The sequence below is a fragment of the Onychomys torridus genome, chromosome 4, assembly GCF_903995425.1.
Source record: "Onychomys torridus chromosome 4, mOncTor1.1, whole genome shotgun sequence".
Lineage (NCBI taxonomy): Eukaryota > Metazoa > Chordata > Mammalia > Rodentia > Cricetidae > Onychomys > Onychomys torridus.
The window spans coordinates 65,037,472-65,181,650 of record NC_050446.1 but is presented as its reverse complement, the minus strand read 5'-3'; the positions used below and the strand labels follow the sequence as shown (position 1 = coordinate 65,181,650).

At 36.1% G+C, this 144,179-nt stretch overlaps 8 protein-coding genes and 2 pseudogenes across 8 annotated transcripts; all 10 read left to right on the top strand.

The window, feature by feature from the left end:
* Positions 1-5,755: 5,755 nt before the first annotated feature.
* LOC118582779 (olfactory receptor 4A16-like) lies at positions 5,756-6,806 on the top strand. The gene has a single exon (XM_036185879.1). The coding sequence runs from the start codon at positions 5,806-5,808 to the stop codon at positions 6,748-6,750; it is 945 nt and encodes a 314-aa protein (XP_036041772.1). The 5' UTR covers positions 5,756-5,805; the 3' UTR covers positions 6,751-6,806.
* Positions 6,807-16,563: 9,757 nt separating this feature from the next.
* Positions 16,564-17,481, top strand: LOC118582384 (olfactory receptor 4A15-like). The gene has a single exon (XM_036185229.1). It carries the CDS (start codon positions 16,564-16,566, stop codon positions 17,479-17,481), a length of 918 nt encoding a protein of 305 aa, XP_036041122.1.
* A 10,706-nt stretch (positions 17,482-28,187) lies between these two features.
* Positions 28,188-29,135, top strand: LOC118582412 (olfactory receptor 4A16-like). The gene has a single exon (XM_036185271.1). The coding sequence runs from the start codon at positions 28,188-28,190 to the stop codon at positions 29,133-29,135; it is 948 nt and encodes a 315-aa protein (XP_036041164.1).
* A 16,912-nt stretch (positions 29,136-46,047) lies between these two features.
* Positions 46,048-47,046, top strand: LOC118582885 (annotated as a pseudogene).
* Positions 47,047-57,983: 10,937 nt separating this feature from the next.
* Positions 57,984-58,943, top strand: LOC118582392 (olfactory receptor 4A15-like). The gene has a single exon (XM_036185242.1). The coding sequence runs from the start codon at positions 57,999-58,001 to the stop codon at positions 58,941-58,943; it is 945 nt and encodes a 314-aa protein (XP_036041135.1). The 5' UTR covers positions 57,984-57,998.
* Positions 58,944-83,649: 24,706 nt separating this feature from the next.
* On the top strand, positions 83,650-84,600 carry LOC118582596 (olfactory receptor 4C15-like). Its single transcript, XM_036185590.1, has one exon. The coding sequence runs from the start codon at positions 83,656-83,658 to the stop codon at positions 84,598-84,600; it is 945 nt and encodes a 314-aa protein (XP_036041483.1). The 5' UTR covers positions 83,650-83,655.
* An 11,741-nt stretch (positions 84,601-96,341) lies between these two features.
* Positions 96,342-97,292, top strand: LOC118582572 (olfactory receptor 4C15-like). Its single transcript, XM_036185545.1, has one exon. The coding sequence runs from the start codon at positions 96,348-96,350 to the stop codon at positions 97,290-97,292; it is 945 nt and encodes a 314-aa protein (XP_036041438.1). The 5' UTR covers positions 96,342-96,347.
* Positions 97,293-98,843: 1,551 nt separating this feature from the next.
* LOC118581821 lies at positions 98,844-99,756 on the top strand (annotated as a pseudogene).
* A 22,089-nt stretch (positions 99,757-121,845) lies between these two features.
* LOC118581089 (olfactory receptor 140-like) lies at positions 121,846-122,843 on the top strand. The gene has a single exon (XM_036182997.1). The coding sequence runs from the start codon at positions 121,880-121,882 to the stop codon at positions 122,810-122,812; it is 933 nt and encodes a 310-aa protein (XP_036038890.1). The 5' UTR covers positions 121,846-121,879; the 3' UTR covers positions 122,813-122,843.
* A 13,075-nt stretch (positions 122,844-135,918) lies between these two features.
* On the top strand, positions 135,919-136,845 carry LOC118582497 (olfactory receptor 140-like). Its single transcript, XM_036185422.1, has one exon. It carries the CDS (start codon positions 135,919-135,921, stop codon positions 136,843-136,845), a length of 927 nt encoding a protein of 308 aa, XP_036041315.1.
* Positions 136,846-144,179: the final 7,334 nt, after the last annotated feature.

The following is a 144,179-nucleotide window of genomic DNA, read 5'->3' as shown; positions in this document are numbered from 1 at the left end:
CTCAACAAGAAGGCAAGGCCTCCCATGAGTAGGCACATCCAGTAGAGGCAAGTCCAAGCCCTTCCCTCTGCCTCAAGGCTGCATGAGGTGTCCCATCATAGGTAGAGGGGTCCAAAACACCAGCTCATGTACCAGTGACAGATTCTAATCCCACTGCCAGGGGATGGGCATGGGTGGGAGGGGACAAGCAGATCAATCTATACAGCTGTCTTGCCATGCAGAGGGCTCAGTCCAGTCCCATGCAGGCTCCATAGTCATTGATCCAACTTTCATGAGTTCCTACTAGTTTGGTTTGGTTGTCTCTGCAGTATCCCCATTATGATCTTGATGCACTTTCTCATAGAATCCCTCTTTTCTCTCATGGACTGGACTCCTGGAGCTCTGCCTACTTCCTAGCTGTGGATTTCTACATCAGCCTCCATCAGTCATTGGAGAAAAGCTGTGATGACAGTTAGAATATTCTCCAATCTGATCTCTGGGGCAAGTTAGCTCAGTTCAGGCAACCCCCTCACTATTTCTAGAAGTCCAAGTTGGGGTCATCCCTGGGGATTCATGGGAACTTCCCTAGCACTCAATTTCTCTCTGTCCCCATGATGTTTCCCTCTATCATGGAATCTATTTCACTGATTTTTCACTCCATCCCTGTTCAGGTAATGGAATGGTCGAGATTTTAATTTCTTAATTACTTTCTTGACTCATTTTTATTCAGTAGTGAATTGTTCAGTTTTCATGAGTTTATAAGCTTTCTGTTATTTCTATTTTTGATATCCAGATTTAATCTGTGGTGGCCAGATAGGATACAGGGCATTATTTCAATTTTCTTTTATTTGTTGAAACTTGTTTTCTATCCCAGCATATGGTCAATTACATAGAAAATTCCATGAGGTGTTGAGAAGAAGTTATATATTTTATGGGAGATATATTATGTAAGTTTTTGTTTATGACTTCATTAAGCTCCAACATATCTCTGTTCAGCTTTTGTCTGGATGACCTGTCTATTGGCAAGAGTGTGGTGAACTTACCCACTATCACTGTGTGAGTGTCAATATGTGAAAACAGTTGCTGTAGTGTTTCTTTTTTGAGCTTTCATGCTCTTATGTTTGGTTTATTGAAGTTCAGATTTTCAATATTCTCTTGATGGGAAAGTTTTAAAACATATAATTTTTTCCTTCTAATTCAATTATTAATATTCCATGAGAATGTAGTATTGTCAAAATTATTATATATTTGGTGATCTTATTTTTTCATTAATAATATAGACAAAGTATAAAACTAAGGATGCCATCGTCATATTTTCAAACATATTTATCATTGTATTTTCTTATATTCATACCCATATTACCCATCATTTCTCTTCTTCTCACTTTTCTAATCATTTCCTTTATCCCTCTAATGAAAGCCCCTCTGTGTAAGAGCTGTGTCCAAGCACAAATTAATCTCATGTCCCACAGATCAAGGAGAAACTATGCACATTGTATTGAAAGACTGAAGAGGTTTAATCCAGCCTTCCAGAGAAATCATCAGTTTCTAAGTGAAAGGGGAGCATAAGGAAGAAAAGTAAAAGCAGGGAATAGTAGAGTCTGTTTTGCTGGTCTGGATGCCATACATGCTGCAGATCTGAATTTTGAGGGAAACTATGGAAAATTGTAGAGGAATTTCTAAGGTATTATTAAATAAAAAAATCACTGATCCAAGTATAGGGGTAACAACCTGAGAGATCAGGGAAATAGGGAAAGCCACAGCTAACCTTATCTCACCAACTCAGCAGCTTACAAATACAAGATACTTCCTGTCTACCCATGCATATATGTCTTGCCATTCTGCCATTTTATTTGCTCTCTCTGTTCAGCTACATCACTTCCTCTTCCTTCCCAGCTCTGTCTCTTCCTGTCTGTCTATACAGACCTCCAGACCACCATGGTTAACTAGTGTTGGTATTTAAGGTGTGTGCCACCACAACTGGCTGTTTCCAGTGTGGCCTTGAACTCACAGAGATCCAGACAGATCCCTGCCTGCCAAATGATAGGACTAAAGTCATCATTGTAATCCTCAAAATATTTTTGGCTTCTATTTTGATGTATTTTCTCTGTGTATTGTTGAAAATGTGTGATTTCTTTTGAGTATGTTTCTTTTTATTGATTTTTTTCCATACAATATATTCTGATCACTGTTTCTCATTCCCTAAATTTTCCCAGATCATTTCTTCCTCCTCATCCACCTACTTCCATACAATTTTTTCTCTTTATAAAGCAAACAGAGAAACAAGCTAGATTTTAAAACAAAGAAAGGAAAAAGCTACAAGAAGCACACATACACACACACCCCCACACACACAACACAAAAACACAAGATCAGAAAACATATAGACAAAAGACCAGTAGAACAACAACAACAAAAATGCAAACCAAGCCAAGAGTCTACAAAAACACCACCATTTTGTGTTGGTCACCTACTTATAGGCACAGGGCTTGCCGTAAAATGTGGTTACTAAACACAGTAAGACCCCTCTGCAGAAACGAATTTTTCCTTGCAAGTGGGGGTCAGTTGCAGATAGCTTCTTGATTAAAGGAATGGGAGTTTGTGTTTTGATGCCCACCTCAATGCACAGACCCCATTTGGCTTGAACATGTGTAGGCTCTGTCTGTGCTGCCACAGACTCTTTGAGTTCATATGTGCATCAGTCCTGTTGTTTAGGGAGAAAACCAAATAGTACTGTTTTACTAATGGAACATAGCAAGAAATGGACTCCTGAAGTCATTCTGCTATACTCATAGATCAGTGTGATGCTCAGGCATCATCAGAGAAACATTCTCCTCCTATAGCAGTTGGGAACTAATGTAGAGACCAATGTGAGAGTGAGAGATTTTGGAACAGTCAGTCCATATGTGGTATCCTCACCAATCCCTTCCTCTCAGGGCTCAGAGAGCTACCTTGAAGAAGAGTCAAGAAAACCTTAAGAACCATTGAGGATGGTTAACTTCAAGAAAATGTATTATTTCATTCTTAGGCATTTTCTTTCAGCATTATATATGTTAATATTTAATACAATTTTCTTTTTAAAAATACGTTTTTTGAATCTTTGAGAATTTTGTTCTTAGTATTTTGATCATAGTTACCCTCTTCTCTTATTCCCTTCCCAGATCCACTGTCATCCCATATTCACACAAAAGTGTGTCCTCATTCATTTATTTTCTAACCCACTGAGTGCAATTAAGGCTGCCTATATGCTCTTGGGTCTGTGGCCATCCACTGGAGCTAGTTATACCTACTGGGGACACATCCTTAAAAAACAACTCTTAATCTTCCAGCAGCTACTAATCATGTAACTTTCTATTACTTTGAGACTCTGATGAGCTATTTTGCTCCTACTAAAGTTTAGAACAGTCTGGACTGTCTTCCAATAATTAGAATAGAGACTATAACACACTGAAGTTGCATGTTCTTAGCCTTCATGCCTCAGGGATTCTTGGGCAGAGAGCACCTGGTCATCACAGTAAGACTGAGTTTTGCTAGGGTGATATTGGGTAAAGCATCTGCGACTTCTTCCTTCTTTGGGCTGTTTTAACTGAAGTCAGAACACTTGGAGCAAATTCAAATTAGGAAATCAATCATTCCTCAGCTGCTTTCTTCCCCTGAAAAATCTTTAGAGAAAATGACCTGGATCTTGGCAAGAGAGATTAACTCACTACTATTCAGAATATAAAAATTACGATGTGAACAGAAAAACCGCGATATAATGTTTACAAATCTGTGAGTTGCACATGATGAAATACATAAGTATGATAAGGAATACTTAAATCAGTTGTTTAATTTGGTTGATTTTTACACACTTGTGCAAGCATACCATCATTGTTTCTGTATGAAAATGTTTTCATAGAGGGCATGAATATGCAGCTACTTTATAGAGTAAGTATTTGAATTTTAGTCAAGCTGTTTTGAATCTGTCTATAAAAGTCTTTATATATTGTACAATATATAAATATATGTATATATTGCAATCACCCTTTTTACAGGTAAGAATGATTTCTGGATCAAAGTAAAACTCAAGATATCAATTATTGAGACAAAGGCCTAGGGATACAAAAATATTCTTATATTGAACAGACCCACGGCTTATTAGTCTCTTTGGTAATTTCTGATTTAAAAAAAGAAATGTAAGGTGTCACAACAATAAGTTAACTGGAATGCTCATTTTATGTTGTATCCAGTGTTAGAATGTAATTATTGCTTAATTTATACAAGGTCAAGTAATAAATGCTATATGTTAGTGCATATGTAACAATAGAAAATACCTCATCATCTCATTTATGGGTATTATATATGATTTTTAAGAAAAAGTAGCTTGAACTATTTGGGAGACACCCAAGCAGTGGGACTTGGACCTGTCCTTAGTGCATGAGCTGGCTGTTTGGAACCTGGAGCTTATGTGGGGACACTTTGCTCAGCCTGGAAGGAGGGGACTGTACTGTACTGAATCTACCAGGTTGAGCTGAATCCCCAGGGGAGTCTTTGACCTGGAGGAGATGGGAATGGGGGAGAGGGGCTGGGGAGAAGGTGGGATCAGGGGCGGGATTGGGGAGGACTGGGGAACCCATGGCTTGATATGTAAAATTAAAACACAAATAGCTATATGAAAAAAATAAATATATTAAAAAAAGAAAGAAATATCGTTTGGGGGGTCCATTAACAAATGTATTTTATTATGAAATGTGCTAGAATGTGAGGAAATAAATGTATACTGTATTCCAGGCACTTGACATGGACTTTTATTTTTGAAAGTTAAAATGATCCATGCAAAGTTGTTGGGACATAGTGCTGTTACCTGCTATGACCCAGATTAATAAAATTACTATTTTAAATTACAATTATATTTTATGAACTATATTAAATTATTTATTAAATGAGTTTTCAATATGAATGTTAATTCTTTAAGTAAAAATCACAGTAGACTTTTTTTGTTTTTGTTTTTTGTTTTTTGTTTCTTTTTGAGACAGGGTTTCTCTGTGTAGCTTTGGAGCCTTTCCTGGAACTCACTCTGTAGTCCAGGCTGGCCTTGAACTCACAGAGTTCTGCCTGCCTCTGACTCCTGAGTTCTGGGATCAATGGTGTGATCAAATCCATAAAATGAATAAGATGATATGTCCTCCAATTTAAGTATTCTATTATAACTTTTTGATACAGTTTAAAGTCAAGTTTCTTGAAATTTCATATGAAATTTCAAAAGAACAAAGTCATTTGAGATGTTTATGACAGAATGTCTAGATACAGTATTGCAGCTTTGAGATGGAGCAGGGCTGTATGAGAGCTACATAGATAGTATTATAAAGATATTCTCCACAAAATAATACCCAACTCCAACAATAGACTTTATGTTAGTCGATGTATTCTAGATTTATTTTCAACCAAGTGTATGGATTTCTTAAAATTAACACCCTTTTCTTGTCATCACTGACATTTATGAAAAACAATATTTTAAATAAGAAGTCTAAGTATATTAATAACTGTGGAACTTTTGTTTGGTCTTAGATACAAAGATCCACTTAAGTCTTGACAACAAACCCATTTGCTGGGGGCTCAACAAAATCACCAAAAGAGAAATAGTGTTATCAACACATCAACGGTGCATGGTGGAAAAGAAATTTGCTAGATACTTATTAAAAATCACTTGGGATTCACACCTCAAAACTGAGGATCCTGTAAACTGAGGAATGCTGTTGATGATAAAATGTTTCTTGGCCATGTTCACAATTTCATGGCAGGTGTTATCCTGAGTTATTTTCTCTGAATCTAACCTTGTAAGACTAAATGGGGCAGACCAACAATGTGACAGAATTTATCCTGCTGGGTCTCACCCGGGATCCTGCTGGGAGAAAAGCATTGTTTGTCATGTTTTTACTGATCTACATTGTGACAATGGTGGGCAACCTGCTCATTGTGGGGACAGTGATTGCCAGCCCCTCTTTGGACTCTCCAATGTACTTCTTCCTTGCCTGTCTGTCACTCATGGACGCTGTTTATTCCACTGCCTTCTCACCGAAACTGATTATGGACTTAATCTGCAACAGAAGAACAATTTCAGTTTCAGCTTGTATAGGCCAGCTCTTTGTAGAACACTTATTTGGTGGTGCTGAGGTCTTCCTCCTGGTATTCATGGCCTATGATCGCTATGTGGCCATCTGTAAACCGCTGCATTATATGACCATCATGAATCGTCGGGTTTGCATTCTCCTATTAGTGGCAGCCTGTGCTGGAGGCTTTGCCCACTCTTTTGTTCAAGTTATCTTTGTTTACAACCTTCCTTTTTGTGGCCCCAATGTCATTGATCACTTTATCTGTGACATGTACCCATTACTGGGATTAGCATGTACTGACACTTATTTAATTGGCCTCACTGTGGTTGCCAATGGTGGAGCAATTTGTATGACTGTCTTTATCCTTCTTTTAGTCTCCTATGGGATTATTCTAAACTCTCTTAAAACGTATAGTGAGGAAGGGAGGCGTAAAGCCCTGTCCACCTGCAGCTCCCACATCATGGTGGTTGTCCTCTTTTTTGTTCCCTGTATTTTCATGTATGTTAGACCTGTCTCCAACTTTCCTATTGATAAATCCCTGACTGTAGTTTATACAATTATCACCCCCATGTTGAATCCTTTAATATACACTCTGAGAAATTCAGAGATGAAAAATTGTATGGAAAAACTTTGGTATGAAAGGTTAACTACGGAAAGATTAAGAATGTTTCCTTGCTGAATACGTACTAATTCCAAAGCTACAAATAGTTAATAAATTCTACTAAATATCATGCAGTATGCTAAGGGAATTCTTTAGGTATGCTTTTCTTTATACAAAGCCAGTGAGGAGCAGAATCAATTTTCTATTGAGATTAAAATTAATCTAATGGATTTTTTACAAATTACATATGAGAGAACTAACTATTTTTAGTTTATTTTAAATAGAGCATAGAAAATAGGGGTTTATTATTTTTAAGCAGTCAATTAATCAAGATTTTGAAGTTATGATCATCTACATTTGTGAGAAATAGTGAGAACAATCTCTAGATGAATTTCTGGGGAAAAAAGAGGTTTTGTAATGTAATTATTTGTTATATGATCTGCATGGCAGATTTTAATACCTGCGGACTGTTTCAGGATTCCTTCTTTTTTCCTGGGTCAATGTTAACACATTTTCCATTTCATGTACTTCAATACATGGTGATATTGTGATTAGCTAAAGATATGAATAGTTTCATTATATGAGATTCAGTTGAAGAAAGCACTAGATTACAGTTCTTGTTGACAGAATAGTGATTATTTGAAAAAATGTTATGCCAAGTTATGAACCCATTTTTGTTTTTCTTCACTAGTTACCCATATTATATTTTTAATTTTTTCAAAACAGGTAAATATCATAATTATTTATTAAATACATCAATAAATCAAAAATGTTGTTTATTATAAACAGTGTTTTAACTTATCTTTTCTTCATTTTTAGTTTTGTTTTTCAGTTTACAGGTGTGTTGAGTCATCCATACTCTGAATATAATATAATTTTATTATTTATAGTCTTAATATCTGTTATGGAGAGAATATTTAATAGTAGATGAAGCACTGTAAATGAACAAGGCTAGATATTCATGTGCAATAATTTGATAATTAAAGATGTATCATAGAACATTTATCCTTTAAAAACTGTAAGTTTATGCATATCTGTAATACATGCAACTTATTTATAAATTTTGTGTGTTACATAGGCATTATTACTGAAACCATTGAAAGTAGTTTGTGTAAGTGACTGGTATAATTAGTTTCCTTATTCCCAGAGATAATCTCATTGCTAAGCTTTATATATATTTGTGTATGTATGTATATATTTTATACAATATTACACTATTTGCCTTTCATTTGATGAATGCAAACTTTTTATGTTACTATTTAGCATTTCATATAATTATTGAGATAAATTGTAATTATTTTAAATTAATTTTTTATAATATGTGTTGCTTTACATGGCATTTTTTTATTTTCTCATAACTTTAAACCTAATTTTAAAATTCAGAAGAATTCACTACAAGTTATTAACTATTATCTCTATGTTATACAGTACAAAGCTTAAACTTAGTCCTTTGGTCTAATTGAAATTTTACATTATTAAATCAACATTTTCTCATGTCCTCATTCTAGAAACTAGTACCCATCATTCAGTCCTTTATGTTTTTATTTTTATTTTTTAAATAATCTATAACTACTTATTTCTGTGCCTGGTTTATTTAATTTAATAATCTTCAGTTTCATTTATTGTTGCTGCAAATTAGCAGTGTTCATCATTTCACAGGTGGAATCATATCTCATAGTGAGTTTTACTAACTACTCTTTTGTTCTTTATTCATATACTGATTTATTAACACTTAGGTTGGTTTCCTCCTGACTAGGGTCAACACAGCTGCAGTGAACATGGGAAGGAAATATCTCCTAGTTATACAGGTGTTCACATACTCCTATCCCTGGAAATGTCATGAATTGCAAAGTAGTGTTTTCCAACATTGCAATTGTGTTCTCACCAACAGTACCCAAGGGTTGCTTTTTATGAACAACCGCTTTTGATATAGTAATTTCTTTATTTGCTTATTTCCTTTTCTATTTTATCTTATTTTGAAAATAATACTCAAACTGGAGATATAGCTCAGTAGTTAAGAGCACCTGTTACTTTTTATTTATTCATTCATTTATTTATTTATTATTTTTAAAGAAAATATTTTATTTTTATTTTTTAACACATACTGACAGCAAATTCCCCTCCCTCTTCTCCTCCAAGTTCCTTCCCCAACTCCCTTTGACACCCCATTGACTTTGGCTGATATCAACCAGACACAGCACATTAAGGGGCAGGAAGACTGTTTAACCTCCTAACATACCAAGGTTTGAAGAGGCAACTCAGTAAAAGGAAAAGAGTCCCCAAAGCAAATAAGTTTGTTTGTTTGTTTGTTTTATTGTTTTCACTACATCCTGACCACAGCTTCCCCTCCCTAGATTACTCCCAGTCTCCCCCACCATGACTTCTTTGTCTCCAAGATCCATATACCCTCATATCAATGCTGGGCAAGGCAATTGAGATCCAAGGGGAGAGACCTGAGGGAGATCTCCAGTTTGGGCTCCCTCTCTGCCTAATGAGTAGACCTGCAGTGGGTGACAATGGAGCAGAAGTGATCAGGGACAAGAGAAGGAGAAGGAGACAACTGGAATTAGAGGTATTTGTGGAAGGTGATGTAGAAACTTAGTGTAGCAGTCACTCCCAGGATTTTATGAGGGTGATCCACACAGAGACTTCTAGTAATGGAGGATTCGGAGCCTGAACTGGTCACCTCTGTAACCAGGTAAGGTTTCTAGGGGTGGGAATGGGATACTTGCTGTTTTTGCAGAAGACCTTGGTTCAGTTCCCAACACCTACATGGTGGCTTGCAACTATTTGTAACTCCAGTTTCAGGGTATCTGACACCCTCTTTTGACTTTGTGGGAACAGGAACACTACTAGTGCTTATATACATGCAGGCAAAATAGTCATACGCATAATGATAGTAGACAGGATTTAAGTCCCACTTCACATGATGAAAACTATAGCTTGAACCATTAATGGACTAAGAACCTATGGCTAGGACAGGTCATAGACCCTAAGGGAGAATCCACTACTATAATTCTGTTAAATGGACATAATACTTTATATCAAAATTTTCATACATGAGCACTGCATATATACAACTCCCACTCTTCCTTTTTTCCTGAAAGTCTTGTTTCTGCCCACTCCAAAATTTCTATGACATATATATTAATATATTATATATGACAGATACATATAGCTGTACTTGCCTTTCTTTGAGTTATAGACATTTTATGTTCTATAAATACACACACACACACACACACACACACACACACATATGTATAAGTGTGATAGTTTGAATGTAATTGGCCCTCATAAACTCATAAGAAGTGGCACTATTAGGAAGTGTGGCTTTGTTGGAGGAAGTGTGTCACTGAAGGGGTGAGATTTGTGTTATTCAATGCTCAAGCTATGTCCAGCGTGACAATTTACTTCCTGTCTCCTAGAGATCAAGATATGGTTTCTTCTCCACTCTCAGATCCTTCTCCAGAACTATGTGTACTTTCAATGCTGCCATTTCCTGCCATGATGATAATGGACTAAAAATCTGAAACTGTAAGCCAACCAATTAAATGTTATTCTTTATAAATTTGCTGTGGTCATGGTGTCTCTTCAAAGCAATAGAAAACCTTGATAGATTATATGTATTCTCTCTCTCTCTCTCTCTCTCTCTCTCTCTTTCTCTTTCTCTCTCTCTCTCTCTCCATATATAAAATTTAGAATTGGAAAAACATCAATCAATAACTCTAAATATGTCATATATATAAATAATTGAAAAATCGCAATAACTAACTTTGAGTGGCCCTTAACTACTATTTGAATGCATGGGAAATGTATTTGGTGTTTTTCTATAAAATGTGTTCATTAAAAATGGTCATTCTTGTTTGTATATTGATGTCATGATAATAGCAAACAGCACATTTCAAATGAGTAATAAAAACTATACACTTTGTGTTATACCTCAATGGTCCTCATGCTAGTCATATTCATCTTTTATTTAAGAAACTCAATGATGATAAATGGGAGGGAGAAGCTGGATCAAAGAAAAGTCATATCATTTATTACATGATCCATCATTTGACAATTTTCTCAGTAGAAATGTCTTTTGGACAGAAAATACTTCTCATATATATGCTGTTATTTTTCTTTCTTTTCAGAGCAGGTATGACAAATTTAATTAATGTACAAACTATGTTTTTATAGTATTATCATTATTCTTTTACAGTTTATTCACTATAGTACAGTGGTTACACATGCTGGGCATGTCATTCATTTTCTTAAAATGACATGATTTCATTTTCTTATTTAAGCTAATAAACCCCACATAGACATAACTCCATGATAGAATGCTTGCATATTGTGTGTACAGTCCCAGTTCAATTCTAAGTACTATACATACAAACTTGTCTGGAAATGGTAGCATATTCTTGCAATCCAAGCACCTGGGAAGTAGAAGCTGGGGAATCATGAGTTCAATGTAATCTACATGAGATCCAGTATTAAAAATGAAACAATTAATGAAAAAAATGCATGAGTTTGAAAGAGAGCAAAGAAGGATATATGGGCTTGATTGGATAGAGAGAATGAAGAACAGAAATGATGTAATTATCATCTCAAAAATAAAATAAAACAGGTAAAAAGAAAAAAAAGGAAAACAAAACCTAGCAACAACAACAACAAAACTCAATATACTACAAAACTCCAGTGCATTCATTCTCCACAGACATTATTAGAAGACTTGCAAACAACCCAAGTATCTGCTAAATGTTTCATGGTGTTACTAATTATCAGGGAAATGAAAATATGAGCTAAAAAGTTATATCATCTCACATCTGTTAGAAAGTTGTTGTTAAAAGGCAGAAGATCTTGAGCCTGTTATATTCCAGCATTTCAGAAACTGAAATAAGAGTATCATCAATTCAAGATCAATCAGAGTTCCATGGTAGATCCCTTATAAACATAACAAAACACCAAAATAATAAACAAATTTCATAACCCAAACACAAAGTAAAATGAATGTTGGTGATGATGTGGAGAAAAGTCCTTCTTCACTCTTCTTGGCGTTATCACCTCATGAGTTATTATGGAAATTGGTTTGGAAAAGAAAGGAAATGATGGCGATGAGCCAAGTTTAGTTTAGAGTGTTCATGTCACAACTCCCTCATCTGGACTCTGTGGACATCTACCTTCACATGTATGTAAACTCATGTCAGAAAACATATAAATATTTAAAAGCAAAATCTCTTTAAAATGAAAATGTTTATTATCAACAAATTCCACTTCTGTGCATTTAGACAAATACAATTTTAAAAGTATTTCAAATAACTGTGCAAGTCCATATTCACTGTTGTGTTATTGTTGACGATCAACAGATGAAAACACTGAAATTTCTTGCACTTGGGGAATGGATAAGAACGATGTGATATACAATGACACATTATTCAGCCTTAAGAAGGAAATATACATAGCCAATTGTTACAATATATATTGTTAAACTAAACCATATCTCATTTCAGGCAAAAAAAGTTAGATAATGCATTTTTTCAGTTGTGTGGGATATTTCTTAGACTTACAGAAGCAGAAAGTAATGTTTGTCAGAGCCTGGAGGATAAAGAATAATGTGAAAGGCTTTAGTTTTTATGATTCTATATTATAGCTATGATGGCTAATCTTGGTTGTCATCTTGACTGCATGTGGGATCAAGTAAAACCCAAGCATTTGTGAAGGATTTTCTTGATTGGATCATTGAGATGAGAAGACCCGCACTAAATTTCAGCCACATTTTCTGGTCCAGCTTTCATAAAAGGACATAGAAGAAGGAAGCTTTTGCTTTTTTGCCTACTTGCTCTTACTCTTGCTGGCAAGTTCATCTACGCTACTGCTGAGCATTACTTCAATAGCATTAGAAACTTTTTCTTTGAGATTTCACATAGACTGAAGACCAGCTGAGATATGTAACCATGTGTACTGAACTACTATCAGATTCTTGTACTTTGCACTGGGATATAGCTATTGTTGGACTAGCTGGACTACAGCCTATAAGTCACTCAAATCCCCTTTTATTATGTTAATTCAATTCATTATGTTTCTCTAGAGAACTATGACTAAAACAATAGTATATAACATTACCTACTGTTCCAAATTATAAAAATCAGGACAAATAGATTTTACTCTTTTAACCATAAAAATGCCTTAAAGTGTGGGTTGGTGGTGGTGCACACCATTAATCCCAGCACTCAGGAGGCAGAGGCAGGCGGATCTTTGTGAGTTTGAGGCCAGCCTGGTCTCCAAAGTGAGTTCCAGGAAAGGCACAAAGCTACACAGAGAAACCCTGTCTCGAAAAACAAAACCAAACAAAAAAAAAAAATTCCTTAAAGAAATAATCACCCAAAGTGATACATCTAATAATGACTTATAGTGACCACTTCACAGTGTATATATTTACCCAAACATCAGTGGTATACTTAAAATATGTGTAATTACTTACTTTTCAATTTTACACCAATAAAACTAGCAAAGAAAGTAAACAAAATTATTGATGCTTCTAAAATATGATTATATACAATATCTCTAGATGTGCTTTACCTTTCTTTGTAGAAATTTTTATCCATAGAGTATATTCAAGTGGAGACATACAGATTAGTTTGCTAGATTTGCAAACAATTGTTTAAAATTTAGTCATATTTTTGCTATTAGTTTATAGCTTTGAGTTTTTACAGATTTTTTTTTTGTCTGAGTGAAATTCTTTGAAATATGTATCAATGTTTGTTGTAGATTAGTGACTGCGGGATCCATTGTAAGGACTATTCTCCGAGGTATCTCAAAGACAGAACAATCTCCCACTTGTTTTATCTTTCTCAGTCTCTGTACTCAAACCCAGTCTACCAACTGACCTCTAAGACTGTATAGACTTGAACTTTATTCCCCTTAAGGGAAATTGCTGCATTTGAAGTAAGCCTTTGGTAACTGGTTGGAAATTACTATTTTTGTGTTTTTGCTGTAGGATCAATTGTCAACTGGGAAAGTGTAGGTCAAACTATATACTCACCGTAATTTTTATATATGAGATTTTGTACATACTTTTTTGGGCCCAGATTGGACTTTATTATTTGATAATTTGTCCTCAAGTTGTTCATTCATGATATTTTCCTCAATGGTTATGTTTCTGTAAATCTATAGTGATTGTCCTTGAGAGTATCTCTGGAGATGCATAGCCTACCTTCAAAATTACAAATAAGGTCCCAATGAATCTAATTAGAGGAAAACCAGCATTGGAAATACGATGATAGGGCATTTTGTTATTCTGTGCTGTATAAAATATCCACAGACTTTGTTTTTCCCTTAGAATGTTTGTCTATATCAGTATTCATGTAGCTGAGTTTCCAGAATTTGAAATGATAAACCCAAATAAGAATGATGGAATACAAATTAATACTATTTCCATCTTCAGGCAGCCTGAGTTCAACTATACCTACATGCTAGTATACTTGAGAATCCAATGTTTTAAACGGTATTTCATTGTTTTACTTTTTGTGTAATACAAATATTATAATGATTTTTATTAAGTATCATTGGTCTCCAACAAAATTCACCTATGTAGCCTCAGTGTGCATATTTAAAATTTATTTATCATTTCAAGATATTTTTTCCACAGAATTGTTTCAGATTTCTGTGTTGCAAATCAAGACTAAAAATTTTATAATTACAGAATATTCTAAATATTCAGTTGAACCATCCCAACAAGCTTAAAAAGTAGTGATTCATATTTTTTCCCTGAAAGACTGATGAGCCAGAATTCTTGCAAGTATGAAGAGAATTGTTCAGGTGGAAACATTTCAAAATCCAGATTAGAGCTTGTGTTGTTTTGCTCTCTCTTAAGAGGTGGAATCAGTGTGGGAAGTTGTCATCATTCGGGACCAGTAATCAGGAACCACACTCCTGAATTTGGGCTAAATGAATATGCCCTTACATAGGTAACTAAGAATATGTATTTATTTATAAGGGTCTTTTAAAATTTTGTCAGTGAGATTTTGATAATCATTCCCATTAAGGGTTCATTGTGACCATTAATATGTATGTGAATTCATATGAAACTATAATGCTTCTGGATGCCTTAAATTAAAAAAATATAACAATATATTTTCCTGATTACTGTTTTTAACAACTAATTTCCAGTGTAACAACTTGAGGGATCTTCCACTCACAGGCAGTTGATAGTGTCAACTCAGCTCTTCTCCTAGCATTGTTTAATATGTTAAGTGTTAGAGGATAATGTAGCACTTCAGTAGTTTAATAAAGGGATTTAAAAACGTAGCATGATCCTTAAGCCTGCCGCTACTTCATTTGATATAAATAGCAGGACAGGTAAGAGGAAGAACAAAGTAAGCCACCAGGCTTAGTGAAGTGAGGAGTAGACAAAGATCATAGAATAGAGATAGGTGCTTCCTTGAAAGTAATGATTGGACAAGAGGACAGATTTTTTTAATGGATGAATATAAATGTTTCAAGAGAATAATGCAATATAAGGGAAAAATTGATGATACAAGAAATGGAGGAGAAATACATGAGAGTGTCCTTGAGAGTGTCAAAGAGGTGGGCAGTGAGATGACTCAGCTGGTGTCAGTGCCTGCCATAGAACCTGTTGACTTGAGTTTCATTCTCCTCCAGGACCCAGGTGGTGGAAAAAGAGAACAAACTCCTGCCAATTGTTTTCTGACCTACTTGTGTTGCCATGGCATGTGCGAATGTGTGGTATGATAGCTTGGTATATGAAATCCATTCTGCCCCCTCCTCTCTCTCGTTCGCTTGATATTTCCTCCTGTCATTTCATCCTTTAACATAAGGCTCCTTATTTCCTCCTGCATCAATAACATAAATATAAGTAATATTTGCAACGAAACATATTCTTTCATAATTTATAATAAATGTGTATCATATCCTTTTATGTATAATTTTATGCTTATATCTGTTTTTCTCAACAGTCTCTTTGGAATAATTGTTATTCCCTTAAATGGGCATTTTATATTTAATAAATTTTGTGTCCTATTTATTTATTACCATTTGTTTTACTATTTTTTTGCTTCCTCTGATCATAAATAAATGCAAAATGTGTGTTTACATTCCATAACTTTAATTTCTTTGGAACAGATTTAAAGGATACAGCTGGTGAGATGGTAAGTACTTGTATTTTCTCATTCAATATATATTGCTAAATTGTGTCTAAAATATAAAATTTCATTGCACTTCCAAGTACAAAACTATCATTTTCAACTACACAAGTAATTTGTTGTTGATTTGATAGGTATAGACTCATGTATGATTTTTATTTTTCTACTTTTGAATTTCAGCATCTTATTGTGTTTTTCATTTTCTACTAATGTGTGAATTTTAGCATCCTACAATGTTTTCATATATTTGTATTTATTTTTTACTTGCTCTTTAAATATTAAAGTTTTTAATTTAAAATCTTTTTATTATATTTTGATTTTTTGACATTATGATAACCTTATATTGTTGTTTTTATTTTCTTGCAAGCTTTTATTCCTTTTATATATTAACTTGTCTTAATTTTACATTATATCTTTAATCTATATTATTTTGTTTTTTCTTATTGTACTTGTTTTATTTCTGATTTTATCAGCCACTAGGTAGTGTGAAAGCTAGTTGTGACAACTCATTTATTTCACAATATTTTCATTTCCCTCATATGTCTCTTCTAATTTGCCTGTAACATCACTGAGTTTGGAGACTGCTATTTGTGTTATCTATACGTTCAGGAATAAAATAAACCAAGATCTCTATTTTCTTATTTTCAGAATGAATAAACAATATTTAAAAATTTCATGAAGTCATTGATATAATTTCAAATAATTTGTTTGACTCCTAATATAAAAATATACAGAAGGATATATGGAACAAAGAAACAATGTGACTGAATTTGTTCTCTTGGGCCTCACTCAGAGTCCTGAAGGCCAGAAAATATTATTTGTTGTGTTCTTGGTCATCTACATTGTGACAATGGCAGGCAACCTGCTCATTGTTGTGACTGTTGTGGTCAGCCCAAGTTTAGATGCCCCCATGTATTTCTTTCTTGGCTATTTATCATTTATGGATGCTGTTTATTCAACTACAGTTACACCAAATATGTTTATTGACTTACTGTATGAGAAGAAAACTATTTCCTTCCAAGCTTGCATGACCCAGCTTTTTATCGGACATTTATTTGGTGGTGCTGAGATTTTACTCTTGGTTGTCATGGCCTATGACCGGTATGTGGCCATCTGCAAACCCTTGCATTATCTGACCATCATGAACCAACGTGTGTGTGTTCTGCTGTTGGTGGTAGCCTGGGTTGGAGGTTTTGTACATGCTGTAGTCCAGCTTCTCTTTGTACATAACCTTCCTTTCTGTGGCCCTAATGTCATTGACCACTTCATCTGTGACATGTACCCCTTATTAAAACTGGCCTGCACAGACACATATGTTATTGGCCTCACAGTTGTTGCCAACGATGGGGCAATCTGTGTGGTCATCTTTTTGCTGTTGCTCATTTCTTATGGGGTCATTCTTCACTCTCTGAAGAATCTCAGCCAGGAAGGGAGGCGCAAAGCCTTATCCACCTGCGGCTCTCACATCACTGTGGTAGTCCTCTTTTTTATTCCGTGTATTTTTATGTATGTGAGACCTCCTTCTACATTACCCATTGATAAATCATTGACTGTATTTTACACTGTTATCACCCCAATGTTGAATCCCCTCATATATACTCTGAGAAATGCAGAGATGAAAAGTGCTATGAAGAAACTTTGGACAAGAAAAAGGAAATGAAGTGAGAGAAATGTCGTAAAATGATGGCTGCTGAGAAATGGAGTTAATCTTCTCTAGCGACTGTTACATGAACAAACATCCAATCTCAAGTAGCCACTTCTAGACAACATATACACAAGCAACACTAAATGGACTCAGCAAGTTGTTTTTATAGATAAATAAATATATAAATTAAATAAATAAATAAATGTAATGTACATATGAACAATAATAATTAAACAAAAAGAGTCCATGAATTGTTTTGAGAGAGTGAGGTGACATGGATGGAGTTCAGTGGAGGAAAGGGATGGGGGAAAATTATGTAAATAACAATACTCATGAATGAAATTCTCAAAAAGTATAAGTAATAACATTTTAAAATAAGGAAACAAATGGTGAAAAATAATGTCATAGATTACTCCTACACACAATATAGAAATCCAGAGGTAAGCCAGATGATTATTTTACAACACTAAGTTTCTCCTTGATGTTAATAACTATGTTTAGTGAAAACAATTATTAAGTGATTTCTTCCCAGGAATGACATGCATTTTTAAGATTTTCTGAATTTGTAGAAAATGCACATTAAGTTTGGGTAACAAAATAGTTTATACAAACTAAAGATTTTTATGGCATAATTAGTACTGTAATTTTATTTTATTTAATGGAAATATTTCTTTTGTGTTTCTTCAATAATTTAATTGATTTTGAGAGCTAAGGAAGCTTATTATCAATTTTGAGGAATTAAGAAATAACATGTAGCAACCCCGCTCATTCTTTACCTCATAAAATATTGATAGCATATTAATATTAAAAATATAAACTTTAGATTTGTGTTTGAAAGAGACTTTATTTATATAGTTCCATAGAAGTTACCTAGCATATTACTTTTAAATATAGAAAATATTACTGTTTTAATATTAATGACAAAATGGCATATACAAAGGTTTATACAAAAAATCTAAACAAATAACAATTGAAAAATTATATGAGCCCATCTGGTGGATGCTATGTTTGCGGCTATTTTTTCATAATAATAAAAACAACCCATTAATTTTCTTAGCTTAGAATACCATACTATTTTTCAATGTCTGTCTCCTTATGAACTCATGGCACTTTGACATAGAATAGCTGCTGCCTTCCATGGGTAAAAATATCACAAGCCACAGTCAAAGAGTTACAGCAGTACAGCCCAGAGTTCTACAGCAAGTGATTTAGAAAATGCCATAGTCAAGAAAGCTGTTAGGAAAATATGATTGAGAGAAAGAAAGCAGTGAATCTTTTCATATTCTTCCAGGTACCATTGTGATATTTTGTTTGTGATCTAACAAATAAAGCTTGCCTGAAGATCAGAGAGTGGAGCTAAGTCAGAAGTCAGCCACAGAGGCCAGGCAACTGTGGCACACACCTTTAATCCTAACACTCGGGAGGCAAAGGCAGACAGATCTCTGTGAGTTCCAGGCCACCCTGGGCTATACAAGATTTATCCAGTCTGAAAAAAAAAAAAAAAACAGAGCTAGGCAGTGGTTACACACACCTTTGATCCTAGTACTTGGCATCTCACACCTTTAATCCCAGCACTAGGAAGGTAGAGAATGGAAATGATATGGCTGGACGGCAAGAGGAATATAAAGTGGGTAGAGACAGGAGCTCACTTCTTTTCAGGCCAAGGAGTAGGCAAGGTAAGAGGCGGTGGCTGTGACTTGCTTTTTTTGTCTCTCTTGATCTTTCAGCATTTACCTCTATATCTGACTCTGGGTTTTTATTATTAAGACCAATTAGGATTCGTGCTGCATACAATGCTTTACTTCTGAAGATCAATCAGCCTCTAGGGATGCTGTTTCCATAGAACTCTAGCCTAATCTTCCTGCCCTGAGTGATACACTGCTAAATACTGCCATGGGTATCCTCACAGCTCACTAATAGGTAGCCAAAGTGGTTCAAGCATTAAGAGGGGCAAGTAGATATGACTCCCCGACCCAACCCAGAAGCTATTTCCAATAGATAACAGCTTGCTAACGAAAAATCAGTTTTCTCCAATAGAATCTCATTTGGCATATTAACAACACTTACAGTTAGGTAGTGTCAATTTCTACCATGGCAGCAGCCCGCCACTGCTGTCAAAGCAGTTATATCATCACCTGTGGCCAGGTAACTTTCTACCACCAGCTGTGTGACATGTGCACTCCTTAAAAGTGCCTACCAGGCACAGCTCGTTCTTTTTGTCTCTTCTTTCCTCTTTTGCCTCTTGCTCCTCTCTTGCCTCTTTTCTTCCTTTATCTCTGTCTGTCTGCCTGCCTCTCCCATATATCCACTCTAACATGGCCTTTCTCTCCTCCCACCCCTCCAAAAATCCTCTTGCACTAAGTGTTGTGTGTGGCATGTTTGTTTAGTGGCATACCTTGGCAGGGCCTGACTAAAGGTACCCACTTTGCTTTCTTTTTTATTTATCATTGAATGTAGGCTTTCTATGATCAGCAGTAGATGGCCAACAAACACAAAATGAACTCAATGTATCTTTGTAGAGTTTTTATCTCACATTTATTTATTTTTGTCTTACTGGTTTGTGTCTGTGTGTTTCTTGTCTTTTTAAATTTTATTTCATTTTTTGACTGTTTTCTAAAAAGAGAGGGAAAGGGTGGGTAATTGGATGTAGTTGGGTAGGTGAGGAGGTGCTAAGGATCAGGGAGGAATTGGAGGAGGGGAAAACAGTGTTCAGAATATATTGTATAAATGTATAAAAAAGATGTCAGGTAGATGCCCATCTTACATCTAACAGCCATTCATTATCTATGTTTATTGAGCTGAACAGAAAGTTTTTAATTTTCTCACTCATACAGCTTGCCACATTGGCTGATTTCGCACATTGGTCTTCCTTTTATAAAGTGCATTGGTTTCTCTGAGGGGCTCTAACGGGCCCAAGCATGGCAAACATGGCTCTGGTAGGCCTTGCCTTTCACCCATTCCCTCTCTCGTGCTAAACCTGTTAGATTACATTCCTAAAGCTATCCACCAAGGTTTATTCCTTTATTTGGCCATTTTCTGAGGCTGATTACCAAGGTCCAGCTATCTAAACATGGTCCAGTAATCAAAAATCCCCATTTGGCCTTAATTGACATACCCAATTATAACTTACCAACCTATGCCAGCTCATTCTAACACAGACCTCCCCTTTCCCCCCAACTTAAAATTTACACCACCAAAGCTATTTGCTGCTGTTTCTTCCTGATTAAGGTTCAGCTACCTTGTCTTTTTGCCTTGCTTAATAATGGATGCCTTTGTGTTTGGAAATTGGTGTTTAGGTGTGGTCTGTGTCCACCCAGGGTCCAAAAGGAGCACCTAGAAGTTTTCAGTTTTCAGGTGCTTTCATCCTCCATATCCTATGACTCTGTGTTCTCATTTTCAATAAAGTTGCTAATTAAAAGCATTAAAAATTCTTCTGTACTTAAAAAAAAAAAACAAAAAAACAAGAGTAGGCTTCCAATAAGAAGGTTCTACCATTTCTTCTAAAGAAAACTAGCCAAAAGATGAACAAATCCCAGACCAGACAAGCAAGGAGTATGAAAATCATGGCAATGTGACTACTTCAAAGGACAGTGATTCCTTATCTTCTAAAGTAAAAGAGACTGAAATAGGTAAAATGCCAGAGAAAGATTTTTAAAAATCATGTAAAATTATCAATAACCTGAAAACAGACAAAAATAATCAAATGACTTTATCTAGGGCATAGGGAAAAGAGTTGACAATGAAGAAAATATCAGCAAAATGGGCGACAAAATCAACACAGGGCAAGTTCACAAGGGAACAAAAACCATGAAAAACAGCAAAAATATTTGAAATGAAAAACTAAATAAGTCACATGAAAAACATAGAGAAAGCATGACAAATAGTCCTCACCAAGCAGAAGAATATCATGCACGGAGGATGAGGCTGAGAGAATGCCTCATTCAGACGTTTATGAAGAAGATAAAAGGGGCACCCTATTTTCAAGAGTGATGCGGTAAAGTCAAAATTCCTAACCATACAACTGCAGCTGAGATAAAGGCCTATAAACCCAGCAATGGCACAGCAGATGCTTTCTGAAAATTTATTCATTTATGTTTTCTTTTCAGCTTAAAATTTTTGGAGAATTTCATACATGAGTGTTGGATTTCTGTCATCCCCATCCAACTTCTCCCATTCTCCCTGTCCATTGCCAAGCTCATTACTGTTAGTTTCTGCTGTGGCAGCTGCCTGCTTTGGCCACTGAGGCAGTTACAACTTCACCTGCAGATATGTGCCTTTCCTCTTTAGCTCTGCAACACCTGTACCCTTTAAAGGTGCCAGTCTGTCACAGCCCCCTCTTCTCTTGCCTTTCTTGCTGCTTGTCTCTCTTCTTGCCCATCCTGTCTGTTTGTGTGTCTGTCTACCCTCTTGCCTATCTCATGTCACCATAGCTTTTCACTCTTGTTCTTTCACTCTCTTCCTCCCCTGTCCTCCAATAAACCTTTTGCACTAACTCTGTTGCCTGTGGTGTGTTTGCTTAGTGTCATAGCATACCTTGGCAGGGTCCACTGAAAGGTACTCACTTTGCCTTTTTATAAATTCTTTCAACTATCTCCTCTTCTTTAAGTGTTAAAATTTTACATATATACATATATATGCAAACAAACCCACCAAGTAAGTCCATTTAGCAATATTTATTTTTTCATATGTCCACAGCTGACCATTTGGAATTGGACATTTTACATTGGAGGTTGTTTCCGGAAGAAACTGAATTTCCTTCTCAGCCACCATTGACCACTTGAAGCTCTTCATCTAGGGATGGGTCTTTGTAGAATTTCTCTTATCTACATTGGCATGATAACTGGTGCTGTCATTACACAGGTTTGTTCAGGCAACCAGAGTTCAGTTTTCATGGTTGAAAATTCCCTCTCATGTCTAGTGAACCTATCTAGCATTAAGCATCCTGGTCTTATGGCTCTTATCTTTCTGATGCATTTTCCATGAATTCTTTGAGCCTTGTGTTGTACATCTATTGGTTGAGGTTGGCATACTAAACTCACTTAATCAACTTTAAAGATTTGCAGAGCTCTCATAGTCTCTACCTGGTGCAAAATGGAGCCTCTTTGATGACGGGTTAGAGCTACACTAATCTGTGAGTATATGAGTAAGTGTTTAGAATATAGTTAGAGGCTACAGTAGTTTAGGAAAATGGTATTAGTAAGTTCTCCTCGAGGGTCTCTCACCTCACCAGTCATGTGTAGTTGGGTAGGTTTTTTACAGTACCTTTAATTCCCTCCCATTGATCAGTCCTTAATTCCAATTAGACAGCTGTTGCTTGCCCCTAAGACAGAAGTGCCACTATACCACCAATAGGGATATCTTGCCAGGACAGTCATTGCTTTGTTTCATAGACTTTACATCTTGGTAGGATTACTGGTTGGCTGCTTTTCTCCCTTGACAGCTTGCATAGCACCTTCCAATATGATGAGAGCCCATCCACAGAGATGAGGCTTCCAGGCCTGTTTCCAGTTAAATTCCCCCAAGTCAGCTGTCTAAAGTATGCAGTGTCTTCAGCAATAGCATATTACTTTCAAGTTCTGAAAGCAGCTAAGGGAAATGGCAATAGTTCATATATTATTTTAAAAATATTTGTTTTGCTTATGTTGCTTGATTTTTGGTATTCATATTATGCCTTTCTAATCTGTCATTAAATCCAAGTGGTGAGCTCTTCATTTCTATTAATACATATTTTAGAATTTAAATTTACAAAATGAAATTTAATTTCTACTTAGCAATTTACAGATTTCTATTGTTTAAGTTCACTTGTACATGGTTCTCTTCTTATTATCTTCATCATCTATACATGTTTTCCTTACTCTTGTCTTTCAGTCACACTTTGTCTTCCCATCCCTTCCCTTTTTTGGTTTGTTTGAGTGTCAGATCTATTGTATAAAAATATTATACAGACAATTTAAGCTTGTCTACAGAGTCCACTTCTTTGCAGAAAATGAATTTATTTTGTTGTCTTTCACATCAACAGCCTCATAGCTCATTGGCCCTGTTGTTGTGGAAAGTCTTTGACTGCGTTTCACTAGGTCTCCTTATTCTTCTTTTAATATTAGGTACTGAGAAATGTTTCTTTTTACTTCATAGGTGACAAACACATAATCTCTTCCTGTTATACTGGAGTGGTACCAGATCTGAATTACAGAGAATTACCATGAATCTGGCATATTTGGAGGAAATACATTATGCTAATACTCAGCACATATTTTACTTAATGAAGCAAGCACATTCCAATTTTGACTTGCTGTAGGCATAATATGGTTACAAACACTCACTTCACTCAGATTAAAAAGAGCATTAATAATTTCTTGAATTCAGGTTGGAGAGACCTAGGTAATTGCATCCATGAAATAATTTCATCAAATGATCAGTTCTTTTGAAAACTGTCAGTTTTCAATTTGTCAGAAAAATGAGATAAACCCAACTCCAAATATTTTTTGTGTCTTCCAACTACATTTCTTCAGGTCTATATATTAGCTCATCATTTTGCAGTGATGCAATGATCATGATGACTTTATACCTTGATAATTTTTACAGAATTAAATCTGTTTAATGTGTTTTTCACCATTTACTAAGTGGAGTGGCAACATTATTTAGTGTTTGTCTTAGAGGAAATTCATATAATCTTTGGGATTGCTAGTTTTATTTCATTTGTTTGGTAAGTTGAAAAGAACAACTTATAATGAAGCTTTTTTATGGGTATTTATGACACAAAAATCCAGTGTCTATCAAAGGACATTATAACTTTTCACTGGAGGTGACAGAGAGCCTAGGGAAAAGAACAGCAATGGAAGCCTTTTAGATACTGTTCATGTATTGAAAAATAATTCTGTTTTCCCTGTACTCACATTATTGTTCAATTATTAATTTCATAGAATCCTGAAATGAAATAAAATGATTGACACCATGAATATCTCTACAAATTCCTCTGACACAGATTCAGATCTTAACTGAATCCTACAGTCTAACAGTGCAGAACTTATACTGGCTGTCTTCTGAAGAGCTAGAGTGCCAGCTGCAGAAGTCTGAAGTTCTGTGTTCTCTGGCTTTGTACTCAGAGCTCCTTGGTTGGAATGAGTCTTACAGAGTAATGCCATGCTGTGCTTTGGTGTTGGAAGGAAAATGGGCATGCTCTCTCCTTCAGAATGTTCTAAATATTAGTGGCCTTACTAAACATTTGATAATTTACAACTCATGTTTTATCAATCACTGCAGATAATATTTTTTTTCTTTTCATAGTATAGGTTCTTTACATTACTGAGAAATCAGATCCTGTATCTTGGCAGAGTCTCTTTCCTCCAGGGACTTGACTAGGGAAGAAACCTCTTTGGAAGAGATTGCTAAATTTGAATTTGTTCCAAAAATTCTAAGAAATAGCTCTATGGTGACCGAGTAGTCTCTTGACTTTAAACCAGTGATGATGTCAATGCCATAGCCTGTACCTACATATATAAATGGAGGCATTGTTCTTCAGGTGGAATGGCCCAAGGGCATTGTGAGAACTCCATTCCATCCAAGCTAAAGGATGCCTTAGTTGGGCTCCAGTCTTTGGCCTAGCACGCTCTCTTGTTATATCTATGACTGCTCCCAGAAGTTTGTGTAAGATTTAATTTCCTGATGAAACTGTGGAGATGTACAAGTAGTTTTTTTTTTTTTAATTTTTAAGGAAGAAGAAGTATTTCCTAGGAAGATGATGCTTGAGAAGAATTTATAATTCTGCTTAACCTGTGGAAAATTTTCCATCATCTTCTTATCTAAGAAATTAAATTGAAGCTTTGCTTGGCAAACAGAGGGCCTAAAATTTAGGTAGTTAAATGTAAACACATCAATTGTGAATCCTCACAGCACAGTTAATTTTTTGTTGTTTCACAAGAAATGATTAATGGAAAAAATGTGTGTTTTTTAAAACATTGCTTAATTTTGTGTTTGTGTATATGAGCTACCAAATAATAGCCCAGGTCAGGTTGATTTCCACTAACAGACCAAATTTTACACAGAAATAAAAAATATATCTTTATTCCTTCACGAAGTTATGTTTCCTATCAGGTAAGAATTTCTACCTACAGCTATATTGTATATGTTGATTTTAAATGATTTTACAATATGGGCATTTACACTTTGATACCTCTCTAAAAGACTGACTTAATGAGAAGCAGGTATAAAAATACTTAAACTGTCATCAGTTGTGGTGATTTCTAGAACTACACATAAACTATTCATGTATTTTATTATCACATCATAGCTACTAGAGAGATCTAACTACCTGAATGGAAGAAGCATTAGTTTTATAGACCCAGGGCAAGACCAAAAATACATACTTATGAAACCACTGAGAATGAATGCTAGATGCAAATCCCTGTGATATCTTGAAATACAACTAATAGCTAAAAGACCATATATTCTCCTGGGGGCAACTGAATTTAATAACAAATCTACCAAAACATAGACATTAATTAGAAAATATCAGTCTGTTTTAGTATTATATTTGACAGGTATTTATTTTCTGTATTGACAACAACAAATGGTCTATAAATACATATGTATAAATATGTCAAACATACAGCAAATGAACCAATCAGCTTAGTACCTTATATTTTTCTTTATGAGATTTTTTATTTTGCACAATATATTTGCATGTAATTTGTTTTAGATATATGAATTATAAAAATTATACATCTTAACCACCATGCTACAATATAAAAGATTCAATTTCTGTCATTACCTTGAGGGTTATATGAAGTTTTATAAATAACCTGAGCAAACATTTTAGCATGTATTCAGAAACAAATTCATGGTCAAAACTGCTGTTAACTAGACAGATTAAAATTATTATCATAAAATACTAGTGTGGTATTTTTGTGATTATATATTTTATTTTGAGAAAAATATTTTTTCTTTATATTTGATATTATAATTACAACATTTCTGCCTTCCTTAATTTTCTCCCCCTAGACCTTTCCAATACCCCTCCTTGCTCTTTGAGAAAAATATATTCTTAATAATCTGTATTAATTTTTAAAAAGATATTAAAGCTATAATTTGGAATCATGTTGACATTATTCTTCATTTTTGTGGCAAAAATATTTGACAATTGACACAATAAAATAGAGTTCAAATACTAATTTTTACTTTGGTATGTAAATAACTACATAATTATATAATAATCATGTACTCCATTTACCAAAACTAGAACTGAAGTTTAAGAAGAAATAGATAAACATCAACTAGTCTATAACTCAAGGAGGACTGAAAATAAGAATAAGTTCACAGTTTTGTGTTATGCAACAGGTGTGCCTTTGTTGGTCTGTTTCTTTAATGATAGATCTGTTAAATAAGATGAAGCAGTAATGTGAATGAGACATGTAGAAGGTATATCATGCCTACCACTTAGTGAAATAACAGAGTATCTCTGGCTCCTACTTTATGTATAGCTTACCCTAGGAATTAATTTTCTTATTTTGTTTGTAGTCTTTCTTGTGTTAGGCTTGTCACTCTAGGCTACAATTCTTGTGTGTCTCTCTGTGTGTGTCTGTGTGTCTACATAGTGTGCACATCTCTCTTCACATCCCTTTCCTACTATCTGTGTGTGAAGTCCACTTACTTGTTTCTCTTTAAAATAGGTACATATTATACTTTATATATGTCTAATAGATATAAGTCTAACTTAAATCTGAAAATTAGTCCATAGGTAACAGGTATAATGTTTTTATATCCTGGTTTATATTTGTAATTATTAAATTGATAGAGATTTTATTATTAATTCTAATTCAGTTTCACAATAAAACTATCAGGAATACTAGAGACACATTTTATTAATTTAGATTTTGCTAGAGTTTAGCAGTGCTTAGGTTACTCTACATTTACATAAACAGAAGTTGGTGGTGTCATATTTCCCTTGTGAAAATCATGAAACTAATGCACAGAGAGATTAGTTTATTTGTTGTTGCTTATACAGGTAGTGAGAGAATCTGGAAGTATAGCAGGCACTCTATAGATCCTGAGTCCATGCTATTCATTGCTGTACTATTTTACCTGGGTTCTTTGTACACATGACTGGGAAATGCAGAGTTGTTATTTGGTCACTGCAGTTATCACATCCCTGTACTGCTAGATGGCATTTTCAAGTAATAGCAACTAATTTGGATTACTAATTTGGATAACTAAAATGAATTCTCATTTGATAATAAGATATAAGAAAGAATACAAAGTCAATGAGAGAAAGAGCCAGGGCCATAATACCAGCAGTGTAGATTGTTTGGAAAGGAAGGATTCTGATATCATGTAGTGCAGTCTTCTTATTTCTAATTGTGCAAATGGAAACATATTAATATTTACACTTTGATAGTGACTCAAGCCCATGACTTTTCACATTGAGCCTAAATTTTTCCCTTGGCTAAGCTGATTTTTGGAATCTACACACATAAATTGTATTTTCAGTATCCTCCTATATGTAAATGTTACATTTAAGGAAATTATACATGTAAAATATGACTTCATTATATGTTAAAACCACACTCCTCTATTTACTACATATCTCTTCAATTTATATTTTTATCAGTTTCAGTATCACTGAATATATGCTTAAGAACAGAATAAATTTGTGTTTTTTTTTATGCTATCATTGCAGACCCTGTTCTCCTGAGCTTTTCATTGAGACACAATCCACATATATTTAAATGGGACAGAGAAACAATGTCACAGAATTTATCCTTCTGGGTCTCACTCAGGATCCAACTGGACAAAAAGCATTGTTTGTCATGTTTTTACTCATCTACATTGTGACAATGGTGGGCAACCTGCTCATCGTGGGGACGGTGGTTGCCAGCCCCTCCTTGGACTCCCCGATGTACTTCTTCCTTGCTTATCTGTCAGTCATGGATGCTGTTTATTCCACTTCCACGTCACCAAAGTTGATTATGGACTTACTCTCTGACAAAAAGACTATCTCATTCACAGCTTGCATGGGCCAACTCTTTACTGAGCACTTATTTGGTGGTGCTGAGGTCTTCCTCCTTGTGGTGATGGCCTATGATCGCTATGTGGCCATCTGTAAGCCCCTTCACTATTTGACCATCATGAATCGGCAGATTTGCATCCTTCTGTTGGTGATAGCTTGGGTTGGCGGGTTTGCCCACTCTGTGGTTCAACTTATTTTTGTGTCTAATCTCCCTTTTTGTGGACCCAATGTCATTGATCACTTCATCTGTGACATGTACCCACTACTGAGACTGGCATGTAGTGACACTTACTTCATTGGTCTTACTGTTGTTGCCAATGGTGGAGCAATCTGTATGATCATTTTTGTCCTTCTCCTAATCTCCTATGCATTCATCCTGAACTCTCTCAAAAGCTACAGCCAGGAAGGGAGAAGGAAAGCCCTGTCCACCTGTGGCTCTCACATCACTGTGGTCGTACTGTTTTTTGTCCCGTGCATTTTCATTTATGTTAGACCAGTGTCTAACTTTCCCATAGATAAATCAATAAGTGTGGTTTTTACAGTTATTACTCCCATGTTGAATCCATTAATATATACCCTGAGAAATTCAGAGATGAAAAATGCTATGCAAAAACTCTGGTGTAAAAAAGTCACTACAGGTAGAATAAGAGTGCATTCCCCACATTGAGCACTTGTGTTACAATTCCTAGTTAATAAACAGGCAGTAGACTTTAACAAACAATTCTGTTGTCTACTTATTCCCTACTTGGTTCATACCTATATTTTTGTATAGCACCTTAAAAAAGTAACTTTTTTTTTTAAATTTTAGAATGACAGAAGATTATGGAAAATTTTAAAAATAGTTGTATTTATATAAGTACAGATATAAAACTATGCTGTCCTTGAAAATGTTTTAATTGTATTCAATTTACATCAAAATTAAACCCACAAGAAAGTATGTTTTCTACTTTAAGTTTGAAAAACAAGTTTCAACAAGAATGATACCAACAAACGTGCTAACCTGGATAGGAAAAGCCCATGAGGCCTCAACCCTACAAAAAGAACTATAGGCAACTGAGTAAAGCTAAAAGCTGGAGAGATAGAGCTCCCCAGGTGAGCCTGTCTCAATTGGTTGTCCAGAGCTAGACAGACAGCCCTGAAAACATACATCCAAGTAACATTATGTAGCCTGAGCAGGTTACATTTAGGAATATAGATGTATATACAAATATATACACATGATGACAATTAATGAAAGAAAAGAGGCCATCCTTGATGGAAAGAGGGGAGGAATCAATGCAAGAGTTTGGAGGAAGAAAAGGGAAGAGAGAAATGAAATGAAATTGAAATCTCAAAAATAATTCAAAAAACAAAGAAAAGAAAAACCAATGTCATTCATTTTAATACAAAAGCAATTTACCTAAAATTCACATTAAATTTTCTAAGTAGTCAGGAAGTGGAAAGAGTTGGAGGAGAGAAAAGAATATTATCAAAACATATAGTATGAAAAAATATTTTAAAAATAAATTTAAATAGTAATTTTAGGAGAGATCAGGCATGTCATGTTTAGGGTTTTGAAAAGAATGTGTAAGTTAAAGTGTTTAGCCTTGGACACCTACTTATGAACAACACTAATTGTACTCAGGAGGTGTATATCTATATCTATATATCACTAAAAATTAAAATAGATGCCATAAAGTTGGGATGGAGCATGGGAGGAGTTTGAGGGACAATGGAGGAATGGGAATGAGAAAATACAGTGTCCATGTATGAATATCTCAAAATACAATACAATTTTTACAAAGAGCAATTTAAAAGCAAATGCTTATGTTACATGATTAATTTTCAGAAATGCATTATTCATCTGAAGATTGCTCCATTTGGGTATCATTATCTCTGCATTTTCAGATCATAATTTTTGGATAATACACATAACATTGCATTTCAGCATAAACATGAATAGTATAAAGTGTCTTGGCCCTGGACTCAAGGCTAACGTGTGAGGTGTAGGCAAGAGGGAAGTACTGGAAGTCTTTAAGCACTGTTCATCTGTTGAAACTAGTTGTTACTTTTTTTGATAACAGTTATATTATTAACACTGGGCTGAAATTAAGAGGAAAAAATTACAACTCCCCCAGACATAGGTTTTAGACTTGATCACACACAAGACAAAGCAAAACAAAACAAAACAAAACAAAACAAAACAAAACAAACAAACAAACAAAAAACTGTGTTCAAATAAAATTGAAGAATTGTGGTTGTTTGTGTTTGTAAGAACTAAAATGGCAATTATGGAATTATAACAGATTTACAATTCTCAAATCTCTCTGTGGCTTAGAGCTCCTTTGTTTTTAATTGATTGGGGGGGCATTGAGGGGATACTGCAGGGGTAAGAGGAGGGACCGGGAGGTAAGCGGGATTGGGATGCATGATGAAAAATTTCTAAATAATCAATAAAGAATTACGTTTTAAAATATTTTTTTTACAAAAGGAGTTATTTGTAAGTTTTAAAAAAATGGAATCTAAGAAACTGCAAAGCCCTTAAAACAAGGAACTGCATAGTTCAGATGGCCTCTGCTTCTGATTCTTGGTCAAGTACCTCACAGGGACCTTTTTATGGTCGGGATGGAAGGTCAGCTTGATATCAACAAGCTGCTTTAGAAGAGCCGTAGAGGCCCTGCCCTGCGTGTTTGCACAGAAAGATCTGAGAAAAAAGGCAACGAAAAGTGCTGGCATAGAAAGAACTGGCGAGGGCTGCAATGGCACCATTTGACCCACCATACCTTTTGTCTTATGATGGGAATCTGAGGGACAGGGTTCTAGCACTGTGCTCTTGCAGACACAGAAGAAAAACTGTGTTCTAACATGCCAGAAGAGGGCTCTGCTTCCTCTGGTGTCCACCCTGAAGGAGCACAATGGCGTGGTTTTCTGCAGATGCCAGTGGCAGAATTCAAGCTAAGTGAAGGAGATAGTAACAACAACTGCAAGGTCCTGTCTGTGCCCTTATTTAAAATATCAGTACTCTCATTGCCGTGGATTCTTTTGTTTGCATAAATTTGGATGTTTACAAAGTAAGAAAAAAAAAAAGTCTGTTTCACAAAGGAAGGGAGGCTGTTCCGGTGTGGTTGATTGAGGGAAGTGAAAAGCTTCCTCAACATGGATGGCATGGATTTTTTTCTGTGATATATCAAAATGTTACTTAAGCCTGAAAATATATTCTCACTGGGGAAGGGGAAACCCGAATTAGACAAATGAAGCTAGAAACAAAATAAAATAGGTAGAATATACAAAAATTTTTCATATTTCAAGCCATAAGATATAGATTAAATACGAAAATTTTACTGATCTATATACATAACTCTCATAGCTCTTATAACCTGTGTCCTGATCAAAACCAGAGTGGATAAGAATACACATTGCTAACCTAGGTTATAATACAAGGTGATTGGGCAGAAACCGTCCTCTAGCTTTATGCTTTTCAACTTTATGCCTTCATCTGTCTACAGCTTAAATGACAGACCTCCTGAATGAAATGAAGCAGTAATGTGAAGAAAACATGTTGATGGTGCATCATAGCAGCCTTCTAACAAAATCTTGGACTTCTTCTGCACATGTTCTTTGGTGCTACGAAATTTCTTTGTTGGGGCTGCAACCTGGTGAAGTCACTATGAAAATCAGTGTAGAGAACTCATATAAAGCTAAAATTAAACCTACCATGTTACTCAGTTCTACCACTCCTTGAATTATGCCCATCTGATTCACAATCCAAATCCACATACACTTGCTCAGCTAGGTCTATTGTTACTTTCTTCACAAGAGTGGGACACAGAAATACCCTTAACGTCCTGCAACTGATCTGTGGACCACAAAATTGTGGAACATGTACACTTTTAAATCCTGTTTAGCTGTAAAGAAAAATGAAATCATAAACTTTATAGATAATATGACTGAGTAAGGAAATATCATATTAAGTGAGATGACCCAGACCCAGAAAGATATATGTCACATGTTATCTCCTAACAGAAGCTTCTAGATACAAATCTTCAGTTGTGAGTACAGATACAGATCCTGGAGTAACTTCAGAAACCATGAAGATAAAGGGGACCATTGTCATGGTAGGGAGTTGCAATAGTGAGCAGAATAACAGCATATAAATTATTCAGAGAAATGGGAAAAGGGGAGCTTCTAAGGGAGAGGGAGGGGATGGAAGGAGGAAGAAAAGTGAAATAACTGTAAAGATGCCTGAAAAGTTGTAAGGAATCGTACCATTAACTATTTACCTAAAGAAAAGTCCTATACTACATGTACTTCTATGTATAAATATACATATAGAATTTAAATAAAATTTTATCACTTGCTCTGATGGTGCCCTCACCAAGCACCAAAGACCATCTAATAGAACGACCAATACCAGACATGACAAACCCTGTTTTGAGTTTTTGGTCAGGATTTTTCAATATACTCCCCCAAACATGCAGGCTATTGTCATTTTCTTTGGTTGCCCACCAGAGGTGGATGATAAGTCCTTACTGCTGAAGACACCATACACTTTAGATACAGAGAGAGCCCAGAGGCAGCTGAGCTGGAAGTGATATGAATACCTTCCTCCTGAACACTAGCTTTCATGGTTCCACAGGAACCATACAAGCTTCCAAAGAAGGGGATGCAATCACCAATCCTACCTAGTTATGCTGCCTATGAATCACACCAATGACAAGGCATGATAACCCCCAGGGTGCACTAGTGGCATGCATAACTTGGCAGTAACCAACAGATCTTTAATTGGACTTCAGGCCCACTAAATGAGAGAGAAACCATGCCTGATGCTGAAACATTAGTTAATTACTCAGTGTTAGTAAAGTTATGGTATTTGGGGGAGAAACTAAAACCACCACTTCACTAACCGAACATAAACCTAAACATAGTCTAAACATTTGTCCTTGTACCTTCAGATAAGTGTAGCTATCACTCCTCAGCAAGGAAATTTCCCTTTGCAATAGATGGAGACCATTAAAGAAGATCATACCAGGCTAGAGAGATGGCTCAGTGGTTAAGAGCATCTACAGCTCTTCCAGAGGTCCTGAGTTCAATTCCCAGCAACCACATGGTGGCTCACAACCACTTGTAATGAGATCTAGTGCCCTCTTCTGGCCTACAAGGACACATGCAGGCAGAATACTATGTAAACAATAAATAAATAAATATTTATCATGGTTTGTTATTCCTTGTTCTCCCTTTCTGTTCTTGATACAGCTGGGATCTCCTGCTCTCCTAAGCTTTCTTTCCCTCAAATCTTGCCCTTCATTACTCCCACTGTCTTCCAGGTTGTTCATGTAGATCTCATCCCTTTCTCTGTCATTGGGTGATCCCTGTGTCTTTCCTAGGGTCCCGTTTTCTAGGTAGCCTCCCTGGAGTTGTGTAGCAGTCTAGTCATCTTTGTTTTACATCTAGTATCCTCCTATGAGTGAGTACATACCATGTTTGTTCTTCTGAGTCTGGGTTACCTCACTCAGGATGATTATTTCTAGATCCATCCATTTTCCTGCAAACCTCATGATGTCATTGTTTTTCTCTGCTGAGTAGTACTCCATTGTGTATATGTACCATATTTTCTTTATCCATTCTTCAGTTGAAGGGCATCTAGGTTGTTTCCAGGTTCTGGCTATTAGAAACAATGCTGATATGAATGTAGCTGAGCAAATGCCCTTGTGGTATGATTGAGCATTCCTTGGGTATATGCCCAAGAGTGCTATAGCTGGCTCTTGGGGGAGATTGCAGGAATAGGCAGAGTGCTGGAGAGGTCCCCAGAAATCCACAATGATACATCTTCTGTAGACTGCTGGCAATGGTCGAGAGAAAGCCTGATCTGATCTAGTCTGGTGATCAGATGGCCAAACACCCTAACAGTCATGCTGGAACTCTCATCCAATAACTGATGGAAGTGGATGGAGAGATCCTCAGCCAGGCCCCAGGTGGAGCTGCAGATGTCCAATTGTTGAGAAAAAGGAGGGACTGTAAGAGTGTGAATTGTTGAAACCAAGATTAGAAAAAGCACAGGGACAAAAAGCCAAACGAATGGAAGCACATGAATTATGAACCAAAGGCTGTGGAGCCCCCAGCTGGAGCAGGCCCTCTGGATAAGTAAGACAATTGAATAGCTTGAACTGTTTGGGAGACATCCAGGCTGTGGGACCTGTCCTTAGTGCATGAGCTGGTTGATTGGAACCTGGGGCTTACACAGGGACACTTTGCTCAGCCTGGAAGGAGGGGACTGGACCTGCCTGTACTGAATCCACCAGGTTTAAATGAATCCCCAGGGGAGTCTTGGCCCTGGAAGACATGGGAATGGAGGGGAGGGGTTGGGGGGAAGGAGGGAGGGGGGAGGACAGGGGAACCCATGGCTGATGTGTAAAATTAAAACACAAATATAATAATAAAAAGAAAAAAGAAAGAAAGAGAGGGTCAAAGGTAAAATACAGACCACTGGGAGTTAAAAGGAGCAAGGGAGAAAAAAGGGATGAGGCTGGAAAGGGAAAAGAACTACAAACATTTCATTTGAAAAACTCTGTAATGAAAAAAAAATCTCTACAAACTAATAAACCTAAACATAATGGATAGAGCTTTGTACAGTACAGGTTGCACTCAGTTGCCTTCATAATTTATAAAACAGTAAATTAAGTTGGAAATGAATTTCAAATATCACAGTGAGTTATAGACAATGAAATTGCCTATAGTAAATAAAAAAGTATCTACCACTGAACACATTGATGATATAATATACTATTTATCCAATACAAAGTCTCCTTTGTTAAGTAGGGTAGAGAGGGGGCCACAGGGAAATATATTGTAACTCTGTTTATTGAAGTCCAACTTTTAAAACTACATGTAGAAACAGAATAGTAAGTAATATCTTGAACATTTTAGTGTTTGTGTGCAAGTAAGAGTTTGATTTTTCTTTGTGTGTCCTAAAATTGAGATATTTTACAATCCTCATTATACACATGATGTTGGGAAATTTAATAAAGTTTACACAACTGTTCAACATAGATTCTGAGGATCATATTCCAAATAAGAGTCTGGTATCTCACATCTCAAAGCTCCAATAATTCAGGAATCTGTGTCTCTCAATGTAAGATTACAGAGCAACCCAAAACTGACAGTGACTGCATATGACATAGGAGACCTGCATTCTCTGATTTCTGCCTTTCAACATCCTTCCACAAACTTCCACTTAGTTGTGCACAGATTTTAGAAATATCAGTGTTTCTATGCTGCTATGTTGAAGATACTGAGGAATAAAACATTAACTTTTCTTTAAAGTCCGTATTTAAAATGAGGTCTGCTATAATCATTCCAAATCCAGACGCCTGAATGCCAGTGTAAGAACACAATTAATAATATAAAAGGCAATATGGCACTATCAGAACCCAGCTATTTTATGGCAGCAAGACCTGAATGTTCCAATGCAGCTGAGGCAGAAAAAAAGACCTTAAAACAATTTATGAAGATGATAGAGGTCCTTAAAGAGAAAATGAAAAAAAGTCCCTTAAAGAAATTGAGGAAAAGACAAAAAAAAATTAGAGGAAATAAATAAATCCCTTAAAGAATGCTAAGAAAGCCAAGAAAAAACAAACAAACAAACAGATGAAGGAAACCATTCAAGACCTGAAAATCAAAATAGAAGCAATAAAGAAAACACAAACAGAAGGAATTCTTGAAATGGAAAATCTGGGTAGGCAAACAGGAACTACATATGTAAGAGGTGGAAGAGAGAATCTCAGGCACTGAAGATACAATAGAGGAAATACATTCATTGGCCAAAGAATATATTAAATCTAAAAGTTCCTAACACAAAACATCCAGGAAATCTGGGACACTATGAAAACATCAAATCTAAGAATAACAAGAATAGAAGGAGAAGAAACCCACCTCAAAGACCTATAAAATATACCCAACAAAAATCACAGAAGAAATTTTTTTTCCAACCTAAAGAAGGACATGCTTCTAAAAGTACTAAAAAGCTTACAGAACACATAATAAATTGGCCTAGATAAAGACATCTGGGCACATTAACAATTAAAACAGTAAGCTTCCAGAATAAAAAAAAAAGACTATTAAAAACTACAAAGAAAACAGGCTAAATGATATATAAAGGCAAACAGGCCTATGAGACCTCTCAATGGAGATTCTAAAATCTAGAAGGACCTAGGCAGATGTCTTACAGACTATAAGAGACCATAGATGCCACAGATTACTACATGCCCAGCAAAACTTTCAATCACCATGGATGGAGAAAACAAGATATTTTATGACAAAGTCAAGTTTAAACAATATCTATCCACAAATCCAGGCTACAGATGATACTAAAAGGAAAACTCTAATATAAGGAGGATAACTACACTCATGAAAAGACAGGCAAAAAGTAACCTCACACCAGCAAAACCCAAAGAAGGGAACACACGTGCACGCACATACACACTACCACCGTTACCACCAACAAAATAACAGGAATTAACAATCAGTAGTCATTAATATCCCTCAATATGAATGGAGTCAATTCTCCAGTAAAAAGACAGACTAATAGAATGGATATGAAAACAGGATCCATCCTTCTGCTGCATACAAGAAGCACATCTCAGTATCAAAGACAGACACTACCTTAGAGTAAAGTGTTGGAAAAAGATTACCAAGCAAATGGACTAAAGAAGCAAGCTTGTGCAGCTATTCTAACATCTAACAAAACAGACTTTTTTGGAGAAGGACATTAAAAACTCATCAAAGGAAAAATACACCAAGAAGACATCTCAATTCTTTGGGTTTTTTGTTTTGTTTTGTTTTTTGTTTGTTTGTTTGTTTTTTGGGGGGTTTTGTTGTTGTTGTTGTTTTTTTTTTTTTTTTTTTTTGGTTTTTCGAAACAGGGTTTCTCTGTGTAGCTTTGTGCCTTTCCTGGATCTTGCTTTGTAGACCAGGCTGGCCTCGAACTCACAGAGATCCACCTGCCTCTGCCTCCATAGTGCTGGGAGTAAAGGCATGCGTATCACCGCCCGGCTGACATCTCAATTCTTAACATCTATGCCCCAAACACAAAGGCACCCATATTTGCAAAAGAAACATTACTAAAGCCTAAATCAAACATTGAACCTAACACATTAATTATGGAAGACTTCAACACCCCACTCTAACCAAAGGACAGGTCATCCACACAAAAACTATACAGAAATAATAGACTTTAGAACTCTAACGGACCAAACAGATATCTACAGAACATTTTACCCTGACATAAAAGAACATACTTCTCAAAAAGTGACCATATAATCAGTCAAAAAGCAAGTCTCAACAGATTGAAAAAAAAAAATAAAATAACTCCCTATATCTTATCAGACCAGCATGGATTAAAGTTGGATTTCAACAACAACCTAATCAACAGAAAACCTACAAACTCATGAAAACTGAACAACCCTCTACTGAATGACCACTGGATCAAGGAAGAAATAAAGAAAGAAATTAAAGACTAACTAGACTTCAATGAAAACAAATGCACAAACTATCCAAAACTTATGGGACACAATGAAAGTGGTGCTAAGAGCAAAGTTCATAGCACTAAATGCCTTCATAAAGAATTTGGAACAAACTCACACTAGGAAATTAACAGCACATACAAAAGTTCTAGAATAAAACAAAGCAAACACACCCAAGGAGAGTGGATGGAAGTAAATAACCAAACTGAAGGCTGAAATCAATAAAATAGAAATAAAGAGAGCAAAACAAAGAAACAAAGACTTGATTCTTGGAGAAATTCAACCAGATAGACAAACCCTCGTCCAAACTAACTAAAAGGCAGAGAGATAATATCCAAATTAACAAAATCAGAAACAAAAAATAAGGATTTAACAATAGAGAATGAGGAAACTCAAAGAATCATTAGGTCATACTTCAAAAGCCTGTACTCCGAAAAACTGGAAAATCTAAAATAAATGGCCAAATTTCTCAATAGATACCACTTATACACATTAAACTGAGCTCAGATAAACAATTTAAATAGACCAGGGACAGATGTTTCTAGTGCAGAATTCTACCAGACTTTCACAGAAGAGCTAATATCTATACTCCTAAAACTATTCTACAAATCATAAATAGAAGGAACATTGCCAAATACGTTTTATGAGGCCATGGTTATCCTGATACCCAAACACACAAAGACTTAACAAATGATGAATTACATACCAGTTTCTCTCATGAACATTGATGCAAAAATACTCAATAAATACTTGCAAACACATCAAAAAGATCATCCACCATGATCAAGTAGGCTTCATTCGAGAAATGCAGGGATGTTTTTACATATGAAAATCTGCAAATATAATCCACCATATGAAGAAACTGAAAAACAAAAACAAAAACAAAAACAATTGCTCATCATTTTAGATGCTGAAAAAGCCCTTGACAAAATCCAACACCTCTTTATGATAAAAGCCTTGGAGAGATCAGGTATAAGAGATATACCTAAACATAATAAAGGCAATTTACAGCAAGTCTATAGTCAACATCAAATTAAATAGAAACTTACAGCAATTCCATTAAAATCAGGGACAAGGCAATGCTGTCCTCTCTCTCTCTCTCTCTCTCTCTCTCTCTCTCTCTTTCTCTATGTATATATATTGAATACAGTAGTAGAAGTTCTAGAGATCAAGGGGATACAAATTGAAAAGGAAGAAGTCACAGTATTACTACTTGCAGATGATACAATAGTATATATAAGCCATCCCAAAAATTCTACCAAGGAACTCTTACAGCTGATAAACACCTTCAGCCTAGTTACTGGGTACAAAACAAACTGAAACAAATAAACAAACAAAACAATAATAAAAATGTAGCCCTCCTATATGCAAACAATAAATGAACTGAGAAAGAAATTAGGGAAACAACACCCTTCACAATAGTCACAGATAACATAAAATATCTTGGTATAACTCTAAGCAAGTGGAAGACATGAATGGTAAGAACTTCACTTCATTGAAGAAAGAAATTGAAGAAGATACCATGAAATGGAAATGTTACCTTATGAGTGAGGTAACACAAACCCAGAAAGACAAACATGGTATGTACTCACTTACAGGTGGATATTAGCTGTAAAGGAAAACCCTGCTATAGTCCACACACCCAAAGAAGCTAAGTAAAAAGGAGGTGCTCAAAAGGCAGATGCATGAAGCTCACTGTGAAGGGGAAATAGAATAGACATTACAGGTGTATGGGGATTCTGAATGGGGTGGATGGGATCACGAGGGATCAGGTTGGGAGAGGATGGAGGGAGGGAGTACTTAGAAAGACAACTGGAATCAGGGACATCTCTGGGATGAGCTAGAAACCTTGTGCAAGGGAAACATCCAGAATTCTACAAAGATGACCCCAGCTAATACTCCTAGCAATAGGGAATACATAGCCTGAATATGATGGCCAACAGATGACTGGTCCAGCTTGAGACCCAAAACATGATAGGGAGCCTACCCCTGATACTGCCTGGAGGCCCAAGACCCAGAGGCTGGACAGCCCAGAGACCTAGAATAAAATCAAACATGACTGGCAGAAAAAAAAAAAAAAAAAGGTCAATGGAATGAGTCATTCTGCTATACTCATAGATTGATGCCTTTCCCAATTATCATCAGCGATGCTTCACATAACAACTGATGGAAACAGAGGCAGAGACCCACAGGCAAATATTAGGTGTAGCTTGAGAATCTTCCCCTTGTGGAAGAGGGGAAGAAACTATTGTGGGAGTCATAGAGCTCTATGACACCACCAGAAAACCCACATAATCAACTATCCTGGGCTCATAGGAGCTCACAGAGACTGAACTGACAACTAGGGAGCTTGTATGAGACTGACCTAGGCCCTTTCACACATGCTAATTTGTGTAGATTGGCATTCTTGTGGGACTCCTAAAAGTGGGAGCAGGGGCTTTTCAGACCCAGTTACCTGCTTTTGGGACCCTTTCCTCCTACTGGATTGTCCCATCCAGCCTCAATAGGAGGGGAGGGGCCTAATCTTAAAACAACTTGTTATACCACGGGTGGCAGATATATGTGGGAGTCTGCCCTTTTCTGAAGAGAAAGGAGGAGTGAATTGGGGGTGGCTGGGGAAGAAGGGATGTTTCAGGGAGGGAATGGAAGGAGGGGAGGGAGGAAGGGGAAACTGTGCTCAGGCTGGGAAAATATTAGTTAATCTATACTCACTGGGAAAGGAAAAACCAATTTTCCCCACTGGAGTATTACTGGGCATATTATCTATATTTCATGCATCATGCCCAGCAGTTGATCAACACAAAATTAACTCAGAGATATTCTTGTAGACTTTTTTTTATAGTTTTGCTTTTTCCCCGCTTTCCGCTTTGTCTTAATGGTTATTTGCTTATTTACTTTTATTTCTATTCTGTATTCTTGTGGGGTATTTTTGGTATGTGTTTATTTTTGGTTTGTTTCTGATGTTTTGAGAGAGAGAGAGAGAGAGAGAGAGAGAGAGAGAGAGAGAGAGAGAGAGAGAGAGAGAGAATATAGAGCTGGGTAAGATCTGGGAGGAACTGGTGGAAGGTAAAACATGATGAAGATATATAGTGTGAAAGTGTGAAGATTTTTTTTGCTTTTGTTTTTGTTTTTTACAAAATGTTAAAGGCAAAAACAAAAAGAAATTAAGCCAGAGAAGGTATAAACCCTTTCTCACAGAGCACTACCAACAGGGGTATATAAGCCCAATTTGCGGTAAATAAATAGGGCAGCAGCTTGCAGGTGGTCATCCAAAGGAAGGCTTCAGCCACACCAGAGGAGTATACAGTGTGCCATTAAGATCTGGCTAGGCAAGCTGGAAATGAAATCATTTTTCATTACATGGTAAGTCTAAAATTAATGTGGGTGAGAAAGCAAATGGAATAATCAGCATCCAGAAAGAAGTACATTGGGGTAAAGAGCACATAGGAGGTATCAGTTCTCTGGGGGCATAATTCTTCAGAGAATTTAATTTGAAGCAAGCACATTGGGGGCAATTTGAAGAGCTCAGAGAAATAGTTTGCTTTTTATTATTAAGTTCATGTAAATATTTTCCCTTGCCTCATAGAGGAATTCTCCTGGGGATTTGATGTTACTCTGAAGTTATAAAACAAAATATCAATAACATGGTACATATAAACAATGCTAATGCAGTTTTGAGAGTGATCAATAATATAAAACAAAATAAGTAACTTGAGATTATCCTGCATTGTTCACAACTGACAAAAGGTTAACAGGCTTGTTTAATTGATCTAATAGTATGTATATGAATGAACTGTGAAGTAAATTCTTGATACATATTCTCAAAACAGCTTTCAAATTTCAGGATTCACCTTATGTATATCTGCAGTTTATTCGGGAGTCAAATCTGTAGCCTAAACTCTAAAATGCTTTTTGAAGAATGAAGCATGTTTACCATGCTCTGTGTGGGCCTAAGGAGCTGCATCTGTTCGATGAAGCAAGTCTAGCTTCAGTAGCTGAGTGTGCATTTCTTTGAAGGTGTATCTGTGCTGACATGCTTGCAATTTTGACTTATCAAAGTAAGAGATAATTTTCTGGGCTTGAAAATAAAATCTCAGAAGACTGAATTTGGAACAAGTGAACAAAGAAGAAACAGAAACCCAGGTAACACATAAATGAAATCTTTACAGAGATTTTGTGATAATGTCAAAGAAGGTTAGTTCAATTGTCTTTCATAAGTCAGTAGATGATTCATTTCAAAGCTTTATGACAGATACCAAGAATAGGATACTGCATGCACTTTATCTACTTTAGAATAAACAAAATACAACTATCTATAAACTTTATATTCTTGTTTAAATGCATATAACAGAAGTGAGAACATGTTGCATTCACATGGTTTATCTTCACGGTAATGTGTGTATCAGACATTTTATATGATTTAGAGAAAGTAACTGTTATTATTACCAACTGTCACCTACTTATGGGATTTTAAAGGCTACATTTCTCTGTAGATGCTAAATACTTTTTAAAATTTAATTTTATTTTTAAAAGCATTTTTATTTTTCAAATTAAAATATAATGGTCATGTTTGCCTCACTTTCCTCCCTCCCACTCTTCCCATGCATAGCCCTGCTTGTTCTCTATCAAATAATTGGCTTTTTGTTTCATTGCCTGACTGAGGAAGTTTTATTTAATTATATATTTTCAATAAATAAATAAATAAAACATTCATATATATGTTAAATTGCAGAGGTCATTTCTCTTTAGTGGGGTAAATGAAAACAATTATTTCAATGTTATATCACCACATTCCATCTCATTCTTATACTCTTTACCCCACAAAAACAATAACTCTCCATCCCTAACCAACTCTCAAGTACTGTTGTATTACTTCTATGAATATCACAAGTCTAAGTAGGGTACAGAGGTAAGATCATAAAATATCTGTTCCTTTGTGTTGTTCTGATTTAATAATTTCTAAAAGTATCACCTATTAAGTACACTTATTTTTAAAATGGAATATATGCTCATCTATTCCCTCACTCTTTCCACTTCATAGGTTCAGAAATTATGGCCTTTGCACAGGCATAAGGACATACTGGGTAAGAGGGATGTCCTTGAAAACTACCTCCATGCTAAACTTATGAGTGTGTGATACATAGAGTGTTTATTCATTTGTCTGTTGATGGACATGTGAGTTGTTACTATTTTTTGCCTATTGTGAATAATTATTTCAATATCAATTAAATATTTACTCTGGTTTATTTTTTCATTTTGTTTTACTGGTATGAATGAGATTCTGATGTGGAAATTACCAGAATTACAAAATTTGAAATTCATACTCAAAAATTTATTTCTGAAGTATTTATGGAGTTATATATACTTTTCAGAATGGATAAAGATTTTTATGATCATTTAATTCTAAAATCTGCAGGAACCTTCAAGATGCACCATATGTTTCAACTTAATTTAAAGATTTCATTTCTATTGTCTTAAAAAACTTATGCACTCAGTTGATTCCACAGTTTTAAAACATCAATTTTAATTGTAATAAATTTTCAAAGACCATAGCAATGCATAGAAAAAGCAATACAATAAATTTCCTGATAGTGATGTGTTTGAAAAGAAGAGGCAGCCCCCATAACTGTACACAATAAAGATATAATCCATCCAGCCATCCAATAGAAATTCCCCTTTGAGTCATTACAGCTGAAGGCACTAAGTACCTTCTTGTATGTGCTCTTTTTTATATAAATCATGGCTTTTAAAAATATGTACAGAAATTGATTACAATAAATAATACCCTGAATTTACTTAAGTGCATATGTGCTAGGTAATTTTCTTCAAACTATATTTGCATTTAATCCTTGACACTCCCTATGTGTTAGATGTTTTATAGTTCTCATAATATACATGATATTGTGTAATTCACCAAGGATCACATGATTGTTCAATAAAGATTCTGGAGATTGATAATCCAAATCAGAAATTGTATCTCAACATCTGAAAAGCTCCAGGTGCTCTTTTTCACTAAGGCAAAGCAAAATTGGCAATAACATGCATAACACAGGAAATCCACTTTCTTTGTCAACTGCTTATCTTAATTTTTCACCATGTTCATTTGGATACTTTTAGGTTTTAGAGATAGTATACTTTCTTTACTTCAAAGAAACTGAGTAAGAAAACATATGACACTTAAAAATTCATATTTAAGACGAGAAATCCAATGATATCATTTAATTTTTAATTGGAGTTTATGTCATGGATAAATTAGTTTCAGGAGAATTGTTTTGTATTTGAGAAGAACTTCTATTTTCAAATGATATAACTCTTCCTATAAAGTAATTAAGTAGGAATGTGCAGGCAAAGACTTTCCTCATGTGTTTCAATTAGTGTCCACATTAAAATATAAATTTCCTTATCTATATTTGTAGAAAACTGCAGTTTGAAAGTGTTTCCTAGTATTTCATCTACTCACACAGTATGCAGTTTGTTTCTCTCATATGGCACTGGCTTTTGCAACTGTATTCTATTTATTTTATTTGCCATTAATCAGATTCACATGTTTAAAACATCCATTAACAGTTTATTTGTTGAGTACATAAAAATCTGGAAGTCTCACCAATATTTGTAAGATGTTTCTTTTTTCATACAGTATAATATTGATTAACTAAAATGCATAATTTTTAAAAATGGTTTTGGGAAAACAAAAAAGTATGCATAAACCACAGCTTCTAGTCTTTGTGAGGAACTGTCTAAAGAAAGCAGTGTTTGGGGCTCAGAAGATCTTTTCATCCTAATGTTTCATTATGGTGTCTGAAGGAGGACGTTTGTGAAAACAAGGTGAGAGATAGCATGAGAGTAATCCAAACACTCATTTTTTTTTATTAAGAAATTTTCTACTCACTCCACATGCTATTCACAGACCCCCTCCTTCCTCCTCCCCTCCCAGCTCTCTTTCCCAAGTTACCCTGCATCCCCACATTCCCAAAATCGAGGTCTCCCATGAGGAGTCTGCAGAGCCCAGCACCCTGAGCCTAGGCAGGTCCAAGCCCCTTCCCACTGCACCAAAGCTGTGCAAGGTGTCACAACACAGGCACTAGATGCCAGAAGCCTACCCATAGACCAGGGACGGATCCCGATCCACCTGTCTGGGTGGCCCCCAAATAGTCCTAGCCAAACAACTGTCTTATGTATCCAGAGGGCCTAGTCCAGTCCCATGGGGGCTCCACAGCTACCAGTCCACAGTTCATGGGCTTCCACTAGTGTGGCCAGTCATCTCTGCAGGTCCTCCCATCATGATCTTGATGTCCCTTGCCTGCAGTATCTCTCCTCTCTCTCATCAATTGGGTTCCAGGAGCTCAGCTTGGTGCCTGTCCATGGATCTCTGTATCTGCCTCCATCTGTCCCTGGACAAAGGCTCTATGATGACAGACAGATAGGATATGCTAGGCTGGTCACCAGGGTAGACCGTTCCAGGCACCCTCTGGACCACTGCCAGCAGACCAAGGTGGGGTCAACCTTGTGGATTCCTGAGAACCTCCCCAGCACCCTGCCTCTTCCTATTCCCATCAAACACTCAGTTTTTTGAGGAGCTTCTTATGTGAGCAGTGTGCAAGCTCTTTCTCAGTTAGTGGTGGGAATTTGTGAGCCCCTTTGATATTCATTCTGTGATTTTACTGGTTTGATTACATATAGTTCTTGTGTATACAGTCATACCCACTGTGAGGTCATGTGTGTAGTGTCCCTATCGTGTCTGGCAAACATTATTTCACTACAGACTTCTACTATCTCTGACTCATAACTTTTGGTCCCATTTCTGCAACTATCCTTGGGGAGGGTTTATATGTCCCAACTACAGATAGACTCCACAGTCTTCAGTTATCTACATAGTCTACCAGTTGTGTGTCTCTGTTTGAATTTCTATCTACTGCTAAAAGAAGCTTTTCAACTGAGGGCTGAGATATGTACTAATGTATGGATATAAAGATAAGAATATAGGGGACAGATTATACTATTCCATGAGAGCAGTTACCTACTGATAGATTTTTGGTCATGGGACTTAGGATTACTTTAAAATTCAGCATGTGCTTTTTTATCTGCAGGCTTTGACACTTGAATGAGTTCAAACCCCTCAGAAGAACTTATGGAAAAGAGGAACAATGTAACCAAATTCATTCTCCTGGGCCTCACCCAGAACCCTGAGGGCCAAAAGGTTCTGTTTGTCACATTCTTGCTCATCTACATTGTGACTGTATTGGGAAATCTGCTCATTATGGTGACCATCAAGGCCAGCCAGTCCCTGGGCTCTCCTATGTACTTTTTTCTGGCTTATTTGTCTTTTATAGATACTGTCTATTCTACTGTCATTGCTCCCAAAATGATTGTTGACTTGCTCTATAAAACAAAGACCATTTCCTTCCAGGCTTGTATGTTTCAAGTTTTTATAGATCATTTATTTGCTGGAGCTGAGGTCATTCTTCTGGTGGTGATGGCCTATGATCACTATGTGGCCATCTGTAAACCTCTTCATTATTTGACCATCATGAACAGGCGGGTGTGTGTTCTCATGCTGTTGGTGGCCTGGATTGGGTGCTTTGTTCACTCCTTAATTTAGTTTATTTTCATTTATCAGCTCACTTTCTGTGGTCCAAATATCATTGACAACTTTTTGTAAGATATTTTTATCCCTTGCTAAAAATAGCTTTTAACAATACTTATCTCATTGGACTCTGTATGATAGCTAATGGAGGGGCAATTTGTACTGTCACCATCTTAATTCTTCTAGTTTCCTATGGAGTCATTTTGCACTCCCTTAAGGCACACAGTCTGGAAGGGAAGTGCCAAGCTTTGTATACATGTGCGTCCTATATTGCTGTGGTTATTTTATTCTTTGTTCCTTGCATCTTCTTGTTTGCCAGGCCTACTTCCACATTTCCCATTGATCAGTCTGTGACTGTGGTATTAACTTTAATTACTCCTATGTTGAACCCCTTAATCTATACCCTGAAGAATGCAGACAAGAAAAATGCCACGAGGAGACTTTGGAGCACTAAAATCACTTTGGTAGGAGAGCTATATTCTTCCTGTAGAACATGACATTCATTCTTTCACGGAAGCAAGGGACAATTGCCCCGAAGCATTTGCATTTTCATTGTTATTCTCTTTTGTTATTTCTTTTTTTCTGAAACTGTGGTCTTCATGTTTAAGTGGATTATGCTTCATGTTTAAAAATCAAGACTATTCTACAGGCTTAATACATAATACTGTAAGGTTTTTTTTTTAATTTTTTTATTTTTGTTTTTAAACAAGGTTTCAAAATAACCCCTTTATAATGTTGGCTGTCTGGAACTAGCTCTGTAGACCAGGCTGGCTTTGAATTTACAAAGATCCACCTTCTTCTGCCTCATAAGTGCTGGTATAAAGTATAAAGGCAATACACCACCACCACCTGGCTTAGTGCAAGTTCTTTTATGAGCTAGGCTTTTGTCTTTTTATATATTTTTATTTCATGAATTTAAACTTATTTTATGATATTTTTGTGTATATTTATAAATTAAAAGATAATGGCTGGGAGGTGGTGGTGCACTCCCAGCTCTTGGGAGGCAGAGGCAGGCAGAACTCTGTGAGTTTGAGGCCAGCCTGGTCTACAGAGTGAGTTCCAGGACTACACAGAGAAACCCTGCCTCAAAAAAACAAACAAACAAAAAGTTTAGCTGGACAGTGGTGGTGCACGCCTTTAATCCCAGCACTCGGGAGGTAGAGCCAGTAGGATCTCTGTTAGTTCGAGGTCAGCCTAGGCAACCAAATGAGTTCCAGGAAAAAGGGGCAAAGCAACACAGAGAAACCCTGTTTCAAAAAACAAAATAAAAAACAAACAAAAAAAAGATAATGTTTTGATGTGTATATGTATTGTAGAAAGTCTTAATGAAGGTAATTGGCATTTTCACCTCACCATTGGTATGAGTGGTCAGAATAGGAAAACATATTTATGTTCATGTGCTGAAATATATGTCTTTGGAGAGTTTGTTCTCTTTAGTCCAAGGAGCCTGTTCAATAAAGTTCTAATTTGAGATTCAAAAATATTATTTACGTAGCAGTATCTAAAGAAATACTGTAATCCATATATGATTGAGTACATGGAATATTTGTCATATGAATTTGACTTTTTATTTAATAGTATAATATCTAGGTGGATCAATATTTCTTCAAAGTACACAATTTTTTTTCTTTCTATGGCTGAATACAAATTCCTGTATATTTGTATAACAGGTCTTCCTTGTTCATTCCTCTGTTAATAGACATCTAGGCTGATTCTATACCTTAGGGGTTGATTCTGTTATTTAGGCATTTGTGAATGAGCTGTAGTAAACACTGATGTGGAAGGATGTCTGTATAATGTTGACGGGCATAAAATGCATTGGATTAAATACGTAGAAATTATATCTGGCTCACATGGTAGATCTAGTTATAGGTTTTTAAGTAACCATTCCCCATTCTGGTTTCAAAAGTGGCTGGATTAATTTACATACCTACCAGCAGTGTACAAGTTTTCTCTTTTGTCTACATCTTAGCATTTGTTAACTTCCTTTAAAAATAGTAGGCATTATTACTAAGATGAGATGGAATCTCAGTATAGTTTCAATTTGTCTTTCCCTGATGGCTGATGATGTTCAACATGATTGCACACACCTATTGGTCCTTTCTTCATACACTGAGAGCTATTCAGTTCAGTAAACAATTGAATGATTGGGATGTTTGATTTCTTAGTATAGGATTGTTTAGTTCCTTGTATGTAGGTATTAATCCTATAAATCTGCGAGATGTATAGTTAGTAATGATTTTCTTCTATTTAGTAAACTGTTTGTTTCTTCTTTTAGATGCTGACCTTTTAATTCTACACATTCTTCTTTGTCAATTCTGACACTATTTTTTGAGTCATAACAGTCCTTTATGGAAACATCTTGTCCAAACTTTAAAATATTTTTCTTAGAGAATCCCAGAATTTGGGGTCTAGCATTAAGGATTTTGATTCATTTGGAATTGGTCTTTGTAAAGGGTTAGAGGAAATGTTCATGGATCATTATCAAAATTTGGGAGTCTAGTTTTCACAGCACCTTTTGTAGAGGAGGCTGACTTTTTTCCAAGTGTCTGTTTTTGGCATCTTCATCAAAAATCAAGTTTTAGGTGCTTGTAAATAAGAATATATTCTTTATTTCTTTTTCTGCATGTTCATTATTTCCATCTATGAAAGCAATTGATTTGTAGATGTTGATTTTTTATTTTCTACCTTGATCCTCTGCTGAAATCATTTATTGTATCTATGACTTTTTAATTGAGTTTCCAAGGTTTCAGGTGGATGTTCATATCATCTGCAAATAAATATAATTTATCTTCATTCCTATTTTCATCCCTTTATCATTTCTTTGATTTTTTTTTTAAATCTCACTAAGACACCAAGGGATAGAGTCCTATTAAGTAAGATTATAAGAGGCTCAGGACCAGGACATTGCTGTAAGATGGTGTCTTCTATATGTGGCAGAGAACTTCACCTGTGAGATCTGTTGCTTAAACATGACCTGCTCAATGACAACACATTTGACATTCCAACAGGGATAGAAAAAATCCCACACAGCCCCACCTACAGATGAAGCAGTAAATGTAATTAATGGGTACCAAGAGACAGAAAATCAGTTTAACCAGACTTCTCCAACAGTGACTCCCTTTATATGTTATCCAGTTCCTAGTGGTTAGCCTAAACACTTGTACTTATGAACAATGCTCAATGAGCTCAACACACACACACACATACACACACACACACACACACACACACACACACAACATGGCAGAGAATTACATATATTTAACAATATTAAAGAAGAGGTCACAAATTTGAAAGGGAATGTGTCAACAGAGGACTTGGAGGGGGAGGATATGTAAAATTATGTAAATATACTATTTATGCATAAAATTCTCAAAAGAAGATAAAAGTAAAATAATTAATGGAGAAATTGATACATTGAGCTCATCATGATTTTTGTGGGAGTGATTGAGATTTTACCCTATGCAGTGTATTGTTGGGTGTAGCCTATATTATGGTGATGCTTACATCTTCTATTACATGAAGTGAATATTATCATGAAGTGAATCTACATAAAAGGTGATTTATATACTTGCATTGTTGCTATATTACATATTTTGATTTGTTTGTGTTGAACCATTCTTGTGTTACTTAAACTAAGCCAACTAGATATTGATGAATTTTTGTGTGTCTTTGAATTTTATTAGCAAATATTATACCAAGCACTTTTTATGCTTATCTTCATTAGGAGCTTAGCTTATAATTTTATGTTGCATTTTTTTTTTTTTTTTAGGATTTGGTATCAGAATGATAAAGTGACTTTATTAGTGCTCCTTAGCTTCATACCAATTGTGAAAGTCTGGGATCGTTCGAGTTAGTTCTTTTCTAAAGATCTGGAAGAATATAAAACAAATGCTACTGGATATAAATGTACTGATTAATTTCCACATAACAATAATGGTGACTTTAGTATCTCACGCAGACAAAAATAAATAAACATGAAAATTGAATCGTATCACAGATTAGATGGTTTCATATCACAGGTTGTAACTCACATCTATAAAATATTCAAGCCAAATATTGCTAACTATAGATTTTTTTCTAGCATCCCTTAGAACATTTTAAATAAATCATATTCTAGGACATGTAACAAGTCTTGCTAAACACAAGAATATTGCAATACTTCCTTACATTTTTGTCCAATGACAGTAGAATGTAACTAGACATGAACAGTGATTCATGAGATTGAAGAAGATATTATTGTGTATTGAATGTTATTGAAGAAATTATGAGTGAAATTTAAAATTCCTAGGGTTGTCCTATAGTAAATTCATGACATATGATGGACCAACCCATTTAATTAGATATCTTTGGGTTTATTCTTGCTGAGGAATTTCCTATAATGTGGTGCTTTGGTGCAGCTATGTTCATGTGCGATTTTTCTCTATGTTCAACCCAATTTCCATCATTATTTACACATTACTCCCTAATCAAAAGCAATCAATTCCATACAAAATCTGCCATCAATAATTTCTTTGGAAACTAAGCTCATCAATTCTTGGAAAAGTATGTTTATTTCTCATTGCTTAGGCTGGAATAGGAGGCTGAAATGTGGTTTGGTTTTCTTCTTACTGTATGTTTGTATGGGCATATACTACCTGTCTTCCCTTCATCTTGAAGTGCTAAAGTATAGCTGCTATGTAGAAAGCATGAGGTTTGACTATTTCTGGGTGTATTATTTGAATTTTAGCAATATGATCCTCTTTTAATTTGTTTAGTATAGTAATATTTTTTTAAGTTAGGAAACAAAAATTTGTACCCCCAGTTGTTTCCTGAGAACCAAAGCTTTCTTATATTTTCTTCTTTTGTTACATCAAACCAGTCCATATTACCTTGCACTCATTATACCTGTAGAAATGATGTCTTTTTTAGAATGACACCATGAATTTATCAAATTTTAGGCTACTGCTTTGGTTTTGGTTGTCTGTCACAACTAGATGTTAATATACTATTGTGGAGAACACCACTCACTATGTTTGAAAGGAGTGATAAATTTTGAATTGACCAGGAAACTCTCCCCGCTATCTAGTTTTTGTAGTGCTGGAATTGATATATAAGTTTCTAGGGGATAAAAGATATCCAGTGCAGGTCTCTAAATGAAACAGTATGAGCAACCATGCATGATATACCCACTGATATATGAGTGACAAGATTGTGGGAGTAACCGACTGTTCTCTTGATTGGATTTGAAGATTTCTCCATAGGAGGCAATTCATGCCTGATGCTATATACACATAGTTGAAACTCATTGCTAGGAAAGGCATAGATCCTAAAGAAGAAATAATTGGTGTGTTTGGAAATGAATATTGTATTGAACAGTTTTATTTCAACTTGATACAAGCTAAAGTCATCTGAGAGCAGGGACTCAGAGAACTGGAACAAGTGAAGGGACTGGTCCTACAGATCCAAAGCTGCAGGATCTCCACAACACAGGGGACAACTGGAAATCCAAGAGAAGTTCCAGTGAGGGCTCACTATAGATAGTGTATCAGAAACCAGATGCCTCAAACCAGATCAGTGACACTTTACAATAAACATTTGAAAGTAAAGGCATGTGGACTAAAGAGTAAACTGTGTGACTCACTGTGTCACACTTCAGCTTCTGCAATGAGATTTTTCTCTTTTTTCCTGTTTTTCTTTTCTCTTAAGTTTTATTTTTTATTTTTTGAGGGGAGGTTCAAGGGCAGAGGGTGGACACTAAAGGACGAGGAGATGAATGAGATTGAGATTCATAAATTGAAAGCCACGAAGAATAAATAAATAAAACGATTTTAAAAAGAAAAAAAAAACAAATTTCTTCTTAAGATCAGGCTGTAGGCAAGACTGTATGACATTTTCTTTTTATTCAATAATTATATTTATGATATTCATTAATTACATTAATTATATTGATTTATTATATTCATGATATTATATCCTGATACTACTGACCATTTGTGGGACTTTTCCATCACATAAAACAGAAATTCTGTACTTAGGAAATCATTGCTCTATATTCCTTTCTTCTCCATCTTGAGATAATGTCTAGTCCTTCTGTCTTTATAAATTTGTATATTCTATAGTAATTACAATTCTGTAGTATTTGTCCCTTTTTTTTGAATGTAAAAACATTTTATGTACAGCTGCAGGAGAAATAATACACAGATAGCTTAAACATAAAAACAGGTTATAATTCAAAAGTCTAGGATTATTTTAAACAGTAAGATATTTTTTTCTATAGAAAATAGTATAAATGATAACATTTCCTAATAAGCCATTTTAAGCCAAATGACAGCTGAATTATACATATAAATATTGATTAGATTCTGGGATACAGAAGAAACCTATCTTCATCTGTTCAGAGAGCTATGCTTTACTTAAGTTGTATAAGTGAGCTTCCTATTCATCTTCCCCTTCACTGTTTAATTTATGGCAGAAATTTTTCTATTGGTTAATCCATATTCTAAAAAGATTTTTCTATTTATTAGTGCTGCTTCCAGTCTTAATCATAGAATCTTCCTAATATGGTGGATAATTGTTAGTGCAGAGAATCATAAATGAACAAAGTGCTAACAATAAGTTATAGGAGTGCTCAGTGGGGGATGTGCCACCTATATCAACACCTCCCTTGAAGGATCAAAGGCACATAAAGAAGGATTACAAAGACAGAATGTAAGACCCTGAGGATGGAGAGGAGTGCTGTGACATAACATGACATATCACATTAAACTCATGAACATGTGAATCTAAAGTAACTATGGTTACTTTTACAAAATGTGCACCAGATTAAATCAATAAAAAAAATTGGGTGGGGAAAGGAGAGGTATTAATTGTATGTTTTCATTTATGAGTGGGATCTTAATGAGATTTCCTCCATCTACATTGAATATCAACTAGTATTTTTGCATAGGCCTTTTCTAGGTGGCTACATGGTTAATGTTTCATAAGTGCAGCTCTTAGTCTTAAATAGAAGACACTATCTTAAAGCAGGCATTCTGACATTTTGGTTCTTACAATTGTATTCAATATAGCCCTTAGAATCCTAGCAAGAAAAGCAATTTAAAGGGATAAAATAAAGGGATACATATAGGAAAGGAAGCAGAATCTTTTCTTTTTGTTGCAGACAATGTGATTGCATAGATGAGTCAATGAAAACTCTACCAGAAAATTCTTTAAAATTTCAACCAAAGAGCAGATATAAAGTCAATGTTCTATAACATGAATTCTAATAAGTCTTTTAATAAAAGCTCAGAGCCAGATTCTGGGGTAAAATGCTGAAAGATCAGAGAGACAAAAGAACAAGCCACAGCCACCTCTTACCTTTAGGACTCCTCAGCCTGAAAAGGCTCTCTAACCTAAAGGCCTCTAGGTGAAGGGAGTCTAGCTGAAAAGGGCTCCCCAGCCAAGAAGCTTTTAGTTCTTGTCTCTTCATGCCTTATATACCTTTTTCTGCCTAGCTATATCACTTCCTTCTTAGCTGTAGGATTAAAGGTGTATGTTCTTCCCAAATACTGATAGCAAAGGCATGAGATCTCAAGTGCTGGGATTATAGGCATGCGACTCCCAAGTACTGGGATTAAAGGTTTGTGCCACCACTTCCTGGTTCTATTTCTTTTCTATACTGAATCAATCTCATGTAATCTAGGTTAGCTTTGAAATGGCTCTCTGCCCACCCCCACTAGAGTGTGAAATTAAAGATGTATGCCAACACTGCCTGGCCTCTATGTGTAGCTGAAATTTTCTCTGTTCCTGCCAAGCCCCAGGGTACCTGCTACTGCTTGTAAAATAAACACACAGAGGCTTATATTAATTAGAACTGCTCAGCCATTAGCTCAGGCCTACCACAGACTATTTCCTACATTTAAACACAGCCCTTTTCTGTTAATCTATATGTTGCCACATGTTCAGTGGCCTTACCTGTGTACTATTACATGCTGCACCCTAGACTGAAGGCTGGCATCTCCTGACTCAGCCTTCCTTTTCCCAGAATTCTCCTCTCTGCTTACTCCACCTATACTTCTTGCCTGGCTACTGACCAATCAGCATTTTATTTATTAACCAACCAGAGCAACACATATTCATAGCATACAGAAAAACATCCACAGCATCTGTGTTTAATCTAGTGCTTTGTTTTGTCCTCTGATCTTCAGGCAAATTTTACTAAGGTATACAATAGATCACCACATTTCCTCTTTTTTGTCTAAAATTCTAAAATAATAAGAAGGTTATAACTAATATAAGAAAAACTATATACAATAAGTACGATAAGTATATATAATATATACAGTCAAGAAATACATTAACAATGTCCATTCCATAAACATTTGACAGATTCAGAGAAAATACTCTATTAACAGTTTATGGAATGGACATTGTTAATGTATTTCTTGACTGTCATAAAGTAAAGTGACTCTTTCTAGCTGAAGAGTTATTGGTAGGTGGTGGGTGCTGGTTTCTTTTATTAATAAGACTTTATTTTTTTATAGGAATGGGATGTAGGTTCAATACTGTGGGGAGGCTGGAGGGATAGGGGAGGGAAGACAGGAGGATCTGTGGTTGGTATGTAAAATGAATAAAAAAATTCCTTAATAATAAGAAAATAAAAATAATAAAAAAAAGATTTGTAAAGGGAAGACATGAAGTATGAAGAGAGATGTCATCATGGGATTTGAGGAAGGTTTGAGTGATGCATATAATAAGGACCCATTGTATAGGTGCATGAAAATTTCAAAGAATAAATTAAGTTTAAAAACCATGAATCTCAAATCTCTGTCCTTGGTGCTTAGAATTAGTGTGGCATAAGAAGTTACAATAAGACTAGGCAGAACCCCTCATATGGACAAGGCAACCCAGTAGGAGGAAAAGGGTCACAAGAGCAGGCAAAAGAGTCAGTCAGAGACATCCCTCCCAACAAACATACTCCCTGTTAGGAGTACCACAAGAACACCCAGCTATACAATCATAATGCATGTGCAGATGACCTAGCGCAGATCCTTACAAGGTCTATGATTGCTGCTTCAGTCTCTATGATCCCCTATGAGCCCTGCTTAGTTGATTCTGTGGGCTGTGTTCACATAGTACCCTTGACCCTCAGGGTCCTACAATCCTTTCTCCTCCTTTTCACTTGATATCCCTGGGAGACCTGTTCTTGTTTTTTGAAGAGTAATGGAGGAGGAGTGGATCTGGGGTAGAAGGGAGGTGAGAGAGGCCTGAGAGGAGTGGAGAGAGGAGAAATTGGGGTTGGGACGTAATGCATGAGAGAATAATTTGAAAAAGAATTAGTGTGGCTGCTCTTTTGTGGTATTTCTGGCAATATTCCACCTCCTTTGAATTTTGACTATTTTCTTGTTTGGTTTCTTCTAGTTTTTATTACTTTCTTCTCTAGGTGATGTTCATTTCTTAGAATTCTACAAGTAACCTCGGTGTCTTTGATATACTAAATGGATTACTCATGTGTATTCTATACATTTTTGTATTGTATAGATTTGAGAATATAGAAAGATTTAGATTTTCAGTGTTTCCATGTAATTAAAAGGATGTGAAAATTAAGAATCAAATATTTCTGAATTTATTTTATTGTATAATTTTTCAATAAACTTGGACATTGCACATATGAGCATCATCTCATTCAAATTGTGTCAAGACATTTAGTAAGTTGATAAACAATGATTTATGATATATATTCTAAGTAAATTCATTTTATAGAAAGCCTTGAGTTTTTCCCCTTTTTAATGTGAGTGCCTTTTGGATTTAAAATTTCAAATCTAAGTTGGTTGAATTGATTAGGTTCTTATTAATACAACATAATATTTTTGCTTTTGATAGGTAATTTGTTACTTCCTATTAGATTTATGTTTTCTTCCACTGGATTATCCTGATATAATTGTCCATGTATGTCTCTGAACATACAAACTCCATTGGATGGAGTATGTAAAAGACATCATTTCTCTTGGGAATGAAGGGCATGAATCCTTGGATAATTTAATTTGGAGCAAGTGCTTTAGGGAGAGTTTGAACATTCAGTGAAATATTTTGAGGTTCATCATTAAGTACCTTTTCCTTATAGATGCATTCTCTTTGGGAATTGAAATTGCCTCAGAATACAAAATAAAAGCCATTAACTATTTGATATGAACCACATTGATGCAGATACGTAAATGCCACAGTAATGCAAAACAAAGTACAATTTTAAGATTATTCAGTACTATGCATATTGGAATCAATGTATTATAACAGTCTTATTTCGAGTAGAGGGAAGCCTTAAACTTGCTTGTTATATTCTCAACAATAACTCTTATATGCGATGACACATCAAGTTTTTCAACTATATTTGAAGTCAAATGTAAGTAAGTAAATCCACATTTTAAACTAAAATGCCTTTAAAATGGAAATAATAGTTTTAAGTACAAGCTAAATGAGCCAGATTTCTGTGTAAGATTTAAAATCTCAGTGACTGTTTATATTCTCACCCTGTCCTTGCCATTGGACCTGGATTGATATGGTTGCAATACCATCTTATCTTCACCAAACTAAGTTACACCTCAACTTATTTTGAATGAGTTGTGTACCATCCTTAATTATACCTTTAAGTTATATTAGAAGACTTTTATTCCAGGGCCAAGAATTAGTTACCATATGCATGCCTTTTCATTTTATAGGGTAGTGCTAGAAAAAATACAATTAAAACAGTATCTTCAAGTGTATTATGTTTAGAAATGTGTTCTAAGATAAAGAAAACCTATGATAAAACATAACAAATACCATCACACATCATTTTACAGTAATATTTTATAATATAAAGTAACTTTAATTTAATTTGGAGAATATAACACTATAATAAACTGTTACTATGCATATGGTATTTTTAAATGTTCAGGTGTTAATAGAGGTTTCATTATTTTTTATTTTGGTAAAATATACAGCACACACTGTCAAGCAACCATCACTGTTGCACTTTGAGATTATGTGCATATTTTTTATAACATTGCCTTTATGTGTTTTCATGAATAGGATAATTTTTTTTGCTCACTTACATATCTAAGAAAGTTTGAGATTCAACTAAATAAATGAGAATTTAAAGAACAATCAAACTGTGACTGATACAATTGCACAAAGTTTTATGATTTGTATTTATATATTACTTTACATCTAGCTATGATTATATGTTCACTGGACCATTTCAGTCATAAATCACCCAAGTATCTGGCAGACAGAACCCTGAAATTCACTGTTATGGTTGTAGAAGGAGTTTTGATAAAAAGTGGGACAATGGGGAAAGGGATTCAAACTACCTGTGTAACCAAGCTTGGGAGAATTGTTGAGAAAATCACCACATTATGACATGGAATTAGGATCCTTTCAAATAAATCATTTGCTCTTATGTACAGGCTCTGACACCTGAGTGAGTTCATAACCTTCAGAAGAACTTATGGAAAAGAGGAACAATGTAACTGAATTCATCCTCCTGGGCCTCACCCAGAACCCTGAGGGCCAAAAGGTTCTGTTTGTCACATTCTTGCTCATCTACATTGTGACTGTAATGGGCAATCTGCTCATCATGGTGACCATCATGGCCAGCCAGTCCCTGGGCTCTCCTATGTACTTTTTTCTGGCTTATTTGTCTTTTATAGATACTGTCTATTCTACTGCCATTGCTCCCAAAATGATTGTTGACTTGCTCTATAAAACAAAGACCATTTCCTTCCAGGCTTGTATGTTTCAAGTTTTTATAGATCATTTATTTGCTGGAGCTGAGGTCATTCTTCTGGTGGTGATGGCCTATGATCGCTATGTGGCCATCTGTAAACCTCTTCATTATTTGACCATCATGAACAGGCGGGTGTGTGTTCTCATGCTATTGGTGGCCTGGATTGGAGGCTTTGTTCACTCCTTAATTCAGTTTATTTTCATTTATCAGCTCCCTTTCTGTGGTCCAAATATCATTGACAGCTTCGTGTGTGATATGTACCCCTTGCTAAAGCTAGCTTGTACCAATACTTATCTCATTGGACTCTGTATGATAGCTAATGGAGGGGCAATTTGTTCTGTCACCTTCTTAATTCTTCTAGTTTCCTATGGAGTCATTTTGCACTCCCTTAAGGCACACAGTCTGGAAGGGAAGCGCAAAGCATTGTATACATGTGCGTCCCACATTACTGTGGTTGTTTTGTTCTTTGTTCCCTGCATCTTCCTGTATGCACGGCCTACTTCTACATTTCCCATAGATAAGTCTGTGACTGTGGTTTTAACTTTCATAACTCCAATGCTGAATCCCTTAATATACACTCTGAGGAATGCAGAAATGAAAAATGCCATGAAGAAACTTTGGAGCAAAAAGTCCAGCTCAGTTGTGAGTGGGATATTTCATTCTTGAAAAATGAAACCCAGGAGATATATAGATATGTGTGTGTGTGTGTGTGTGTGTGTGTGTGTGTGTGTGTGTGTGTATGTATTACAAAGATAACAGTTTTATTGCAAACATTTTATTCTCTATTGGTAATTGAGTTTATTATTCAAAAGTAGCTATTTAAATGAATATATAAGTAATTATTTTCACTCTTTAGAGAACAGATTTGTATAAGCTTACTACTTTAGGTCAGTCATCACCCTGTCTTACAATTCATTTCAATCCCACTTCACTTTCATTTCCTTTGACTTTCACATTTATTTTAATAAACATGCATACATCTACTCTTTCTTAATTCTTCCTTTTCTGAATTTATAAATGATTTATTCATTGTAGTTTTCAATATTAATACTTCCAGTTGATCATCTACATTTTATCAGTCATGGGCAACTTGCTCAGGAATTCAACACATATTGACTAAAAGCCATGCATGAAATGTTGCTTATTCAATGGTGGCAAAAATAAAAGTAGTTTAGATAGTTGATTCCTGAGAATAGGGGTCCAACATGGAGAGTTAGGAATTTCATAATTTTTAGAATTAGAGTCTGGCTCTAGGTAATATTTTGAAAATAACAGAGATCAGGGTTTTCCATTAAAGCTGTCCCAGAGATAGGGAAGCCAAATTCCTGAAGAAAATCCTCTGCACTATTTTTCAGGCTCATAACCTGACCCCAGTTATATATAGAAACAATATAAATCTTTGAAAAATTTGCTTTCAGTATTAAATTATTTAATCCCCATACTGTTATCTTTCAGTCATTATATGAGATGGAAGTATGCCTTAATTTCTTAATGTATTAGTAGGTTTCCCAAGTCCATCTATTGAATGACTACCCTGCAACACCATCCTTTCACAACATCTACATAAATTTCATTCTATTCAGAGGCTGAATTACTGCACAGTGTCAGATACTCCTGGGGTGTGTTAAATCAGCATAGCATTTAATGGTCTAAAGTACCAGATTTACCTTCAATTTTTTTATCAGATATTTTATGTGGGTTAGACATTTGTGAGCAGCTTAACTTGACACTTCTGTAAACGACTTATCATCTCATGATGGTGAGTCATACATTAACTGGCTTTCAGATCATCTATAAGATTCTTCACTCACATGTACAGTATATCTTGAACAGTGGGGCTAATATAGCTGGTTCTTCTTGGACATCAACTCCCCACATTTTTATTTGGTCTTTCCAAATGTTCTATCAAATATACTAGCTTAAGAATAATGGACATTGTATATGGTGTCTCAGAGCTTAAAAAAGGCTTGTAAGATAACCACACTTTTTACACCTAACCTTACATGTCAAATGAATTATTTCTGCCATATTCCATTAGTTAAGACAGTCATGAAGTACATTCAGTGTTCAAGTAGATAGACTCTGGCTTTTGATGAAAGAATGGTAATATTCTGAAAAGCAACCAAAATAGAATGTACTTTTGAGGGAATTTAATCTGCTATAGTCTTTTCCATCCGCTGAAACACCTGTCTTCTCAGATGCACCATAAACTCATCTTTACTCTCTAGAGATTTCTTTGTAAATTTAAATCAAATCACATCAGGATCAGATGTAACACGCAGAACTTTATCTAGTTTGAGAAGTCCTGTGGTTGAGGCTTCTGTTGTTCCTTAGATGCTGTTCCTTAAGTATTCCACCTCTGAATTGGAATACTTGTGAACTGAGAGGAAGGTAAACGACGCACGTAGAAAACATTGTTCCATAGATGGGTTGACTCCTACTTAGGTATACGTAATGGTTAATCTTAGTTTTTGACTGTTGTAGTGGAGAGCCATTCCAGCATTGGCCTGGAAGTTCCAACCCCCATTGAGGCTTCGTTAATGGTCATGCCTACAAGGCGGGGCCGAGAGAGGATGCTGATGACCCAGGATCCAAAGGAGAAGGATCTCTTGGTACCCAGACCCTGGATGCTGGAGGTAGACCAAGCAGAGTTCTTCAAAGAACACCGCCAGACTGAGCCATACCTTTGCCAGACCCTACAATCTACCTATCCTTTCATTTGTAAGTTATGCCATAAAATAAACCTCCCTTTTAACTATGTGGAGTCACCTTAATAATTTCACCAATAGACTGTATTTTGAGATGTCTAGGAGATTAGTGAGTCACACTTCTGGATTTGTCTAAGACAGTACTACCAGAGTAGATTGGCATGAAGGACAGCACTTTAGATGAGAATTCCACCATACATCTGGGGAGCACCATCTAGTAGGTTGGAACTCAGAAGGAATAAAAGCAGATTTAACATGAGCTTGTTATTGTGAATGTGATACAGCTCTCAGGATATCTTTGCTTCCTGTAGTGATGATATTCTGCATTACCACAAGTCCGTAATAGTGGAGCCATATACTAATGGACAGTACCCATAAAACATTGAATCAAAATGGACCCATTGTCCCTCCAATCATCTTTTAAGTACTTTGTGACAGCAATGAGGAGCTGACTAGCACAGTCTTTGTGGTTTCATTCTGAGTGTTGCTCTGAAGTGACTCTCCCATGACCTTTGTGCTCATATTTGGCTTCTTCCCCATTGTCTTTGCAATGTCCAGCATTTTCCATAAATGATGACATGTGTGTATAGGTTTAAGTTAGTAGTTTTCTTAGTCTGTCTCCTATAGTTATTTTGAAGCTCAAAATTCTGCTTGCAATTTATTTTCAGCTATCCAATTTTTAAATGTGTTATAAATCTTATAGTTTTTGTGAGACTTCTATAAATCCTATGAGGTTTATCCTATTAGACTAAAATAACTTCCACAATCATCACTGAAACATTCTTTTCTTTTCCCTAGGATTCCTATACAGAAATCTTATCTAGAGTAAGAATCTCACAACACAACTATAAGAGCCTTGAAAACCTGTGTCTGTGAAATACATTTAGAAATATTGGGTTGAATATTTACTTATGTAAATTTTACAAAAGTTTTTTAAAATTATATTTTTATTTATTCACTGAAAATCTCACTCATGGATCTCATTTATTGCCTCTATCTCCCTCCAATGGCCCCTGGGACCTACCATCTTGTTTCACTTCTGATTTCATATCTGCTTTTACTATTATTATTATTATTATTATTATTATTATTATTATTATTACTATTATTATTGACCATCTTTGTCTAATTAGTGCTGACCATATATAAATGAGTGTGTGATCACCCATTGGGTTTTGGGCAATATACCAGCAGCCATATTCTCAAATAAAAGTGACTCCCTTTATCATCCGTCAGTTGCCAGTGGCTCTTCACCTACAGGTAAGGGCTTAAGAGCCCTTCCCTAAATCTTGATGAAACTTTTATCTGGCTTGACCTTGTGTAGGTATCCACAGATGCTGTGAGTTTATGGTATTTATCAGCAGTATTATGTCCAGAAGACAGCATTTCACAGCTCTTCTCCCTATCCTCTGGCTCCTACATTCTCCCTGCCCTTTGTTACTGTGTACACTTAGCCTTGACTAGGAGAAGGCTTGTATAGATGACTTATCATTATTGAGCACTCACCATCACTTACTCTCAGCAATATTTTTTGCCAGCTAGTATTCTTGTTGGGATCCCTTTTCCTCCAATTAAAGAATTAATTTGCAAGGAAAAAGACTCCATCTCTATAGGTTGTAGCAAAGAATTATCAGATACAGTAAGCAGGATCAGACATAATCATCAGTTGAAGAAAGGCTTTTATTGAGAATGAGGAAACACAAACCACGGAAAAAACCCTATCCCAAAAAGCAGAGGAGAAACTCAGAAAGCTGAAGCCCAGTATTTCCTTGAGTGATAGGAGGTTTTAGATTTCTGAAAGGGACTTCCCTCCCTAATTCAGTGTGGGCCAGTTTGAAGAAAGACAATAACTGATTGGCCCACAATTTATAAACATGTCCTGATCTGGCCTTGAAGATGCTGAGCCTGTCTGTCAGCAGAGGGGCACTCTGAAAGGAGAAAAAGGTACAGGAGACCTTTGTTTTGGCTACCAGGATTTTGTCTCAGGTCAGGAGGGTGAGAAATTAGCCAGTCACCTTGGAAGTTCATTGTCTTTATTACTCAATCCTGGTCCCTCTTCCTATCTGTCTGCTTATAGGGGTGTCTGTCTCACTCAGAGTCTTTCAGTATGACCAATTACAAGTCTCTGCATTCACCACAGTACAGTACTAGCCATGAACCCCCTCCTGTGTAGCAGGCACCAAATCCAATAAAAAGTTGGTTTGTTTAACACAGCTGTGGACACTGCAAGATGCAATACCAACCTGCTGGGCAAAATATGCCCACTGGTGCAACAGTGGCATGACAGTTCTGGGGGAATAGAGTGTGTTTTCATTAGGTCAGATTCCAAATTCCACAACAGGGGGTTTTACGACTGTTACTGTGAACCTCGTCAAGGGTTCATGACTGGAGTGGCAGTAGGTCTTAGGTGTGACCTGTTGCTTGTGTTTTACTAAATGGACATATTGTCAAACTATTTTGTAAGTATTTATGTTCATAATCCTGGAGTAATTTTTGCCTTTAGCCTTTATCAGCTTCTTTTTATTATTAACCAGAATATAATGCAAGGAAATAATTATTGTTGGACACGGGGCTGAAATAGGTTATTGTTGAGTGTTTGGCCCTCAAAACTACTTCATATTACCTGCTTCAGGCCTCAGGGAATGTGGAAAAAGAAGAGGAAAAATATAAGAACCAGAAAATAGGGATGAGGGCTGTGAAACACTTTCTTCTAGGCATGCCATGTTTGTTGCATTCATCAACTTCCATGAGCTGTGGATAACTGCACAAATCCTGCACAAGATTGGACCCATCAACATTCATTCTTGGATGAAAGAGGTACTATTCACGCTACTCAATCCTTCCTGGAAGGCTTCTGCCAGGTGCTGGCTGCTGGGAGAAGAAAAGTCATGGTATTCAGTGGTGTAGCCACTGGTAAAATCACCACCAATGCACCAGGATAGTTCCATGCCTACAACCTTCTGGGTGACTTGGTTAAAAGCAAAAGGTCAAAAAACAAAAGCCCCAACCAATACAAAAGAAAAGATTGTAGTAGGAGGGGGACTTGTTGAACTGAGGGTTGGTGAGCTTGGTGAATGTGACCAGAGTGTGATACATTTCTGTTTGAAATTGTTAAATAATTTAATAAAAAAGAAAAAAAAACAAAGATATTGAAGCAATGATTCCCACTACATAGTTTCACTGAATTTACTTACTTATTTTTGGAATGAGTAGACATGAAGGAAAGACTTAATCCAGGGCTTCAAAGATATTATTTTCTTATCTTTGCTCTTCAGGTTGTATATTTTGGAGAGAATCCTAAAGAGTTGAAGGATACTTCATTATGTTCACTCAACATCTTTATTTCCCAAAGGGCAGATCTCACCTGTAAAACAGTGGAGCTAAATCAAGAAACAATAGAGTTCAATTAGGCAAAAATCTTGTATAGTTTGTCTGAATTACCAGTGAGCCAATAATCTATTCCATATAGGAAAGAGTAGAAATATCAAGCTTGGAAAATCCTAATACTTGTTCTTAAGCTGCCCCCAAATTTTTTACTTTGTTTAAAATAATGCTATAACTTCCTTGAAAATGGTTTTTATTGGTATGTAATAATTACACACGGTTGTCTGATAAAATATGACATTTTGAAATTTATATGATCAAATTACATAATTGGCATATCCATCATCACAAATACTTATCGTTTTCCTCTGATTGAGATAATTAAAATTCTTTTGAATATTTTAAAATATACAGACATTTCTGTGAATTATGGGAATGCTACTGTTGTACAGAACACTACAAATATTCCTCCTGTATTACCCAATGTTTTTTATCTCCAGTCACCAAGTTTTCTCTGTCCTGCCACCCCTCTATAGAGGACTGAAGACAAAGGATTGGTTTGTCTGCCTCATTGCTCTGTGTTATTACTTTAATTAGCTCCATTGTTTCCATGTGACACCTGTCTCTTGGGAAATGAAAACATGAGAGATCATAATGAAATGTACCCTTTAATTTCATGCTTACTACTACTATTATTGTTACTATTTTATGCATATGAGTGTTTTGTCAGATTGCACGTCTGTGCACCACATTTGTGCCTGGTGCCTGGGCAGAAGAGAGTGCTGTATTTTTGGGAACTGGAGTTATAGATAATTGTGAGTCACCATGTAGGAGCTGGGAAGCAAACCTGTGTCCTCTAAGAAACAGCCAGTGGTCTTAAGTCCTGAGCCATCACTCCAGACAGTGAAGCATGTTCTTTAACTCTTTTCCATAGGATATTTTGAACATAGGTTATCTCACTGAACAATTTTTCCCCAGTCTTATCAATTTTGTAACAAATCACAAGATTTAAGTGTTTTTGCAGCTAACTATTATTCCACTGTGTGCTTAGGTCATGCTTTTCTTTACCCATTCATCCACATTTAAACTAGGCTGGTTCCATTTCCTGGTTCCTGGGAGTAGAATTGCAATGAAAAAGGAGTTCAAGTGCATCTTCAGCCTATTAATGCCATTTCCTCTGTATATTCATAAAACCAGGGGCTTTTCTGGCCATAGGGGAGATTTATAACTTTTTTTTTTGAGAACTATGTTATTTTCTGCTGTGGGGTAATGCTTTAGTACACTGGTTTAATAAAATGCCAATTGCCCAGTAGCCAGTCAGGAAGTATAGGGTAAGTGGGATAAGAAGATAAGGAGAATTCTGGGAAGAGGAAGGTTGAGGGAGGAGACACCAGCCTGCTGTCCAGGGAGCAGCATGTAATGGCACACAGATAAAACCATAGACCATGTGGTGACATAAACATTAACAGAAATGAGCAGAGTTTAAGTGTAAGAGCTAGTCAATAGTTAACCTGAGCTAATGGCCAAGCAGTTTTAACTGATAAGTCTCAGTGTGTTTACTTGGGTTGGAGTGGCTGTAGACCTGGCAGGATAGTAAAACTTTAGCTACAGGTTTCCATATTGGCCATAGTAACTAACAGTCTCATCAATAACATGTGATATGCTTTTCCTATATCGTTTCCAACATTTGTCATTTAGTGTCTTTTTGATAATAGTCACTTTAACTAGAATGAGTTTATACCTCACTGAAATTTTCATTTCTATAATGACCAGTGACACTGAATTTTTTTTCATCTATCTTTTAACTCATTTTATGTCTTCCTTTGAATAATGTTTATTCAGATGATTTGTCAATTTTAAAAGCAGATGTATTTTGTGTTGATTTTTAAAATTTTTGAAGTTTTTCCTCCCTTCTGGACCACAAGTGAGTACCTGGGTTATAGTCAGAGAGGCAACTGCGTCTGGGTCCAACAGCTGGACACAGGCCACTCCGGGAGGACCTGATCAACTTGGCCCCAGTTTCCTGCCAATCAGCGGGCCCTGTGGGAAGGCTCCCCTTTTCCAAGACTGCAGGCAGACTCTGCAGTCTCCACATCCTGCACCCACACTCATTTGCCTGAGACCCCAGCCACTTCCTGAGACTCAGAGACCAACCATCAGCTGCTGTCCACCCTGGAACTCCCATCTGGACCAGAGGTGAGTGCCTGGGGTTATAGCCAGAGAGGCAACTGCCCTTGGGACCCACCTCTGGACACAGGCCACTCTGGGAGGACCTGACCAGCTTGGCCCCAGTTTCCTGCCAATTGGCAGGCCCTGCAGGAAGGCTCCCCTTTTCCAAGACTGCAGGCAGACACTGCAGTCTCCACACCCTGCCCCCACACCCATCTGCTGGAGACCACAGCCACTTCTTGAGAATCAGAGACCAGCCCCAAGATTCCATTCTGCCCTGGAACTCCCATCTGGACCAGAGACCAGAGGAACTCCCATCTGGACAGGAGGAGCTCCCATCTAGGCAAAATAAGGAGACTTCAGGGACTTCCCGATACTCAGAGTCCAGCCCCCCAGCTCCTATCTGGCCAGCACTCTCATCTGGACCAGCGCTCCCATCTGGCCCAGAGCATCCATCTGGACCAGAGAGAGGCTCCTTAAATCTGTCAACTCTCTCTGGACCAAGCACACTGATAAGACCAAGAATGAACACAAGAGGAGATGGGCAGAAGTCAAGGCAGAAGTATATACAAAAAAACAAAGAGCAATACAGCATCACCAGAACCTAGCCCTTCTCCAACAGCTAGAAATGAACATCACAGAATGGAAGATGAAGAAGAAAACAACCTTATAAGTAACATCATGAAGGGGCTAGAGCCTTATATAGAAGTAATCAAAAATAAAGTAGAGGAACAGACAAACAAAAAAAGGGAAGAACACTATAAAAAATAGAGGAAAGGACAATTAAAGCAGAAGAAAACAATAAATCCTTGAATGAAAATCATGAAAAAGCAAGGTAACAATTCAAGACCTGAAGAGGGGAATAGAAAAAATGAAGAAGACACTAGCAGAAGGAATGTTGGAGATAGAAAAACTGAGTAAACAAACAGGAACTTCGGATACAAGTATAACCAACAGAATGCTAGACATGGAAGAGAGGATCTCTGGTGTTGAAGATACAGTAGAAGAAATATAGATTCATTAGTCAAAGAAAACACCAAAACCAACAAAGTCATGACCCAAAATGTCCAGAAAATTTGGGACACCATGAAAAGACCAAACCTATGAATAATAGGGATAGAGGAAGGAGAAGAATTCCAACTCAAAGGCACAGAAAATATATTTAACAAGATCATAGAAGAAAACTTTCCCAACTTAAAGAACGAAATGCCTATGAAGATACAAGAAGCCTATAGAACACCAAACAGACTAGACCCCCCAAAAAAGTCCCCTTGCCACATAATAATTAACAACTAAACGTACAGAACAAAGAAAGAATATTAAGGGCAGCAAAGGAAAAAGGCCAAGTGACTAATAAAGGCAAACCCATCAGAATAACACCCAATTTCTCAATGGAGACTTTGAAAGCCAGAAGGACCTAGACAGATATAATGCAGACACTAAGAGACCATGGATGCCAGCATAGACTAATATACCAGCAAAACTTTCAATCATCATAGATGGAGTGAACAAGACCTTCCAAGAAAAAAACAGATTTAAACAATACTTATCCACAAATCCAGCCCTACAGAAAGCACTAGAAGGAAAATTCCAAACTAAGGAAGGCAGATACACCCATGAAAACACAGGCAATAGATAACACCACAGCAGTAAACCCCAAAGAAGAGAAGTAGACACAAACTACCACTAAAATATAAAAATAACAACAGGAACGAACAATCACTGATCATTATTATCCCTTAACATCTGTGGACTTAATTCACCTATAAAAAGACACAGATTAACAGAATGGATATGAAAAGAGGGCCCATCTTTCTGCTGCATAAAAGAAACACACCTCAAATTCAAAGACAGACACCTCCTAAGAATAAAAGGCTGGGAAAAGACTTTCCAATCAAATGGTCTTAAGAAGCAAGCTGGTGTAGCCATCCTAATATCCAGCAAAATAGACTTCAAACTAAAATCAATCAAAAGAGATGATGAAGGACATTACATACTCATAGCAGGAAAGATCCACTAAGATGAAGTCTCAATTTTGAACATTTATGCCCCAAACACAAGGGCACCCACATATGTAAAAGAAACATTACTTATGCTCAAATCACATATAAAACCCCACACATTAATAGTGGGAGACTTCAACACCCCACTTTCACCTCTGGACAGATCGGCCAAATTGAAACTTAACAGAGACATAATGGACTTAACTGATGTTATGGCTCAAATGAACTTGATATCTACAGAACATTCCACACAAACAAAAAATAATATACCTTCTTCTCAGCACCTCATGGAACCATCTCTAAAATCGACCACATACTTGGCCACAAAGTAAATCTCAACAGATACAAAACAATTGGAATAACCTCCAGTGTTCTATCAGACCACCATGTTTTAAAGTTAGATTTCAACAACAGAAAAAACTACAGAAATATTACAATCTCATGGAAACTGAATAACGCTCAACTGAATCACCAATGAGTTAAGAAATACATAAGAAAGAAATTAAAGAGTTCCTAGAGATCAATGAAAATGAACACACCACATACCCAAACTTATGGGACACTATGAAAACAGTGCTAAGAGGGAAATTCATAGCACTAAATGCCCACAAAAAGAAGCTGGAGAAATCCCATTCTAGTGACTTGACAGCACACCTGAGAGTCCTTGGACAGGAAGAAGCAAAGTCTCCCAGGAGGAACAGACACCAGGAAATTATCAAATTGAGAACAGAAATAAATAAAATAGAAATAAAGAGAACAATACAAAGGATTAATGAAACAAAGAGTTGGTTCCTTGAGAAGATCAACAAGATAGACAAGCCCTTATCCAAACTAACCAAAAGACAGAGAGAGAGCATCCAAATTAACAAAATCAGAAATGAAAAGGGGGACATAACAACAGACAATGAGGAAATCCAGAGAATCATCATGTCATACTTCAAAAGACTCTATCTACTCCACAAAACTGGAAAATCTAAAGGAAATGGATAATTTTCTGGATAGGTACCACATACCTAAGTTAAATCAAGACCAGATAAACCATTTCAATAGTCCAATAACCCCTAAGGAAATAGAATCAGTCATTAAAAGTCTCCCAACCAAAAAAAGCCCAGGACCAGATGGTTTCACTGCAGAATTCTACCAGATCTTCAAAGAAGAGTTAATACCAATACTCTTTAAATTGTTCCACACAATAGAAGCAGAAGGTATAATCCCAAACTCCTTCTATGAGGCTATAATTACCCTGATTCCTAAACCTAACTAAGATGCAACAAAGAAAGAGAACTGCAGACCGATCTCCCTCGTGAACATTGATGCAAAAATACTCAATAAAATTCTGACAAACAGACTCCAAGAACACATCAAAACAATTATCCACCATGATCAAGTAGGCTTCATCCCAGGGATGCAAGGATAGTTCAACATATGAAAGTCCGTCAATGTAATACACCATATAAACAAACTGAAAGAAAAAAGACAAAAAAAACACATGATCATCTCACTAGATGCAGAAAAGGCATTTGACAAAATCTAATACCCCTTCATGATAAAGGTCTTGGAGCTATCAGGAAAACAGGGAACATACCTAAATTTAATAAAGACAATCTACAGCAAGCCAACAGCCAACATGAAATTAAATGGAGAGAAACTCAAAGCAATACCACTAAAATCAGGAACAAGTCAAGGGTGTCCCCTCTCCCCATACTTATTCAATATAGTACTTGAAGTTCTAGCCAGAGCTATACGACAACATAAAGAGATTAAGGGGATACAAATTGGAAAGGAAGAAGTCAAGTTCTCCCTATTTGCAGATGACATGTTTGTATACATTAGTGTCCCCAAAAATTCAACCAAGGAACTGATATAGCTAATAAAAACCTTCAGGAACATTAGGATACAAGATCAACTCAAAAAAATCAGTAATCTCCTATATATGGTAGACAAACAGACTGAGAAGGAAATCAGAGATACATCACCCTTTACAATAGCCACAAATAATATAAAATACATTGGGGTTACTTTAACTAAGCATGTGAAGGACCTATATGACAAGAACTTTAAGTCCCTGAAAAAAGAAACTGAAGAAGATGTCAGAAAATGGAAAGATCTCCCATGATTATGGATAGGCAGGATTAACATAGTAAAAATGGCTATCTTACCAAAAGCAATCTACAGACTTCTTGCAATCCCCATCAAATTACCAACACATTTCTTCACAGACCTGGAAAGAATAATACTCAACTTCCTATGGAAAAACAAAAAAACCCAGTATAGCCAAAATCATCCTGTACAATAAAACAATCCCCGACCTCAAGCTCTACTATAGAGCTACCATAATAAAAACAGCTTGGTACTGGCATAAAAACCAACATGTGGACCAATGGAATCGAATTGAAGACTCTGACATTAACCCGCACACCTATGAACATATAATTTTTGACAAAGAAGCCAAAAATGTACAATGGAAAAAAGAAAGCATCTTCAACAAATAGTGCTGGCATAACTGGATGTCAATGTGTAGAAGGCTGCAAATAGATTCATATCTGTTACCATGCACAAAACTTAAATCCAAGTGGATCAAAGACCTCAATATAAATCCAGCTACTCTGAACCTGATAGTAGAGAAAGTAGGAAGTACTCTTGAATGCATTGGCACCAGAGATCACTTTGTAAAAATAACACCAGTAGCACAGACACTGAGAGAAGCAATCAATCAATGGGACCTGTTGAACCTGAGAAGCTTTTGTATAGCAAAGGACATGGTCAACAAGACATAGGGACAGCCTTCAGAATGGGAAAAGGTCTTCACCAAACCCACATCTGACAGAGGGCTGATATCCAGAATAGATAATGAACTCAAGAAATTATACATCAAAATGCCCAACAGTCCAATTAAGAGATGGGCTATAGAACTAAACAGAGAATTCTCAACAGTGGAAGTTCAAATGGCTGAAAGACATTTAAGGAATTGTTCAACATCCCTAATTATCCGGGGAATGCAAATCAAAACAAGTCTGAGATACCACCTTACACCTGTCAGAATGGCTAAGATCAAAAACACAGAAGACAGCTTTTGCTGGAGAGGATGTGGAGCAAGGGGAACTCTCCTCCACTGCTGGTGGGAATGCAAGCTTGTACAGCCACTTTGGAAATCAATATGGCGCTTCCTTAGAAAATTTGGGAATCCATCTCCCCTAAGACCCAGCTATAGCACTCTTGGGCATATACTCAAGGAATGCTCAATCATACCACAAGGGCATTTGCTCAGCTATGTTCATATCAGCTTTCTTTGTAATAGCCATAACCTGGAAACAACCTAGATGCCCTTCAACTGAAGAATGGATAAAGAAAATATGGTACATATACATAATGGAGTATTACTCAGCAGAGAAAAACAATGACATCATGAGTTTTGCAGACAAATGGATGGATCTAGAAAACATCATCCTGAGTGAGGTAACCCAGACTCAGAAGGACAAACACGTTATGTACTCACTCATAGGAGGATACTAGATATAAAACAAATATGACTAGACTGCTTCACAATGCCAGGGAGGCTACCTAGAAAACGGGACCCTAGGAAAGACCCAAGGATCACCCAATGACAGAGAAATGGATGAGATCTACATGAACAACCTGGACGACAGTGGGAGTATTGAAGGGCAAGATTGGAGGGAAATAAAGCTTAGGGGAGCAGGAGATCCCAGCTGGATCAAGAATAGAAAGGGAGAATGAGGAATAACAGACCATGATAAATGAAGACCACATGAGAACAGGAATAGGCAGAGTGCTCGAGAGGTCCCCAAAAATCCATAATGATATATCCTCTGTAGTCTGCTGGCAATGGTTGAGAGAAAGCCTGATATGACCTAGTCTGGTGATCAGATAGCCAAACACGCTAACAGTCTTCTTGTTACTCTCATCCAATAACTGATGGAAGTGGATGCAGAGATCCTCAGCCAGGCCCCAGGTGGAGCTCCAGGTGTCCAACTGTTGAGAAAGAGGAGGGTCTGCAAGTGCGTGAATTGTTGAATCCAAGATTGCAAAAAGCACATGGACAAATAGCCAAACAAATGGAAGCACATGAATTATGAACCAAAGGCTGTGGAGCACCTTGCTGGATCAGGCCCTCTGGATAAGTGAGACAACTGAATAGCTTGATCTGTTTGGGAGGCACCCAGTCTGTGGTACCAGGATCTGTCCTTAGTGCATGAGCTGGCTGTTTGAAACCTTGGGCTAACACAGGGACACTTTGCTCAGTCTGGAAGCAGCTGAAGGGACCTGCCTGTGCTGAATCCACCAGGTTTAAATGAATCCCCAGGGGTGCCTGGATCCTGGAGGACATGGGAATGGAGGGGAGGGGCTGGGGGGAAGGTGGGGGTCATTGGGGGAGGGTGGAGGACAGGGGAACCCATGGCTGATGTATAAAATTTAAAACACATAATAATATAGAAAAAAAATTTGAAGTTTTAAGACTTTATAATTAAGGTGTTATATGGTTTATGACACACATAATGAGAAATGGGTTGTGGTTTTACTTTTTGTATGTAGATGTGTCTTATTTCTATTGCTATTTGACAGACCATAAACATAACCAACCTGGAGAGGAGAGAGTTTACTTCATCTCATAATTCTCCGGTCACATTCCATCACGAAGGGACTTCAGGACAGGAACTCAAGAACGAATTTGAAGCAGGACCTCAAGCAGACTCTATGGAGGAATGGAGCTCTGCATACTAGCTTGTTCTTCATGTTTCATTTTGTTTGTTTGTTGGCTTTGCTTTACTTTTTGAGACAGAGAAGAGACTTGAGAGAACAGGAAGGCAGAAGGGGACACTGCCAGCGGCCACCAGGACAAGGAAGATGTAAGGTACCAGTAAGCCACAAGCCACATGGCAAAGTATAGATTAATAGAAATGGGCTGAATATAAGAGTAAGAGCTAGACAATGGTAGGCCTGAGCTAACGGCCAAGAAGTTTAAATAATATAACCGTCTGTGTGTTTATTTTATAAGTGGCTTGTCAGACTAACAGGGCTTAGCAGGGACTGGAGAAAAGGTCTCCAGCTACAAATGGCATCCAATGGCTTGAGTTTCCACCCTAAACCTGAGAATGTTTGAAAAGCAATTCAAAATGGAGCTAAAAACAGCTTCCTAGTTGGCTCTCTCAAGTTGATGGGTTCCTGGCATTAGCCTTTGACCATTAGTATGGCTGGAATGAGGCATCTGTAAGCCTTACATTACACTGCCTGGTGGATTTGGCCTTTACTGCTACTCAAAAAAAAAAAAAAAAGTTTTCTGGGCTACATGCTGCTTTGATAGAAATGCTTCTGATAGTTGATGGTACACATGGATCCAGATCCAGAGCTGGCAGTAAACTGTACCACTGTGACTTTGGGAAGCTGGGGTGGGCAGAGCCAGCAGCCACAATAGCATTTCAGTCTTACAACAAATGCTGTAGTTTAAACCAATAGGTTCACAATAAGGCAGATTCAGATGGAACAAGACTTTAAATGCTTTATAATGTGTATAAAAATGTACATAGGCTTACAAGAGAGATAAAAAGAAATATATACAGTTATATAAAAAATATAGTTTTTAAAAATAGTCTTTAAAGAGACAGTAAAGGTAGTATAAAAACAAGCCACATGAGATAGATATTACACAGAGAATCTGGATTGTGTTGTCTTTGGGATTTTTAATTACAAAAAATGATTTGATCATAAAAGCTGTTGAATTAAATAAATACAAAAATTTTAAATGTAACTTGACTTCAAAATTTGGATATAAGGATATGTTGCTTTGGAAGAGTCTCTGTTTTTGTTTCCACAGAAAGCCAGAAACTATGGATTTGTTCCAGATTAAGATACTTGGTTTGAGCAGCCAAGACCCCCGAATGGTCTCCAATGACACCATGGCCCAGATGATCCAACATCCAAAACAGTTTCAAGGCAACTTGCTCAAATGATACACCTTCATGGACTACTCTATAATCCTAAAATTTTTTTATGTCCCCATAAGATACAGCACTTCCCTCCAGCAGGAAGTAGTAAGAGAAACTACGCACAAATTCCGAAATATATCAAGCTGGCTTTGGAGATGGAATTGGCTCACTCTTTCTCTAAACCCAGACATATTTCTGGAAAAAAAAAAGGTTAAAAGGTTAAGAGATTCTTGTGTCCCAAATCATAAGAGCCCTCTGGTGTGGGACAGAGAAAAACCAATATTTTTATTTAAAATAGGTTGATTATAATTGCAATATCTTTCTAAAGAAAAAAAGGGGATATGATGTAGATATGATAGGATAAAAGGGTAATTGCTGAACCTACTTTTAAAGAGCAACAACTTGTTTAAATGATTTACATTGATATAGATTTTAGTTTATTGATACAAACTTAATTTTGTTATACTGTATGTATATTTCTATGCTTATTTGAGGTATTATGTTTGTACAGCTCATTTAAAATTGTAATGATATGCTATTAACTGATTTCACAAAATAAATAAGTTGGTAGATTTATTCTGGGTATTAGAAGTCAGACATTCTCAGAAAAATATAACCTTCTCATGAAGGTGACATATTTCAAAATCCCAAGTGTTTCTGAAATCCTTTCCTTTTTTGTTTCCTCCAACTCCATGAATCAGACTCAGAAACACTATTCTTAAGGGCTTATTTGTAAGGTGGTATAAGAAAGGTTCATGATGACTGCTGATGTGGATGAGATGTGCAAAATAAAGGATAAGATGTAAACTAGGGAGAATTGAACCTACATCTTCAGATCTGCTCTTCAGTAAATGTTTGTGCAGGAGGGCAAGCCTGAACCCCTCCATGCCTGATTTTTTTCCTGTTGGTTAAATAGGAACTGTAACTTATACTAATGGCTAACTTTCAGCTGGAGTTTACAACTTAAAAAATGGTTGAAATAGTTTATGAAGGCAAGTGGGATGAATTCAATTAGCTCTTGAATGTTTCATATGTGTGTTTCTGTGACCACAAAAAGTACATAAGAGATAAGAAAGGATAGTAGAACATTCAGAAATGCATTGAAATTTCTTAAAAAATGTCTTTCTTAACTGAGAATAATATATTATTAAAGAAAATAAAAATAGAGGCAATAACAATGCTTCCATGCATTCATTTTCCACATTTTGTCTACATAATTACAATTTCTCCCCCAAATATATAACTTCAATGATATAACAGTGAGCTTAAGTCTATCAAGTAAAATATTTTTTATTTTTTATTCCTAAAGGCAGAAAGTGGTGATGTTTTTAAAAGCAAGTTTATGACATGGCCTTTGTACTGTTGGTTGTTTAGTAATGGTGTCAATCCATTCCTGACATACATGTTATTCATTTTCTATGAAAAGTGCTCTTCATTAAAAAGTGCTCAGGTGGTTCTACATGTGTTGCTGTATGAGAGGTGAGTAAAAAGATGGTGATTGGTCAAAGCTTCATCTTTCATAATTGTGTCTGAGAGGAGCCAAATCCAAGAACTTCTTTCTTGGGAAAAAACACGATAAATTGACTTGATAGCATTAAGGAGCTGACTGGTGACTCATGTTTCCAAATTCCAATTCTCTTGTCACAAGAAGTAAGCCATTTGTATTTCAACACAATCAGAATTTCAGGTAAATCCTTCTGGACTTGACAGTTGCAATTTCCTAGTTATACTCCCCATCATATATTTACTATGAAACCCTTTTGGAGGAATTAGAGAAGGAACTAACAAGTAGAAAAATATGTTTTAAAAGAGAAGAATAGTAGAGTAGCAAATCTTATAAATAAACATTACTTGTGCCAGAAAACTATATTTGATCTTTGTGTTAGAAATCTAAAGGCTGAAGTTTTGCTCCCACTTGCCTCTTCCCAAATACCCAGCAACCACTTTTTAAATAATTGACTCCAAGAATTAATATTACTTATAAATGATCAGCTGGTAGCTCAGGCTTATTACTAACTAGCTCTCACACTTAAATTAACCTATAATTCTTATCTATCTTTACCCATGTGGCTTGGTAAATTTTCTCAAAATGACATTCTTATCTTGTTTCCTCTGCATCTGGCTGGTGACTCCTTACTCTACCCTCCCCCCTACTACATTCTCAGTTTGGCTTTCCTTCCTAACTTTCTGCTCATGTATCAGCTAATCAGTGATTTATTAAAACCAATTCGAGTGGCAAATCTTGACAATGCACAAGAGGATTATTACACAGCATAATTGTTATTAGACAATGTCATCATTTTCATAAGGATTGGCATATTTTTCATAAAATATTTATGGAAATTAAGTAGCTGATGCTGTCAATATCTCAAAAATCTGAGAGAAGAGAAGAGGGGAGGAGAGAGAGAGAGAGAGAGAGAGAGAGAGAGAGAGAGAGAGAGAGAGAGAGGAAAGATTGGTTTTATGTTCAGTTCAGTGAATGAAGAATCATCTCCAAAACTTTTCTTTGGGCCTAGTAGTGTCATCGCCCAGTGGTTAAAAACTTGTTGCCCTACAGTTCATTTTCAGCACCCACAGAACAGCCTATATTCATCAGTAACTCCAATTCTAGGGATCTTTCACCCTCTTCTTCTGTTAGTAGGTAAAACCCACACATGGTACTTGCCCTAGATTGTGGTTGATATATGCAGTATCACTTCACTGGAAAAAATGATTTTCATCTCCTAGGAGATATCAATTGTGAATGGCTTCTTGTATATGAATGGGACTTAGCAGTGTTCAGTATGTATGTGTTCCAGTTCATGGAGTGGGCCTTAAATATCATTTTAACAAGTGGTTGGTATTTCCACGTTATGTATGTCTCTATTGTACCAGTATAAGCTTACTGGATGCTATTTCAGGTAGCAGGGTCCATTGCTGGGTGAGATTGATGATGACTTTGGTCTTCTGGTTATATGTGTAGTACCTTCTAGCACCATGAAAACTATGATTCATCACAGAAATTGAAGAACAAAATGCTTTTCATCAAACTGTTTAGTTCCATGTAAAAGAATGAAAAGAATGAAAATAGATTCTTACCTGTCACCCAGCAGAAAATCAGGTCCTAATGGATCAAGAACCTCAGCATAAGACCAGATGCCCTAGGTCAATATATTTATTTTTTCTTTTCTTTCTTTCTTTTTTCTTTTTCTTTTTTGTGACAGGGTTTCTCTGTGTAGTTTTGGTGCTTGTCCTGGATCTTGCTCTGTAGGCCATTCTGGCATTGAACTCACAGAGATCCAATTGGCTCTGCATCCTGAGTAGTGGGACTAAAGGTGTGTGCTACCGCCACATGGCTTCATTTCTTAAAATATCATATTTGTTCTCATATCTGCTGGGAAGTGGCAATTTGGGTAATTTACTAGGGATTATATGAAATAATCAAATTATTTGTATCTATAAAGTTTCTTTTTAATTTTTAACAACTTTATACAAACTTTCAATGTTAATAAATGATCCTTTGTGAACTGAGGGGCATGAAACTATCCATAAGAAGATTTAGGCAGTCAATCAATGATTATATTAGGTCACAAATTTGTCAAATATCATCCTAATACATCAACTAACCTCCCTTTGAATTTTCAAATACTATGTCTTCTTTTTATAAAACTTATTCTTGTGAATATCCTCAATGTGTACAATGAAGGATGATCATATTTGCCTCTAATTTCTTCAGATCCTTCTCAGTCTGTCCCTCATTGAATACCAACTGTTGCTTGGTTTGTGTTTAAATCTTCCTATAATTCTGGTTACTCTTTCAGTTTGAAATAACTATAAATATTGTCTCTTGTCTCTTTGGCTGTTTTTTTTTCCTTTTCTTTCTTTTTTTTTTTTAAATCTACAATTTGTGTCCTTTTTCTAATTCTTGTTAATTTTGGGAATTTAACTAGAAACAGTAGTGGTTCTTGTAATGAATGGATTTTAATATTTCATTTTATTGCCCATGACCATCTAAAGTACACATGTTCATTCTCCAGTCTGACTGTTTTCTCATCCCAGGACTGAGTGTCAAATTTAAGACATTTTTGTAGATAATACTCAGTATAGTACAAATTCACGTTGGTTCTTTAGGTAATTTTAAAGCTTCACTTAAATTTGATTCAGATATTTCAAATGATCTGATGAGACTAAAATATTCAAATCTAATCAAACTAAGTTTAGTCATATGATCTCAGTTTTGTTAACCATTTTCTTTCTTTGCCTTGGCACATATTGGCTGAATTTTCTCTAGAAAATAAAACTTTCATTTTTCTTGTTTGTTCGTTTTGTTTTGTTTTTTCGAGACAGGGTTCTATGTGTAGCTTTGAGCCTTTCCTGGAACCCACTCTGTAGCCTAGGCTGGCCTCAAACTCACAGAGATCTGCCTGGCTCTGCCTCCCAACTACTGAGATTAAAGGCGTGTGCCACCTATGCCTGGCTACTTTCATTTTTTTTTTTTTAAATTTAGAAAACCTATTTCAATGTAACCAAATACATGTGCTAATATGTAGGAAGATGACTAAATTTATTTGAATTAAATTTAAAAAATTGTATAACTTTGGTATATGTTTCTTTCAGTAAATAATTCCAATATACCATGGCAACATATGACAACATAAATGTACCATGGTATATTCACTACTCATGAAAAAAATCTGAGAATAAGGGTATTGGCCCATGATTCTGGAGATTTGGTTTTTATTTTGTCTTGGCAGATGATGTTCTGATAATCTGATTTAGTTTTCCATATTATAATTTCATGTTATAATTATCATTTCCATATGATACTACTGTTGCCTTTTTCTGTAGATCTAATACAAATGGCTAAATGAATTTTACAAATCTGGATGTCAAGAATTTGATACTTTTCATCATCACCATGATAATACAATTCAGTGATTAATATGAGAAATGACTGTTTGAAGCACTATATTTGTATCTGGCATGATGTGCTGCCATAGTAACAACGGTCATAATCGAAATTCATGTCCTAACAATACAAGAATGAAATATGAGTTGGTAGGTAAAACAGTATAATGAAAAATACTAAATCAGAGTTACTCACCTAGATGTTTAATTTAAATATTTAATTTCCAGACTCCTCATGAGTATTCTGACTTCATTTGTCATTAAATATTGAAGTTTATTAGTAGTTGACTGAATGGTAATATTTTAATTGTACTGAAATGTAATTTTATTTGTATGTTAATAAATAAAGTTGCCTAGGGGTCAGAGCTAATAGCAAGCCATAGCAGAAGCTGGATGGTGGTGGAGCACACCTTTAATCCTAGCACTTGAGAGGCAGAGCTAGGCAGATCTCTGTGTGGCTCAAGAATACAGCCAGCATGGAGACACAAGTATTAATCTCAACACCAACCATAGATGATCTGGAGGTCTGTATAGACAGGCAGTGACGAGGAGGTCATGTGGTTAGGTTGACAACCAATGAGAAGGCAGAACAGAAATTCAATAAAAGGACAGACAGACACAGGAAGTAGGCCTCTTGCTGAGAGGAAGGACAGCAACAGCAGTGAAGGATAAGGTTTTCAGCTCTTAGCTATTGCTCTGACCTCTTGGCCTATTAACTCTGCATTTGGCTCTGTGTTTCTTATTTAACAAGTTGGTTGCATCTACATGAATGTTTTGAATTCTTTTTGCATACTGAGTCATCTTCAACTGGACTCACAGAAAAGTTAATAAATGTGAATGCTGCAGATGTTCTCTAATATTCAGAGAAGAATTTGGTTTTTTTTTTTTTTTTGCATAGTTTACTAAAGACAATAGACTCAAAGAGTTTAACCCTATAGGTTATTTTAGTTATGCTGCCCAGATGCCTTTCTATATGATGGCTGAAAACTAAATAGAATAAAATATTTAATAATGAACAAATGAATTGTAGCTTTTTGCAGGGTCTTTTCTGAAAGATTCCAGTGAGCTAGCAGAAGTTTTCTCTGATGCTTCAGGTTTCTCTAAAATGACAATGACCAGCCGTATCCACTCTATGTGAAAAGAGAAAAATTAACTACCAAAATTTTACTTTTAGTGTCAAACCCAATGAATCTTCAAACCCAGTTTTGGGATTAAAACAACATTTTGACCAGTCAGCAAATATTTCCACATGTAAATAAACATTTTATTTTTTGATAAACATTCAGTTGTCTCAGAAATTTCTGTTTCTTTTGGATGGATATAATCTTGTCTTAGATTAAAATGCAGAAGATCAAACAAAAGAAAAAATTCTCTAATTCTTTGAGGACATAGAAATTTATAAACAAGCAAGGAAGTAATACCCCCTCACCCCAGCCCCCATACCCCCACCGCCACACACACATTGTGTCTTAGAAATTCATGATGATTAAAAGTTTCCAAGCTCTGGGGTAGGTGGAGCTTCAGGCCCTCAAATCCCATGGAAAATTCTTCAAATTCCAGTTGCAAAATATCCAGTTCCTTGATAACCTGCTGTAGATAACACATAAGGGACAGTGATTTTGCTGAGGATGCCCCTACTTCAAGATGAGAGAAAAAATTAGAAGGAGCCTCAGAGTTTGAACAGACACTCAGCAAAGCTACTTCATATAAAACAGGAGAAGGTCATAACTAGAACTGTTAAGGAACTGGTTGACATTAGTGAGAATTATAATTCTTCTAATTCATTTTCAGAGGGAATTCACAATTAGGCTGTAGTGTTTAGACTGTGGCTGCTATGATCTGTGATAGGAGAAGCATGTAAAATGATGTCTATGAAATCTGCAATTCCAATTTAAAAAAAAAACAGGCATTTAAAAATAAGCAAAATTTTGAAATGGGTTGCAATGGTTTAATAAATTAATATTATATTTAAATGCTGTCTATAAATTAAGTTCAAAACAATTAAGAAAACAACAAGCACATGTTTTATTTTAATACTGCAAAAGAGTTATTTTTAAATATATTTCTATCCTCTAAAACGTCCTCCTTTCTAAGACTGAACTGAATTTATAGGAAAAGTCTCCAGATTCCTGATGTACAAGCATGAAATGCTGTCCTCTTTCTACTTACTGATGTACAACATGAATTCTCCCATATCTACAATCACACAGCAGCCAACTCCATAAGAGTGGACACTAAGGTAAGCAGAATGACACAAGCCAGTGGAGTTTTCCCAGTTAAAGGTGTCCATATACTCTCCATAAATGTGTTTGATGGTTGTGAACAATGCTAGGTTCCTGCCTTCGAATGCTCAGGAAAACTGAACATCTGGAGGCTTGCACTATTTTGGTGCTGGCCATGGTTTAGTGTCTCCTTTAAATCAGATGAAATAGAAGATACCAGGAGAGGCTTCAGGTACCCTCTGGAATGAACTCAGTGGAAACACAGAAATACACCCCATCTCATTCCAGAAATAGCAAGATTATGACAACAGAAGCATTTGGGGCAGTCATCAAAGCATCAGTGCAAGAGAGAAGATACTGAAATCTGAAGGGATGTAGTTCCCAGATTGTCTTGTGAAGGAACATTCTTACCTACATGGGTGAGGAATAAATGTTTGATTCATATAAACAAGTATCTATGCATGTTTTAGGCAGCTCTCTCTTATCAGTATCTGTAATGCACCATCTTCCATTGTATTGTTTCCTTATCTCATTTCAACTTTATAGTAAGGTTTTAGGGCTGAGGTTATTAATATAAAGTTTCCAAACATGTTTATGCTTTCAGAATTATTATTCATAAGCTTTAAAAATAATTTAATGAATGAACCACTTGAGTTGCAATTTACAAGTTACAGTTGAAGATAGCATAAATTTTAAAGGACATATTCTATTTTCATTCTAATTAAATTTTTACTTTTTATGTAGATGATGCTTAAAAATCATGTTTTCTATCATCATTGATACATGTTTTGCCAGATGTGGATACAGTAACTGTCTGGTGGACTTGTACAGGTCTCTAAGCTTGATCTGTGTTACTTTCTCTATTTTTTGTCAAAGTATACAGAAGTACCTTAGTTTATTCAGAGACAATGTACTACCTGGGCAAACTGGCATTGCTCAGCATTTGATAGTAGAAATGAAACATATTTTAAGTTAACTTTTATTTTAAATAATTTAATTGGGTAAACTTTCCAAGGGCATAGGTGCTAAGAATGACTCGATTAGTACAAATGTTGTCTTTCTTTCACTGTCCCAGTCAACTTGATCTTTTGATACAATGAAGCTCTCTAGAGAGGGAGGTCTGCGGGCAGTCACACATTTATCTGTGGGCGAAGGACAATGTGTGGGCGAAGGACAATGTGTGGGCGAAGGACAATGAAGGACAATTTTGTTAGTGATTATGCTGGTTTAGTAAAGTAGTCTTCACTCCTTTCATTTCAGGGAAAGTTCTCTTTTCAAATGACAAGACCACTAGAGAAAACCACAGCTAATGAAACTGCAGAGTTGTGGAGCCCAGTCCAGATAGACACATCTACAAAAGACTCACACACCTAAGGCTTAGGGAACATTGCTGAAGACTGGATGAAAAGGCTGTAAGATCAGAGAACCAGGGACTGAAAGTAATTTACATTTTGCACATTTGTTAGTTTTATCCATAGCTAAATCATTTCTGTTAAGTGCAAGTAGAATACACAAACATTATTATTTCTGATTTATATAGTAAGTAATATTTTGTTTACCTATTTTTAACAAATTGGTGTTAACATGAACAAATCTTCACAAATGTGTGCTTCTTGACAGATACATGTCAGTAATGTGTGTAAGGAGGACTCAATCAGTATTTCTTCTTTACCCACTGGTGAAAAAGAATCAAAAATATTTCTATGGGTAATACATTTTAATATATCACTTAATAACTAAGTTTGATAATGGCACAGTTACCATAGGAAACATTGTTACTCTTTCAAGTCTAATATAATCATAGCCTTAGGAGTTAAGCACATATTTTATACCTGAACATTTCTTCTTTATCCCATGTAGCTGTCTCCTTTTCTGTGTTTGGAGACCTCTACATTTAAATATTGAATAATTTATCTCTGCCTCAACTGACTGATTTTCAACTATCACCCTGGAAATTTTCTGCATTTTTTTTGTGTGTTCCTAATGTAATAAAATCACTGAAAGAAATTTTGGAATTGGCCTTCATAATCATTGGTTTCAAAAAAAAACTGCAACATGGCTTGAAGAAAATGTTTATCATCATTCCCAATTTGCATGCTCTCTATTGAGCGTTCTCCTTTTCCATGGAAACCATTCAAAACCAGAGTTCTGTAACTGAATTTGTCTTTTTGGGACTTTCACAGAATCCAAATATTCAAAAACTGATATTTATCATAAGTTTATGTGTTTACATTGCCACTATTGGGAGCAACATGATGATTGTGGTGACCATTGTCTGCAGCCCTACACTGCTGGGATCTCCCATGTATTTCTTCCTGGCCTTCCTGTCTTTACTGGATGCAAGCTTCTCCTCTGCCATGACACCCAAAATGATTGTGGATTCTTTATATGAGAGAAAAACCATCTCCTTTGAAGGATGCATGATGCAACTTTTTGCTGAACACTTCTTTGGTGGGTCTGAGATGATGGTTCTGACAGCCATGGCCTATGACCGCTATGTGGCCATTTGTAAGCCCTTACACTACTCTTCTATTATGACCAGGAGGGTCTGTGGCATTCTGGTGGGGGTGGCCTGGGCAGGGGGATTCTTACATTCTACTGTACAAATTATCTTCACCCTGCAGCTTCCCTTCTGTGGACCCAATGTCATTGATCACTTCATGTGTGACTTGTTCCCATTACTGGAGCTCGCCTGCACTGACACTCACATCTTTGGCCTATTGGTGGTTGCCAACAGTGGGTTTATCTGCATCCTTGTCTTTTTCTTGTTGCTTGTCTCTTATGTTTTTATTTTGCTCTCTCTGAGATTCCACAGTCCTGAAGGGCGATGGAAAGCTCTGTCTACTTGTGGGTCCCATATTGCTGTGGTGGTTTTATTCTTTGTCCCGTGTATATTTATATATGCAAGGCCTCACACTGCCTCCTCCTTTGACAAAATGGTGGCATTATTTTACACTATGCTATCCCCCTTGCTCAATCCTATGATTTATACATTTAGGAATAAGGACATGAAGAATGCCATGTGGAAAATGTGGAAGAGATTGATAACGAATTCAGATGGAAAGTAAAAACTATTACATTTCACCAAAATTGATATAAAGAGTAAAAAATATCAAAATTATTGCAGACAAAAAAATAGAGTATGCCTGTTAGCTTTAATGAGTTAAGACAATTCTCCAGAATTGGCATAATTTTGTGGGTTAGAGAATGTTATTTTTCCTTCTATTTTGGGCATGTTCCCAGAATTGCAAATAACCATATGTAAATTAAATACAATTGAATTTTATACTTAGGCTCTATTATTAAAAAAGAATATAGCTGGGCAGTTGTGGCACATGCTTTTAATCCCAGCATTCAGGAGGCAGATGCATGCAGATCTTTGTGAGTTTGAGGCCAGCCTGGTCTACTGAACGAGATCCAGGAAAGGAGCAAAGCTACACAAAGAAACCCTGTCTCGAAAAACCGAAAAAAATAAAAATAAAAATAAAAATAAATAAAAAATAATATAATAAAAATTATTATGTTACAATATTGGCTATTAACTTCAAGCTTTCAAAATTCTGAAATTCAATATGTCAAAGGCATTTGTATAAAAGTTTGTTCAATCTATATAAAGAGAAAGAGATAAATTTGTGATTGTGATCTCAGAAACAGCCCAAATTTAGGAAGGTCAGAAGGAATATCTCTATAGAACTACTGTTGGTCTCTGTCTCTTGTGACTCTATTATTCCAATAAAACTTTTTGCCATTTGCTATAGAATTTGAGTCCCATCTTAACAAGTATATGCCTTCTTTTTGGGGTTACATTACATTTTTTTGGCAATTAGCCTGGGAAGGGAGATTCAAAGTGCTCATAAGTGTTTTTCAATGAATGACTCACATGAAAAATAACACAAAAGAATTCTAGACACCCTTTAGACTAAAAACAATTGTATTGTTGCTATATTTTAAATTCCCATAGCACCAAACTATGTGAAACAGTAAACAGTGCAGACTGAGTATTCTGAAAATAACTAAATCATTTTGTTCTTTCCTTAGTCTTTCATATTTTCATAGTCATGGCCTATGATCAATTTATGGCAATTTTAAAGCCCCTAATTACTCTCCCATCATGAACAGGGGACTCTGATGAGGGTAGCCTGGTCTTAGGACTTGTATCATTCAAATCCTTGCTACTTGTAGTTGTTCTTCAATGCTTTCATCCTTTTGGGTGTGACTTTTACTTACTACTGTAAAATATTTCTTCCTAAGAATAGATAAAGCAAAAACAAACAAACAAACAAACAAAAACCCCAGAAATTATTTCATTTATTGTCTGGACAAAGCCTTACATTTCAACAGATTAAGAAGTTTATAACCGGGACCTGTCCTTAGCACATGAGCTGTTTGGAACCTTGGGCTTACACAGGGACACTTTCCTCAGCCTGGAAGGAGGGGACTGGACCTGCCTGGACTGAATCCACCAGGCTGAGCTGAATCCCCAGGGGAGTCTTGGCTCTGGAGGAGATGGGAATAGAGGGGAGGGGCTGGGGGGAAGGAAGGGAGGGAGGAGAGGGGAACCCATGGCTAATGTATAAAATTAAAACACAAATATAATAATAAAAAAATGAAAAAAAAGAAGAAAAAAAAGAAGTTTATAACCAACCAGGGACATACTGATATGTATTTCTTTCAGGTTTTAAGGGTTTGTTATCTGTACAATGGTAATTAACAGAAAAGCTCACAACTAGACAATGTGCAGACACTGACAAGCTGTAGAACAAACCTTTACCTTCAAAGCTCAGGTGTCTATGTGGAAAAGGAGATAAAATTTAAGAACCAGAACTGGTAGATGAGTTTATGAAAACAAAATTTCCCATACAGAGTAGATTCACACAACTGTGAAGACCCATGCTGAGGAGTAGATATCACAAAATGAGACTCCAAACATTTTTTTCGTGTGATTTTTATTTTTATTTTGTAATTTTGTTTTATTGGGATTTTTGTTTGTTTGGCTCTCTTTTTTCTTCAGAGAGAAAGTAGAGAGGGAAAGAATAAGACATTGGGTGCATTGGGAGGTTGGGAGGATGTGTAAGGTGCTGAAGGAAGAGAAAGCATATGACCAAATTATTTTGCATGAAAAATTTAATGAAAAGGTAAAACTAGGGAAACTTAATTTAAAAAAAAAAAAAAAGCTTTTATGTCATGTTTATACCAATTAATAGAAACCTGTCTAGGGACTTAGAAGATGCAAATAGATGAGAAATTTTGGACTTTATCATGGTGTTTCTGTATCACTTGGCTTTAGCGGGTTTTCTGTTGTTGCTGTGGTTGGCTGATAGTTTTGTTTACATTTTTCCTACTTTAATGTGTCAGTTCATCCATTTGTCTAGTGCTCTGAAAACATAGTGGTTTTTTTTGTTTGTTTTGTTTTGTTTTTAGTTTTTAAGATTATATTTTGTAATTTGTTTTTAAAATTTCTCTTTTTCTTTTCCTGTCTCTTCCATGTAACCCTCCCTGTTCTCCTTCAAATTTTGTTCTCTTTTTACCATTACTGATAAATTAGAAGTCAGGGATCCAAAGAAAATTTCAACTTGAATTTGTACAACCAAGTGAAAATAAATCTAACCAAATATTAATTTATTAATTATATATATATATATATATTATACCATAAAGTATTTTCTTTAAAGACATTTCTTGATATAGTATTTTCCAAACAAGACATATATTTTCCTTGCAGATTGATAGAAGAATTCATCATGACAGAACTCATCTCTTATGTTTAGTGGGTACACAAAAATTTGCTTAAATTTACAGAGATGTTGTATCCCATCATTACACAACAGTGTCTGTACCTAAATGTGATGCTATCTTAAAACACTTTCCAACAGAAATCCAAGAACACTTAAAAGGAAAAAAGTTAATAATTTGAGGACATAAATAGATTATACTTTTTAAATAGAAAAGAATGTTGCCCATGAAAGAAAACATAAAATTTTTCTTAGTAGAAGAATTTAAATTGGAGAGAAAATTTTCAGGAAACAGTGTACAATAGATAAACTGGGGACACAGGGAAACACACTTCCAAGGTCATTGCTCTGGGAGGTGTCCCAGGACCAGAGTTCCTGCTGTGAGGAATTGCCATTTCAGAATATTTGCTAAAGCTTTAAATTTTAACATTCTTCAGTAATTTATTTGCTAAGTATTTACAGAAGTTTGAAGTCTCTAATTATTTCTAAGATTTCATGTTTTTTAAAGTATGAGGTTAATAAAATGTATCATTTTGTACTATTCACATAAATTAGTATTTTTCAAACTTTGGAGTAGCAGCAGTATGCTTAAGAATATTTTTAATAACAAGAAAATTTTTTGAGCACACAATGTTGCAAGTGAGTGTTATAAGTCCTCTAAAGGTGAACTGGAGAGACACTATGCTGGAGGGTATCTTCCTATAAATAGTGGTCATTTTCTGTTATAATGCAGATATGGGTTCACAATTATGCTCTATAGCATCATCAGAGGCCTCTGAGGTGGAAACTCCTCTTTAGGTGATAGCTATTCTGCCAAGTATTCATTTTCCACATTTGGTCTATATCTACATAATTATAATTTCCCCCCAAATATATAACTTCAATAATATAGCATTGAGCATATGACTGTCAAATAAAGATTTTGTATTTTTAATTCCTAAAGGCAGAAAGGGGTGACTTTTTTAAAAGCATGTTTATGACCTGGCCTTTGTATTGTTGGCTGTTTAGTAATGGTTTCAATCCCTTCCTGACATACATGGAGTTCATTTTCTACTAGGAGAGCTCATTATGGAAAAGTACTCAGTTAGTTCTATATGTGTTGCTGTATGAGAAGTGAGTAAAAAGATGGTGATTGGTCAAAGCTGCATCTTTCATAATTGTGTCTGAGATGAGCCAAATCCAAGAACTTCTTTCTTGAGAAAAACCAATATAAACTGACTTGATAACATTCAGGAGCTGACTGGTGACTCATGTTTCCAAATTCTAATTCTCATGTCACAAGAAGTAAGCCATTAATATTTCAGCACAATCAGAATTTCAAGTAAATCCTTCTGGACTTGGCAGTTGCAATTTCTTAGTCAAACTCCCCATCATATATTTAGTATGAAACCCCTTTGGAGGAATTAGAGAAGGAACAAGTAGAAAAATATGATTTAAAAGAGAAGAATAGTAGAGTAGCAAATCTTATAAATAAACATTACTTGTGCCAGAAAATTTGACATTTGTGTTAGAAATGTGTAGGTGAAAGTTTTGCTCCCATCTGCCTATTGCCAAATACCTGGCAGCCACTTCTTAAATAATTGACTCCAAGGCTTAATATTACATATAAATGATCAGCTGGTAGCTCAGGCTTATTACTAACAAGCTCTTACACTTGAATTAACCTATAATTCTTATCTATGTTTAACCATGTGGCATGATAAATTTTCTCAAAATGACATTCTCATCTTGCTTCTTCTGCATCTGGCTGGTGACTCCTTGACTCCACCCTCCTTCTCCCCAGCATTCTCAACTTGGCTTTCCTACCTAACTTTTTGCCCAGGTACTGACTGATCAGTGATTTATTAAAACCAATTCAAGTGACAAATCTTTACAGTGTACACGAGGATTTTTCCACAGCAGAAATGTAATTAAACAATTTCATCAATAGTCTTGGCACATTATTCATAAAATGTTTATAGAAATTAAGTAGTTGATACTGAGAGGAGAGAAAGAGAGAGAGAGAGAGAGAGAGAGAGAGAGAGAGAGAGAGAGAGAGAGAGGTTTTATGTTCAGTTCACTGAATGTGGAATCATCTCCAAAACTTTCCTTTAAGGCTGCAGTGATGGCCCAGTGGTTAAGAGTACTTGTTGCTTTAGTGTTCAGTTTCAGCACCCACAGGACAGCCTACACTCATCTGTATTCCAGTTCTATGGGATCTATCACCCTCCTCTGCTCTCAATAGATAAAACACATACTTGGTGCACTTATATATATTCTGGCAAAATCACACATAAAGTTGTAAACTGATTTTTCTGTCCCATCTGCCAGCTCCCAAATAACCACACAGAAACTTATTATTAATTATAATTGCTTGGCTGATACATTAGGTTTGTTTTTATCTAGCTCTTACAACATAAATTAATATATTTCTATTAATCTATATGCTACACAAGGCTCATTACCTCATCTATGTACTGCCCATCCTGCTCTCTCTCTCTCACAGTGGCTCTGTCCTTCTTCTCAGAGTTCTCTCTCTGCTTTTAAGACCTACATATACCTCCTGCCTAGTTATTGCCCATTCAGCACCAATACCAACAATATATTTTCACACAGTATATAGAAATATTCTGCAACATGAAGTGAATCATTTTTAAAAACACAAATAAAAACCTTTTTTAGCAGATAGGCTATAATTCCAATCAAAAGAAAACAGGAACAAGATTATTTTAAAGTAGACCAAAGAAAAATGTTTTAATCCTTAACATCATACCTTGCTTATAAGACACTGATCTGAATAACTAACTATTGGAGCTTTTTAGAAAAGTAGTCTGTTTCCATAGTTCAAATATATATTCATAACATTCTTTATTTTAAGTTTAAACAGACCCAACTTTTGTCCTCTTATGCTAATATGTTTTAGGATGGATTAATGGATTCTGTGCTTAAAGGATCAAGAATGCAGAGGCACTATGGAGCATAACAACACAGGCATTAGACTGGAGAGACTTGGGTTTCTTTATCACTGTGCTGCTATCTTTTATCTTATTACCTCCTTTCGTTGATCCAATCTCTATAAGCCATTTATTCAGATCACATAAGGAAGAACAAAATACATAAGGATATATTTTGCCAGAATATATATAAGTGCACCAAATGTGTGTTTTACCTATTGAGAGCAGAGGAGGGTGATAGATTCCATAGAAGGATGAACATATTACAACAATGTTCCTGTATTTATTTATTTATTTATTTATTTATTTATTTATTTATTTATTTATTTATTAGTTTTTCCACAATATATTTTGAAGATGTTGCTTCCCCCCAATGTCTCCCACAACCTACCAACCCATCTACATACACCACTTAAGATTTTTCCCTTAAAAAAATTATAAAACCAAAATGACAATAGCAACAACAATGGACATACACTCACATATAAGAAAAGGAAAATCCTAGATTCTGTTCTATGTTGATCAACTTATTCCTGAATCTGGGACTTGCCCCAGAGAGTGATTGATAGACCCAATGTCATTCATTGGAAAAAAATTATTTTTGACTCCTAGGAGATATCAATTGCAAATGGCTTATTGTATATGAATGGGACTTAGCAGTGTTCCACTTCATGGAGTGGGCCTTAAATTCCATTTTAACAAGTGGTTGATATTTCCACATCATGTATGTCTCTATTGTACCAGTATAAGCTTACTTGATGCTATTGTAGGTAGCAGGGTCCATTGCTGGGTGAGATTGATGATGACTTTGGTCTTCTGGTTGTGTGCATAGTACCTTCTAGTACCATGAAAACTATGATTCATCACAGAAATTGAGGAACAAAATGCTTTTCATTAAACTGTTTAGTTCCATATAAAAGAATGAAAATAGATTCCTATCTGTCACCCAGCAGAAAATCAGGTCCTGATGGATCAAGAACCTCAGCATAAGATCAGATGCCCTAGATCAATATATTCATTTCTTTTTTTTTGTTTTGCTTGTTTTTTGTTTTTATTTTTGTTTTCGTTTTTTATTGGTTTTTCAAGACAGTGATTCTCTGTGTAGTTTTGGTCATATCCTGGTTATAGCTCTGTGGACCAGGCTGGCCTCAAATTTACAGAGATCTGCTTGGTTCTGCCTTCTGAGTGTTAGGATTAAAGGCATGAACCAACACTGCCCAACTTCATTTTTTAAAATATCATATTTTTTCTCATATCTGCTGGGAAGGGGCAATTTGTGTGATTTTCTAGAGATTATATGCAATAATCAAATGATTTGTATCTATAAAGTATTTTTCATTTTTAACAACTTTATATAATCCCTCAATATTAATAAATGCTCCTCTGTTGACTGGACTATCCATAAGAACATTTAGGCAGTCGATCCATGATTACATTAGGTCACAAATTTGTCAAATACCATCCTAATACATCAACTAACCTCCCTTTGAATTTACAAATACTATGTCTTCTTTTTTATAAAATTTAATCTTGTGAATGTCCTCAATGTATACAATGAAGGATGATTATATTTGCCTCTAATTTCTCCAGATCTTCCTCAATCTGTCCCCCTCAGAATACCAACTGTGGCTTGATCTGTGTTTAATTTTTCTTATAATTCTGGCTACTCAGTGTGAAGTAACTATATGAATTGTCTGTTTCATTGTTTTTTTTTTTTTCTTTTCTGTTTTTTCAACTTACTCCTTGATTTGTGTTCTAGAATCACACTTTTCTTTAGTGCTCTAATATTTCCTCTTCTCAAAAGTTGTCTTTATGAACAAATATCACTCATTTGGACATGACTCTACTCTGTGCCCTTTCTCTAGTCCTTGTCACTTTTGGGAACTTAACTAGAAACAGTAGTCGTTCTTGTAATCATTCTCCATCCAGCTCTTCATTTATTTACGTTCAGAATTTGAGAACAATATATGATCTATTCTGAGTGGATTTTAATATTTTATTTTATTGCCCATGGCCATCTAAAACATACCTGTTCGTTCTCCAGTCTGACCTTTTTTCATCCCATGACTGAAAGTCAAATTTAAGACATCATTTTAAATAGCTAATACTCAGTATAATACAAATTCATGTTCATTCTTTAGGTAATTTTAAAGCTTCACTTAAACTTGCTTCAGGTATTTCAAATATTCTGATGAGACTAAAATATTCACATCTAAAACTGAGTTTAGTCATATGATCTCACTTTTGTTAACCATTTTCTTTCCTTGCCTTGGCACATATCACTCATCGACTGAATTTTCTCTAGAGAATAAAACTTTGTTGTTGTTTTTTTAATTTAGAAAACCTATTTCAATGTAACCAAATACATGTGATAATATGTAGGAAGATGCCTACATTTATTTGAATTAAATTAAAAATAATTTAAAATTTTGAAATATGTTTCTTTCAGGAAAAAATTCCAATATACCATACCAAAATATGACATTGTAAATGTACCATGGCATATTCACTACCAATGAAACAAACTCATGAATAAGGACATTGGCCCATGTCTGAAAATATTTCAATATAACAATGAAGAATGAGTTCTAGATAAAATATCATAATGAAAAATTCTAAATCACACAGCTAAATGTTTAATTTAAATATTTAATTTCTAGACTCCTAATAAATATTCTTAGTTCATTTGTCATTAAATGTTGAGGTTCATTAGTAGTTGACTGTTATGAACACTTTTTGCATACTGAATCATCTTCAGCTTGACTCAAGGAAAAATTAATTAAATGTGAATAATTCCAATGTTATCTAATATTCAGAGAAGTATTTGTTTTTTGCATAGTTTACTAAAGACAATAGACTCAAACAGTTTAACACTATAGGTTATTTTAGTTATGCTGCCCAGACGCCTTTCTATATGAGGGCTGAAAACTAAATAGAATAAAATATTTAATAATGAACAAATGAATTGTAGCTTTTTGCAGGGTCTTTTCTGAAAGATTCCAGTTAGCTAGCAGAAGTTTTCTCTGATGCTTCAGGTTTCTTTAACATAACATTGACCAGCCATATTCACTCTATGTGAAAAGAGAAAAATTAACTGCCAAAATTTTACTTTTAGTGTCAAACCCAATGAATCTCCAATCTCAGTTTTGGGATTAAAACAACATTCTGACCAGTCAGCAAATATTTTCACATGTAAATATACGTTTTATTTTTTGATAAACATTCAGCTGTCCCAGAAATTTCTGTTCCTTTTGGATGGATATAATCTTGTCTTACATTGAAATGCAGGAGTACAAATGAAAGAAAAAAATTCTCTAATTCTTTGAAGACATAGAAATTTATAAACAAGCAAGGAAGTAATACCCCCACCCCCCACCCCCCACCGCCCACTTTCACACACACAATTATGGTTTAGAAATTCATGATGATTAAAAGTTTCCAAGCTCTGGGGTGGGTGGAGCTTCAGGCCCTCAAATCCCATGGAAAATTCTTTAAATTCCAGTTGCAAAATATCCAGTTCCTTGATAACCTGCTGTAGATAACACATAAGGGGCAGTGATTTGCTGAGGATGCCCCTACTTTAAGATGAGAGAAAAAATTAGAAGGAGCCTCAGAGTTTGAACAGACACTGAACAAACCTACTCCTTATAAAACAGGAGAGGGTCATCATTAGGATTGTTAAGGCATTGGTTGAAATAAATGAGATTTATAATTCTTTTAATTCATTTTAGAGGAGATTCATAATTAGGCTGTAGTGTTTAGACTGTGGCTGCTATGATCTGTGATAAGTGCAGCAGGTAAAATTTTATATTTATATATATAAAAATAAAACCTGCACGTCCATTAATAACAGCAGGTATTTAGAAATAAGCAAAATTTTGAAATGGGTTGCAAAGCAGCAATCCTTATAGGTTTAATGAAATTAATACTATATTTAAATTTTGTTTATAATTAAGTCCAAACCAGTTAAGAACACAACAACCATGTATTTTATTTTACTTCTGCAACAGAATTATTTTTAAACATATTTCCATCCATAAGCAGAATGACACAAGCCAGTGGAGTTTTCCCAGTTAAAGGTGTCCATATACTCTCCATAAATGTGTTTGATGGTTGTGAACAATGCTAGGTTCCTGCCTTCGAATGCTCAGGAAAACTGAACATCTGGAGGCCTGCACTATTTTGGTGCTGGCCATGGCTTAGTGTCTCCTATAAATCAGATGAATTAGAAGATACCAGGAGAGGCTTCAGGTACCCTCTGGAATGAACTCAGTGGAAACACAGAAATACACCCCATCTCATTCCAGAAATAGCAAGATTATGACAACAGAAGCATTTGGGGCAGTCATCAAAGCATCAGTGCAAGAGAGAAGATACTGAAATCTGAAGGGATGTAGTTCCCAGATTGTCTTGTGAAGGAACATTCTTACCTACATGGGTGAGGAATAAATGTTTGATTCATATAAACAGGTATCTATGCATGTTTTAGGCAGCTCTCTCTTATCAATATCTGTAATGCACCATCTTCCATTGTATTGTTTCCTTATCTCATTTCAACTTTATAGTAAGGTTTTAGGGCTGAGGTTATTAATATAAAGTTTCCAGACATGATTATACTTTCAGAATTATTATTTATAAGCTTTAAAAATAATTTAATGAATGAACCACTTGTGTTGCAATTCACAAGTTACAGTTGAAGATAACATAATTATTAAAGGACATACTCTATTTTCATTCTAATTAAATTTTTACTTTATATGTAGATGATGCTTAAAAATCATGCTGACATCAAAATTTTCTATCATCATTGATACATGTTTTGCCAAATGTGGATACAGTAACTGTCTGGTGGACTTGTACAGGTCTCTAAGCTTGATCTGTGTTACTTTCTCTATTTTTTGTCATACAGAAATACCTTAGTTTATTCAGAGACAATGTACTACCTGGGCAAACTGGCATTGCTCAGTATTTGATAGTAGAAATGAAACATATTTTAAGTTAACTTTTATTTTAAATAATTTAATTGGGTAAACTTTCCAAGGGCATAGGTGCTAAGAATGACTCGATTAGTACAAATGTTGTCTTTCTTTCACTGTCCCAGTCAACTTGATCTTTTGATACAATGAAGCTCTCTAGAGAGGGAGGTCTGCGGGCAGTCACACATTTATCTGTGGGCGAAGGACAATGTGTGGGCGAAGGACAATGTGTGGGCGAAGGACAATGAAGGACAATTTTGTTAGTGATTATGCTGGTTTAGTAAAGTAGTCTTCACTCCTTTCATTTCAGGGAAAGTTCTCTTTTCAAATGACAAGACCACTAGAGAAAACCACAGCTAATGAAACTGCAGAGTTGTGGAGCCCAGTCCAGATAGACACATCTACAAAAGACTCACACACCTAAGGCTTAGGGAACATTGCTGAAGACTGGATGAAAAGGCTGTAAGATCAGAGAACCAGGGACTGAAAGTAATTTACATTTTGCACATTTGTTAGTTTTATCCATAGCTAAATCATTTCTGTTAAGTGCAAGTAGAATACACAAACATTATTATTTCTGATTTATATAGTAAGTAATATTTTGTTTACCTATTTTTAACAAATTGGTGTTAACATGAACAAATCTTCACAAATGTGTGCTTCTTGACAGATACATGTCAGTAATGTATGTAAGGAGGACTTAATCATTATTTCTTCTTTACCACTGGTAAAAATGAATCAAAAATATTCCTATGGGTAATACATTTTAATATATCACTTAATAACTAAGTTTGATAATGGCACAGTTACCATAGGAAACGTTGTTACTCTTTCAAGTCTAATGTATAATTATAGTCTTAGGAGTTAAGCACATATTTTATACCTGGAAATTTCTTCTTTATCCCATGTAGCTGTCTCCTTTTCTGTGTTTGGAGAGCTCTACATTTAAATATTGAATAATTTATCTCTGCCTCAACTGACTGATTTTCAACTATCACCCTGGAAATTTTCTGCATTTTTTTTGTGTGTTCCTAATGTAATAAAATCACTGAAAGAAATTTTGGAATTGGCCTTCATAATCATTGGTGTCAAAAAAAAACTGCAACATGGCTTGAAGAAAATGTTTATCATCATTCCCAATTTGCATGCTCTCTATTGAGCGTTCTCCTTTTCCATGGAAACCATTCAAAACCAGAGTTCTGTAACTGAATTTGTCTTTTTGGGACTTTCACAGAATCCAAATATTCAAAAACTGATATTTATCATAAGTTTATGTGTTTACATTGCCACTATCGGGAGCAACATGATGATTGTGGTGACCATTATCTGCAGCCCTACACTGCTGGGATCTCCCATGTATTTCTTCCTGGCCTTCCTGTCTTTACTGGATGCAAGCTTCTCCTCTGCCATGACACCCAAAATGATTGTGGATTCTTTATATGAGAGAAAAACCATCTCCTTTGAAGGATGCATGATGCAACTTTTTGCTGAACACTTCTTTGGTGGGTCTGAGATGATGGTTCTGACAGCCATGGCCTATGACCGCTATGTGGCCATTTGTAAGCCCTTACACTACTCTTCTATTATGACCAGGAGGGTCTGTGGCATTCTGGTGGGGGTGGCCTGGGCAGGGGGATTCTTACATTCTACTGTACAAATTATCTTCACCCTGCAGCTTCCCTTCTGTGGACCCAATGTCATTGATCACTTCATGTGTGACTTGTTCCCATTACTGGAGCTCGCCTGCACTGACACTCACATCTTTGGCCTATTGGTGGTTGCCAACAGTGGGTTTATCTGCATCCTTGTCTTTTTCTTGTTGCTTGTCTCTTATGTTTTTATTTTGCTCTCTCTGAGATTCCACAGTCCTGAAGGGCGATGGAAAGCTCTGTCTACTTGTGGGTCCCATATTGCTGTGGTGGTTTTATTCTTTGTCCCGTGTATATTTATATATGCAAGGCCTCACACTGCCTCCTCCTTTGACAAAATGGTGGCATTATTTTACACTATGCTATCCCCCTTGCTCAATCCTATGATTTATACATTTAGGAATAAGGACATGAAGAATGCCATGTGGAAAATGTGGAAGAGATTGATAACGAATTCAGATGGAAAGTAAAAACTGTTACATTTCACCAAAAGTGATATAAAGAGTAAAAAATATCAAAATTATTGCAGACAAAAAATAGAGTATGCCTGTTAGCTTTAATGAGTTAAGACAATTCTCCAGAATTGGCATAATTTTGTGGGTTAGAGAATGTTATTTTTCCTTCTATATTGGACATGTTCCCAGAATTGCAAATAACCATATGTAAATTGAATACAATTAAATTTTATACTTAGGATCTATTAATAAAAAATAATAAAAATTATTATGTTACAATATTGGCTATTAACTGCAAGCTTAAAATTTCTGAAAGAAGTTCAAAATGTCATAGACATTTGTATAAAAGTTTGTTCAATCTATATAAAGAGAAAGAAAGAAATTTATGATTCTGTTCTCAGTAACTGCCCAAATTTAGGAAGGTCAGAAGGAATGTCTTTATAGAACTATTGTTGATCTCTGTCTCTTGTGACTCCATTATTCCACTGAAGCTTTTTGCCATTTGCTATAAATTTGAATCCCTTCTTAACAAGCATATGTTTTCTTTTTTGAGTTAGATTGCATTTTATGGGAATTAGCCTGGGAAAGGAGATTGAAAGTGCCCATAAGTCTTTTTCAATGAATGACTCATATGAAAAATAACCCAAAAGAATTCTAGACACCCTTTAGGCTTGAAACAATTGTATTGTTGCTATATTTCAAATTCCCCTAGCACCAACCTATGTGAAACAGTAAACAGAACAGACTGAGTATTCTGAAAATAACTAAATCATTTTGTTCTTTCCTTAGTCTTTTCATATCTTCATAGCCATGGCTATGAAGTATTCAGAAACCCACACATATTTGGAAAAAACATATGATCCCAAGTAAGGAATAAAATGTTGTACTTGATTATTCCAGAATGACAGAGTCAAAATAAACTTTCTTACAAACTGTCATAGAATTCCTTGTACTGTAGCAGTTTATTTATCTTTGTGCATTCTTGATTCAGATATAGTCATAATCAATTCCTAAATTATATGAGAAGAAGGAATATACATACACAGTATCAATCTATGTTGATTTGTATGTCTCTTTTCTAAAAGTAACCTTGGTCACAAAAAGTATGAATCCAATTGATGTATGCTTATTTGTGTGTGTACAATTGAGTATGTGCATCATTTTCATGAAGTGTAAAGTTAACATTTATTTTTGCTCATTTAATCTCTAAGGAAGGTTGAGATTCATTTATTTTAAGATTGAGCATTTAAAGAACAATTAAACTATGTCTGATAGAATTGCTGCTATTTACAAGCATTAGGAGCTTGTAGTATGTAATCAGGAAGGCTTTCTGTATACTTTGACACAAAATTTTATTATTTATATTATAAATATTATTTTATATATATATGCAAATGCAGCTTCTTCCTGTGCTGCATTTTCATAGATACATCATCTAAGTATCTGCCAGACTGAACCTTGATGATTCATTTTAATGGTTGCAGAAAGGAGTTTTTGAAAACGAGTGGGGCAATGGGTGAGAACAATCAAACTCTCCTTTTCCAGTGAGCTATTGTGTAACCAAGCATGGGAGAATTATTGAAAACAATCTCTACACTGACAAGGAGTATGGGAGCCTTTCAAATTCATCACTTCCTCTTTTCTGCAGGCTCTGGTACCAATGTGAGTTCTAAAGACTCAGAAGAATTTATGGAAAAGAGGAATGGTGTAACTGAATTCATTCTCCTGGGCCTCACCCAAAATCCTGAGGGCCAAAAGGTTCTATTCGCTACATTAGCAATGACAAATCTGCTCATTATGGTGGCCATCACGGCCAGTCAGTCCCTCGACTCTCCTATGTACTTTCTTCTGGCTTATTTGTCATTTATAGATACTGTCTATGCTATTTGCTTCCCAGATGATCATTGGCTAATTCAGTTTATTTTCATTTATCAGTCAGTTCCCTTTCTGGGGTCCCAATATCATTGACAACTTTTAGTGTGACATTTATCCCTTGCTAAAACTAGCCTGTACCAATACTTATCTCATTGGACTCTGTATGAAAACTAATGGAGGGACAATTTGTGCTGTCACCTTCTTAATTCTTCTAGTTTCCTATGGAGTCATTTTGAGCTCCCTTAAGGTACACAGTCTGGAAGGGAAGTGTAAAGCTCTGTATTCGTGTGCATCCCACAGTACTGTGGTTGTTTTATTTATGTTCCCTGCATCTTTCTATATGAAAGGCCTGCTTCTACATTTCCCACCGATAAGTCTGTGACTGTGGCTTTAACTTTTGTAACTTCTGTGTTGAATCCCTTAATATAAAGGGAAAGACGAAATGAAAGATTCCATGAGGAAACTTTGCAGCAAAATATTCAGCTCAGTTGTGAGTGGGCTATTTCTTTTTTTGAAAATGAAACCCAGGAGAGATGTTTTCACAAAGACAACTAACTGTTTTATTGCAAACATTTATCATTTTATTATTGTTCTCTTTTGGTAATTTAGTTTTTATTCAATGGTAGCCATTAAATTAATATTTAAGTAAATTATGTTGTCTCTTTAGAGAATAGGTTTGTATAAGCTTAATACTTTATGTGTATCATCACCCTATCTTATGACTCATTTCAATCCCATTTCAATTTTATTTCATTTTGAGTTTCAAATTTATATATATATATATAATATCATTTCTTCATTTACCCCTTTCTGAATTTAAATGATTTTCTCAGTGTAGTTAGCAATATTAATACTTCCAGTTGTCCATCTACATTGTGTCAATCATGAGCAACTTGCTCAGAAATTCAACATATTTACTATAAACTATGCATGGAGTGTTTATTCATTTTGGAGAACATAAAAGTACTATAGATAAATGCTTTCTGAGAGATGAGTCTAAGATACAGAATTAAGAAATTCACAATTATTAGAATTAGAGATGATGGCATCTGGATAATATTGTGAAAATGCCAGATTGTGGTTTTCCATTAAACCTGTCACAGAGATAGGGAAGCTGAATTCTTGAGCAAAATCCTCTGCTTTTACTTATCAGGGTCATACTTTGACCCCAGCTATATATAGAAACAATATGAATCTTTTAAAATTTTGCTTTCCAAATTAAATTCTTTAATCCATATACAAAGTGTTTCCTTTAAATCATTATATGAAATGTAAGTACTTCTTGATTTCTTACCATAATAGTAGGTTTCCCATGTCCATCTATCGAATAACTACCCCACAACACATCTTCACAAGAGTAATTCTGTTTAGTGTCTGAATTACTTCCAATGTCAGATACTCCTGAGGTTTGTTAAATCTGGTCTAAAGTACTAGAGTGGCCTTATCATTTTATCAGATGTTTTCTGTGGGTCAGAAGTTTTGAGCAGTTCACCTGGGAAACTTCTGTCAAAGGCTATCTCATGAGTTGAGTCATTTAACTGGCTTTCTTTCTTTGTTTTGTTTTTGTCTTTTGTTTTTTTTTCCAAAAATGTCCTGTGCTTTATTAAATAATGACATTCCAGAAATTTTCAGTAGAGGTGTTATTGTATAGGTCAGTGATACACTTAGTTTGGAAAAATTCAGTGAGTAGTAACATTTCAGGCAAATCTAGTTTTTTTAGTTAATTAATTTTTCTATTATCAGCTTGATACAGTATAGATACTTATTTTTTAATACTAAATGACATTTATTGAAGGAGGGAGGAGTGTAACAACTATTTACATAAGTTAGATATTACAGTTAACAGATGATTGAAAGCATACATGAGGATGTACATACATTATGTACAAATTCTACAATTTCTTTTTTGCCATGGTATAATAGAAGCCATGATGGGTAAGGTGACATGCTGATGTCCTATGCAACCTAAGTCAGAAGCTCATTTTTTAGTAAAAGGGGGGAACTTGTAGGGTCCTGGCCCCCATTTTGGGTAACTGTTGCCTTGCTTGCTAACCTTGACCTTGATATTCTCCCTATGCTAATTCCATGCTGGGTTCTACCCTCTTGAATGTTTAAGGGAAGTCCCTTGTCTGTGTATCCTGCATATTGGGAGTTAACAGCTTAGATGCAAGATTGTGAAACATCGGGTAGGGAACTTCTGCCCTCCAGGTTTCTCCCATTGTGCTGTAAGCCTGTATTTAAGAACTCCTCCCTTCTTAACTGGCTTTCAGATCATCTATTTTTCTATGTTTCTTCATTTGCATGTACAGTGTATCTTGAACGTAGGGCTTAAATAGATGTTTGTCCTTGGATCCAACCCTCAAATTTCTATGTGGTTATTCCAAATGTTCTATCAAGCATATGAGCTTAAGAACAATGGATGTGGCGCTTTGAAAGGACATGCCCCCGAAGGGTCTCCTTTCAAAGCACTCTAAGAAAATGTGGCCTTGTTGAAATAGGTGTAGCTTTGTTTGAAGGAGTGTGTCACTGTCAGGGGCAGGTTTTGAGGTTTCTTTTGCTCAAGGATTTTTCAGTGTGACTTGGAGTTCATTCCCTGTTGCCTGCAAGTCATACACTCATGACTTTTGTTCCCACACTTGGGCTGTCCCCCTGTTTTGAGAGCTCAACTATTTTCCATAAGCTATAGCTTGTGTGTAGGTTTAGATTAGTAGGTTTTATTTATTTTTTTTTGTCCATCTTTTATCATAGATGTTTTGAGGCAGAAACTTCTTATATTTTATCTTTAACTTTATGTTTTTTAATATAATATAATATAAACCCTATATTTTTTGTTAGACTTCTATAAATCATATGAGGTTACTCCTATCCAGATTAAAGTGACCTCCACAGACATCACTGAAATACGTTTTTCTTTTTCCCAGGACTCCTGTACAGAGGCCTTATTTAGAGTAAGGATCTCTCCAGCATGTCCTTAATAGACTCGTAAGCCTGTGTCTTTTAAAAACATTCAAAGAGCTGTGTTGAATATTTATATAATTTTTACCTAAAGTTTTTAAATTATATTTTTATTTATTCACTGAAAATCTCACACATGGATCTCATTTATTCCCTGTATCTCCCTCCAACTACCCTTGGGACCTACCATCTTTTCTCACTTGTGATTTTACACACTTTTATTATTATTATTATTATTATTATTATTATTATTATTACTATTATTATTATTATTCCCATTTAGTCCAATTAGTGCTAACAATGTACAAATTAGGGTTGGGCCATACTTGGGTGGTAGGCAACCTACCAGCAGCTACATCTCCAAGGAAGAATGTCTCCCTTATCATCCATCAATTGCCAGTAGCTCTTCTGCTAGAGGGGATCCTTGGGAGCCCCTCCCTAAATCTTAATCAAATTTTTAACTGGCTTGACCTTGTACAGGTATCCACAGATGCTGTGAGTTTATGGTATTTATCAGCAGTATTATGTCCAGAAGACAGCATTTCACAGCTCTTCTCCCTATCCTCTGGCTCCCACATCCTTCCTGCTCCATTTGTTCTTGTGTACACTTAGCCTTGACTAGGAGAAGGCTTGTATAGATGACTTATCATTATTGAGCACTCACCGTCACTTACTCTCAGCAATATTTTTTGCCAGCTAGTATTCTTGTTGGGCTCCCTTTTCCTCCAGTTAAAGAATTTATTTGCAAGGAAAAAAATCTCCATCTCTACAGGCTGTAGCAGAGAAATCTCAGATACAGTAAGCAGGATCAGATATAACCAGCAGTTGAAGAAAGGCTTTTATTGAGAGTAAGGAAACACATACCGCAGAAAAAGACCCCTATCACACAAAGCAGAGGAGAAACTCAGAAAGCTGAAGCCCAGCATTTCCTTAAGTGATGGGAGGTTTTAGGTTTCTGAAGGGGACTTCTCTCCCTAATTCAGTGTGGGTCAGTTTGAAGAAAGACAATGACTGCTTGGCCCACAACTTGTAAACATGTCCTGATCTGGCCTTGAAGTTGCTGAGCCTGTCTGTCAGCAGAGGGGCACTCTGAAAGGAGAAAAAGATACAGGAGACCTTTGTTTTGGCTACCAGGATTTTGTCTCAGGTAAGGAGGGTGAGAAATTAGCCAGTCACCTTGGAAGTTCACCATCTTTATTACTCAATCCTGGTCCCTCTTCTTATCTCTCTGCTTATAGGGATGTCTGTCTCACTCAGAGTCTTTCAGTATGACCAGTTACAAGTCTCTGCATTCACCACTGACCACAGCAATAAGAAGCTTCTCTAACCAAGGTTGAGGGAGCACAAACCACAAACACAAATATTTAAAAGGAAGTTTTACAATGAGAGTATTTCTTTAAACAATGTCAGTAGATGTACCTACCCACACAACCCAGGGCCTATAGTCTCTTTAGTCATGGACATATGACCATTTTATAGTACCAGACACAAAATCCCTCCTATAGAACAGTCCTTAAATTCAATATAAAAGTGGTTGGTTTCATAATATGCAACTGTGGACACTATGTGTTACAATCCAAACCCCTTAGTCCAGATGTGCTCACTGGTGCAACAGTGGCATGACATTTATGGGGTAATCAGTTTGTTGTCATCAGGTCTGACGCCAAGTTCCACAAGAGGAGATTTTATGGCTGTTGCTGTGTACCTGGTCAAAGGCTCATGGCTTGGAAGGTAGTAGACCTTAGGGGTGGCCCGTTGCTTCTGTTTTGGTAAATGAACATGTTATTAAACTGTTTCCTAAATATTTATGTTTATAACCATCAAGTAGTGTTGCCTTCAGCCTTGCTCAGCTTCTTTGTGTTAGTAAACAGAAATCATTGTGAAGAAATAACTATGGTTGGTCAGAGAACTAAAGTTACTGTTGAGTGCTTGACCTCAAAGCAAGTTCCATATTGCCTGCTCCAAGACTCAGAGAATATTGAAAAAGAAGGGAACTGAAAAGTCTTTTTCACCCTGATAGGCCTCTCCGCAGCAAGTGCAGATCAGACTGAATCAGGAAAAACACAGGTTTAATGGGTGAAGTGTTCCAGGGTGATTCCCTGGCCCCTTAGAGAGGAGACCTGGAGGAAACATCAGAAGAACCACATGTCTGTTTTCTGGTATGCAGCTTATATACCTCATGGGTGTGGTCTTGAGCCTCTCTGGGGGACGAGCTGTGTTTGTCTGGCTTTGAAGGGGTTGGTTTAGGTAAAGAGATAGGGGAGGGGAGTTCAGGTGAATCTTCCACCAGACTCCTTCAAAACAGGAACAAGATGGATGGAAGAGGTACTGGTTTTGGAATTTATTCCTTCCTGGAAAGTTCTTGCCAGTTGCTGGCTGCTGGAAGAGGGAAGTCATTGTCTTCACTACTGCAGCAACTAGTGAAATATATTAATTCTCCAGGGGATAGTTCCATACTCATGCCCCTGTAGGTGACTTGTTTGAAATCAATAACTCACAAAGGAAATATCAAAACTAATACAAAAGAAAAAACAGTAGAAGGTAGAGGGAGACTTGTTGGTTTGGAGGTTGGTGGACTTGGTGAATTTGTGCAGAATGCACTATGTATGTGTATGCCATTGTCAAGCAAATTAATTTTAACAAAAAAAAAAAAAAGAAAAAATTGAAGCAATGATTCCCAGTATATTTTTCACCTAATTTTCTTTTTCAGCTTTGGAGTATGAGTAGACATGAAGAGACAAACTTATTCTGGAGCTTTAAAGACACCATTTTGGTGTCTTTACTCTTTGGGTTGTGTCTTTGTGAAGAAAGTCCTATAGAGTTAAAGTATGTATTTCATTATGTTCACTTAACATTTTTATTTCCCAAAGGGCAGATCTCAACTGGAAAACAATGGAAGTTCAGTTAGGAAACAAACTTGTGTAGTTTTTCTGAATTACTTTAGTGAGCTTATATGCTATTCCATATAGAAAAAAATCTGGCTCAAAAATCCCAATTCTTGTTCTCAAGCTGCCACAATGCTATAGGTTACTTTAAAATTAATTTTTATTGGCATAAAATAATCATATACCATTGTCTGATAAAGTATGACATTTTGAAATGTATATGATTGAATCACATAACTGGTATATCCATCATCACCAATATTTATGATTTCCTTTGGTTGAGGCCATTAAATTTTTTTGAATATTTTAAAATATACAGACATTTCTGTGAATTATAGCCATCCTATTGTAGAGAACACTAGAAATTATTCCTTCTTCTCTTACCCAATGTTTTTATTCCTAGTCACCAAGTTTCCTCTGTTCTGCCTCTCCTCTATAGAAGATTAAAGACAATAGATTCTGTTTTGTCTGCCTCATTGCTCTATATTATTTTTTAATTAGCTCCATTGTTTCTGTGTGACACCTGTCTCTCGGGAAATGAAGACATTAGAGATCATAATGAAACATCACCTTTAATTGTGTTACTATTGTTGTTATTTTATGCATACAAACATTTTACTTGATTGAACGACTGTGTAGCACATGTGCGCATGGTACCTGGGGAGGGTTTAACATGGTGTTATATTCTTTGGAAATGGAGCTACAAATGATTGTGAGTCACCATGTAGGAGCTGGAAATAAAACCTGTGTCCCCTGAAAAAGCAGCCAGTGCTCTAAAGTGCAGAGCCATTTATATAGATGCTATTATATGTTCTTTAAGTCTTTGTTATAGACTTTTCTGAACACAGCTTTTCTTAATTCCTTATTTTTTCCAGGTTCATCAATTGAGCTTCTAATGACAAGATTTCATTGCTTCTGAGGGCTGAATAGTGTCCACTGAATGCTTAGGTCACCTTTGTATTTACCCTTTTGCAGAGAACCATCGAGTTGGCTTGGCCTAGCTGCCTTGAGAAGCATGTGCCATATTTTTTTCAGGTTAGATGTCAGGGCTCTTGGGGCATGATGTGCCTTCCATTTACCAGGAGACTGATGCACTCCCTCAGGCAGTGAAGTATTTAGGCTGCTTTGTGTCTCTCTGTATGTTCCCTTAGAAGTCAAGGAAGTATGATGGCTTGATATAACCATTGGTCTTAGACATTAATGTTCTGTACCCTGTATGACTTGCAAACATCACTTGTATTCTGCTAACTACAACTGTATTAATCCTGGCAATTCCAGTTATATTCTGTTTCTGATAAAGGTATAAAAAGTCTTACTGCTCTCAATAAAATTGTCACAACTTCAGTTGTGCTATGGCCCTTCCAACCTGACCTGATTTCATCCTCACAGCTGTGTCTGGTAACCTTGGACCAGTAGGTAAGTGCAGGTGTTTATGCACATTCATCCACATGATAACATAGGTTGATTCCATTTTCTGGTTATTGTGAATAAAGGCACATTAGATGGAGAGTTTAGGTGCATCTTCAATCTCTTGATCACCTTTCTTCCAGATATTTAAAAAATAAGGGACTTGCCTGGCCACAGGGGAGATTTATCTCTAGTTTTCTTTGCAGAATATGTCTTGTATTTGTTTTGATATTGGCCATAGCAACTAACATTCTCATTAGTAACATGAGATGTCCTTTTTTTCAACATCATTGCCATCATTTGTCATTTTGTATCTTTCTGGTAATAGTCACTTTAACCAGAGTGAGTTTAGATCTCACGGAAGTTTGCATTTCTGTGACATCGAAAAGTTTTTCATGTCTCTTTTTAGATCATTGTATGTCTTCCCCTGGAGAATGTCTATTCAGATCATTTGTCAGTTTTAAAAGGAGATATATTTTGATTTGAATTTTAACAATTTTGAAGTTTTCAGGTCTTCTCTTTAAAGTTTGATTTACTGTATGACTTTTATATATGATGAGAGATCTGGGTGTGGTTTGGCTTGTGTATGTGTATGTTTTCTAGTTGTGTCTATTGCTGTTGGACAGATCATGATGATGAAACATACCCCGGGGGAGATAGAGCTTATTTCAACTCACAAATCTCAGGTCACACTCTATCATGAAGGTTAGGGAAGGAACTTAAGAAAGAACTTGAAGCAGTAACTAAATCAAATACTATGGGGGAATGGAGCTTTACCCATTGGCTTGTTTTTCATTGCTTTCTCAACATGCTGTTTTTATACAACCCAGGACCACAACCCCAGGGTTGGCACTGCTCATAGTAGGCTGGATACTACAGTATCACCAATCAAGAAAATGCCCAACAAATATGCCAACAAGCTTATTTATGGACTTTCTTTCCTTTTTAGGTCTTTGATTCTTTTATCCCAAAATATTCACTTAATTGACAATCGGTAATTTTATGTTTTAGCATTTTTTTTTAAAAATTCATGGATTAAACTTTGGCCTCCATATGCTTGAATTTTAAGACAGCTGATGACATGTAATGTGGAACCTGTATGCTAGGAACCACCAATCTTGGTGATCAAGGAAAATTTAGGCTTTGATTCTACTATTATATTAATGTTTCATTTTGGGAATATTCTATTCTTTGGTCTTGAATTCTTTTTATGTGAAAAAAGCAACACATTAGATATTTTCACAAACTTTACTTATCAATAGCTACAACTTTATATTTTATTATTTCTTAGTTTGTTTATGGATAAAACTGACTATCATGTGCTTGAGTTCTTATATAACTCATTGTAATAGAGAATAAAATCTCAAACATGAGCTGAGCATGGTTGTTTTTGATATTTTGTTTATATTTTGGCAAATAGTGCTTGCTTGGATTCAGAGGGTGGAGCTAGCCACTTGTTAACCATAGAGGTTAGAGGCCTGTAGAGGGAGGGACAAGGCAAGGCTGAGACAGGACTTTGGCCCTTTTGGTCAGTGGAGCTGAAGAGGTAGAAAGCAACTGTGGCTATTTCCCTGCTTCTCTTATCTTTTAGGTTTTTACTGTGATAACAGACTCCACGTTTTTATTGGTAAGATTAAATAGACATGCTTTATCTGACTTCCAAGTTTGGGGGCACAGATTCATGAAATAGCTGCTTGCCACTAGCTTGTAGTCACAGGCACAAGCCAACCTGTACATGAGAACTGCAAGCCCTATGAGCATGTCTGAGATCTTCTTGTTGCTGCACTATCAGACAAACTTATGCTCCACCATCATTGTCAGCAGTTTTGGTGAGACAATTGGGAATTCTTAAAGGAGAGAATTAGTTTTTAAAAAAGAATGAGAGCTTTTTCCCATGTTAAGAATTATTATGGTGGAAGGAGTTAGGTCTCTGTATGATTAATCAATAGATGGTTTAAAAATAGAACAATTATACCCAGAGAGGCCTGCCCCTATGTTCCAGCCCTGGGCCCTAGCCATTCTGGGGATGGCCCCAGTTGACAGCAAGCAGGCAGGGCTCCTCTGGGAAGGTTCCCTTCTCCAAGACTCCCCAGTGGACCCTGCAATCTACATGCCCTGCCCCCACACCCATCTGCCCAAGCCCCCACCCCCACTTCTTAAGACATGGTAGACCAATCTCCAGCTCCCATCTGGCTCAGAGAGCTCCCATCCAGCCCAGAGAGCTCTCATCAAGACAAAGGAGCTCCTACCCAGCCCAGAGAAAGAGAATGATCATTGGACAAAGAGCCGTCATTGGACCAAGAGTAAACTCAGGAGACAGGGAATCTGCCAGCCCTGATGAGACCAAGAGTGGCTTTCTGAGAACTAGAATCTCCCACCTCTCATTGGACCAAGAGAAGCTTCCTGAAATGCAGAAACTGTCAGCTCTGACTAGACCAAGAGCCCTGATAAGACCAAGAACAAATTTGTGAGTCACAGAATCAACTAGCTTGGATTGACCCAAGAGCAGCTCCCTGAGACACAGAAGCTGCCTTCTCCATTCAATCCAAGAGCTAAGATTAGACCCAGAAAGGCCACATGAGGCACAGACACAACAAACACAGAGTGGACCAACAGCTTCCCTCAGACACAGGTACCCCTTATACCTATTAGATGAGGAGATGGGCAGACATCAAGGCAGAAGTACATATAACAACAAAAAGAGTAATACACCATCACCAGAACCTAGTCCTTCTCCAACAGCAAGACCTGAACATCACAAGGTGGAAGAAGCAGAAGAAAGCAACCTTAAGAATAGCATCATAAAGATGCTAGAGGCCTTTCAAGAAAAAATGAAAAATGAAATTGAGGAAAAGATTAAAAAAAAAAGTGGGGGAAATCAATAAAGAAAATGAGAAAAAGTCAAACAAAAAATGGAAAGAAATCTATCAAGAACTACAGGAAAAGACAAATTACAAAGTGGAAGGAAACAATAAATCCCTTAAAGAAAACCATGAAAAAGTAATGAAACAAGTGAGGGAAACAGTTCAAGGCCTGAAAAGGGAAATAGAAACAATGAAGAAGACACAAACAGAGGGAATATTGGAAATAGAAAATCTGAGTAAACAAACAGGAAACACAGATGTAGTATTACCAACAGAATACAAGAGATGGAAGAGAGGATCACTGGTGTAGAGGATACAATAAAGGAAATTAATTCATCAGTCAAAGAAAATACCAGTGCCAAAAAAATCATAACACAAAATGTCCAACATATCTGGAACACTATGAAAAGTCCTAACAATAATAGGGGTAGAGGAAGGAGAAGAATACCAATTTAAAGGCACAGAAAATATATTCGACAAGTTCATAGAAGAAAACATTCCCAACTTAAAGAAGGAAACACCTCACACATTAATAGTGGGAGACTTCCACACCCCATTCTCACCACTGGACAGATCTGGCAAATCAAAACTTAACAGAGAAATAAAGGACTTAACTCTGTTCTACAAAAGCTTCTCAGTTTCAAGAGGACCCATTGATTAATTGTTTCTCTCAGTGTCTGTGCTATTGGGTTTATATTTAGGAAGTAATCTCTGGTGCCAATGCATTCAAGACTACTTCCCAATTTCTCTTCTATCAGGTTCAGAGTAAATGGATTTATGTTGGGGTCTTTGATCCACTTGACTTAAGTTTTGTGCAAGGTGACAGATATGGATCTATTTGCAGCCTTATACATGTTGACATCCAGTTATGCCAGCACTATTGGTTGAAGATGTTTTCTTTTTTCCATTGTACAATTTTGGCATCTTTGTCAAAAATTATATGTTCATAGGTGTGTGGATGTCATGGTGTTATGACACAAATGGACTTAATGGATAGCTACATAACATTCCATCCTAACAAAAAAGAAAATACCTTCTTCTCAGCACCCCATTGAACCTTATCTAAAACTGACCACATACTTGGCCACAAAGCAAATCTCAACAGATACAAAACAATTGGAATTACCTCCTGCATTCTATCAGACCACCATGGTTTAAAGTTAGATTTCAACTACAACAAAATCTACAGAAATCCTATAATATCATGGAAACTGAACTTTAAGTCCCTGAAAAAAGAAACTGAAGAAGAAGTTAGGAAATGGGAAGATCTCCTATGCTCAAGGATACGCAGGGTTAACTTAGTAAAAATGGCAATCTTACCAAAAGCAATCTATAGATTCAATGCAATCCTCATCAAAATCCAAACACAATTATTCACAGACCTGGAAAGAACAATACTCAACTTCATATGGAAAAACAAAAAACCCAGGATAGCCAAAAGAATCCTGTACAATAAAACAACCTCTGGAGGCATCACAATCCCTGACTTCAAGCTCTACTATAGAGCTACAGTAATAAAAACAGTTTGGTACTGGCATAAAAACAGACATGTGGACTAATGGAATAGAATTGAAGACCATGACATTAATCCACATACCTATGAACATATAATTTTTGACAAAGATGCCAAAACTGTACAATGGAAAAAAGAAAGCATCTTCAAAAAGTGATGCTGGCATAACTGGATGTCAATGTGTAGAAGGCTGTAAATAGATCCATATCTGCCACCTTGCACAAAACTTAAGTCCAAGTGGATCAAAGACCCCAACATAAATCCAGAAAATTACTCTGAACCTGATAGAAGAGAAAGTGGGAAATATTCTTGAATGCATTGGCACCAGAGATCACTTCCTAAATATAACAGTAGTAGCACAGACACTGAGAGAAACAATTAATCAATGGGACCTCTTGAAATTGAGAAGCTTTTGTAGAGCAAAGGAGAGAGTAAACAAGACAAAGCAACAGCCTACAGAATGGGAAAAAGTCTTCACCAACCCCACATCTGACAGAAGGCTGATATCCAGAATATATAAAGAACTCAAGAAATTAGACATCAAAATGCCCAACAGTCCAATTAAGAAATGGGTTATAGAGCTAAACAGAGAATTCTCAACAGAGGAAGCGCAAATGGTCAAAAAACATATAAGAAATTGCTCAACATCCCTAATCATTAGGGAAATGCAAATCAAAACGACTCTGAGATAACACCATATACCCATCAGAATGGCTAAGATCAAAATCACTGAAGACAGCTTAGGCTGGAGAGGATGTGGAACAAGAGGAACTCTCCTCCACTGCTGGTGGGAATGCAAGCTTGTACAGCCACTTTGGAAATCAATATTATGCACTCTTAGAAAATTGAGAATCTACCTCCCCCAAGACCCAGCTATACCACTCCTGGGTATACCCAAGGAATGCTCAATCATACCACAAGGGCACATGCTCAGCTATGTTCATAGTAGCATTTTTTGTAATACCCAGAACCTGGAAACAACCTAGATGCTCTTCAACTGAAGAATGGATAAAGAAATGTGGTACATATACACAATGGAATACTACTCAGCAGAGAAAAACAATGGCATCATGAGGTTTGCAGGCAAATGGATGCATCTAGAAAAAAATCATCCTGAGTGAGGTAACCCAGACTCAGAAAGACAAGCATGGTATGTACTCACTCATAGGTGGATACTAAATGTAAAGCAAAGGGTGACTAGACTGCTACTCACAACTCCAGGGAGGCTATCTAGTAAAGAGAACCATAAGAAAGACACAGGGATCACCCATAAACAGAGAAATGGATGAGATCTATATGAGCAAACTGGATGTGAGGGGAATAATGAAGGGCAAGGGTGGGGGAAAGGGAGCTTAGGGGAGAGGGAGATCACAGCTGGATCAAGAACAGAGAAGGAGAACAAGGAAAATAGCATGATAAATGAAGACCCCATGCAAATAGGAAGAAGCAAAGTGCTAGAGTGTTCCCCAGAAATTCACAAAGATATCTCCACACTAGACTACTGGCAATGGTTGAGAGAAAGCCTGAGCTGACCTACTCTGGTGATTGGATGGCTGAATACCCTAACTGTCATGATAGAACTCTCATCCAGTGACTGGTGGAAGCAGATGCAGAGATATACAGTCAGTTCCCCCCCCCCGGGGGGGGGGCTCTGGGAATCCAATTGGTGAGAGGGAGAGGAGGGATTTTATGAGCAAGAGATATTAAGACCATGATTGGAATAAGCACAGGGACAAATAGCCAAACTAGTGGAAATGCATGAACTATGAACCAATAGCTGAGGAGCCCCCATGAAACTGGATCAGGCCTTCTGGATAGGTGATACAGTTGATTAGCTTGAAATATTTAGGAGGCCTCTAGGCAGTAAGACCAGGACTTGTCCTTGGAACCTAGGGCCTATGCTGGGACACCTTGCTCAGTCTAGGTAAAGGTAGGTGGGGACAGGACCTGCCTCAACTGAATCTACAAGGCTAAGCCAAATCCCCAGAGGAGTCCTTGCCTTGGAGGAGGTGGGAATGGGGGGTTTATTGGGTTGAGGGTGGGGAGCTGGGGCAGGAGGAGGGAGTACAGGGGAATCTGTGGCTGACATATAAAATTAAATTAATTTAAAAATAAATAAAAGTGGAACAATTAAATGAAGGGACAATCAACTCAGATGGGACTGACATACTTTTAATTACCATTTTGATAATTCTTGTTTCATCCCTAAAAAGGTCATTGATAAGAGTGCTAAGATACAGGCCTTAGAAAAAATTAATGGAGAAAATATTGCAATTTTGACTGATAAGTCTTAGAAAAACATACTAAAACAGATAATAGAGATATAAGGACAGAGGAATTTAAAGGAGAACTGACATCACCATTACATTAAAACTTAGAGAGGAACAGTCCCAGGTTATCAAACAACCACCCTTTATTTATCCAGTCACCTTACAGGAACAACTGCCAACAGAAATCCTCAAGGCTTGTAAGAGCTGAGTGGATTCCTGTGGAAATGTTAGATTTGAGGCCATTTAATGTTAGATTTGAGTCGATTTTTCAAATTTGAGAAGTGATAGTCTCACCTTTTGTGAAGCAGATGTTAAATTCATGATCAACTAGTAACAGAATTGTCCCACAAAACTGGAAAGACTTGGCTACAGCAGTATTGGAATCATCAATTGCAGTGGAGAGCCTGGTGGAAAGATGAAGCTATGACCATTGAACAACAGAGTAGGACTAGAGGTATCAAAATCTCCCAAGATCAGCTTCATTGAAAGGGCAATTATGCTGATGTACAAAGACAGGCTGTATATGATGCCCATACCCTGGCTCTATGCCATGCAGCAATTTTGAATGATTGGAACAGAACTGAAAAAGTCAGAAAGAGAACTAAGTCATATAATAAAGTTATACAGGTCCCAAAGGAAACACTTTTTTTTTTTTTTATACAAAGATTGACTTCAAATGTAAGTAGAATGATACCAAATTCAGAAGCTAGATAAACAATAATTGAATCTCTGGCTTTTGAAAATGCAAAATCATAATGCAAAAGGGTAATTAGACCCTTAAAGGCAAGATAAGCACCCATTCAGTAATGGATCCAAGCTACAGTCAACACTGAATCTCATAACCATGATGATGCTTGGATAGGAGACGTGATTTACAGAGGCTTAAAGAAAAATCAAAATGTCAGGTATTTTAATTGCGGAACACAAGGTCATCTAAAAAGGGATTGTAGATAGGACATTCCTAGAAACAATGTTTCTTCTAATCCCAACAGAAGGCCCAAAGACTGACATTGGACCAATGAATGCAGATCAACTAGGGATAGACAAGTTAACTGTTTGCCATTGGGAAATGACTTGTGAGGCCTCTCACAGGCCCCCATGTCAATTTTGGTTCAGTCTTTCCCTGTCACCATAGGGGAAACACCTTCCCAGAGCAAGTATAGTACCTAATGCCTATTGTAAAAAGTCATATTTCTCTGGATGATAGAACAGCTTTAGACGATAAAACAAACATTTCAGGAGAAACCACAGAGCAAATATTTTTGTAAACTTCTATAAATGAGGAAAGACCAAAGTTAAAAATATGAACGAATAAATGACATTGCAATTGCAGGTCTCATGTACACGGGGGCAGATGTAACCATAATTGCACCAGAATTGTGGTATCCAAATTGGCTACTTCAGGAGCAAATGTTCAGTTTTTAAGGATTGGAACTTTATGTCGGGTAAAACAAAGCATGATATGGGTCAAATATATAGGACCAGAAGGACAGAGAGGAAATTTAAAGTCATATGTGGCTAATACAGCAATGAATTTATGGGGATGATACTTATTACAACAATGGAATACCCAGATTAACATTCTTCCAATCTCAGAAATAAACTAATGTATATTTCTGGAATATATATTAAAAGGTATATAGAACAGTCACCGACCATTCAGGTTGTAAAAAAGCAGGACACAGCACAGTTGACTTTTCAAAGGTACCAACAGCCCTACCTTTAAAATTATTGACTGACAAACCTATGTGGGTGTAACAATGGACTTTGACATCAGAACAATTAAAGGCTTTAGAATAGCTGTTACAGAAGCAGCTAAATACTCAAAATATTGAAGAATATGGAAATGATTCACTTACAGTTTCCTCAATTTATAATTTAAAATTATATGGATGCTATCCTTCTAGCTGATTCAAATGTAGATATTTCATATAAAATGTTTGAAGATGTACAGAAAATTTAGCATTGTTAAGGGTTACAAATTGCTCCTGAAAAAATACAGGGAGATTATTTTGATTACCTAGGATATACAACAGGTTTACAAAAATTCAATTCCTAAAAGGTATAAAGCAGGAGAGATAAATGCAGACTCTTAATGACTTTCAGAGATTGCTGGGAGACAATAACTGAGTAATTTGTTTCAAACATAAAAAAGATGGCAGGGACTTAAAGAGTCCAAGAAAATTATCAACGGAAACTGAGAGAGAATTGTCTCTGATGGACAGGACAAGTAGTTATAGAAAGATCTAATTGAACTCTAAAAGATATGCTTAATAAACAGAGAGGAGTAATAAATATCCCCAGAGATAGATTGCATAGTGTTTTATTAACTTTAAATTTCCTAAATGCTAATGAGTAAGGACCAACAGTTGCAAAGTGACATTGAGAATTAGGGGGAAAAAACCTATTAAATTAAATCAGCTTGTATACTTTAAAGATGTGTTGACCTCAGAATAGAAACCAGGATATGTGTTACATTGTGGAAGAGATTTTGCTTTTGTTTCCATAGGAGAAGGAAAGCTATGGATACCATCAAAATCAATAAAGATCTGATTTAACCAAGAGATACTTCTTGATTAGAAGAAGCAATAGTTCATCCAACAGCATGACCATTCAAACTAAACTAATTGATAAGACTGACAAATGCTTTTCATTTGATCAGAAGTAACTTGCCAAGAGGGAAACTCCTCAAAGTTAGGGTTTGGGCAGGGTTTTGTTTTTGTCTTTCCAGGAGAATGAAAGCATTCAGCTAAGGAATCTGAAGACCATTGGACAAATGAGATATCTGAAGAAAAAGGATGAATCATCCAGAGACAATATTCCAAGAAAAGTATAAACTGGCTTTTGGTATACTACATTTCCAGCAATATAAAATTTCATAAATCTTTCTAAATGTTTGTTTCTGCTGTGTTCTACAGACACATATTCCAAATGGTCTTTTGGTAGTCACAGCTCAATTAAAAATTAAAACTGGCATTGGAGTTTGAGCATGGCTTTCTCCTTATCTAAATTCAAGCATGCTTGTTAAAAGGAAAATTCAAAATCTATCTTAGGTCAGAAGAGTTATTTTATATGAGACAGAAGGAAAATCAAAATTAAGAGACTATTCTCTTGCCAGTAATATCATAATTCTTTGGTTTCATTTTGACTCTTTAAAACTTTTCTTAAGATATAAATATTATCTTAAAATTAATAAGATTTATATATATATATATATATTAAACTTTTTGTCATGATATTAATTGTCATATGGAGTACTAACTAATTCTAGAAAAGATTTCATCTAGCTTACTCTGTATGATTTCAGCTGTGTGTCTCTATCAGGTAACTATGAATTAAGCTTTTGTACTCTGGATGCACTTAACAAACTATGACCTTCTAACCTTTTCCAGATCTGCTGCATATGGCATTTAAAATCTTTAAGTTTTCTGCAGTGAATCATTACCATGCCTAATAGCAAGCTTTGAAGTCTTCAAAATGAGGATGGGGCCCCACAACGATGATTCCACTGGGACTGTGGTGACACCACTAAGCTGACAAATGCCACCCAAAGTTTGGATTTGGACAACAAACTACAAAGGACATTTTCCTGGTGGTTAGCTGAGATAGTACAGCCTCACAGAGTACTCCATCCAGGACTTGAGATAAGCCCTGCCCTTTCCCATTACAGAAACTGAATGACAAGTGGTATAGCCAGCTCTCCCAGGACTTAACATTGTTTCAAGGTCCCCTAAAGATGCTGTCACCCCTCGAGAGCAGGAAGTAATTTTAAGATCACAACACTCACAATCCCAAGAGGTGGGTTGGGTGGTTTTCAGTTATTCAGTGAGTCATGAATATTTGTCATATTTGAGGAGTTGGTTATATGTTGCTATTGGTAATGATCAGAGAAAAGCCTGAACAAAATTATTAGATTCAAGGATATTGTTCTGAAAAGAAAAAGGGGGATATAGAAATGATAGGATACAAGGGTACTACTGAATCAACTTTTAAACCAAAAAAGCAACTACTAGTCTTAAATATATTACCTTAATATGGATTTTTGAATATTGATACAAATTTGAGGTTATTTTTGTAATATTATAAATATTATTATAAATATGTTTCTACTCTGATTTAAGATATTTTGCATATTGATAAAAATTTAATGTTATTTTTATTAGAACATCCTGTGTATAGTTTTCTGATCTTGTTCAGGGCATTGTACATATACACCTCATTTGACAATGTAATGTAAATTTCTAGTCCTTGAAAGTTGTTATTAAAAAACTATTTAGGATAATAAAGAAATGCAGGTTATTAGTTAGTCAGCTATTAAAATAAAACTTGTAGTCTTGTTAGGTATGTTTTCCAGGTCAAACAGATATATTTTAGACAGACAGGTGGACTTCAAGAATTTAAGAGAACTTCAGAATATGACAATTAATATATAATGTTTTAATAATATAAGGTTCTATTGTTATGACAATTAGACTATCTGCTTCTGGCTGGACCAATCTACTTCAGAGAATATGATGGGCATTGAAGAAACTTCATATGGAGTTTACTTTTTTGTGGCAAAAGTCAGGCACTGGGTAAGAAACTGCCGTTGCCTCAACTGCTGACAGTATGCCATCCAAAATTGGACAAGCAGGACACAAAAGAAAGTGACTGCTGAACCTTGCCAAGACAAGATGGAACGGTCCTTCAAAAATTCTGCATTACAGAAAAGTCTGTCAAATATTGCTAGATGTAAGGGAAGGGATGGCCAAACTACAACCCTTTTTGTTTTTATTTATAAAAACCTTCCCTTTTTATTTAGACAAAAAAAGGAGAATTGTTGCATGATATTGTGTGTGTGTGTGTGTGTGTGTGTGTGTGTGTGTGTGTGTGTATTTGACAAATAAAGCTTACATGGAGTCAGAGGTCACAGCTTGCCACTAGTTAACCATAGGGATTTGGATGATGATAGAGAGGGACAAAAAATGGTAAGGAGAGGCTGATCCAGGGTCTCAGACCTTTTGGTTGGAGAAACCAGAAAGGTTAAAGCAACAGTGGCTGATCCCCTGCTTTTCTGATCCTTCACATTTCAACTCAGATATCTGATTCCTGGTTTTTATTGGTAAGATTGATTAGATTTATTCTTCATGTGGTGTCTTGAGCATGTATCCCAGTGACTTGAATGAAGCCAGAATGTCATAACAAACAGATAATCAAAAGAAAGCAAACAAACACATGAAAAATCAGAGGAGGCCCATCAACTTTGAGAGATGATGTGTTTTGGAGAGGTCTTAAATTAGATCTCATATTCCCAATGAAAGTGAATAAATGCAATTACAATGCTATAACTTATTTTACACCATCTTGAGTAAGTGAAATAAACCTTAATAAAACTGTAAAGAATGTATTTACACAGTGGGATTACTGTCTAGTTAATATGAAAGTGGCTTAAACATAAAGCATGATGAATCAATGTACATTATCCTTTAATGGTATGTTTAGGGCACATGAGGAGTGGAAGAAGACTAATAGTATGTTATTAACTGATTTCACAAAATAAATAAGGTGGCTATTTTAATTCTCCTGATAGTGTAATTGGGATATTCTCAGAGGACTCTGAGAAGGTGACATATTTCAAATTCCCAGGTGCTTCAGAAATTCTTTTCTTTTTTTTTTCTTTCTTTCTTTCTTTTTTTTCTCCAGCTCCTTGAATCAGATTCAGAAACACTGCTTTTAAGGGCTTATTTGGAAGGTGGTGTAAGAAAGGTTAATGATGACTGAATGATATTTACTGGTTCTGTGGAGCAAAGTAAAGAACAAGATGCAGACCAGAGAGACTTGAACTTATCTGTTCTTCAGTAAATGCTTACGCTGGAGGACAGGCTGAATCCCTCTATGCCTAATAATTTTTTCCTATCAGTTAAAAGAAACTGTAACATATACAAATGACTAACTTTCAAGCTGGAGTTTACAACTTGACAAAATATTGATATTGCTTAAGAAGGCAAGTGGGCTAAATTTTCTTAGCTCTAAAACATTCCATAATGCATTTTGTGACCAAAAAGGAACACAAAAGACAAGAAAGGAATAATAGAATATTCAGAAAGTCATTGGAATTTCTTTAAAAATGTTTCTTAACTGAGGTTAATATATTTTTCAAGAAAATATTAAATAGAGGTAATAACATAACCATGCTGCCTTGCTATATTAATTTCCCACATTTTGTCTGTGTAAAATCTATGTAATTACAATTTCCCCCAAAATATATCACATTAATATTACAGCATTGAGCTTATGTCTACCAATTAAAAGATTTTTCATTTTTAATTCCTGCAGAAAGGGATGACTTTTTTAAAGGGTGAGTTTTGTGACATGGCCTTTGTACTGTTGGCTTTTTAGTAACGGGGTCAATTCCTTTCAGATATACATGGAAATCATTTTCTCCTAAGAGAGTTCTTCATGGGAAAGTGATAAGATGGTTCTAAATGTGTTGCTGTATGAGAAGTGAGTCAAAACGTGGCATTTGGTCAAAGCTGCCAAATCCAAGAAATTCTTTCTTGGCAAAAACTATGATAATCTGACTGGATAACATTCAGGAGCTGATTGGTGCCTCATTTCTCCAAATTTTAACTCCCTTGTCACAAGAGGTAAGTCATTATTATTTCTACATGGTGAAAATCTCAAATAAATACTTCAGGACTTGGCAGTTGAACTACAATTTCCTAGTCATACTCCCCATTATATCTCTAGTACAAAAAAAACATTTGGAGTAATTAGACAGGGGACTCCCAAGAAAGAGATTTCCTGTTTGTTTTTAGAGGAGAGAGGCTGCTCAGTAGTCAAGTAGAAAAAGTATAATTTCAAAGAGAAGAGTAGCAGAATAACAACTCATGAAGTAAACATTCTTTGTGCCAGAAAATTACATTTGTCATTTGTGTTTGAAGTATAATTATGTGTGACAAACAATGTCACCATTTCCATAATTGGTATATTATTTTAAAAATGTTCATAAAAATTAAGTAGCTGATGCTGACAACTTTTTCATATATATTTGTTTGTTTGTTTGTTTGTTTGTTTGTTTGTTTTTTGAGACAGGGTTTCTCTGTGTTGATAATTAGGAGAACTTTTCTCCCTTTCATCTTCATCTTTGCTAAAAGCAGGTACCTTCAACTTACAGAATACTTGTAAGAGACAGAGGTCAAATTTATTTTCTGTACATTTCAGGGTAAAGCTAGGGTTATAGTCTTCCAAGTGACATTAAACAACTTCCTTAAATTCTGTAAGACTCATTTATTTAATTTATTAAATAGGGATAATAGTATACAACTTACTATCAATCTAAAGATAATTGAGTCTGTCTTTTGACAAGCACTCAAACAAATGCTGAATGTTCTAGCTGAGGTCTGTACACATGACATTGTCTCAATAGTAGCAATAGATTATTTTTTGGAGTGTGTAATATGAATGAAAACTTTGGGTGATTTTACTGTATTCTTTTTTTTTTTATTTCCCTCGCAATCAATTATTTCTACTAGTACTGCCCTTCCCATGGGATCATGACCTAAACACCCCAATAAGATTCTTTCTTCTCCTCTCATTCTTCCATATCTTATCCATCATAGAGCAGTTAGAGCAATATGCACAAAAATCTAAGTAAGTTGATGTCTTTATTCTGTGTAAAATCTGGAGGCTTGACTTGTCATCCAAAATAAAATCACACTCGAGAATTTGGCCTTTAAACCCTGAAAGATCTACAACGAACTCTCTTTGTTCACTGAACCTAACCTCAAGATGCTTTAGGTTACTGATACAACCTCTGCTCCTTCCACAGTGTTTCATCCTATTTGTATTTATATCTGGAGCTTTATAATAAGTGTATTCTTACCTTCTCTCTTACTCACTTCCAATGTAGACATAAATTCCTACTCAGTGAAGACTTGCATTTTTTGCATTACAGAAAGTAATGGCTTTTCTAAGACTCCACAATAGCATTATTTTGCTGTCATTCTCACATCAAGTGCTGACCTCTAATCATCTATATAATTCTATTTTTGACTCATCATATTCATTTCATATGGGAATATTAAAAGACTTTACATATATATATATACATATATATATATATACACTTCAGATTATAGACTGACAGACATATAATGGATAATAATGTGTAGAATATAATATAATAGACAATAAATAGTGAAATGACTTTTTAAAAAAATTCTAAACAAAAATGGTTAATAAGCACATCTTAAAATTATAGTACATTTAAGTAAGTTTTCTCTTACATACACACATACTGTTTTATAGATATACTTCATGACAACACTGATTTTTTGAGATTACATATATATATATATTATATGTATAGATTATATATATATATATATATATATATATATATATATATATATATATATTAACTTATACTATTTAACTCTGGGTGGGTGTGAAATTGAGAGCTTCATCTGAAGTTCTCTAATAGAATATTCTGTTTCTGTTTGAGTTCACATAGAAATAAGCCCCTAACATAGTTTCAGAAAAACCCATGGTCAAGACAGAGGAAAAACATGACTTGTGTGAATTTTTTTTTCTGAAAAATTACCTATTGACCACGTGTAAGAAGATTGCAGGATCCTTGTAAGAAGTTGAAATTGATTCTAATTTCATTTTATAAAATAGATGAAATAGCATATTTCTTCTCTTTTGCACACCCTGAAACATAATGGTCTTTTTAAATTAAAATGATTTTCTCTTATGTATACACAGGAAGTAAGTTTCTCATCAATTTTTCTCTTAAGATTCTCCCCCCCCAGACTAAAGCAGTACTTCTAAGCTCCCCAGCATCATTCAAATGAAAGAAAACAGAATGAATGTGACTGAATTCATACTCATGGGACTGACACAGAATCCCCAGTTGCAGAGAATTCTACTTTTGATGTTAATTGTAACCTACATTGTCACTGTCACAGGAAACCTGCTCATTGTGGGGACTATACTCTGTAGCCAGACTTTGAACTCCCCGATGTACTTCTTCCTGGCTTTTTTGTCTCTCATAGACGCATGCTATTCTTCTTCTATCATCCCCAAAATGATGGCAGACTTGCTCTCAGACACAAAAACCATCTCATTCAATGGCTGCATGATACAACTTTTTGTTGAACATTTCTTAGGAGCTTCGGAGATTGTCCTCCTTGTGGTCATGGCCTATGACCGCTATGTGGCTATCTGTAGACCTCTGCACTATGTGACCAGGATGAACCACCGTACTTGCCGTCTCCTAGTGGGGATATGCTGGATAATGGGTTTTCTTCACTCGTTTGGGCAGATACTTGTTACTCTCTGGATTCCTTTCTGTGGCCCTAATGTCATGGACCATTTCTGTTGTGACATCTTCCCCCTCCTACAACTGGCTTGTGCTGACACTTTCCTCCTTGGTCTCCTGGTTGCTGCCAATGGTGGTGTAATCCCTGTGATCACCTTCACGATGCTTCTGGTGTCCTATGTGGTCATTCTGTGCTCCTTGAGGACACAGAGCTCTGCAGGGAGGAAAAAAGCCCTCTCTACCTGTGGCTCCCACGTCACCGTCGTTGTCTTGTTCTTTGTGCCCTGCATTTATACATATATGAGACCAGTGACAACTTTTCATCTGGATAAAGCCATAGCAGTGTTTTATACTCTTGTCACTCCCATGTTAAATCCGGTTATCTACACGGTAAGGAATGCAGAGGTTAAAAATGCAATCAGAATGTTACTGAGGAAGAATTCTATCTTAGATAATAAATGATTCAATATGAATATTTTATTTTTGTATTTCCCCACAACATTGCCTGTTATTCATGAGAAATTTCTAGAATTTCAGTAGATCCTAGAAGCATTAATATTATTAAACTCTACACACATGAATCTCTGTACAGATATATTATTATAAATTAATTTTTAAATTAATCACAATAACAGTTTAATACAACTAGTTAAATAAAAATTATATTAGCATATTAAATAATATTGGTACTCTGTGATGATTATTTTGTGAAATCAGGTTCAATCATACACCACTATGATCCATGCTGATACCTCAGTAATTGCTTAACCACTGAAAATGATCAGAGTGCACATTGTGAATATGATGGTCTAGTGTAAAATTCTTGACCTAGGTTGTACCCAGTGGGATGTTATGAAGTTTCTTCACATGACAAAGATGGTAATGCAATTTCAATTTATAAATTATTTCTGGACCTTTCCATTTAATGTTTTAATGATTCTATTTAATATTGACCCCATGACTATGGCCAAATGGAGATTACTGTACCATAAATTCTTTCCTAAGTGCTTCCTACGACCTATGTTATGATTATTCCTGTTTTACAGATTAAATAAACTGTACTTCAGAAAAGTGAAATAACCAGACCAAGATAGTGAGAGATACTAGTTATGTTCACACTCTTTCAGATTTAAAGTAGATTCTCTTCAACCTTTCAAATGGTGTAAAATGCAATTTTGGGGTCAAAAAAATTCTCATGTTGTATGTATATGGTTCTATTTTCTAGCTTGGTAGTTGCATCTTGCTCCTTTATACATGGAGTATTAATTCTCAAACTGTACTATCTGTGAGCATTTGTGGTAGAAAGAAATCCAATTTGGAAGAAAGATACTTGACAAAATTTCTTCTCTTGCCGTTTGTTTGCTCTATCCGATTTGCTTTATTTGAGTTTCTTTTAGTATTACATTTAAATTGTGTTTCTAAAATTGATCATATTTAGCTCCATATAAGCAATTTAAGTCTCAGCCTATGGTATTATTACCAAATAAAATCATTAAATCTGATAATTATTTAAAAGGGAAGAGGTACACCAGCTTTGAACCCAAATATCACTTACTCCACAACCTGTTTTTTCCTTAGATGATATTCCTTATCATTAGTTTTAAATTGTTGCTTAATGTATAAAATACATTTTAATTATGTTATAAACAGTGTCACTTATTGAATTAAAATCATCAGTGGCAATTAAATGCAGCTGTTTTAAATGGTGCAAGAATCTACATTAGACAATTTTACATTTGAAGAGTAAGTTTTATGTTCAGTTCACTGAATGTGGAATTCTCTCCAAACCTTTCTTTTAGGACTGTAGAGATGGCCCAGTTGTTAAGCGTACTTGTTGCTGCAGTAGAAGAACTAGGTTCATTTTCAGCACCCACATGGGAGCTTACAACCATATGTAACTCCAGTTCTAGGGGATCCACAACTCTCTTCTTGTCTCAATGGGTACTGCATACAATGGTCCACTTATGTCACTCAGGCAAAACACACACACACACACACACACACATATAAATTAAATAATCCTTAACAAACAAATGCTTCACTAGGATGTGGGTTATAATTTCCATCAACAGAATACAGAAACAATTATTCTATGGTTGACCAAAAATGCTTTATTCCTGAACAATGTACCTTGTTTATAAGATTCTGTTCTGATTAACTATTGGAGCTTTATAAAAAAAAGTAGTCTTTGTCCACAGTTCAAATGTGTATTTATAACTATCTTTAACTGCCAACTTTTACCTGATCAGTGGATTCTGTGGTGTATCAATACTTAGAAAGCATCATGAATACAGAGATACTACATAGAATAAGAACAAAGGCATCGTATTGGAGATACTTGTCTTTATTTATCATTCTGCAACTATCTCTTACCCATTTACCTCCTTTAGTTGACCCTATCCCTACAAGCTATTTATTCAGATTACTTGAAAGGTGAACACATTCTGTGACTCTGTGATAATATACTCATTTATTTATTATTTAAGGTTTTACACAATATATTTTGATGATGCTATTTCCTTCTTGCAACTCCTCCTAGAACCTACCAACTGCCCTATGACTTATATTTCATGTTATTTCCCTTCTTTAAGAAACCCAAAGATAAGAATTATAAAACCAAAGCAACAATAGTAGCAACAGATATACACAAACAAAATGAAACAAAAAATCATGGAGTCTGTTCTGTATTGGTCAGCTTCCTGAGTTTGGGCCTTGCCCTGGAGTGTGTTTGACATACCCAGTATCACTTCATTGGAAAAAATGATTTTTATGCTAGCAGATATCAATTGTAAATGGCTTCTTTATGTGAATGGGACTTAGCAGTGTTCAGTATGTATTTCTTCCAATTCATGAAGTGGGCCTTAAATTCAATTTTAAACAAATGATTGGTTACTTTCATAACATGAATGCCTCTATTGAAGCAATAGAGGCTGACTGGATGCTATTGTAGGTAGCAAGGTTTTAGCTAGGTGAGACTGATTATTACTTTTCTTTTCTAGTAATAGCTATGGTACCTTCGAGCACTATGAAAGCTATGATTCTTTAACATCTCTTGCTCATATAATCCCTCCTCTCTCTCGCCAATTGGACTCCTGGAGCTCCACCTGGGGTTTGGCCATGGATCTCTGCATCTGCTTCTACCAGTCACTGGATGAGAGTTCTGTCCTGACAGTTAGGGTGTTCAGCCATCCGATCACCAGAGTAGGTCAGTTCAGGCACTGTCTCGACCATAGCTACTGCCAGTTGTGGTGGCACACGCTGGTGGGATTTGCTGAGGGAGGCAGAGGCAGGAGGATTAATTCTTGTTACATTGGGGAACATACTATAAGACAGTAATGTTTATAATCTGTCCATCCATCCCTGCAGCTATCTAAATACAGAGTTTGTGAACAATGAGCCATCCATGAATTGATATTAATATTTCATTTGATTGCCGGTGACCATCAAAAACACACCTGCTCAATCTCCAGTTTGACTCTTTTTCATCCCAGAACTGCAAGTCAAATTTAAGACATGTCTCCAGATGAGACTCAGTAAGACACACATTCATTTACGTTCCTTGGGTCATTTCAAAGCTTCACTCCAACTTGTTTCAGCTATCTCGAACACTCTGATGAGACTAAATTATTCACAACTAATCAAATTAAGGTGAGTCATGTGATCTCAGTTTTGTTCACTATTGTCTTTCTTTACCTTGCCATATATTATTTGTATTGACTGACTTTTCTCAAGAAAATAACACTTCTTTTGTTTTTAATTTTTGAAGACCTATTTGAATATAGCTGTGTACATGTGATTGTATGTAGGAAAATGCCATATTGTACTCACTTGTAAGTAGATATTAGCTGTAAAGAAAAAGAGAATCATGCTATGGTCCACAGACCCGGAGAAAGGCTAAGTAACAAGTAGGGCTTAAGGGAGGCTGCCAAGGATCTCCATGAGAAGGGGAAATAGAATAGATTTGGTGTGTAGACTGTGGACAAGAGGATTTGAGAACAGGATAGATCCAGTGGGTCCAGGAGTAAATACTTGGAGAAACGATTGCAATTGTGTGGGCCTCTAGGGGGCGATATAGAAATCTAGTTCAAGGGAAACTACACAGAATCTAGGAGAGTAATCCTTGCAAGGACTCCTAGTTATGGGGGACAAATAACCTGAACCTGCCAACTTCTATAACCTCAGTTGGAGAGATTGAGATACCAGTCCAGCCACAAAACCTTCTACCTACAGCTTGTCTTGCCCTCAGTGTGTTGTGAGACCAACAGGAGCTTAGCCAAATTGTCATCAAAGAGACCAGAAAGACTTCATCCAGCAACTGATCAGAGCAGATGCAGAATCCCACCTTAGGCAATGCTCCTGTAGAGGAGGGGGAGGAAAGATCAGAAGAACCAGAAGGATCAGGGCTACCAGGAGAACATGGCTCACAGAATCAATTGACTGGGACTCATAGGGGCTTGCAGAAATCAGGGAGCCTGCGTGTAGGGGTCATAACTAGGTCCCCAGCAAGTACGCTATGGTTGAGTATTCCTAACAGTGGGGAGAGGGGAAGTTGATGACTCTTTTGCCTACTTATGGGAAGCTTTTCTTCCTATTGGCTTACCTCCACCAGGCTTGATGTGACAGTATGTGCCTGTTATTTTAGTAGCATATTATGCCAAGTTTGATTGACATACCTGGGAGACCTACACTTTTCTGAGAGGAGATGGGAGGTTGAGATCTGGGAGAGAAGGGAGGAATGTGATTGAGAATGGGGGGAGGGGAAAGAGGAGAAATTGTGGTTTGGATATAACATATGAAAGAAGAATAAAAAATAATAATTTCAAATATTGTTATGTGTTTCTTTTAGTAGATAATTCCAGTAAACCTACCAATGTATGACATCATGAATTTACTGTGACATATTTGCTACAAACAGCAAACATCTGAAAATAAGGGCATTTGCCTAGGATTCAAGAGGTTTGGCCTTTATTTTGTCTTGGCAGATGATGTTCTGATAGCCTGATTCAGTTTTCTATATTATAATATGGTAATACCTTACATATTCATCGCAGGAAACATCCACCAAGATGAAGTCTCAATTCTGAACATTTATGCCCCAAACACAAGGGCACCTAAATATGTAAAAGAAACATTACTAAAGCTTAAATCACATATAAAACCCCACACATTAATAGTGGGAAACTTCAACACCCACTTTCACCTATGGACAGATCAGCCAAATTGAAATGTAACAGAGACATAATGGTCTTAACTGATGTTATGGCTCAAATGGACTTAATCGATATCTACAGAACATTCCACCTGAACAAAAAAGAATATACCTACTTCTCAGCACCCCATGGAACCTTCTCTAAAATTGACCACATACTTGGCCACAAAGCAAATCTCAACAGATACAAAACAATTGGAATAACCTCTTGTGTTCTATCGGACCACCATGGTTTAAAGTTAGATTTCAACAACAGAAAAAAACTACAGAAATCCTACAATCTTATGGAAACTAAATAATGCTCAACTGAATCACCAATGGGTTAAGAAATAAAGAAAGAAAGAAATTGAAGAGTTCCTAGAGATCAATGAAAATGAATACACCACATACCCAAACTTATGGGACACTATGAAAGCAGTGCTAAGAGGGAAATTCATAGCACTAAATGCCCACATAAAGAAGCTAGAGAAATCTCATGCTAGTGACTTGACAGCACACCTGAAAGCCCTTGATCAGGAAGAAGCCAAGTCTCCCAGGAGGAACAGACACCAGGAAATTATCAAATTGAGAACAGAAATCAATAAAATAGATATAAAGAGAACAAAACAAAGGATTAATGAAACAAAGAGTTGGTTCTTTGAGAAGATCAACAAGATAGACAAGCCCTTATCCAAACTAACCAAAAGACAGAGAGAGAGCATCCAAATTAAAAAAATCAGAAATGAAAAGGGGGACATAACAACAGGCAATGAGGAAATCCAGGGAATCATCAGGTCATACTTCAAAAAACTCTACTACACAAAACTGGAAAATCTAAAAGAAATGGATAATTTTATGGATAGGTACCACATACCTAAGTTAAATCAAAACCAGATAAACCATTTAAATAGTCCAATAACCCCTAAGGAAATAGAATCAGTCATTAAAAGTCTCCCAACCAAAAAAAGCCCAGGACCAGATGGTTTCACTGCAGAATTCTACCAGATCTTCAAAGAAGAGTTAATACCAATACTCTTTAAATTGTTCCACACAATAGAAGCAGAAGGTATATTACCAAACTCCTTCTATGAGGCTATAATTACCCTGATTCCTAAACCAAACAAAGATGCAACAAAGAAAGAGAACTACAGACCACTCTCACTCATGAACATTGATGCAAAAATACTCAAGAAAATTCTGGCGAACAGACTCCAAGAACACATCAAAACAATTATCCACCATGATCAAGTAGGGTTCATCCCAGGGATGCAAGGGTGGTTAAACATATGAAAGTCCGTCAATGTAATACATCATATAAACAATCTCAAAAAAAAAAACAACATGATAATCACACTAGATGCAGAAAAGGCATTTAACAAAATCCAACACTCCTTCATGCTAAAGATCTTGGAGCAATCAGAAATACAGGGAACATACCTAAACATAATAAAGGGAATCTGCAGCAAGCCAACAGCCAACATGAAATTAAATGGAGAGAAACTCAAAGCAATACCACTAAAATTGGGAACAAGGCAAGGCTGTCCCTCTCCCCATACTTATTCAATATATTACTTGAAGTCCTAGCCAGAGCTATAAGACAACATAAGGAGATTAAGGGGATACAAATTGGAAAGGAAGAAGTCAAGCTTTCCCTACTTGCAGATGACATGATAGTATACATGAGTGACATAAAAAATTCAACCAAGGAACTGATACAGCTAATAAAAACCTTCAGCAACATAGCAGGATACAAGATCAACTCAAAAAAATCAGTACCCTCCTATAAACAATAGACAAACAGGCTGAGAATGAAATCAGAGATACATTATCCTTTACAATAACCACAAGTGATATAAAATACATTGGGGTTACTCTAACTAAGCATGTGAAGGACCAATATGACAAGAACTTTAAGTCCCTGAAAAAAGAAATTTAAGAAGAAGTCAGAAAATCTAAAGATCTCCCATGCTCATGGACAGGCAGGATTAACATGGTAAAAATGGTGATCTTACCAAAAACAATCTACAGATTAAACGCAGTCCCCATCAAATTACCAACACAATTCTTCACAGATCTGGAAAGAATAATACTCAACTTCATATGGAAAAACAAAAAACCCAATATAGCCAAAATCATCCTGTACAATAAAACAACCTCTGGAGGCATGACAATCCCTGACCTCAAGCTCTACTATAGAGCTACCATAATAAAAACAGCTTGGTACTGGCATAAAAACCAACATATGGACCAATGGAATCGAATTGAAGACCCTGACATTAACCCGCACACCTATGAACATATATTTTTTTGTAAAAGAAGCCAACAATGTACAATGGAAAAAAGAAAGCATCTTCAACAAATGGTGCTGGCATAACTGGATGTCAAAGTGTAGAAGGCTGCAAATAGATCCATATCTGTCACCATGCACAAAACTTAAGTTCAAGTGGATCAAAGACCTCAATATAAATCCAGCTACTCTGAACCTGATAGTAGAGAAAGTAGGAGGTACTCTTGAACGCATTGGTACCGGAGATCACTTTCTAAATATAACACCAGTAGCACAGACACTGAGCGAAACAATCAATCAATGGGACCTATTGAAACTGAGAAGCTTTTGTAGAGCAAAGGACATGGTCAACAAAACAAAGTGACAGCCTACAGAATGGGAAAAGGTCTTCACCAACCCCACATCTGACAGTGGGCTGATATCCAGAATATATAAAGAACTCAAGAAATTAGACATCAAAATGCCCAACAGTCCAATTAAGAAATGGACTATAGAACTAAACAGAGATCTCAACAGAGGATGTTCAAGTGCCTGAAAGAAATTTAAGGAATTGCTCAACATCCCTAATAATCCAGGAAATACAAATCAAAAAGACTCTGAGATACCACCTTACACCTGTCAGAATGGCTAAGATCAAAAACACAGAAGACAGCTTATGCTGGAGAGGATGTGGAGCAAAGGGAACTCTCCTCCACTGCTGGTGGCAATGAAAGCTTGTACAGCCACTTTGGAAATCAATATGGCACTTCCTTAGAAAATTGGGAATCCATCTCCCCCAAGACCCAGCTGGAGCACTCTTGGGCATATACCCAAGGAATGCTCAATCATACCACAAGGGCATTTGCTCAGCTTTGTTCATATCAGCATTGTTTGTCATAGCCAGAACCTGGAAACAACCTAGATGCCCTTCAACTGAAGAATGGATAAAGAAAATATGGTACAAATACACAATGGAGTACTACTCAGCAGAGAAAAACAATGACATCATGAGGCTTGCAGGCAAATGGATGGATCTAGAAAAAAATCATCCTGAGTAAGGTAACCCAGACTCAAAGGACAAACATGTTATGTACTCACTCATAGGAGGAGACTAGATGTATAACAAAGATGACTAGACTGCTACACAACTCCTGGGAGGCTACCTAGAAAATGGGACCCTAAGAAAAAGACACAGGGATCACCAAAATGACAGAGAAATGGATGAGATCTACATGAACAACCTGGATGACAGTGGGAGTAATGAAGGGCAAGGTTTGAGGGAAAGAAAGCTTAGTGGATCAGGAAATCCCAGCAGGATCAAGAACAGAAAGGGAGAACAAGGAATAACAGACCATGATAAATGAAGACCACATGAGAACAGGAATAGGCAGTGTTCTGGAGAGGTCCCCAGAAATCCACAATGATACATCCTTTGTAGACTGCTGGTAATGTTCGAGAGAAAGCCTGATCTGACCTAGTCTGGTGATCAGATGTCCAAACACCCTACCAGTCAGCTGGAACTCTCATCCAATAACTGATGGAAGTGGATGCAGAGATCCTCAGCCAGGCCCCAGGTGGAGCTCCAGGTGTCCAATTGTTGAGATAGAGGAGGGACTGTAAGAGCATGAATTGTTGAGCCCAAGATTGGAAAAATCACAGGGACAAATAGCCAAACGAATAGAAGCACATGGATTATGAACCAAAGGCTGTGGAGCCCCCCAGCTGGATCAGGCCCTCTGGATAAGTGAGACAATTGAATAGCTTGAACTGTTTATGAGGCATCCAGGCTGTGGGACCTGGACCTATCCTTAGTGCATGAGCTGGCTGTTTGGAACCGTGGGGTTACACAGGGACACTTTGCTCATCCTGGAAGGAGGGGAGTGGACCTGCCTGTACTGAATCTACCAGGTTTAAATGAATCCCCTAGGGGAGTCTTGGCCCTGGAGGAGATGGGAATAGAGGTGAGGTGGTGGGGGGAAGGTGGGGGTTGGCGTGGGAGGAGGGAGGACAGGGCAACCCATGGCTGATGTGTAATTTTTAAAATTTAAATTAAAAAAAAAAGAAAAAATATGTTAATATCAATGTCTTCTTTTGTTCTGCAGAGTTAATATAAATGGCTTAATGAATTTTATAACTCTGAATATAATTCAAGCATCTGACAAATTTCATCAGGATAACGATAATATAATTGAATAGTTAGTATCAGAAATGACTTCTTTGAAGCACTGTAAATTGTATCTGTTGTGATATATGCTGTTATAGTAACAGGTCATAACTAAAACTCTTTATGTCTGAAAATGTTTCAATATAACAATGAAGTATGGGTTGATAAAACGTTATAGCAAAATTCTAATTCATAGAGTTACCCACTTAAGTGTTTAATTTAAATATTTAATTTTCAGACTCCTCACAAATATTCTTAATTCATTTATAATCAAATATTGAAAATTATCAGACTGTTTTGATTTCTCTTGACACAGTGATTTGTCTTCAGCAGGACTCAATGAAAAGTTAATTAAAAGCAAATGCTGTAGAAGTTAGTTCTCTGTATTCAGGGAAATAATTGTTTTTACCAAAGTTTGCTAATGGCAGTGGAATGCTCCTGAGGTCTAATTAGTCAGGACTAAAGAAATTCAGAGTTTGACTGCTAACAGGGCACATTGGCAATACTTGATAAGCTCCAGAGAAAGGCATTATGCAAAAGAGCCATTTATAATCAACAGCAATTTAGCCTGACTGAGCTAGTTGACATCTTTAAACTTACAGCTTTATGACTTGAGGAACTAACAGCTACCTGGGGCCCAGGATATTGAGCTTGTCAGACAAACTGATAGGTGAGCGTTGCATATTTTGTAAGGGCAATGTAATTATAGACCCCAAGGTGCACAAGGAACTTAAACATCATATGATCCCCACTATCCCAGACACTCAGGGCTTGTCTGTTCTCAGCATACCAAACACTGTGGATAACTCTGCTAATTCCACCCTCATAAAAGTGAAAGTAGTCTGGAGTCTGTTCCTTATATTTAAATATATTTAAATTAGTAAATATCATACTATATATTAACTTGTCCATTCTAAATTTTCCTAATTAATATGACAATACAAGACTTTTCCTATGATGTTTTAGAAAATTAAAAAGAAAACTTTTATTGTTTCTTTTTGAAATATTCTCATATAACAAACGCTGGTCTAGAACTTGCTATAGGACAGGGAGTGGTTTTGAGCTCCCAATGTTTCTGCTTCCATCTCCCAAGTGCTGTGTTTGTAGGTGTGCAAAACCCTGCCAGGATAAAACACCTACCTCACTGAGAGTCACATAGCTTTCCAGGTGATACATACACAATTTTCCAATGTCTAAAAGTTCTTATGATTTCTAACTGATCTCAGTCCTTGAGAATTGCATATGTATTTTTCTATAGAATATTTATCTTTTTGTTTTGTTTTTTGTTTTTTTGTTTTTATAAGACAAGGTTTTACTGTGTAGTCCCAGCTGTCCTGGAACTCACTCTGTAGAACAGGCTGACTTCAACTCACAGAGATCCACCTGCCTCTGCCTCCTGAGTGCTAGGATGAAAGGCATGGGCCACCACCACCTGGCTACACGTTTGCCTTTTAAAAATATTTATTTTAAGGTTTATTGCTAGGGTTAGTATTGGTTAGTTAGTAGAATAAAGTTGAAACAATTTCTATTTTTCAAGTCAGGGTTTTCAATCTTCCTTATGCTGTGTACCTTCAATACAGTTCTTCAAGTTGTGGTAACCCCTAATCATAAAATTACTTCATTGCTACTTCATAACTGTAATTTTGCTACTTTTATGAAGCATAATCCAAATAACTGATACAAGATTTCTGATATGTGACCCTCAAAGGGTTTGTGGCCCACCTGTTGAGAATCGCTGTTCTAAGTTTATACAAAGGTCACTGTATCACCTTGGTCATATACCCTGTTCTCTCTCCAGACATGTTGACTCAGAGTAAGAAATGCAATGATGCTCCAGCATGTCCTTCTCACAAATCTATGAAAATTTCATCTTAAATAATAAAAGCTAAAGTACATTTTCTACTTAGCATAGAAAATACAAAATGCATTTTTATAGATACGCTTTCTTTTCATTTTTGGGCAAATTTATATCTGCAAATCAGAATGTATTTCGCATGTTCTACAATTAATTTTACAATCCAAAAGTGATATATAATGCAGGGTATTAGTGACTGGTAAAGAACTAAGAAAATGAAAATTAAAATACATAGAAACGGGGGTAATAAATTTTTTCCTAGATGGATGAACTGTGATGATAAAATGTCAGGAAAAGGACTACTGCAAGCTATCTACATAGACATTTTTATCATTTTTATGTAGGCAAACATGTATATGCATATATATATATATATGTGTGTGTGTGTGTGTGTGTGTGTGTGTGTGTCTAACAAATATTTACTGAGTAACTATCTAATAGATACTTGTTTACAGCAATTATCATATGTATGTGCATAAACATGCTATTTTATCTAACATTGTAGTCAGTTTCTATTTTTACTTTAAAATTTCTATTTTCAAACTTTCAAAATAAGTGTTTCTTATCTTTAGTAAGTCTTTATGCATTTAAAACCTAGATAAAGTTGTTTTTCCCAGTCTATTGAAACTATAAATTTTTTAAAGATGGTTATTCTAAATCAGTTACCCAGCACAAATTATACATATACATGTATGTATGTATGTATGTATGTATGTATGTATGTATATATGTGTGTGTTTGTGTGTGTGTGTGTAGTCATTATATAGATTAAACAAATTGTATTTAGCTGCCTAGGAACACATGCACATTATATATATATATATATATATATATATATATATATATTCATATATGTGCTTGTGTATGTGTGTGTATAACATTTAAAGAAAAGAGGCCATGAAAAGAAATGTATGGGGAACACAATTTGAAGAATAAATAACTCTTGTGGCAAACACTTAATTGTCTGGAAAGTGAATAACACATTTATTCTTAAAGATAATTAGCATTATATTATCAAAAATATTAAATTCACTTTGCCTTTAAAAGATCCACCATATTTCTCATAGAGTTTGCAGCATGGATATGTGACTGGGTGGTTGAAGGTGATTGGACTCTCTGACCCATGGACTAGGAAGCATCTGTAGTCTTAAAGGATGAGGTTCATCATTATTTCCCCATCACATAATGTGTGGTAAACTCTGAAGGTATTATGCCAGATACTCTACTAACACATTAAGGAAATAGATGTATATAGCATATATGTTGTATATGTTGTGGTAGATGCCATGGAGAAATTTGTACTTCTTACTAAAAGCCCTTCTTATCAGGGATATGCTTTGATCATGTTCATTAAAAAATATTAATCTTTCTTTATTGTTTAGAATGTTATACGTGTTTCTGATGTAACATGGTAACCCCACTAAGTCAAACAATTTACGTGGCTACATGTTGATAACAACAACAACAAAAATGAATGTTTCTTCTTCCTTCAGCTACAATGCCAGTAGTACCCCAGTAGGGGTTGGGAACCTCCTTCCTGTACGGCAGAAGTTTGCCTGGTTGCATTTATGCAGGTAACCATGGCTGGGGTGAGTTAGTGAGAGTGGTAGTCATTAAGCCATGACTTTCATTCACTGTCACATCTGTGTGATCAAATGTAAATTCAGAAGGCAAGACTATTATTTATGTGGGTGAGCACTTTGTAGGTTATGAAATGCCTCTTGTCATGTGAAAGTACACAGACTCAGGGGAAGAGCCCAGACATACAAAGCATGATAGTGAGTCAGAAACATCATGTAGACTTTGGAAATAGGGGAATCCAAATTTCACATATATAGATCAGATTTTTTCTGTAAATTAAATGGTAACTACTGCGCTATAGCTGCATTGTAGCTGAGAGTATATAAAGAGAGCATGATAAGGAGATAAAAAGAATGGAAGCCACTACTAGGTTAGAACACAAAAATGTGCTCCACAGTTACAGAAAGTGCCCTTGCTGTGGTATGAACACCAGATGGCAATGCATTCAGGATTAATGACCTACCTTTTTGTTTTTTGTAGAGCATTCAGGTCTTGGAAAGGTGTTATTTCCTAAATGGAGCTCCACAGGCCTCCCGGTAATGTGACTGAATTTGTTCTCTTGGGTCTCACACAGAATCCACGCTTGCAGAAAATACTGTTCATTGTCTTTTTGTTTGTTTTCCTATTTACCGTGTTGGCTAATCTGCTCATTGTCATCACCATTTCCTTCAGCCCCACACTTGCAGCTCCCATGTACTTCTTTCTCACTTACTTGTCCTTCATAGATGCCTTCTACACCTCTGTCACCACCCCAAAAATGATAATTGACCTGTTGTATCAGAGGAGAACAATATCGTTGGGTGGCTGTCTGACTCAGCTCTTTGTGGAGCACTTTCTAGGAGGATCAGAGATTATCCTCCTCATTGTTATGGCCTATGACCGCTATGTGGCCATATGCAAACCTCTGCATTACATGACCATCATGCGACAAGGACTCTGCAGACTCCTGGTGGTGGTAGCCTGGGTTGGAGGGATCCTGCATGCCACCATGCAAATATTTTTTATGATCAATCTGCCCTTCTGTGGTCCCAATATCATCGATCACTTCATGTGTGATCTCTTCCCATTGTTGAAACTTGCTTGCAGAGACACACACAGGCTGGGCATGATAGTGGCTGCTAACAGTGGGGCCATGTGCTTGCTCATATTTACCATGCTCCTCATCTCATACATAGTTATCCTGCAATCCTTGAAATCTCACAGTTCTGAAGGGAGACGCAAAGCTCTCTCCACGTGTGGCTCTCACTTCACTGTGGTTGTTCTCTTCTTTGTGCCTTGCATATTTACTTACATGCGCCCTGTGACCACCTACCCTGTGGACAAGCTGGTGACTGTTTTCTTTGCGATCCTCACTCCCATGTTAAATCCTATCATTTACACAGCAAGAAACACAGAGGTGAAGAATGCCATGAAGAGTTTGCTGAAGAGGAGAATAACTTAGCCTGTTCCAAATGACAAGAAGGTGGTGATGCATATAAACAACTAGGATTTTGTTTGTGGTGAAATATGAAAGAGAATTAACAAATTTTACAGATTGTTAACCAATAGTGAAAACAAAACTTTTCACAACAGTGTTTTTGAGCACTTAATAGTGGCTAGGCACTTCTATGTGCCTTTAATAGCTTTAAGTGTGTGTCTTGTTTTCAAAGCTCAAATATTTATGATCATAGGGTCTGGATTTCCAGTAGCACTAAGTATATAGTTTTAATGATTTTGGAGTATGTTTTTCTCTAGAGACTCACCATTATGTATTTAATTTCTTCATACATTTGTTACTTGGGTGACACTGGCTTTTCAGCAGAACTTAAAATAATTTTGCATAGACTGTGTTAATACAAAAGACAGAGATAAATGGAAATTAGACATTTGAGGAACAGAAGAAAACCTGTTGACTTTTTTTTTTGCCTCACTTGTATCTAGTATTACTTATATAAAAATAATAAAATATAGTAAAAGCAAGTATACAAAAGGAAGAAATAGTTTCTAATCTGTCTCTGCCCCACTCTGTCAGGATAAAGCATAAGACAGAAAATTTGAAAGTGCTCTGAATTTGGTCTTAATTTCTCAAGCATCCTCATGATTAAATTTTTTCTAGGATATAAATTATAGATACCTTTTCCCTCTCCTCAGTACTGAAGTAGACCTTTGTAGCAACATGAGCAAATATTCATCCATTTTATCACACTGAAATATACAAAATAATTTTCTCATGCTATTACTCTGTTTGTATGATTCAAATGTTTACATTATATTATCATCTATCAGACACATTCACTTAGGTAGATGACCTAGGATCTAAACTGATCATTTTAAAGACACTGTATCCATTTTACAAAGAAGGTAATTGAAACTGAGAAGGTCGCTAACGTTTTCCTCAAATCACATATCAAGTCAGCTGCAGGACTCAAAGCTAGTTTCTTTCAGTCCTCCATTTGTAAATGAGAGCACAATAATTTGTGGTGCGTTTATACATAAAGCTAAGGAATTGGTGCATATTTTTAGAGATTCCCTTGGCCCTTGGAGGAACATGTCATTTTCAAAAAAATTTCTCCTATCACTTGTAGCACTGGAAAGTAGCAAAGCTCCTTTGTGTCTGTGGGAATCTTCAAGCTGTTCCATATTATTACAAAAAACACCTTACTGAATCCAAGATTCTTTCACTGTAGCATCTCTATTCATGCTTCCCACAAATCTCCCCTTTCTCAAATTTTCTGTTCAGTGAGATATGTCTTCCATAATACATACAATAATGCTGGGTCTTGAACACTTGTTTTTGGAGTGTGACTGTCTAGTCTACTTTAATGTTTGAGCATATTGAATTCAGTGGAAAAAAATGACATTTTTCCCACAAAGATCAAGCCTGGGAGATGACACAGTCAGCATTTAGTGTACTAAAATACAATATTCTGGTGAGAATTAATTCTATCAACAGATACTAAACTAAGCTTCTGTGGTTTGCTTTGTCCTTATGATTATGAAAAGCCATCATGAAAAGCCAAGAATAAGTAGCAGTATTGAGAAAACTATCTTCTACTCTCAGACAGAGGAATGATTTCAAGTAAAACCCAAGGCCAATAACTGTATCCTCAGAGATATACCAACTTCTTAGTGGATGCATGTGGAGATTAATCAGACAATTTAAAAACACAGTTAAAGTAAAAACAACTGAAGAGATGCAAACAAGCCAGAGAAGCTCTGTGGGTGAACTTTTGCTCCTTGTAAATAGTTTTAAGGAATATAATGGTATTTCTTATACATCAAGTACATCACAAAGGCTGCTGCCATATGATTATATCTAGTGAAGAAATAGCAGACAGGTCCAAGGAACAGTGTGGGGCAGAAAGATTGTAAGATTTGGGGTATGAAAAGGAATGATATTATTTAGATAGAGGAGCTAGTTAAGAACAGGGTTGGCAGGGGTAGTAGGGATAATAACAGAAGGTAATGGCATAAATATGATCACAATACATTGTATGTATGTATAAAATTGTCAAAAATAAAATAACATAAAAGAAAATGTGGTATGGTGTTTTTCTGAAATTCATAGGAGAAATAATATTGGCATTTGATGTGTATTTCAATAATCATCATAAAAGGCAAGAATATCAGTGAACAGGATTAAGAATGTTTAGTACAGGGACTAACTAGGTGGCTGAGGGAAAAAAAAATCCCTTTCCTTCATCCATTTCAAGTTGGATAAACCAATGTGTGGACAATCTATTCATGAAGAGGATAATTTAGTTTTGGAACAAATAACTGAATGACTCCTACTATGATCTATGAATTTTGATTGTTTTGTAGGGAATCATCTTGGCTTTGTTCCAGTTTATTTCTGCATCTGGAAAACTTCTCATCAGCGCAGGGATAGAAGGGAAATTACTGGTAAACTGATTAGATTCTCAGTCAATTGAGACATGGTCACATAGGAATGTGATTGAAATGAGGCAAACATGCACATCTTAGAAATCTGTGCCTCTAGCAAATTATACTCTGACCTCTTTCCCCACAAGTTATTACCTAAGAGATGATATGCTAATAATGTTCCTTCTAAAATGTGTTTTGGAGACATCTTACTAATTAAGATCAAAATAGAACCAGATGGTAGACACAGTGCTGTGGGTGATGTTTGTGAGGTATTTTGCTGGATCCCTTTTGAAAAAACCTACATAGGAAGTTTCTGGTCCAAACCACAGAGCTGTTTCCTATATAGGTAACTGGGATACGCAGAACAAATGTCATTAATTTTCCTTTGAAGTCATTAGAAACTCTATTGCTAACAAAGAAACTCCCCTGTTCTTCTAACAAAGTATTGCCTCCCCTGTTCTGATTTGTCGCTCTCCTCTAGAGGAGTTGGCATGAAAATGTCTCTGCTGGCACTGGACTTTCTGTCAAAGTGACCTTAGACAACATACCTTCATAATCTCTGTCTTTTACTTGCTTGGATCATGAGGTGAGTGGTTCTTGCAGGCCACAGAACTGGTGAAAAACTGAAATTGGAGGTGCCTTAAAATTACTTGATAGAAATCATGACAATTAGTCTGAAATAAGGCATTGATGTTATTGCAACAATTAAATTGCAAAGTATAATTTTATTTTAAGTGTGTTAGGAATTCACTGTTTTATTTGTTTGCACAATTGGTCTCAGAATGGAGAGCTCTGAACTTCCAATATTTTACAGCAAGATTCTTTTTGAACCAATTTATAAGGATTGTGTGGTAGCAGTAGCTCAACACCAAACTGATAAGCCAAGGCAGATTTCAGCTCTTGAATTTGGCCACATCATGTCTATGAATGGAAGTGGTAAATGTGAGAGATGCTAAATGTGATATTTGAGGCAGGAAATCAAGAAACATACTGCCAAATTCTGATGTGACCTTCCCCTGTCTCCTTTCTACAGTCCTATATAATTCAATTCAGCTTTCATTGAATGAATTCAATTTTACAGAATGAATTAATTTTCTGAAATTAAAATATAGTTACACAATTTTTCTTTTTCCCTTTTGCTATGAGTTGCAGAAATATGAAGTAGGAACTCAGTGGGCACTGACAATCTTGATCCATTAGAGTCTGGGTCTCTGGTGGAGGTTGAAGCCAAAATATAAGGTGTTTCGATGATATTGTCTTTTGAATGTATGAGCTGCTCCTGCAGTGAGTTTCTTAAGTGATATTGTAATATTCCGATTTGATTCTTTTCCCAGGAACTTCTTATGGTGTGATAGATCATTCATTGGGCACAGCTCCTCCTGTACATTTGGGGTATTTGGATAATGTCCCCCAGGTGTGTATGAAAACAGTCACACATTCAATATCTGTTTCCCACAACCAGGTCTTTGTTCCTTTCTCCAATGTAAACTTAGAGGTCTGTCTTCCTGCAATCATCTTCATTGGCAGGCATTTGGTCAGTGTTAAGTATTCAGGCAAAAGCATATCTTTTGAGACATTCTCAGACACCCAAGGACATAGAATTACAACACATCTGTGTTTGTTGATTCCCAGCCTTTAGATAGATTGGGAACAAGTGCTCGCCCTGCATGTAGGTAGGAAAGTGATGCCCCAAGCTAAGCGCACACTGACAAATTCTTAACTCCTTTTCCTTTCACCCTTGGTTTACTAATTAGCTTATTATCTAACCACACTTAGGAATGAAGTGTTGCACATGGATTCCCCGTTTTCCCTTTGTAGATTTCCCTAGTTGATTTAAGGTCTCTCTTCCTCTCATTTGACCCGTTCCCTTTAAGAGTTCACTGAGGCTTTTGTAAGTCACCCCCTCCTTGAGTCATAAAGACAGCCTGATAATCACTTCCTGGTGTAAACTCTTATTTGCATTTATGTCCCTGAAAAGAATTCAATCCTTGTGACTTTGTTGGACCAGAGAATTGCTGATTGGATGTGTATAAAAACCAGAAACTTTAGAGACTCGTGGTAGAACTAAGGTAGAACAAAGGAGAGATGTACAGAGTCAGGCAAGAGAGGAGCTAAGAGTGAGAGCCGAAGATTTGGAATTAGCTTACTTAGAACAATAAAATGAATGGACTGAAAAAGCAGAGTGTGCATAAATTCATTTGATATCATTTAGATTAGATTTCTAACTGGTTGTTGATTCTCCCTCAGACCCTTAGAGAGGGTTATTCAAGGCTGGACCCCAATAGCCTTCTCTACCATTTCCTCCCTCTTTGTTTCTCATGTAATACAACTTCTTTGCTCTCTCTTAAATTCCTGGACACTTTTTTTTTTTCAATTGTTGCTAAACACATTTGGATTACGTTTAAATAATTATAATGTATGTAGCATAGCATTAAACATTGAATGTATCTGCACAGTGTATGGAACGCATGCCCAGGAGGACAGTGATGAAGGGAGTCATAGGAAGAGGTGAGGGATGGGAATGAAAGGGTAATGGATTTGTTAACAGATGGCTGTGTTTTCAGAGGCAGCAGGAAGTTGTGAAGCTTACAACAGTGAAAACAAGATCCATGATAAATAAGTGAATATTGCTCTTGAAACATTTGCATGCCTGTTTTTTCTTTTATATTGACGGGAGTGCTATAAGCAAGTATAGGATCCTTAAAGGAGACAAAAAATATAGCAGCGTGTAGATTGGGCTATTAATTTATCCAACCAATTTTCATGAGCCCAGGAAGCCAGCTCCCAGAACTGTTCCAGGGTTGTATAGAGAATGCCTCAGAGTAGCAGGACCTCAGGAAAAACTTATTATGTATCTGGAGGCTAAACGTTTTCTATCTGTGGGCTAAATAAGGAAACATGGACATTTTCTGAGGGTAACTTTCTCTTTTATTTGATCTTAAAAAAATCCTCTCTCTGAAAATCTCTCTTTCTCCACATTAGTTACATTTACACTGTTCCTTCATACTCTGTCACATAGCACTTTCATCTACATAGTTCTTCTACATAGCAACAGCTCCTTCACACAGCTCCCTTCCTCTCTCTCTCTCTCTCTCTCTCACACACACACACACACACACACACACACTTCTATATCATTCACTCACTCTTTACTCACTCATTTTCTCACTCTATCACACTTTTCTCACGTTATTTTATCTCTCACACTTCTCTCACACTTCTTCATCTCCCACAGTTTTCTCTTTTTCCTTTCAGCTATATCCCTCACTCCACACACACATACAGAGAATTGGAACTAGAGAGAACTAGAGAGAATTGGAACCAAAGATTTAGAACTATAGAATTGGAACTAAAGAATTAGAGCTAGAGAATTAGAGACAGAAAGGAGAGAATTAGAGTTGAAGAAGAAAAAAGAATGACCTTCAGATAGTGTGTGAATTATTATAGATAAGAAATCTTTCTATCCCGCTCTTGAGAAGTCTTCTCTGAGTGACCCTGGGTAGCAGTTCCTGGCGCTGGATTCCTGGGCTGGTAATTATGACTTCTCAAAGACTTGTTTATTGTTTCTTTTGAAAAATCATATAATAACTATTATCTCATGTAAATATTTGCCTTTGTTTTATTTTTTAAGTCATATACTCACTATAATATGGAGACTTGTCTCCAAATCATAATCTTCTTGCCTCAGACTCAACAAATAAGATTCAATATGCATGACATCATGTGCAGCTGTCTCTTATGGTTTTATAGAAATTAGAAAATAAAATTATCAAGATCTTAACACTGTATCTTTAATCAGCCTCTGACTCACACTGTCTTTGATTGCTATTACTGGCTTTGCTTCTGTAGGACTGAAAATTGAGCCATAAGTAAGGAGGCTCTCAGCATGAGAGAACTAAATCTGCTTACTCTGAAAACAGGCTGTATCTCACTGCACAAAGACACCAAGCTGTGTGTTTTTGCAGTATGCATGATGCATGCATGTATGTGTGTGGGTGTACATGCTTGTGTGCATCCTTATATTTATGTATTTGTATGTATGCAGAGTTGTTATAAAAGTTGAAAAGGAACTGTGAAAGAGGAAAATCGTTTTATGAATGTGGAAGAGGAGAAAAAGACATTATAGGATTATATATAGCATTGAAGTAGGAAGAAAACCAGTGAGGGGAAGAATGGTACCAGTGAGAGGTAGGGGTGTGGCAGAAAAAGGCTGGGGAGGATCAATAAAACGAATTCTGCATGAAACCAACACAGTGAAACCCATCGTTGTAATCTGCTCAAAAAAGACATTATATTCATGGGTCAAAGCTGATAAATTCATGCCTCATGAAATTATCAAAAAACAAACAAAAAAAATGAGTTTAGAAGGCAGCTTCTTAGTTGGATGTTATATTAATTATCCCTAATAAATGTAAATTATTTCGGTACATATAATCTTACACGTTCATAAAATAGTACAATAGTACAATATAAGTCTTCAATATCTATATCTATCTATCTATCTATATCTATATCTATATATATATATATATATATATATATATATATATATAAATGAAGATTTGCATACTTTCCAAATTCCTGAGTGTGTTTAATGGTAGATGAAGGCAAACAGTGTATCTGCAAGCTTTCGAATAGCAGAAACCTAGGGAAGGGCTGTGTGGATACAGTTGAATTTGGAAATCAGGAAAAAACCATTGGGGAAAGTGAAACAGGAAAAAATATGTAAGCTTCAGATAGCATTAAACAGGTTACTGTTTATCAGTTGGTTCCTATCTACTAAGGTCTGAATTCCACAAAGGTGTTAACAACACATTTTCTAATAACACTAGAATACCAAAGCAGGAATTCTTGTTACAGAATCAAGCACTATAACAGAAAATCTGAGTATGAGTTAAACCATGGAGAAGG

Bases quoted from the DNA above. Each gene is read 5' to 3' on its own strand.
- LOC118582779 (XM_036185879.1), top strand. From the start codon at position 5,806: ATGGGGCAGACCAACAATGTGACAGAATTTATCCTGCTGGGTCTCACC.
- LOC118582384 (XM_036185229.1), top strand. From the start codon at position 16,564: ATGGAACAAAGAAACAATGTGACTGAATTTGTTCTCTTGGGCCTCACT.
- LOC118582412 (XM_036185271.1), top strand. From the start codon at position 28,188: ATGGGACAGAGAAACAATGTCACAGAATTTATCCTTCTGGGTCTCACT.
- LOC118582392 (XM_036185242.1), top strand. From the start codon at position 57,999: ATGGAAAAGAGGAACAATGTAACTGAATTCATCCTCCTGGGCCTCACC.
- LOC118582596 (XM_036185590.1), top strand. From the start codon at position 83,656: ATGGAAACCATTCAAAACCAGAGTTCTGTAACTGAATTTGTCTTTTTG.
- LOC118582572 (XM_036185545.1), top strand. From the start codon at position 96,348: ATGGAAACCATTCAAAACCAGAGTTCTGTAACTGAATTTGTCTTTTTG.
- LOC118581089 (XM_036182997.1), top strand. From the start codon at position 121,880: ATGAAAGAAAACAGAATGAATGTGACTGAATTCATACTCATGGGACTG.
- LOC118582497 (XM_036185422.1), top strand. From the start codon at position 135,919: ATGGAGCTCCACAGGCCTCCCGGTAATGTGACTGAATTTGTTCTCTTG.